Here is a 130,974-nt window from a genome sequence, read left to right on the forward strand (position 1 = left end):
ATTATTATTATTATTATTATTATTGAGAGACAGGCTCACTGTCTGTTCCTCAGGCTGGGACAGGAGATCACACACAGTATTATTATTATTGAGAGACAGGCTCACTGTCTGTTCCTCAGGCTGGGACAGGAGATCACACACTGTATTATTATTATTGAGAGACAGGCTCACTGTCTGTTCCTCATGCTGAGACAGGAGATCACACACTGTATTATTATTACTGAGAGACGGGCTCACTGTCTGTTCCTCAGGCTGGGACAGGAGATCACACCTGTATTATTATTATTATTGAGAGACAGGCTCACTGTTCCTCAGGCTGGGACAGGAGATCACACACTGTAGTAGGGAGAAGCAACACCTTCCATCAAACTTTTTGACAGGTGCCACGCCCCCTCTCCGAGTTCAACGGCGGTCTCCGGGACATCTCCACATGGATAGTCGCGTTGTCTAAATCCGCCGGGGCTGAACCTCTGGAGGGGCTTCTCCCCCCGAAGTGTACTCCCCAAGAGGGGCGCTCCTCCTACACAACGCCACAAGCGGCCGGGGGAGAGGAATTTCTTAAGCGAGACCTCCCAAGGTGCTCTCAAACGCGAGAAGACCGGACATCTCGTGCCGGCCAGCGACGTGGGGGCTGGGGCGGTAGAGAGGTTCAGCGGAACTATCAACACAAAAACGTGGAGGCGCCCGCCCCACAGAAACACCTCCCGCTCCACTGGGGTCCTAACTGATCTCGTTTGCTCTTCTAACCCCAGTTCTCCCACACGGCTAGTGAGCGATCTCCGGCCTCCGTCCCACCAGACGACTCCCTTAAGGGCTGGAGAACAGTCTAGGGTGATCTCTGAACTGGCCTCATCACTCTGCTCTCCTCCCCACTGAGAGCTGGTGTGTGGGGAGCGTTCTGGCGCACTATGGCTGCCGTCGCATCATCCAGGTGGGGCTGCACACCGGTGGGGGTGGAGGGGATCCCCATTACCTGTGAAGCGCTTTGAGTGGAGTGTCCAGAAAAGCGCTATGTAAGTGTGAGGAATTATGATTATTAAAACCGTCCCAAGTTTTCACTCCAATGTGGGTGACCAGGTGCGGGTGTCCAAAATCAAGGGAGTGTTGGAGAAGGGGTATGAGCAGACCCTCACGGATGAAACCGTCACCGTCCAAGAGCAGACCCCCGGCTCCGAGACCCTCTTACAGACTGCAGGGCCACGCCGCTGACGACACGCAGGGCCCCTTTGACGCAGAAGAGCTACAGCAGTGAAACCGGCCGGCCAAGCGCGTCTCTTTCCGGTCCCTGGGCAGACGGCACAATCCGGGGAGGAGTGAGGAAAACAGGGGGAAAGAGGCAGGCAGGGGGCTGGAGGGAAACAGGGGCGTGTCCACGGTGCGCTGGTGTTCGGGGGAGGTGTGTCCGAGGCAAACTGTCCAAGGGAGTCCGTGGTGAATCCATGAGTGTAGCAATAGTCCAAGACCGGGTGATCCATCCTGACAGACGAACAGAGTTACAAGCCGGAGCGGGATCTGGCGGAGGGTCGGGGGAATAAAAGGGGGTCACGGGGCCAGACGCTCCCTCATCCCGGACCCAGAAGATCAGGACACCGTGATGAAGCCTGTGCCGCTGAGTCGCTCCTGGACTTCCAGGTGTCCATCTTCCACAGCTGAGCCCAGACTGGCAGGAACGCCTGGCTTGTATAGCACGGGGGGCAGGAACCGGAGGCAGGTGCAGGAGATCAACACTAAACTAGGAAGGGCTGGAGCCTCCTTAAGAGGAGGGGTTTACGAGCGTGACAGGTGTTTGTATGAAGGATTCCATTTGCTTGTGGTTCTCTTCCTAAAAGAGGGAACTTGCTTGTGTTTTAGGATGCCTTTGTTGTAAAAGACTTGAGGACGAAATCCTGGCTTTTCTCAGGAGTACAGCCCTGAGATTCCAATTGGTTGTGACCAGACAACCTCTGAAAACGTCACACTGAACACCAGTGAATCTCAGCTGCAGGAGGGACCTACTGTATCCAGACTGATTAACTTCTCAGAGGTGTTGACAAGAAAGTGGGTTTCCATCACAGCACAGGAGTACTGCTTTACACAAACAGTGGTGGGAGTGTGAAACAGGTTCCACAACCCCTTAGAGCAGTGGTTCTCAAACTGTGGTACGCGTACCGGCAGTGGTACGCGGAGTGTCACTAGGTGGTACGCCAAATGACCCTAGAACTGTGTCGTGTGCGCTGAAAAATCGGGACGGGTTTTCATATTTTGTATTTTAATACGTGTCGAATACGCAGCCTATGTACTACGATACAGTGCGCGCTAATACTTCAGTGGACACAAGAGATACTCTGTAATTCTACACCACTCTATAGGAATGCGTGCTACGGATGCAAGTGACCAATTGTATTTTAAAAAACCTACTGTATCTCCAGCAAATAGGGAGAAAGGAGAATGTGCGTGATTTTGGAACAGTGCCAAAGTTGTAAACACAGGAATGCATAGAAATACGTGCTGCGAACGCAGGTAATCTTGTGAGCACAGGAAAGCGTGATAACAGAAAAATATTTAAGATCTGTTCTAATTTGAAAAAAATACACCGAGCGTCTCTGTGTTTCGCTCCCATGCGCATGAAATTAAAACTTTAAATAAATACGGAAATAAAAACGGAAACGCAGAAAAATGCAAGTTTGCAGATTGCTAAAGCAGGTAAGCTACAGTACACTATTTCTGAAGAACCTTATTTACCGTTGGCAAAAGAGCTGACACGTATTATGTGTGGAGAAAAGCTGCTAAACAGCTCGACCTGCTGCCCCCCTCCCCCTGAAAGACACAGTCATTCATACAATTATTGAAATGAAGGATTATATCAAAAGTACACTGATAGAGCGTGTTAAGATGAGCAGATGTTTTTCACTGCAATTAGATGAGTCTGTAGTCGATTTGGCCAATTTGCTCGTTTACGTTAGATACGAGTTTGAGGGCATGTCCCATGAGGACTTTCTGTTCTGTAAGCCGCTACCAACAGGAACTACAGGAGAGCACATATTTCAGCTTCTGAATGAATTTATCGAAGAGAATGGCATCAACTGGATAAAATGCATCTGAGTTTGTACAGACGGTGCTAGAGCAATGACAAGCCGAAATAACAGTGTAGTTGCACGAATTAGAGAGGTTGCTCCAGAAATTAATGGATGCATTGCAACATCCACCGCGAGATCTTTGCCGTCAAGAAAATGCCTGACGATTTAATATCTGTTAGACTCTGTTGTGAATTGTATCAAGGCTCGAAAAATTAATTCACATCTGCTTTGCTCGACTAAACAGGCTCACCCCTCTCACTGAAATGGTGCTTTTTTATTTGTTGTTGTTACTGTTTTTTTTCTGTAAAACACTTTGAGAAGCCACCTTTAAAGGCGCTATATCAAATAAAGTTTATTATTATAATATTTATTATATGTATGTGTGGGTGTGTGTGCATGCGCGCTCATGTTGGTCATTGAGAATTTCTGGGGTTCCTATGAGATGATGTACAGTAGGTGGTACTTGGATGCTTTGGTTGGATTAGGGGTGGTACTTGGTCCAAAAAGTTTGAGAATCACTGCCTTAGAGTAACATGAGATGAGATGGTCAGACTAATGAGTTTCTAGTAATTATCAGACACGTGGGGTGTTGTCAGTCCCTGTGGACGGAAGGAGAGCTGCTGCACACAGAGATCAGGGGCTCGCTGTTGCGCTGGGTGGATGGAGATCACAATCACACCCACATGACACTGCCCTGTCCATCTGCTCCTCCAGCGTCTCTCGGGGGAGAGATGGGCTCATGACTCTCTGCAGCGCTCCGCAGGTCTGTGCGGCTCACAGGGGGGTCACTGCGCAGGTGAAGCACGAAGCCCTGGACGTACCCTGCTGGCCCACACGCTGCAGGGCAGAGCCAGACAGCAGGCTGGGCTCACTGGCCTGGAGAGAGAGACACAGCAGGCTGGACTGCTCGCAGTAAGAGCTCACACCCGGACAGTGAAATCCTCTGCACCATGTGGAGCTGTGACACCCCTCTGTCACAACACAACTGGAGGAGATCCTGGAGCCAAATAACTCCCAATGATTAAACAGCTGGATGGGCCAGCTGGCCTCCTCTTGTCTGTCACCATCATGCTCTGATCTTCTCATGCTGTGTGAGTGAGTTAGTATTTTATTGTTTTGATTATTGGGAACACAAACAACTGGATTGACTTCACCTGAGCAGCTACTGACATCAACGTTTATTAAAAAAGCTTCTTTCTGTCAGTCCAAAATGACACAGAAAGTCACTTCTCTTACAACCCCACACCTTCCCCAAACAACAACCACCAAAGCCGTTTCATAACTGCAGCTCTAAACCACTCCCCCTGACAACCCTAATCACACCCCTAACAACCACACCCCCTAATAATCACACCCCTGCAGCTCTGTGCAGATCCAGAAAGTGAAACTCAGAGATCAGTTTCGTTTTACTAGAAACAGCCTCACTACTGCTACGTCTCTACTGCTCCTCTGCAGTTTTTACTTGTCAGAAAAATGGCAGAAGGCAGTATTTCAGTTTCTCAGGACCAGTTCAGCTGCTCAGTGTGTCTGGATTTGCTGAAGGATCCAGTGACTCTGCTCTGTGGACACAGTTACTGTAAGGGCTGTATTAAGAACTGCTGGGATCAGGAAGATCAGACTGGGATCTACAGCTGCCCCCAGTGCAGACAGACCTTCACCCCAAGACCTGATCTTCACAGAAACACCATCCTGGCTGAAGTGGTGGAGAAACTGAAGGAGACAGGGCTCAGTGGCCCTCCTCCTGCTCACAGTCCTGCTGGCCCTGGAGATGTGCTGTGTGATGTCTGCACTGGGAGAAAGAGGGGAGCTGTGAAATCCTGTCTGGTGTGTCTGGCCTCTTACTGTCAGACTCACCTTAATCTACACAATGAGCTCAATCCAGGAAAAAAACACAAGCTGGTTGATGCCACAGGACAACTGCAGGAGAAGATCTGCTCCACTCATGACAAACTGCTGGAGTTCTATTGCCGTACTGACCAGAAGTGTGTTTGTTATCTTTGTGTAATGGATGAACACAGAGGCCATGACACTGTCTCAGCTGCAGCAGGAAGGACTGAGAAACAGGTGAGGACTTTGTGTCTGTTCATAAAGTGTCTAGTATAACATAAGGATATTTAGGATATTTGGGGGCTTTAAGTGATCTCTGGACTGTATTTACTGTATCTGTAATACTGGATCTCCACTGTTGAGTCCTGCTCATGTACTCAGCTGTGATCCACACTGGTTGTGTCTCTGAAGTGTCTCCTGTTCATTATCTCGTCCTCCTCACCTTCACTGTTTCCCTCTTTACTGTCCTCATGTAGCACCGTACAACTTCACAGCACACTCAACACCTCTAGAACAGACTACACCCTCATTAATGAAGTCCTGCTTTAATTTCAGTACAATAGTATTATTATTTATAATAATAAACTCTATTTTTATATGATAGATTTAAAATGGCTTCTCAAAGCACTTTACAGAACACAAAAGGTAGAAGGTAGAAGGGAGTTTTGGAAAACAGTATAAAAGCAAAGAAGCAGAAACAGACCCAGTTAAATTAAAACCCTTCTGAAACAGAAGATTGTGAGTCTGGATTAGAAAGAGCTCAGGGAAGGTGACTCTATGATATCCATAGGGATACAATTCCAGAGCTCTGGGCTGCAGCAGGAGAAGCCCTGTCACCCAGAGTTCTGGCTTGGGGGACAGACAGGAGACCAGAATTAGAAGAGTGAAGGTTGTGAGGTGGGGAGTAGGATGATAGTAACTCTGACAGGTACTGAGGTGTCGACCCACGCAGAGACTTTTAGAGGATCATGAGGACTTTGAAGTCAACATGAAACCTGATAGGAAGCCAGTGCAGGGACTTCGGGACAGGAGTAATGTGATCACTTGCACTAGACCTGGTCAGAATTCTGGCTGTCATATTCTGGACATACTGAAGTTTGTTCAGTGTGGGTTTAGATACCCCAGCGTGTGGAGTGTTACAGTAGTCAATATGAGTAAAGATGAAAGAGTTGACCAGCTTTTCAGCAACAATTAGATTTAACATAGGACGCAGCCTGGCAGTATTTCTGAGGTGGAAGAATGATGTTTTGATAATTTGTAGAACATGTCATCCTGGATCAAATATCACCCCCAAGTTCTTCAATTTTGACTGTGACTCCAGTACAGTGTCTTCCACAGGTAAGGATACTGCATTGGTTTGCCAAGAAGCATGACTTCTGTCTTGTAGCAGTTTAAATGAAGGAAATTGTGAGTCATCCATGTGTTTATGTCAGAGAAGCAATTAGAGCAGAGACATGTCAGTGTCAGTTTAGTATGGACAGACAGTACTGTGGATTTGAGTATCATCAGAACTCATACATGCTGAAGGGTAGGGGCCCAGTGTCAACCCCTGAGGAAGACCAGACTTAATGAGTCCAATTTCAGAGCTACAATCGCCGAGAGAGACAGAGTGAAAGTGATCAGTGAGGTAAGACTGGAACCATTGAAGAGCAGTGTCAGAAACTCCAAACACAGTCTCAAGACAAGAAAGTGAGAGGTCATGGCTGACAGTGTCGAAAGCAGCACTGAGTTCAGTAAGAATGAGGACAGAAAGAGAACGAGAATCAGAAGCCGTTAGAAGATCGTTAGTGACTGACCAGGGCACTTTCTGTGCTGTGAGGTTGTCTGAAACCATATTGGAGTTCAAAGAGGATTATTTAACTGAAGTCTAACAGCACACTGTAAACTTTCTGCATGAAAAGGTAATGAAAGGGTATGAAAGTTGGAGAGAGGGTGAAAGTTGTTCAGGCTGTCCAGAGCCATGATTCTCTTTCTCACACTGGGGAACAGCAGCAGCTGTGAAGCCACTGGTACCACATCAGTGCTCAAGGATTCATTTATTATATTGAGGACTATGTGGCAGAAAGCAGAGAAACAGGATTGAAATAAAGTGCTGGCAAGGGGATCTAATAGGAAGGTGGTGGATTTCAGACACATAAACCAGTTAACTGTGGTATAATACCTTCACCTGCTTTATTAAATACAAGACTCACGCTGGGCTCTGCTGGAGTCAATCTGACACAGAACATGTTTCCTTTTATCCTCTGAAATGATCTGAATTTTCCCAGAAGCAGACAGGATGTGAGATGTGGTTGGACACAGGGTCTGCCTGGTCCAGAACCTCATCCAGCGGTCAAGCACGTCAGCCACAGGGTCTCCTCTGAGCACTCAGAGAAACTAGTGGCAACAAGGCTCATCAGCACTGCTGTAGTCCTCTGTTTTGAGATGCCGAGAGCAGTCAGGGCACTAGTGTATATTGAGATGAATGAAATCTGAAATCTCTAGATTATGAAGGAACAAGTAATAGGTTTATTCTTCTTCAGGTGTGAGAAGGCTCCACGGCCGAAACGTTGTGTTTTCTTTCTTCTTTTTTTCAGTATGGAATAAACCTATTGCTTGTTCCTTTGCAGCCTACGCATGCTGACGCAGCTCCCCACCTGAACTATCTCTAGATGATGTTTTATATATCATTTGAAACACAATTATCTCCTTTTTACATTTCACCTCACATACAGATGTGCAGACCCAGGTGTCAGGTGTCTGCTGCGCTGCACACGCTGCCGGTGTAGATTAGACATGAAACAGGAGCATGTCAGACAGGACCAGGAAACACATATCTCGTGTGGATAAGACATCAGGGATACAGAGTGACTCTAAGGAGTGTCTCTGTGATGTGATTCTCTTACAGCAGAAATGTCCTGAGTGTCTCTGTTTCTCCACAGAAGCAGCTGGGGAAGACACAGACACAAACCAGGCAGAGACTCCAGGAGAGAGAGAAGAAGCTGCAGGAGCTGAGACAGGCTGTGGAGTCACTCAGAGTGGGTATTCACCAGATGAGTGGACACACAGACACACATTTCCACAGCTGGACACTGGACAGTACCCTTTGGAAACAGAGCATACAGCATAATGTAGTTTGAGTGTTTTCCTGTGTAATAATCCACTGTGTGTCTCCTCCCTCAGAGCTCTGCACGCACAGCAGTACAGGACACTGACAGGATCTTTACTGAGCTGATCCGCTCCATTGAGAGAACACGCTCTGAGGTCACACAGCTGATCAGAGCTCAAGAGAGGGCTACAGTGAGTCAGGCTGAAGGACTTCTAGAGCAACTGGAGAAGGAGATCACTGAGCTGAAGAGGAGAGACTCTGAGCTGAAGCAGCTCTCACACACAGAGGATCACATCCATTTCCTCCAGGTAACATCACTGCTCTGTGACTCTGCAGTACAGAAGGGTGTCTCTCACACAGAGCTGCTCCTGGCTTCTCCCCAGGAATGTGTGTTATGTTTGACTGGAAACTCTCAATTTTCTGCTGCAGAATTTCCAGTCTGTCTGTGTCCCTCCTGGAGCTGGAGACTCACCCAGCATCCCTGTCCGTCCACACTTCTCTCCTGAGGCAGTGAGGAGAGCTGTCTCTGGACTGAAAGAGCGACTGGAGGATCTCTGCAAGAAGGAATCAATAAAGATTTCCACAACAGGTTAGTAGAGAAACACACTGATGTCTTTCTGGATAGCTTATATATTTCCTGTTTCTCTCTTATATGGTCAATGTATTTTTTGTGCAGTGACTGTATTTATCAGAGCAGCTTATCAGTCAATGATTCAAATTCTAGGTGAAATGTCTTAAAATCTCCAGTCTCACAAATCTTTATGACAGTAAGTGTGTTGTTATATTGTGCTGTATATAGTTTAACAGGAACGTTTTAATAGGGGCTACAGTCCCAGTCCAGTAGAACATGTTATTCCTTTTACTCTGTTACTGCAGCCCTGATGAGACATTTCTCTGTGTGTCTCCCCAGTGACTGAAGTCTACAGTCTGCTGACTCCAGAGCCCAGATCCAGAGCAGAGCTTTTACACTGTGAGTCTGTTTTCACAACAGCTCCCCTCTGAAATATACCTGGAGCTCAAACACACAGCAGGAACAGTGATACAGAAACTGATACACACTCTGACACACACACACTGATTCACACTCTGATACATGCTGATACACGTCTGAATTCAGAAAGTCAAGCTTGCAGACAGTCACTCTGTGTGGATCAGAGACACACTGTGTCAAACACACAGATGGACACAGAAGTTCCACTGGGTGTAGTTTATTTAAGAAAATGCACTTTATTACAACAATGTGCAGTGCACAGTGCTTACAGAGAATACAATTCTGACAACAACTCTTCTACAGAATTTAAATCGTCTCAAAAAGAGTGATTGTCCATTATCAATCATTCTATTTTGCAAGTGGTCAGTGAGGCTGGTTCACACAATAAGAGCCCCTCCAAGCCTCCTGGGTGTTACCACTGGCTGCAGTCCTGGCTCTGAAACTACGATTGTCCATTTTTCAACAGGAGCACTAAGGAACAGTTTTTCTGGGTTTTCTTCAGCCCTCAGTCCTGTCCAGTGCTCTTTTGCTCTGATGAAACAGTTCAGCAGTTCAGGAGTCGTATAGAAACCAATGTCCTCAGGCAGCGGACGTGGGGCGACCTGGTGCTGGGCGGGTCTCAGGACATCCGAACGTCAATGATGAGCGAAGGGGAATGAGAGACCTGGACATTTATATCCCCAGAGACAGAGACACCGGAAGGCAGCAAAGCACAAGGAACTGGGGACAGGACAGAGTAGGAGCGCCCTTTGGCTACAGAGGCCATGACACATCTCTGGTCACCAGCTCTGGTGCACAGTCATCCAGCTGAGGGCCTTCAGCCTCTTATCTAGTCCTCTGGGTTGAGTCTTTACCCAGGTCTCCCATGGGATCGTCAGCCCCTCCCCGGTGACCTGTAGGATCATCTGTCTCTCCCTGGTGACTAGTTCCTCCTTTCTCTTCCTTGTATAGTGCCTTTTGTTGGTGTAGAGTTCTGGCTGTCTCATGGCCTCATACCTCCTAGTAGGTCTCCGGTCAGTTTTCTGCTTCAGGACTAGTGTTTGACACTGGATCAGATGCTTCACAGGGAGGGAGAACCACAGCCTGACAAAGTACTGAGAATTGTGACTGATGGGGTCCAGCCCCTAGTGACAGAGGTTGCAGAAGAAGATGCAGTGGAGTTTCAGGGGGAAATTCGGCACATCTCTCCCCCTTCCTCACTGTCTGGCACATCTGGCTCCTTGTGATGTACTCGTACCTGTTCCACCATCCCTTGCAGCGCTTGTCTGAGTCTGGCTGACAGAGAGTACACCACGACCAGGTCAGCTAAAGCCAGCAGGGTGTCTGCCTTCAGCACCCTCACTTTCCCCATGAGAGTCAGCGTGCGAGTCTTCCACAGGCCCAGTAACACGTTGACCTTGACGGTCCTCTCTGTCCAGTTTATGTTCTTGTTGTCCCGGCTCTGGAATGAAACCACCAGTATCATTAGGGGCTCCATGCAAAGCTTGAGACCTTCTGGCGGCATGTTCCTGTCCCTCCAGGGTCCAAAGAGTTTGCCCTTGCTCTTTCTGTTTATTAGCCTCAAGTCTGAGGCCCTGCAGTACTGCTCCCTAACCTGCAGCCCACTCTGCAACCCCCTGTCTGAAATCAGGAACAGCGTCATGTGTACTGGGAGATCTTGAGGACTTCCCCTGTGCCTCTGCCTACAGCTCTGTAATGAGAACATAGAGAAGAGGTGAATGAGGACACCCTTGTCCTACTCCAGATTCCTGGGGGATGAAATCCCAAAGATGTCTGTTCATGTTGACCCTACTGCTTACTTCAAAGTACAGTATCTCTGTCCAGCAGCTGAAACTTTCCAGCTGACTTATCACCCTCCCACCCCAAATATCTGGTCTCTGTTGATGAAGTGGGGCAGGGCGGTCCTCAATCTAATGGCCAGTAGCTTGGACACGATCTTGATGTCAATGCAGAGCATCTTTTGAACCCCTCCTGAAGTGCTGAGAGATGACACCTTCCCTCATCCTGTGTCCAAGCTTTTTCCTGATGGAAGAGCTCTTGTTCCACCTCCACCAGGTCTGCCACTGGGGTGTCCCAGAAGCAGGTGTAGAATTCCTTGGGAAGTCCGTCTTGCCACAGCCCTTTGCCATTCTCCATCTGTCAGAATGTGTCCGAGTCTGAGACCCTGGATTTGTGAATAACTGGAATATTCAGGAGCAGAGCCAGTCTCACAATAATGATGGTATGATGACAGTGCTCTTCCCCTGCAGCTTCACAGACACACAGCCTCTTGTGAGCGGCAGCAGTGTGACTCTGGTACAGGGGCTCCTCTGGGGCCTGTAGGCCTCTCTCTTGTCTGAGAAATGGCTGCTTCTCTTCACACATCAACCAGGCTGATGGGTCAGCAGGAAGAAAGAGTCAGGACTTGATCTGTCTGAACAAACAGAGCGATAGGAAAACCCAACATCATTTGTTCTTGATATCCTGCCAAAATCAGAATGTCTTGGGTTATTGTTGGTCAGTCACTAAATCTTTAAGCACAAAAACCTCAAACGCTTTTAGACTACAGTCTGCAGACATCAAATACACTTGAATTGGGAATTACACAGTAAAATGCAGGAGAGGTGTAAGTTAAAGGGGGAAGAAACAGTATTCCTGTGTATTTTGCGCAGATGAATGTGAAGAGATAGGGGAATGACAGACAAAAAGAAAAAGAATTCAGGACGACACACAACCCGTTACACAGTTTGTTCATTGCTGGCTTGCTGTTTACTGGGACCAACAGTAACAGGAAGCCAACAGCAGGTATAAGTCATCGTAAATGTATTCTGTTTAGTGTTGAAAGAGTGAGCAAACACTCTGTACAGGACATGTTTCTGCAGTTTCACATCAAGAAGAACAGATGTTTGGAAAGCTGTGTCAATTCTACTTGTCACAGAAATGGTAAAAATGACACATGTTTAAGATCAAGATCTCTTTATTTGCCATATACAATCTCTTGCATTAGGAATTCATCTTTTCACATACAGGACCCCAGCTTGCTCTCCATGAGACACAGACACACAGACAGAGAGAAGCTTGGGGTCACAGTACAGCCTGTTTTCCTCAGAGCAGCTCAGACATGTCAGAGTCAGGTGCTCATGGTTAGTTTAAGAGGGGTATTTACTGGGGCTGTAGGGCTCCTCTTACTGGCCAGGGGTAATAACTTTGGGGTCTTTCTCTTCAGCCCAGCTGGTGTTCTCACATGGTCCTGGTCATTTAGAGACCCAGTGGTGTGTTTCACTAAGAATGACACTGGAGTGTCAATATTATTTCACTAGTCCCACCAGAGTGAGTGTGTATTGGGGTGTTTGCCTGCGATATTGGGGACCTCGTTTCAAACAGGAGTGATCTAGAGGGTGTCTGTGTTTCCAGAGTGATAGACTCTCCTGTGGAGTAAGTCAGTGTTTGACACTGTTTCCTGTTCTACACAGAACACAGAACAGAACATTAAGAGACCCAGTGGTGTGTTTCACTAAGAATGACACTGGAGTGTCAATATTATTTCACTAGTCCCACCAGAGTGAGTGTGAGAGAGGTTTAAAAAGAAAGGGGAGCAAAAACCTGTTTAAAAACATAATGGAAGAGATTCTATTAAAAAATAAACAAGGAAACGGAATACTGGAAGTAACAAATGAGGTTTAATTCTACTGCATGAAGACTTCAAAGGAGAAATGTTGCATATTTTGCTGTCTTACATTACTTTGCAGCCTAGAATTAACTTCTTCTTTTTCTTTTGCAACCTGCAACAGCTTATACAGCTCTCCCACTCTATACAAATAAGTAGAAGATTATGTTTTAAATATTTGACATATTTCCCACACCATAAACCTATTCACTTTCCTTAAAGGACATTTTTCTCATCATAAATAATAGCTTGCATCTTGTTTTACATTCAGGTTTTTCTGAAATATTCTGTGTTTGGTATAGCAGATGTTTTAATGTATACAAATTAGGTACAATTACCATTTTTTGTAAGATACTATATATCATTTATTTATATTCTACACATGTGTACGATGGATGAGGTTGTCTGAGATGTCTTGATGAATGCATGAGCCATACACAAAAACACAGGAGCGCACTGTCTGTGTGTCAGTCTTCCTGGATCAGGCCTGGTGTGGACATGTGCTCACCATGGAGTGTGACTGGTCATCTCTCACTGTCCAGCTGATGTCCAGAGATCAGGCAGTGTGACCAGTGAGCAGGACATCACTGTATCTCAGTCAGTGATACTGGTCACTGTGGGGATGGGTCACTCAGGCTGTGTGAGAATTGCCAACACTTTCACTCATCTGACTGAACAAGGAACAGTTTTCAGTATCAATGATTGGTCTTTAAATGTGAAATATTCCTCACTGTTGTTAACAGCAGACTGTTAATTTCTCATCTCTCAGTGGCTCAAGCACCAGACTCCAGGGTGTCCTGTGATGTGTCTGTGTGTCTTATTGCCTTGTGCTGCTCAGTCTTATTGAGTGAGACTCCAGTCTTACAGCCACTGCTGCTCACACTCACTAACACTCTGATCCACACTGCAGTGGAGACTGGGGATCCTGAAATGAACTGAGTGCAGACTGTAGGATAAACTCTGGTATAATAACAGGTAAGAAGCAATAAAGGTCTTTAATACAATAAAGATCTACTCTCTCTTTCTGTAGATGCTGTGAAGCGAGCTCCTATCCCTAAATCACGTATGTACACTGTGTGAAACTCTGCTATCTGACAGCACTGACTGTACTGACATCTTATTACCAGTGTGTGACTGTGATTCACAGTGTCTGTGTCTCTGTGTTCCAGTGTGTGACTGTGATTAACAGTGTCTATATCTCTGTGTTCCAGTGTGTGACTGTGATTAACAGTGTCTGTGTCTCTGTGTTCCAGTGTGTGACTGTGATTAACAGTGTCTGTATCTCTGTGTTCCAGTGTGTGACTGTGATTAACAGTGTCTGTGTCTCTGTGTTCCAGTGTGTGTCTGTGATTCACAGTGTCTGTATCTCTGTGTTTCAGTGTGTGTCTGTGATTAACAGTGTCTGTATCTCTGTGTTCCAGTGTGTCACTGTGATTAACAGTGTCTGCATCTCTGTGTTCCAGTGTGTGACTGTGATTAACAGTGTCTGTATCTCTGTGTTCCAGTGTGTGTCTGCGATTAACAGTGTCTGTATCTCTGTGGTCCAGTGTGAGACTGTGATTAACAGTGTCTGTGTCTCTGTGTTCCAGTGTGTGTCTGTGATTAACAGTGTCTGTATCTCTGTGTTCCAGTGTGTGTCTGTGATTAACAGTGTCTGTATCTCTGTGTTCCAGTGTGTCAGTGTGATTAACACTGTCTGTATCTCTGTGGTCCAGTGTGTCACTGTGATTAACACTGTCTGTATCTCTGTGTTCCAGTGTGTGTCTGTGATTAACACTGTCTGTATCTCTGTGTTCCAGTGTGTCACTGTGATTAACACTGTCTGTATCTCTGTGGTCCAGTGTGTCACTGTGATTAACACTGTCTGTATCTCTGTGTTCCAGTGTGAGACTGTGATTAACAGTGTCTGTATCTCTGTGTTCCAGTGTGTGTCTGTGATTAACAGTGTCTGTATCTCTGTGTTTCAGAATGGCAGTGGATCTGCAGTGCTGCAGGTAGGTCTGTCTCCTCTTGATGACACAGGGGCTGTTTTAAGCCCTCGTGTCAGAGGTTATTGAATACACTCTCAGACGATCTCTTTAGTGTTAATTGGTTGTTCCTGTTAGGTAAATAGAAGATGTATTTCAGTGTCACGTCTGTAATGTAGTACATGAAATCCCATTGGGATCCTTAAGAGATGTTCACCTAGTGCCCAGCAGAAAGTTCTTCCAGAGGGGCTGAAGGTGTTCCAAAACTCGTTCTACCCAAAGGCCATGTCCTGTGAGCTCTGCTCACTCCTTTGTCAGTGTCACTCCTTCGTGAGGGTCTTCAGGCTGAATTTTGCAGAGCCTGTGACCCTGGATTTTGAGAATAAATGTAAAATATCAGTGTAAGATAGGGCTGCTTGGGCAATAGGATGCTATGCCGGACTCAAGACAAGAGAATGACACTAAGCAGATACGCTAGGCAAAAACGAAAACCAGGAGGCAGGTGAGTAGGTCGGCACACAGAGAGACAAGCAGGAAGCAACAATCCAAAAAACACTAGGCAAATTCGAATCCAGGAAGCAGGTGAGAAGATCAGAACACGGAAGCACAAACGAGGAGCAGCAGTCCAAATCACAAGACGAAACCGAAAACGAGAGGCAGACTAGGAGATCGAAAACCGGAGAGAAGCAAGAGGTAACCGCGCACTAGGGAGCTCGAAGAGAATCCGCAACAGTGAGCGGGGAAGTGAGGAAAAAGGAGAACTAAAATAGAGACGGGAGAGAAAGGTGATTGGCGTTACTTGCGGCGTGAGCTTGTATTACAGGGTGTGCGCGTGGGAGTGCGAGAAGGAAGAGCGGCGCGAGTGGAATCAGCGTAACAATCAGGAGGAATCAGGAGCAGAGCCAGTAACAGTCAGCTGTCCAAATCCTAGGGTACATGACCGTGCAGTGTATAAAAGGGGAGTGAAGGCAGGTCTGGTCAGGATTGCCTGAAGGCACAAGAGAAGCACTGTTTCTCTTAAAGGGCTTTAAAGCTGGTGCTAAATCCTTGGAAGTAGGGTGAGGTTTTTTTTTGCAATATAAGGATTATTTTTGTGTTTTTCTCCATGGTAAGGATTGTTTTTTTTTTGTACAGTTTGTGGCCTTATTCATCTTGTTTGGTGTTTCTTCCCTCTTTTGCATTGCTTTTCCAGGGAAACTGCAGCTACACTTTGTCTTTTTCCCACTGTGCTGTGCTTGGAAATCAGACCCTTCCCACTGCGCTCCCTGAGGCTGTGATTGATCTGGGGAATAAATCTGAGAGCTGTGAGCTCTACTGAGACAGGCTGCAGTGATGGGGGTTCAGTAAGAGACTCATTGGGGTGTTTGACTCAGAATAGATCAGTCATTTCTACATCAGCTCATTAATCACTACTGTCAGTAGAGATTGGGGTTTTTACCTCAGATTTGGGTGTTTCTTTACAGGGCAGGGGGAGTAAATTTAGCTTCTGTGTTTCCATATCAGACAGGTCTTTATCTCCTTAGTGTGACACAGTGACTGTGTGTCTAAGAATCTATGTGTGAAGAAAACTACTATAACAGTTGGGGATATGTAATTTGAATTGAGGGACTATTCCTAGGCCAAGAGTAATACAATAAATAATGTATTTCCTGCCAAAATAAGAAGTTCAGTTACTCATGCCAGCACTGTGAAAGGAAGGAGCAGTAGAGTATTGAGCTGAGAATTGCTCTCCTCTCAGGACAGTGGGTAATTAATTCTGATCTCTCTTTACTGACAGTGTTTCAGTGACATGAAGTCAGTCAGTGTCTCTGTGGCCTGTTTTCCTCAGAGCATCTCAGACATGTCGGAGTCAGGTGCTCATGGTTAGTTTAAGAGGGGTATTTACTGGGGCTGTAGGGCTCCTCTTACTGGCCAGGGGTAATAACTTTGGGGTCTTTCTCTTCTGCCCAGCTGGTGTTCTCACATGGTCCTGGTCATTTAGAGACCCAGTGGTGTGTTTCATTAAGAATGACACTGGAGTGTCAATATTATTTCACTAGTCCCACCAGAGTGAGTGTGTATTGGGGTGTTTGCCTGCGATATTGGGGACCTCGTTTCAAACAGGAGTGATCTAGAGGGTGTCTGTGTTTCCAGAGTGATAGACTCTCCTGTGGAGTAAGTCAGTGTTTGACACTGTTTCCTGTTCTACACAGAACAAGTGTGAAATATCAGTGGAAGATGTTGTCATGATGGCTTCAGAGTTGCAGTGTCCAGAAGAGGGCGACCTCTCTCATCACTGAAATAAAGGCGCTCTGAGCCCAGAAATGAATTCAGGTATTAATAATAATTGCTTACACTTATATAGTGCTTTACCGGTAATGGGGACTCCCCTCCACCACCACCAGTGTGTAGCCCCACCTGGATGATGTGACTGCAGCCATAGTGTGCCAGAACACTCCCCACACATCAGCTCTCATTGGGAAGGAGAGCAGAGTGATGAAGCCAGTTCAGAGAGGGGGGTTATTAGGAGGCCATGATGGGTAAAAGCCAGGGGGAAATTTGGCCAGGACACCAGGGTTACACCCCTACTCTTTTCAAGAAACACCCTGGGATTTTTAATGACCACACAGGACCTTGGTTTTAAGTCTCATCCACAGGACAGCGCCTGTTTACAGTATCATGTCCCCATCGCTATACTGGGGAATTAGGACCCACATGGACTGCAGGGTGAGCACCCTCTGTTGGCCCCACTCACACCTCTTCCAGCAGCAGCCTTAGTTTTTTCCAGGAGGTCTCCCATCCAGATACTAACCAGGCTCACACCTGCTGAGCTGCAGTAGGCTGCCAGTTGTGAGTTGCAGAGTGATATGGCTGCTGGTGTTTTCATAAATTCATGTAGGTGACTGTGTCAGCCTTTCTAGGCTCCAGGAGTCCAAAAATAAGAGCTGAGAAGAATATCTTTGATCTTCACTAGATTGACAGGCAGACAGGCAAAGGGGAGTATTTAGTCAGTATTAAGTATTAATAGTTTACACTGAAGTATTAAGTATGAGGAGAGTATTAAGTCAGTGTTCATTAGTCATGTGAATAAAGCTTCTTGAATCGATTAAAACCCCCATTCGCTCTGGGCATGTATAAGTCCCGCCCCCGTCTGTCAGTGGTCAGAGCTCACTGATTGACAGCTGGTGTCTCCTATCAGAGAGGCGGACAGTGAGCGCGAGCAGTCTGAAGTCAGTATGAGCGCCTCTGTTTCTCTCGTCTTTCTCTCCGGGTTTTTGGATGTGTTATTTCTGCTTTAAACTGAACACTTTGGATATTTCTTCACATTTTCAAAGTAAGTGTGAAGGCTTTCTTATATTTTAGCAAGGTTTTGCTTTTTCCATTATATTTTTTTCTATTAAAACGAGCATTATACAGTCTTTGAATTCAGCACTTTTTTATTCTGCGTCGTCAGGAAAATGGTCTCAGAGAAGATGAACGAGCTGCTGAACTGGGATTTGAAATAAACCGGTTTAACAGAAAGGCTGAACAGTTTCTTACAGTATACAGGTCGCTGTGGTGGGTTGTGAAGTGTTTGAAAGCGAGTGGTCGGGCTGTAGTTTCTCCTGCAGTCCGGTCGGTCCTGTGTTTATTAATAATGTCGTTTAAAAAATAAAGTTTCATCGCTGTGAAAACAAGTGTTTAATGTTTGTATTTAGAGAATATTGGGGATCACTCCCATGTGTAACACTAGTGAAACAGTGAAGATGTCGTTTCTCTGGAAGGGAAGAGCAGTCATTAGTAATTGACTGGTGTTTCTCTCTCGGTGTGTTTGGGGACAAAGACATTTCACAGTCTGATGGAGTTGAGTTGGACTGTGATCGGCAGGAGCCTGTTGTGATGTTTGTGTTTTATTCCCCAGCTGCTGTGACTCTGGACCCTGATACAGCTCACTGTGAGCTCAGGCTGTCTGAGGATGGGAAGAGAGTGAGACTGGAAGAGGAGGATAGCAGTGACGATGGTGATGAGGATGATGAGGAACAGGAGGATGATGAGGATGATGAGGAACAGGAGGATGATGAGGAACAGGAGGATGATGAGGATGATGAGGAACAGGAGGATGATGAGGAACAGGATCTCTCTGACAATCCTCACAGATTTGATCTCTGTCCCTGTGTCGTGAGCAGGGAGGCCTTCACCTCAGGGAGACACTACTGGGAGGTGGAGGTGAATGACAGGTGGATAATAGGAGTGACCAGAGAGTCTGCAAAGAGGAAAGGGGGGTTCAGCTTCTCTCCCCAGCGGGGTTACTGGTGTCTGGGCTCTTACCGGTCTGTTTTCTCTGCTCTCACTGCCCCTGAGACCCATCTCCCCCTCAGTCTGCGGCCCAGGAAGCTGGGGGTGTGTGTGGATATTGAGGAGAGGAAGGTCTCCTTTTACACAGTGGAGTCCAGAGCTCATGTCTACACTTTCACTGACATGGTCTTCCCTCAGGGGGAGAAGATCTATCCTGTCTTCTGTACTGGGGATTCAGATAAAGACCTTGAGCTGCTGCCTGCTGTCAGTGTGGAGATTAAACCCGTCACTGACTCATGAACACAGGCTGACTCTCTCCCAGCTCTCTGTCCACTGCTCACACTGGGAGACGGGTTTACTGACGGGCAGTGAGGTGAGGTCAGAAATATAGTAGTAATTGTAGATGATGTTGTGTTTAAATTGTTTTATTTACTATAACACATTTAAATGGGGGAAAATAACATGTACAAAAGAGGGCCAGATAACTCGCTACCAGCCTGCTGTACTCCTGACTTGTAAATATCTCTGGAAACCCTGCTGTGTTTTTTTTTCTAATTTTTGAGAAAATAAACTTTTAAAAATGAAATCCCGTGTGAGTCTCTCCTGCGCACGCCGGTGACTGTGAAGCTACCAAAACGGGGAGGGACCCGCTGACGTCACCACAGCCAGGAGGAACAGGGACTGTGACGCAGACAGGAAGTGGCTCAGGGTGGTTATGGGAGTTGTAGTTTATCACCAGCGCTGTGTCTGTGAGCAGCTCCAGCCAGTCTAATACCCGGCTCCCTTTAATACAGGGATACATGACTATATTCGGTATTTTATGTTCGTTTGGGGTTTATTTTTACTGTGGTGGTTTGTGAGAGACGTTTTATTTGATCTCTGATCGTGATCCAGGGAAAAGTGGATGCTTCTTTCTAGTCTTTTCTTTATTTTATTTCCCAATAAAGTTTGGTAATGGGCCAGTGAAAGCTCCGCTTTCCTTCATATGAAGCCCAAGAGTTTGTTGGTAGCGGCGAGTTTTTTTCTTCACGGACAGAAACTTGGGCTCCGTGTCAGTCTTGTGTTCTGTCCTGCCGTTTGGACATTTCATGTGGACGATTCTCTGTCCACAGAGGGACTGTGTTGTGAGAGGTAGTTTTGACACACTCCCTTGTGCGCTGGTTAGTGTGGTAATTGTGAGACGCTCCCTAGAGCAAGCGGGTTAGAAGATGGCGACAGACCTGCTCTTCTAGTAAGAAGTGAAGTTAAACTCATTCCTGCTGTTGTGTTCAGCTGTGTTTAATATATATAAACTAACCTGAAACACGAGAGACTGCACCGGGAGATTACTGCACTGCTTCGGCAGTTTGTGTATTCAACATCATTATCTGAGGGATTCTTTTTGAAACTTTGGCATGTATAGAAAAATAAATATATTTCATTTCGCTTATTTTAGTTCCTCTGTATTGGAACAAAACGCGCTACAATTCGTTACTTGTTCAACTTTTGTTTTAATCCTAGCCGTGTCCAGACTCTCAGAACAACCTGAGAAACGTCAAGTTCAGGACTCTCAGTACCGCCCTCTCTGACCGCATCTGAAATATTTCACTTTGTTCGCTTCGTGACGCAGTGCTGTACCGCGGGAAAACACTGTTGACAAAATGAGTATCGAACTTAGAGCTGTTCAGTTATTCTCTTAGAAATACATCTTATTATGCACATAAATTAAACCGCTTGACTAAAATGTCTCTATGACTACAATGTGGTAAAAACAATGTTGGCGGTGTTTCATCACCTCCATTAACATCTGTGGTGATGAAATGCCCGGAGAAGCTGGTGTTGTCACACATCAACTCCTCCATCGCAGAGTCCCTGGACCCCTTGCAGTTCGCCTACCAGAACAACACATCAGTGGATTATGCTGTCTCCCTGGCTCTGCATACCTATGGAAGCCCGTTTCCGCCAGGGAGTAAAAAAAAACGCGCTATGGTATCTCAGAATTGCGACTTGGTAACTCAGAATTGCGACTTCAAGTCTCACAGTTTTGACGTCACTTCTGGCGCCAGCAATGAAAGTACAGTAGGTTTCTCATCTGGCATAGGAAATCCACTGTTCACAATCCAGTCCAGGTACAGCGCCACATTCTACTGATACCTTCATACAATTCAGACTTAAATACCGTCTGCGTAAACTGTACATAGACTAACGTAGCTAAGTAAAATAAATCATATGCAAGAGCTACTTGGATGGTTTTGGTTGATCGATTTAACCTTTCCAAGTGCGACCTAATTAATGAGGCAAAACTAACAGTAGGCCTGTACTCTTGTGGGGGTTTCGTCCGTTTGTACAAGGCAGCTCCTGCAAACACTTTACCAGCAGCTGTTTCAGCACAGTCACATAGCTGTGGACCCATATGAGCGAGGATGGTGCTATGAGCTTCTACGCGAGTCAATCTGGGGTCGCCTATTCACGATCAAAACATAAATTTGCTTCGATACAATTAATGAAACCCGTAACAATACAGACACACATTAAAGGGAACGTCTTTTATTATTTTTGTTTACTCTCCCCCTTTGTACGTTAAGAGATTTGATATGCTTATTTATTTTCAATATCCTTCCAATAATGTACTTGGCCAAACCCCAGTATCTCTCCGTCTAATTGCTCAGATACAATTCTGTGATTGCGTATCTCTCAGAAACAACCAGGATCACAAGCATGTTTATGTTGACTAAACATGATCAGGCGACATTAAACTGTCGCAAACGTCTTGCCATGGGAGCGGCCCGTGTGTCTCCCGAGCCGGACTTTGATAGGCACAACGGTCTCATTTTCACAAACCCTCCATCTGGTCCTTTCGGCTTCCTAAGGCTGTAAATTACCAAGTGACACGCACAAAACAGCCGTTATCATAATGAAGACATCCGTGTGTGTTTGGTAACAATTCCAAAACTTAGTTATATCAATTTTTGGTTTACAGAACATGTTTTTACAGCTGTGGTTTGATTCAGCTTTCTGTACTTTTTGATAAGTTAGCTGCTCTTAAGATGATTACAAGGTAGAGTAGGTTAAAACTAGTCACTAGGTTAGTATTGACCAACCCTCTTTCAGGAGCTATAACTTTCTGCAGAGTTTAGACTGTTTCAAATCTGTATCTTTGAGCTCAGGCTAACCGGGTGCTCTATAGACAGTGATTATTTGAGTGAGGTGCTGCCTGTGTGTGCATACTGTGTGTGACAAGTCAGATTAAGTTGAAAAGCCTGCTCTACATTTGTCATTCACATACCCTTGGGGTGTGACCTACTGTATGTGCACCCTGTGAATGCAAATGTGTGGCGAGTGTTGGTCATCGTTGCCTGTCCTGGACTACTTCTAAATGTACTTCAATGCATACTGTTGGAGTCTGGGCAAACAGGAGGCTAGGTAATTCCACTCTGCTAACTACTCAATGCTGCACCACTGTCCCATGTGGGCTTCCTAGGCCACAATTGCAGGATGGAGGATCTTATCGATTTCCTCAGGGAGAGGGACATTCCAGAGTCCACTATCGGAAAAATGAAGGAAGAAAAGGTAGTTAACAGAATGAATGTGTTCATGTTTATTATAACTAACTCCCACTGACCTACTGTAGATATTGACAGCACTTTCAGTACTGTGAAATGTCAGAGACCACCCTTTCGCTTATTTAATTTCCAGTCAAAACGGTCATAAAGTGCAATTGATTTATTTTTCAATGTCAGGAATTATTCCAGGAAACATATATTTAACACAAAATTACACAAAAGCATCCACAACTAAATATCATGTCAAATCTTTCATTGTTTAGCGTGTCCACCCTTTGCCTTTATTACAGCTTCCATTATTTACAGGAGACTTTCTTTGAGTTTTTCAAATAAATCCACTGGGATATTTTTTCATGCCTCCTGTAAACACCTCCAAAGTTCAGTCTTAGAAGTTGGTTATATTTTCTGCTTCTGCTGGTTCAAATCCAAACCCACTCTGTAACTCACCGTCCATAAAACCTTACTTATCTCAAGTGTCCAGTTTTGGTGTTCTAGGGCAAATTTTCTTCTCTTTTGTCTATTTCCTTTTCAAATAGTGACTTTTTGACAGATACACACCCCTTCAGACCCATAGCATTGTGTTGTCTTCTTACAATGGAAGTATTGACAGAAACACTTGTGGATTTTTTTCAGATCTGATGCAAGAGTGATCAAAACGTTAACTTCTGTCTATGTGATGGTGATGCTCTCAGTGGTCTACCAGGCCTTGCACGATTGTGAGGAGTCCCATTTTCTCTATATATTGTAGTAATTTTTATCTCCAGTTTTGGAAACTTGTTTTTCACTTATTTTCCTTTGGCCTATATTTTCCTAATGCAAGTGAACTATCTTTACAGCTAATCTCATCAGAAATATCGCCTCTTGCCATTTCAGATGCACATGACAAAGACATGTGCAAGGCAGCTGTGGTGTGTTTGGGTAGTTGTTTGAATGTCAGTGTCACTTTTAATGGAAAGTGTTCTAATATAATGTCCGTGACAGTTTTGGGATCAACTTGTGTTGGGAGGACACAGCTGTAACTTGTTTGATTGGACGGATGGAAGACTTAAAGTGCCAGAAGGGTGCACAAAAGTAAAGAGTGGGCAAATTAAATACTGATAGATTTGATATTATATTTAGTGTACTCTTCTGTCAAATATATGTTTCTTGCATTATTTTCTGACACCAAAAACTAAATAATTTGCACTGAATGGCTGTTTGAACTGGAAATTAAATAAATGCAAGGGTGGTCTCTGACTTCTGCACAGTACTGTACAGTATACTGATATTTTCACGTATTGTAGATTTTTTCACTTCATACAGTAGCTCCACAATCCCGAATGGACTTTTTCCTTAAACCAGTATCAGCATATTGATCCACATAAAATGATGCTTTAAGTATGGTATTTTGAAACTGAAAATTGATAATACACTCTTCATTTTTAGATTGATGCCAGTGTCCTGATGTTAATGACAGATGAACAGATGAGGGATTATTTGCCGTCTTATGGAGACAGATTGGCAGTGATGGGATATTGTAGGAGACACGAAAAAGAGCCCAACAGTAGGAAATCAAAGCTTTTTGATGGACTGAAGTCAAAACTGAATAAAAGAAAAAAGTGTAAGCATCCAGAAAATATCACTCCTCATCAAGAGGTGAACACAGAGAGGAAAGTAAGGAAAGTGGAGTTGGGCTGGATGCTGTATGAGGAAGGAGAAGGAGGCTTTATCCAGGTGAGAACCAAAAAGGGTGGTGGAACACAAAAGTTAAGTGTTTCAAAGCACTGGAAAAAAAAGACCTCATAACGGAGGCAATACGTTTGTTTTTCCCAGATGGAAAGAATGCACATGGAAATATTTCTGAGTTTGAGGTGGATCTGACAAATTATCAGGTAGTTTCCTTAGATGAGGACAGTACAGTGGGAGCTCTATATGAAGCCTCAAAGTTAACTGTCATGAGGTTCTATCTGTCAACCAAAAAGAAACATGACAGTGGTGGTGTGGAGACACAGCAAGAATCAAACACTGCAGGTCCCTCACAGGAAAACACACAGGAGTTTCCCTCTACAGACTCACTGATTGATCCAGCATTGGAATTAGAAACATTAGATGTCATCTTTGTTGGAAATACTGGAAATGATTTGAACTTAGGCAGTGATGACGTGGCACAATTTCATCCTGCAGATGTCACAGACGATTCCAGTTTAGCTCAGCAAAGTTCTACCATGTTTACTGGGGAAAATGTGGAGGATAGCAATATCATTACAATTTTCAATGGAGACCTCTCTGAGATGGGAGAACAAACTCTAGAAGACACTTTGCCTCTGGCACAAGAACTCAGGGAACCAGACAAAAAAATCCTTGTTGTCCATCGCAGCCAGATACTATCTGAGCTTATTGAACATTTCACTGATGAACGCCTTTTATATACTCAATCAGAAATTCAAGTAAAGCTTCTACTACCAAATGGGCAATATGAGAATGGATATGATGATGGAGGCATTCTCAGAGATTGCCTCTCTGAATTCTGGCATGAATTCTATGAACAATGTACAACAGGCAGCACTTTCAAGATACCATTTCTCCGACATGACTATGGCAAGAAAAAGTGGCAGAGTATAGGTAAAATTATTTCTCTTGGTTGGCAGAAAGAGAAGTATTTGCCCATCAAGCTTGCTCCTGTAATCTTGGAACAGGCAGCTCTTGGATATGTGAAGAGTGATCTGGTTGACAATTTTATAAAGTATGTCTCATAATTTGACCGTAATACCTTGGAATGTTGTCGCAGAGACTTCAACAGTTCTGACCAAGATGAATTACTGGAAATCTTGGACAACTACAGCTGCCGAAGAATGCCAAATGCACACAACATTGAACAAATTCTGCAAGAACTGGCTCACAAAACCCTTATTCAAGAGCCTGCTTATGTTATCGAACAGTGGGAAAGTGTACTCGCTCCCCTCAGCAAAGCCCTTGAGGAAATGGAAACTGTGTATGAAAACTTGCAGCCAACGGCAAGGAAAATCATACAGTCACTGAAGTTTCCCTGCACAGTGAATGCACAGGAAAAGGAAATATCAACGCGTATTACAACATACCTGCGAGAGTGTGATGGAAGGAAACAGTCTCTGTTCTTGAGGTTCTGCACAGGCTCAGATCTCTTTCTTGGCAAGACTGTAACTGTTGACTTCACGGACATGCAAGGATTGGAGAGAAGACCTATGGAACATACATGTGGCTGTTATTTGAGAGTGTCTATTCATTATGATAGCTATCCTGACTTCAGGTGAGAAATGAACAAAATTTTGGAAAGTAATATATGGGTAATGGACATAGTTTAGTATTTTAGTCTGTCGACCTACAGACTACACTGATTAGAAATATGTGCATCTTTCACCATTCAAAACTTTTGGTAAAGTATACTTATTCACAGTATGCATGTAAAGGCCATCTGACCTATTCTGTACCTTTACACATATAAGCATATAAGATATACTGAGTTTTGAGTGTACTTATGATAGAATGTTCATAATTTCACTGAAGAAATTAAAAAGTCTCAGGTTAAATTGCACTTTTATTTTTGTCATTTTGGTACAAGAAGTTCTTTTAGACTGATTGTTCATGCAGTATATTGAGTGATAAACTAATGGATGTTTTTTCACCTTAAAAAAAAATATGGTGATGCAGTTTAATAAAAGTTCTTTTTTGAGCGATGTGCATTCTCTTAGCTACCAAGCACTTTTGTGCCAATGAACTCTGGTGCCATGTAGTGTCTAAAAATGTTACAACTTTTGCGTTGTATGTAATTTAGTCACAATATGGCAGCAGAGTTTATTTGCACAATAACTGGACAGTTCATGGCAAAGATGAATTCTAAGTGCTCACTTTGGTCAGAACTTGATTTAGAATGAATCTTTGTCATTAACTCTTCAGTTAGATGTTTCTTGGGGTCGCGGTAACTTTGCAGAATCTGAATTTGTTTATTTGTGTTTGACTAGTTTGGCTATTTGTGGATTTTGTCTGACATTTTTATGAAACGTCAAGATTGCAGATGAGTTCAAATGCCTTGCGTTTAGTGAATATTATTTGTACTGTATTTACATTGCATTTGGTGAAAGGAAATGAGAGAAGTGAGGTAATGTTATTGTCAAACATTTCATATAATGTTAGATAATGTTATTGTCAAATCAAAGTTGGGTTGCTTTTATGTGTGAACATTATCTATAGTCCATTAAAGATTGTTTACTCTGTTTGCATCTTTTGGCACATTTACTTTCATTTGTTCCTTGTTTCATCCTATTTCACACTCAATGTTAAATCAGATCTAAAGACAACACATTAAAAGTGGTAACATCTTTACCACTTTTAATGTGTAACATCAAATGCTGTGGCATTTGAGAAAAACAAAACACCCTTATACCTAGATCCCACATTTGTAAGCAGTTTATCTTATCCAGAGAGTGCAAAGTCCCCTATTCCTACTCAAGGTCCAGCCCATTGAGGACCATTTCACGTAGTCTTAAGTAAAGGTCAGTGATTTCAAACACATCATCTGGCATTGCAAGGTTGTGTTCAGCCATCAGTTCAACACAAAGATGGAAGACATCCTCATCACGGGGGTAGTCCTTTACACAACAGTCTTCTTGACAGATATCGACTTTGATTTGGTCAACTGCCTGCAAATAGTTCTGTGCGCCATATAAACTAGGGGCAGCATACATCACTGAAGGTCGTCCACTGGGAGCGCGAGGGTTGTGGGTCGGCCTTATTCTGTGATTATTCCAGGCAGTCAGCACTTCATTGAGCTCCTCCTACACAATAGAAATCAATTGTTTTGAAATAAGGTTTGTTAAATCACTTTATGGAACTCAAAGAAGAGATCTAGTAGAAATAGTAGAATTTTATGTTTTACTATTCATATCAAAATCTGTAATGACAGGTATGTTACATTTACTTGTATGGTGTTTTGTAAGCAAAACTGAATGAGTGATTTGTCGATGAAGGTGTCAACAAAATGCCCATCTTCTCTCAGCTGTTCAAAATGGTCCATCCAAAAGTGACTGCACTGTGCTCTTAGTGTAGCCCACCAGCGTTCAATTCTCTGATTCCCAGTGCTTGGGCCAAGAGTGACACATTCTGTGCTATCCTCATTCATTTCGCGCAGAAACCTTTGCATTACAGCAACGTGGGTGTTTTCGGTTCCATGATCAAGTCGTACTCTTTGTGGAAGACCGTTGTTGTTATAGACAGCGTCTATAAAATAACCCGCAATAATTTGTGGGTCATTATTGGTTTTGTATGCTTCTAACCAGATCATTTTTCTCGAGAAGCCATCAATGCACCCGTTGATGCATATCCCGTAAGGTTTTAATTTGTCATACTCATCAATATGCCACACATACAGATGCAGCCATTCAAAGTGCGCGTTACAGACACGTAACGCAGGTGGAGTCGTGCATTGTGACGCAAGATGACGCACGGCACCGCAGTACGTGATTGGTTGACCGACAGGGGCACTCGTGGTCCGTTGGTCTGTCGTAGAAAGACTTACAGTAAACGTCTTTGCTGTGCCCGTTGTAGATATTGAATTTTACCACTGAAGGGAAATCTTAGTAGCTGAGCATAAAAAGAATAGGAGCATACTGTAACGCGTGTGAAGGCCATAAATGATATTAATTTTGGAACATAAACATACAGTATATGGCTGGTCTTGGTACTTTAAAGAAAAAATACACACCAGTATTCCATTTCTCCCTAAACATTTTAAGCATCGAAGTCTTTAACTAAAGAGATACCGGAGTCAACAAGCATACTTTTAGAATTTGATTAAAAGGGAATATAATATTGAATCGCGTATATATTTTATGAAAGCAAGATTGCTCAGCTGGACAAAAGTACACAACCTACCTTTATCAGAAATATTTATGCATCAAAGCCTTTACCGAAGATATTACTAATAGTATTAATAATGAATGACTTTGGACAAGCTGTATACTCAAAGTATAATTTCTTTAGCACATTTGTACAAGCACTTGGAATCTGTCCAAGCCATACTTTGTCAGGCATTTTGTTTTACTTCAACGGGCATAAAAACTCCCTTGCTTTTAACAGGCCGTTTCATAATTTCTAACTACGAAAATGATTTAAAATGCGACACTTATCATTCAACTAGAGCTCAAAATATCACAAGGATCCTCAAGAGCACAGCAAAGACTGTATTAAAAGATACTTGTATGAGATACATGAGAATCCAGGCTTTTTTTTATCAATGCTTTCTTTTCTGTATACCAGATTTTATGGAACCACTTCAGAAGGGTGTCAGCCAGTCAGATTCCAGAAATCGGTACTTTAAAGGAAAAATACACACCGGTATTCCATTTCTCCCTAAACATTTCAAGCATCGAAGTATTTAACTAGCATGTGAAATATCGTGTGAAAAAGTGGTAGTTTTAAACTTTTCTGCTAATATAATATGGAATCGCGTATCTAAAGAATTTAATAACGGTATGATTATATTCGTGTACTGCGACAGGGCTGTGTAGGGCTGTTTCGCCTCCCTCTTCATGCGACTTCCCCTGTAGCCTACTGGTCTACGTGCCTGCTTACCAACTCACGGGTTGTGTGTTCAAATCCAGCTGGTGTTGGACTTTTCTTTTCACAAACATTTCTTCGAAAAAATAGAATAGTGATATTATGGACAATCAATTGACTTTTATATTTCAAAATATCACAACATGATTAATTCTAAGTCATTTTTGATAACAATGAATAGTCACCTTCTTCCCTTCTGACAACGGTCCCTGCTTCTGCTTCCTGCTTCTATTGTGTGTGTGTGCAATAGAGTAAATTTTTATAGAGAAATGGAGGCTGGACAGTATGCGTTACAATATAAACATTTATATTGATTTAAATCGTGTTCTGATTTAAATCGCAAACGCGTGTTTAATTATATGTGTTTTTTAATCATAATCAGGCTAATGCAACATAAATTGATACAGTATCTTTGTCTTCTAAGTATCTTAATAAACTTTCAGCATAGCTTTCTACCCGTCAAGATTTATATTTCTTGGGATTTTGGGATCAAACGTGGAAGGATTAGATTGTAATCGTTTTTATTTGTCAAATACGTGATTGTATTTCTGAATGTTATGTTACACCTACAGTAGTTCACTGCTTTAAATACATCGAATTAAGAAAGTTAGGTGTAGCACTTTAGATCTTTTTTTCTGAACCAGGGAAAATCTGATCATGTTTCTCTATAACAATAATAAAAAACTTTATTTTACATATCACCTTTAAAAGTGGCATCTCAAAGCAATACAGTAGATCAAAAAACAGTTAAAAGGGACCAAAGTAAATACCAGACAAACGCAAACGCGTTTTTAATAAAATGCTTTTATTCATTCAGCAGAGAGTGAGAGGGACATCCAGCAGAGAGAGACACACACACCGGTTTCCATTGACAAAATTGTTTTTTTCAATTCCTCTTGTCTAACAGGAATGTTTTGTTTGTGGACAGACTGTTAGACTAGAGGAAAAGAGCGCCTCCTTCTACGAAGCATTTCGTTGATCCGATCACGAATTCTTTTCCAGTCGCACGAAGTAAGGGTAAACTTACACCTACCGATGAGCTAATGCCAGGGAAAGACACCATTTCCTTTTTCTGATCACTCGCTTTCTGGATACACATCTCACCTGTCCTGTTCTTTGTTTTCCTGGTTTGCTGATTATGCCTGATGTGGTCCACTCCTACCCTCACACCTAAAGAATACTATTTTAAATTTCTTGGCGCAGTTCATTAACCCTTGTATGTGCTGTCCGCGCCCAAATTGCAATTTAAAAAAAGTCAAAAACCGCGCTCAAAATGCAATTTAGAGCTTTCTGGCAAGAGGAGACACCCAAATCAATGTAACATGCCACAGTTTGTGCATGAACAGGGTTATACTGCCTATTCCCTTCGATACCCGATTAAAAAAAAATAAAAAATGTTTTGAATCCCCGGCGGAACCGGGCATCCCTATGAATCAAGTAACAGGTTTATTCCATGCTGAAAAAAAGAAGAAAGAAAACACATTCCATAAGAATTGCTTGAGCTCCGCTCTGTACCACGCAATGATCCCCCGGAGTCTCTGCCCCGGGCTATTTGGGTTTTTAGACAGAGGGTAAAAAACTCTCTCTCTGGCTTGACCTCCCCCTCCTTGGGTATTGTCTGTTTTTTTTTGTTAACAAGGCTCGCCAGCTAATGTGAATCGAAACCTCTTTCTAGCTTTTAAAGTCGTGCGATGTGTAAACCACAATTCAAATAGAGAAAAAACACCTGACTGACAAGCCGATACATACTCTTAGAGTTTGATTAATAGGGAATATAATACAAAAATATAGTACTAAAAATAAGATACACTCTACAGACATTCACAACGGCGACTGTCAGAAGATAGGACACAGCGGCTCAGGCACCCGCTGAATGGAAAAGGGGCACTTTAATGTTCTGTATGGCCAATACTAAAGCCAATACTGGCTCAATACCCTCAATGGGCTCTGACGTGCTAATGCGTTGGTTTAACAGTCCGGGTGTGGCAGGCTTCCAATGTCAACTTGACTCGATTGGAAGACAATGAACGTATTCTAGCCCTAAATGAATTAATAGCAAACATGGCTTACATAAAATACATTTTTCCAAGAAAGTTTATAATAATACGATCTATAGTTGAATTCTGAGCCTAAATATAAAGGAAAAGCATTTTCTGAGAGCAATCACGCTGTGTTTATGTAGAAAAAGCGATTAGGTTTATGAGCAATCTAATTACCTATTGGCCTAAAACGCTATATAAAATAAAGTTTATTTAGAGATGAATGATCAGTGTCGCAGTTTAATGCAGTTTAATGCAATTTAGAGCTTTCTGGCAAGAGGAGACACCCAAATTATAATGTAACATGCCACTGTTTGTGCATGAACAAAGTTATACTGCAATTTTCCTTAGATACGCGATTAAAAAAAAAATTTTTTTTGAATCCCCGGCGGAACACACTCCATAAGAATCAGCGCTTTTATACAGTATATCGCCTTTAAACACATATATTTAAACACGCGTTTACGATTTAAATCAAAACGCGATTCAAATCAATATAAATGTTTATTTTGTAACGCATAGGTGACTATTCATTGTTATTAAAAAGACTTAAATTTGATCATGTTGCGATATTTAGAAATATAAATTTGTTTGGTGCGAGTGAGGTTTTATTTAATCTCTGACCAAGGGAAACGTTTCATTTTTTCAAACAAATGTTTGTTAAAAAATAAAGTGATACTGTACAGTAGTTCCATGGAATTCAATCACAGACCATGTGACATGGGAGTCAGGAAACTAACACACAGCGCCACCAGATTTGATAACGCTATAAAAACGCTATAAAATAATGTGACTTGGCACAGAACAAGTTTACAGCACAGTACAATAATAAATGCTGACCATGACTTTAGAAGCATGAATTGCCTTACACTCAATTTAAACACAAGCTGTCTTTAGCCCTCTAAGCTGGTTCGTACAGAAATGCAGAGATCCAGGCTCAGAACACACAGCTTCATTAGCGAATACATATGCAGGACAACTAGAGAAGACGTTTTACAGAGGATGGATTTTTAGAAACATCCCATCAGTGACATCACTGAAGTCAACTCCTACTGTGGGTAACTGTCGTGTGGATAGTTTCACAAGAATCAGACAAAGGTTTAAGCATCGCTTGTTCAAGATAAAACTGCAAAAAAAAAACAACAACCCATAATGTACTTCTTTGCGGCTCTGTTTGCCCAAATCATATATTCACAAAGTTAAATTAGAAAATAATATTACGTAACCAAAATCCGCAATATGGAAACAGAACCTGTGTAATTGTTGACAGATGATGTTCTCGTAACATTTTTACAAGACGAACTACAACATTTAAAAAATGACTTGTATGTACTTGACATCTCTAATCAATCCACGGCGATATAGTTAAAGCAGTCCCGGCACAAAACGAAACTAAAACGCCCTGGGCATACCGTTTCGCGCTTCTTCTCAGTTGCTCAAAAGTAATTTGACCGTATGAAATGCATAATATAAACCTAGAAACATATACGTGAGCAGTATTTACGTAGTATCGGTGTCAAGACATACCTCTCAAATACTGTAAATCAAGTTAAAAATATCTCAAGACCGATTCTGGTCATAATGAAACCATGTTTCGTGTATGTTTTCTATAAAGTACCGAGACCAGCCATATACTGTATGTTTATGTTCCAAAATTAATATCGTTTATGGCCTTCACACGCGTTGCAGTATGCTCCTATTCTTTTTATGCTCAGGCACTAAGATTTCCCTTCAGTGGTAAAATTAGATATGAATATTCAATACTTAAACGGGCACAGTTAAGACATTAAATATACATATACATACTGTATACAGTACAGTTTGCATACGGTAATATGTTTATGTTCCTAAATCAATCTCTTTTATGAGCATGTGAAAGGCATGGTGAATCACTGTACTTTGCACGATTGGAAACAAATGCGTGATTGCGAAATGCTGTGGTGTTACTTTTACAAAGACGGTCAATGAAAAAAAGAATGTGGACCAGGGCAATACTTTGAGTTTACAGCTTGTCCAAGGTCATTCATTATTAATACTATTATTAATATCTTCGTTAAAGACTTTGATGGCGACAGCTCAAACATGAGAGGTTGAGCTTTATTAGCTCCACCTTGCGGAAATTCCGGATACTATTATTTTGCTAGCGGTATTTACCGGTAACTCGCGGTATTTACCGGTAACTTGCGGTAGACTGCGTACAGCGCACCGGAAAATAATGCGGTATCGCCCGCGCATTTTAATGGCTGCATCTGTATTAAATTTTTAAAAATTAAACGGGGGAAAATAACATGTACGAGAGAGGGAGATATACCTCACCACCAGCCTGCTGTACTGCTGACTTGTAAATATCTCTGGAAACCCCGCTGTGTTTTTTTTCTAATTTTGAGAAAATAAACTTTTAAAAATGAAATCCCGTGTGAGTCTCTCCTGCGCGCGCCGGTGACTGTGAAGCTGCCAGAACGGGGAGGGACCCGCTGACGTCACCACAGCCAGGAGGAACAGGGACTGTGACGCAGACAGGAAGTGGCTCAGGGTGGTTATGGGAGTTGTAGTTTGTAGGCTGCGCTGATTCTGTTACCAGCTCCAGCCAGTCTAATACCCGGCTCCCTTTAATACAGGGATACATGACTATATTCAGTATTTTATGTTCGTTTGGGGTTTATTTTTACTGTGGTGGTTTGTGAGAGACGTTTTATTTGATCTCTGATCGTGATCCAGGGAAAAGTGGATGCTTCTTTCTAGTCTTTTCTTTATTTTATTCTTCATCTGTCTTGTTTCGCCTTCGCCAGAGCTGATTCTTACACAGCATTCTTTCCAAGGTCCGAAGACTCAGTTTTACATTGTGTGATTCCTCCAATAACACCAAAATTTCATGGTTTGTGTAACCACGACAAAATAAGTCCTCTATAATGGTGTCCATCTTGCAAACCGTGTAGGGATTATAACGAGCAAAACTATTGTAGACCTGCATTGATTTGATTTTTATCAGGGCACTTGACAATACAACTCTCCATGCCTTTAGATCTTGTACGATTTATGAATGATTTTAAGTCGCAATTCTGAGTTACTAAGTCGCAATTCTGAGATACTAAGTCGGAATTCTGAGATACCATAGCGCGTTTTTTTTTTACTCCCTGGCGGAAACGGGCTTCCATAGCATACAGCCTTGGAACACCTGGACACTACGAACTCGTATGTGAGAATGCTGTTTGTGGACTACAGTTCAGCATTCAATTCCATCATACCCAGTCAACTGGTGACAAAGCTCAGGGGATTAGGTCTGTGCAACTCTGTCTGCAACTGGCTGCTGGACTTTCTTAGCGAGAGACCACAGGTGGTGCGGATAGGCAATAAAACATCAACACCACTCACCCTGAGCACTGGAACCCCACAAGGCTGCTGTCTGAGTCCAAGGTTGTACTGCCTATTTACTCACGACTGCACAGCAAGACACAGCAACAACCGCATCATTAAGTTTGCTGATGACACCACTATAATAGGACTGATCAGCGATGATGACGAGTCCACTTACAGGGATGAAGTCGTACAGCTGCTTAGGTGGTGTCATAGCAATAACCTGGACTTGAACGTAAAGAAAACGAAAGAGCTAATAGTGGACTTTCGGAGACACAGGCCACACACTCACAGCCCACTCAGTATTGATGGAATGGAAGTGGAAACAGTCACCAGCTTTAGGTTTTTGGGAATTCACATCTCTAAAGATCTAACCTGGACTGGGAACACTGGCTCTATCATGAAGAAGGCTCAGCAGCGCCTTTATATCTTGAGGTGCCTCAAGCGATGGGGGATGCCAGTACCTGTGTTGGTGAGCTTCAACCGCTGCACCATCGAGAGCGTCCTCACCAACGGGATCACCGTGTGGTACGGCAACACCTCTTCTCCAGAGAGAAAGGCACTGCAGAGAATGGTCAATGTGGCCCAGAAGATCATCGGCTGCGGTCTCACCGAGATTAAACAGCTCTATGAGGACCGCTGCCGTGGCAGAGTTCTGGCCATCACAGAGGACAGTCACCACCCCGGGCATGAGCTCTTCACCCCACTGTCCTCAGGCCAGAGATACAAGAGCACACGGACACTGACCACCAGATTCTTCAATAGCTTCTATCCACAAGCAGTGAGACTGGCGAACACATTGAGCCAGGCCCCTCGGACCACACCTACACCATCACCATCTACCTCATTGTGATTTCTTATCTATCGCACATCTCCAGGCACTGTTTACACGTCTGTATTGTTTACATTCAAACTGTCTGCATGTTGACTTGCACACTGTCTACTGTCTGTATCTGTATTGTCCTGATGCACTGTTTGCACTTTGTCTTGTTTTTTACACTTGTTTTACAATCGAGAGACTTTCTGTCAGTAAGAATTCCATTGGACCAGTACCGGTTACATGTGGCAGTAAAGTTCAAGTTCAAGTTCAAGGTTCTGCTGCAGCACCCCTGACCATCACATCACCTCCTGCCTGCCCCCACATTCTCTGATTCTGCCCCTCAGCAAAAAATGCTTTCGCAAGTCCAAGTCTTGTACTGACGTGCGGACGCTTGACGTTAGTCGGGGGTCGGTCTTTCCACCACTTCTGAGACCGCGTGTTCAGTCACTTACAGCCACAAAACACCACTGCCGGGTCGCGGAGTCCTGACTTTAGAGCTGTCTCCTCTGTAGAAGTTATGTCCAAACGGGTAGTGCTACAGGACTGGATGGGTTTGGGTAGAAGGGGATGTACCTCTGCACAAACAGCTTTTAGGCGCTCCGAATCTCTTCATTGCTCGCCGTAGCTACTGAGCTATGTAGCTCTCAAGATGTGCCGTATTACCTCAATCGACAAGTCTCCAATTGCATTATTAGTTCTTTCCAATGGTTTGGCACGTTTTGATCTGGACAGCAGCCAGGTCACTCTGCAGCTCACAACTGGCAGCCCACTGGAGCCCAGCAGGGGGCGCTCTCTCCCAGCTCCCAGCCCACTGGAGCCCAGCAGGGGGCGCTCTCTCCCAGCTCCCAGCCCACTGGAGCCCAGCAGGGGGAGCCTGGCCAGTACCTGGAGGGGAGACTCCTGGGAGAGGTGTGAGTGGGGCCAGCAGGGGGCGCTCTCACCCAGCTCCCAGCCCACTGGAGCCCAGCAGGGGGAGCCTGGACAGTACCTGGAGGGGAGACTCCTGGGAGAGGTGTGAGTGGGGCCAGCAGGGGGCGCTCTCTCCCAGCTCCCAGCCCACTGGAGCCCAGCAGGGGGAGCCTGGCCAGTACCTGGAGGGGAGACTCCTGGGAGAGGGGTGAGTGGGGCCAGCAGGGGGTGCTCTCACCCAGCTCCCAGCCCACTGGAGCCCAGCAGGGGGCGCTCTCACCCAGCTCCCAGCCCACTGGAGCCCAGCAGGGGGAGCCTGGCCAGTACCTGGAGGGGAGACTCATGGGAGAGGTGTGAGTGGGGCCAGCAGGGGGCGCTATCTCCCTGCGCTCTGTGTGGGTCCTGATGCCCCAGTATAGTGATGGGGACACTATAGTGTAAAACAGGCGCCGTCCTTCGGATGAGACGTAAAAACGAGGTCCTGACTCTCTGTGGTCATTAAAAATCCCAAGGTGTTTCTCGAAAAGAGTAGGGGTGTCCTGGCCAAATTTCCCATTGGCCCTTACCAATCATGGCCTCCTAATAACCCCCCTCTCTGAACTGGCTTCCCTCTGCTCTCCTTCCCACTGAGAGCTGGTGTGTGGTGAGTGTACTGGTGCATCATCCAGGTGGGGCTGCACACTGGTGGGGGTGGAGGGGATCCCCATGACCTTTAAAGCGCTTTGAGTGGAGTGTTCAGAAAAGCGCTATATAAGTGTCAGCAATTATTATTATTATTAATATTATTATTATTATTTTATCTTTGTTCTTCCAAATATAATATGCATGTGGTGCAAAGCTGTGCCAACATCATAAGATCTGATTGGGATGTGTTCTCTGAGCACATTGACGTTGTGGAGTTTGTCTTCTGCACCACTTTGGAGGGCTTTGTAAAAGAGTCCTTCACACCAAATCGAGTCAAATGCTTTTTCGAAATCGACAAAGCAGGCAAAAATGTTTCCTTTGTGTTTCTGGTGGACGTGTTTGTCTATCAGTGTGTGTAGGGTGTAAATGTGATCAGATGTGCGGTGATCTGGCAAGAAGCCAATCTGACTCTTGCTCAGGACACTGTGTTCAGTAAGGAAGGCCGGTATTCGTGTGTTCAGAATACTGCAGAATACCTTCCCCAGGTTACTGTTCACACAGATGCCCGGTAGTTGTTGGGATGGAGTCTGTCTCCACTCTTACAGATGGGCGTGATCAGTCCTTGGTTCCAGGCCACTGGGAAACAGCCAGCTGTCATGATGAGGTGGAGGAGGCTGAGCAGGGCTGGTTTCGTTGTTTTTTTTAAATGATTCAGTGTTTAAAGAATTTACAGATACAACTACAACTAGAGGAGCAGAAACCAGTACAAGAGAAAAAAAGACACAATCAGAAAAAAAAACAATTAACCGCCAGAGATGATGAAGGAAATTATATAAGAAGATTATTTTTGACATAGAACAAATGTTCACTTGCTTTTGCACTTTTCAGATTCCTAGAGAATGAAAATAAATGTTTCAAACTTATTGAAACAGGAGCCGGGGGATCCATCCGAGACAGACGGGTTCCGATCCGGAACGGGATCCGGGGCAGGGACAGGGACTCAAACCAGGCGCTGCGAGCCCCGGACTCAGGGGTCAGGGTGAAGTCGGGGTGAACCCTGTGCCGTCGGGGCTCTCCTGGAGCTGCTGGCAGGCGGGTCTTCCCAGTGCTGAGCCCGGAACAGCGGGAGGGGCAGGCCTGGGGGCAGGGGCACGTCACCAGGGGAAATCGGAGAGGACCGGAGCGCCCCCTAGAGGAGGGATGGGGATGGTGACATGTCCCAGACCCCTCGACTTCCTCTCGGCTTGTTTCGTCACGCGTGTCTCTCGCTGCTGTTTGAGCGCGTGCGTTGTGTCCTGTTTCACTGGAGGAGCTGAGCTGCATGTCTGTGGTTCGTCTGTGCTCTCGGCGCGCTGCTGCCCAGACAGAGGGCTGCCATCAGGTGTGCCACCGGAGTGAGACACGCCTCTCTCTCCTGTTAATCATTACCACCCGCCACCCACACCAGAAACACGCGCAGGATCATAACCAGAGAAATAAAGGTTCTCTCTCACTCCATCTGTATTAACCCCTCTCTCTCTCTCAGGTCAGTGTTCATATACTGGAGTGTCCAGTCAGTGTGTGTGTATTAACCCCTCTCTCTCTCTCAGTGCAGTGTTAATGTACTGGAGTGTCCAGTCAGTGTGTGTGTATTAACCCCTCTCTCTCAGTGCAGTGTTAATGTACTGGAGTGTCCAGTCAGTGTGTGTATTAACCCCTCTCTCTCTCTCAGTGCAATGTTAATGTACTGGAGTGTCCAGTCAGTGTGTGTATTAACCCCTCTCTCTCTCAGTGCAGTGTTAATGTACTGGAGTGTCCAGTCAGTGTGTGTATTAACCCCTCTCTCTCTCTCAGTGCAATGTTAATGTACTGGAGTGTCCAGTCAGTGTGTGTATTAACCCCTCTCTCTCTCAGTGCAGTGTTAATGTACTGGAGTGTCCAGTCAGTGTGTGTGTATGAACCCCTCTCTCTCTCAGTGCAGTGTTAATGTACTGGAGTGTCCAGTCAGTGTGTGTATGAACCCCCCTCTCTCTCTCAGTGCAGTGTTAATGTACTGGAGTGTCCAGTCAGTGTGTGTGTATTAACCCCTCTCTCTCTCAGTGCAGTGTTAATGTACTGGAGTGTCCAGTCAGTGTGTGTATGAACCCCCCTCTCTCTCTCAGTGCAGTGTTAATGTACAGTAGTGACTCCTCCCTCTCTCCCTGAGAGCCCGGCTGTAATCTCAGCCTCAGTTTCCTCTCTGCTCTGGGTGAGACGGGAGGCACGATGGCCTGGCCTGTCCTCCGTGCTCTGCTCCTCCTGGCCCTGCTGCGCCCAGGTGAGCCCCCCGCTCTCGCCCGCGCCGGGGCTGAGCCCCCCTGTGTGCTCAGGTGCTGGGTCACGGCGCGCGTGCCGGTTCGGAGTTCTGCGGTACGGTAGCTTTTCAAGCTGGGGCTGCGATACCGCAGTGTTTACTCTGTCTGTGGGAGCGCAGTTTAAACTGATAACCGAGTGAAGAATCAAGCCTGCGTCTTGCGTGCTGTGTCCTGCGTCCTGCGTCCTGCGTGCTGTGTTCTGCGTCCAGTGTCCTGCGTGCTGTGTCCAGTGTCCAGTGTCCAGTGTCCAGTGTCCTGCGTCCTGCGTCCTGCGTCCTGCGTGCAGACGTCAGTGTGATCACATTGCACCGTGTCACAGTGTCACAGTGTCCAGTGTCCTGCTTCCTGCGTCCTGCATCCTGTGTCCTGTGTGCAGACGTCAGTGTGATCACATTGCACCGTGTCACAGTGTACAGTGAGTATTATAGTACACTGTGCTGTGTGCAGTAACTGTTTGATTACACTCTGCTTTATTCAAAAATGCACTGTACTGTATACAATCAGACACTGTACTGTGTGTGGCAACTCTTATATTACACTGTTCTGTGCTATATACATTCATAGCCCACACTGTATGGCAATATACAATACACTCTCCTGTACAATACACAGTGACACACTGTGCTGTTGCTATATGAGTTATATAATGTACTGTTTACACAAATACATTCTCCTGTACAATACACAGTGACACACTGTGCTGTTGCTATATGAATTATATAATGTACTGTTTATACACAATACACTCTCCTGTACAATACACAGTGACACACTGTGCTGTTGCTATATTAGCTATATAATGTACTGTTTATATACAATACACTCTCCTGTACAATACACAGTGACACACTGTGCTGTTGCTATATGAGTTATATAATGTACTGTTTATACACAATACACTCTCCTGTACAATACACAGTGACACACTGTGCTGTTGCTATATGACTTATATAATGTACTGTTTACACAAATACACCATGCTGTGTGCAGTAACTATTGAAATACACTGTACTGTGTATGGCAACTGTTATAGTACACTGTTCTGGACTATAAACAATCATACCCCACACTGTAGGTATATAACTATATATTATGCTGCCCTACAATAGTAATACATTCCACTATTGCTATTTGGGTTATATAATGTACCATTTACAGAAATGCACTGTGCTGTTTACAGTAGGTATTACTATACACTGTTCTGTACCATATACAATAATAATACAGCACTGTGCCATATACAATAGCTATTACTAAACACAGTTTTGTGCTATACACAATAATAGAGTACTGCATACAGTTACTATTATAATACTTAACATACAATATACACTAATACATTGTACTGTATACAGTAGCTGTTATGATAAACTGTTCTGTACTATATAGAATCATACACTCTAGTGTATATAGTCTATATAGTTATATATAGTCTATATAACAAAACACAGTACTGTATAGGGTGATTATTGCTTTACACTGTACTGTATATGTACTGTATGATCACTCATGCTCCTTGCATCACCTCTCTCGGGCTGGTGTGTGTGTGACTGGTCAGGCCCTGACTCTCTCAGGCTCTGTGTTGTACAGGGATGGGCGAGTTGATCCCAGACGTACTCAGTGGGGCTGGTGTGTGTGTGTGACTGGTCAGGCCCTGACTCTCTCAGGCTCTGTGTTGTTCAGGGATGGACGAGTTGATCCCAGACGTGCTCAGTGGGGCTGGTGTGTGTGTGTGACTGGTCAGGCCCTGACTCTCTCAGGCTCTGTGTTGTACAGGGATGGGCGAGTTGATCCCAGACGTGCTCAGTGGGGCTGGTGTGTGTGTGTGTGACTGGTCAGGCCCTGACTCTCTCAGGCTCTGTGTTGTACAGCGATGGGCGAGTTGATCCCAGACGTGCTCAGTGGGGCTGGTGTGTGTGTGTGTGTGTGACTGGTCAGGCCCTGACTCTCTCAGGCTCTGTGTTGTACAGGGATGGGCGAGTTGATCCCAGACGTGCTCAGTGGGGCTGGTGTGTGTATGTGACTGGTCAGGCCCTGACTCTCTCAGGCTCTGTGTTGTACAGCGATGGGCGAGTTGATCCCAGACGTGCTCAGTGGGGTTGGTGTGTGTGTGACTGCTCAGGCCCTGACTCTCTCAGGCTCCTCAGCTCATCAGTCACTGTGGGTGCGACGGGATTTTAAACAATGTGACAGATCAAACACTCAAAAACATGAAACAGTTTCCATCCCAATGTTAAACTCCAAATATTTACCTACTTACTGTGTATCATTATTCATCTGTAAATTTTTGCCAGTAAGTAAGTCCCATTACTCATCGCACTGTCCAGGCTGGCCTCTGGGTCTCTCCTGCGGCTACTGTGAGCCTGTAGGATAATCTCACAGCCCTGGACTGAGCCTGTAGGATAATCTCACAGCCCTGCACTGAGCCTGTAGGATAATCTCACAGCCCTGCGCTGAGCCTGTAGGATAATCTCACAGCCCTGGACTGAGCCTGTAGGATAATCTCACAGCCCTGCACTGAGCCTGTAGGATAATCTCACACCCCTGCGCTGAGCCTGTAGGATAATCTCACAGCCCTGGACTGAGCCTATAGGATAATCTCACAGCCCTGCGCTGAGCCTGTAGGATAATCTCACAGCCCTGCACTGAGCCTGTAGGATAATCTCACAGCCCTGCGCTGAGCCTGTAGGATAATCTCACAGCCCTGGACTGAGCCTGTAGGATAATCTCACAGCCCTGCACTGAGCCTGTAGGATAATCTCACACGCCTGCGCTGAGCCTGTAGGATAATCTCACAGCCCTGCGCTGAGCCTGTAGGATAATCTCTCAGCCCTGGACTGAGCCTGTAGGATAATCTCACAGCCCTGCGCTGAGCCTGTAGGATAATCTCACAGCCCTGGATTGAGCCTGTAGGATAATCTCACAGCCCTGCGCTGAGCCTGTAGGATAATCTCACAGCCCTGCACTGAGCCTGTAGGATAATCTCACAGCCCTGCGCTGAGCCTGTAGTATAATCTCACAGCCCTGCCTGTAGGACAGGTATACTGTTTGCTAGTTACATGGATCAGACAGGATCAAAACCAAACGGAATACTATGTTATTACATTATTATTGTGCATTATTACAGTGACTTGATCAGGCGTGTCTCTGTTCTGAGATTGCTGAGCCCTCTCTCCTTTCCTGTGCTTCAGAAACATGATGTTCTCAATCACTTTCTTGCCTGGGCTTCCATTAGGATGATCCACAGCAGCACTAGAAAGAGACTCTTTAGGGAATTTTTTTACACCTATATTTTTATGTGCTGATTAAAAAACACGTTGTGTTGCACAATGAGGGCCCCCCCCCAGGTGGCCTTGGGGCCCCAGGAAGTCGCCACGTTCGCCTGTGCCCTGCTGGAGGGACTGCAGCCTCCCCCTTCACCCCAGACCCTGATTCACACACACAGTCAGGGTCACACTGCCCCCCACAGGCCCAGACACTGACTCTCACACACAGTCAGGGTCACACTGCCCCCCACAGGCCCAGACACTGACTCTCACACACAGTCAGGGTCACACTGACCCCCCACCCCAGACACTGACTCTCACACACAGTCAGGGTCACACTGCCCCCCACAGGCCTGGAGGACCAGCTGCACCTGATGCCTGATGTCACCTGCAGGAGAGAGGAGCTGCAGTCAGACTCCTCTGTGTCTCTGAGTCCAGACAGTGAAGCCCCTCAGAGTCTCACCGCTGGGCTCCAGCAGAGCTCAGGGCTGAGTCTGTAGGGGCTGCAGTCTGACCCCCCATCCTAGACACTGACTCTCACACACAGTCAGGGTCACACTGACCCCCCACCCCAGACACTGACTCTCACACACAGTCAAGGTCACACTGCCCCCCACAGGCCCGGAAACTGACTCTCACACACAGTCAGGGTCACACTGCCCCCCACAGGCCCAGACACTGACTCACACACACAGTCAGGGTCACACTGCCCCCCACAGGCCCAGACACTGACTCTCACACACAGTCAGGGTCACACTGACCCCCCACCCCAGACCCTGATTCACACACACAGTCAGGGTCACACTGCCCCCCACAGGCCCAGACACTGACTCTCACACACAGTCAGGGTCACACTGACCCCCACAGGCCCAGACACTGACTCTCACACACAGTCAGGGTCACACTGCCCCCCACGCCAGACACTGACTCTCACACACAGTCAGGGTCACACTGCCCCCCACAGGCCCAGACACTGACTCTCACACACAGTCAGGGTCACACTGACCCCCCACCCCAGACACTGACTCTCACACACAGTCAGGGTCACACTGCCCCCCACAGGCCCAGACACTGACTCTCACACACAGTCAGGGTCACACTGCCCCCCACAGGCCCAGACACTGACTCTCACACACAGTCAGGGTCACACTGCCCCCCACAGGCCTGGAGGACCAGCTGCACCTGATGCCTGATGTCACCTGCAGGAGAGAGGAGCTGCAGTCAGACTCCTCTGTGTCTCTGAATCCAGACAGTGAAGCCCCTCAGAGTCTCACCGCTGGGCTTCAGCAGAGCTCAGGGCTGACATTCATACAGATTCACACTGCCCCCCACAGGCTTGGAGGAGCAACTGCACCTAATAGATACATAAGACTGGCTGCAAATGAAAGGAGGCCATTCGACTCATCTGGCCTGTTATTTTAGTTATTAGAAAATAGATCTCAGAACCTCATCCAGCCTGTTCCACACTCCCACAACCCTTTGGGTAATGATAATTACCTGTCTCACTTTGACACACAGCCTGTCTTGCTCTCTCACACCGCCTGTCACTGTCTCTCACTGCTTGTCTCACTCTGACACACTGCCTGTCTCACTCAATTCAATTCAGTTCCAGGTGCTTTATTAGCATGACCGATGGGTACAATCAGTGTTGCCAAAGCAAATAAAAATAATAAAATTAACATGGAACAAAACAAAAAATAGAAGTAAAATAAAATCTACAGACATATTACAGACATTTACAACAGAGACATATTATAAAATATTGACATATTCTGTAGGCGGCTGGAGCATTATTGGGAGACAGACTCCCTGTTCCTCAGGCTGTGACAGGAGATCACATACTGGGCTGCCAGTTCAACTGAGTTCCCTCCTCCCTCTCCCAGTAGGATTGGGACCCGTTGTGATTCTGGCAGGTGTGGGAACTCTGGGACTAGATTTCTGAGTTTAGGGAAGACTGTTTCTCTAATCCCAGAGTATCTGTCCCAGTGCAGTAGGAAGTGCACCTCTGTCTCTATTTCTCCCCGCTGGCAGTGGGAGCACAGCCTGTCCTCTCTGGACAGCCAGGTCTGCCTGTGTCCAGTGTGTGTGTCCAGGCTGTGGTCACTGAGCCTGTCCTCTCTGGACAGCCAGGTCTGCCTGTGTCCAGTGTGTGTGTCCAGGCTGTGGTCACTGAGCCTGTCCTCTCTGGACAGCCAGGTCTGCCTGTGTCCAGTGTGTGTGTCCAGGCTGTGGTCACTGAGCCTGTCCTCTCTGGACAGCCAGGTCTGCCTGTGTCCAGTGTGTGTGTCCAGGCTGTGGTCACTGAGCCTGTCCTCTCTGGACAGCCAGGTCTGCCTGTGTCGCCCAGTTTCTATGGCCAGGCTGTGGTCACTGAGCCTGTACTCTCTCACACAGCCTGTCTCACTGGCACTAGTAGCCTCAGGCAGCTGTGTTGCTGCTGCAGTGCTGGGCTACTGCTGGGCAGAGTTAATGTATTACAGGGTTACATTAGGAGCTGCTAATTATTAACTGCACTCTCTTGTTCAGAGGTGAGATGAATAACAGACTAAAGAGCTTTATTGGCATGACCTATGAGCTACAGTGGTGCCAAAGCAGAAACAATGAACAGAATATTTATGGAAATGTACAATAAAAATATGTAACACCGTTTGTTCCTCAGGCTGGGACAGGAGATCACACACTGTATTATTATTATTATTGAGGGACAGGCTCACTGTCTGTTCCTCAGGCTGGGACAGGAGATCACACACTGTATTATTATTATTATTGAGAGACGGGCTCACTGTCTGTTCCTCAGGCTGGGACAGGAGATCACACACTGTATTATTATTATTGAGAGACAGGCTCACTGTCTGTTCCTCAGGCTGGGACAGGAGATCACACACTGTATTATTATTATTGAGAGACAGACTCACTGTTCCTCGAGCTGGGACAGGAGATCACACACTGTATTATTATTATTATTGAGAGACAGGCTCACTGTCTGTTCCTCAGGCTGGGACAGGAGATCACACACTGTATTATTATTATTGAGAGACAGACTCACTGTCTGTTCCTCAGGCTGGGACAGGAGATCACACACTGTATTATTATTATTGAGAGACAGGCTCACTGTCTGTTCCTCAGGCTGGGACAGGAGATCACACACTGTATTATTATTATTGAGAGACAGGCTCACTGTCTGCTCCTCAGGCTGGGACAGGAGATCACACACTGTATTATTATTATTGAGAGACGGGCTCACTGTCTGTTCCTCAGGCTGGGACAGGAGATCACACACTGTATTATTATTATTGAGAGACAGGCTCACTGTCTGCTCCTCAGGCTGGGACAGGAGATCACACACTGTATTATTATTATTGAGAGACAGACTCACTGTCTGTTCCTCAGGCTGGGACAGGAGATCACACACTGTATTATTATTATTGAGAGACAGGCTCACTGTTCCTCAGGCTGGGACAGGAGATCACACACTGTATTATTATTATTGAGAGACAGGCTCACTGTCTGTTCCTCAGGCTGGGACAGGAGATCACACACTGTATTATTATTATTGAGAGACAGGCTCACTGTCTGTTCCTCAGGCTGGGACAGGAGATCACACACTGTATTATTATTATTGAGAGACAGGCTCACTGTCTGCTCCTCAGGCTGGGACAGAAGATCACACACTGTGTTATTATTATTGAGAGACAGGCTCACTGTCTGTTCCTCAGGCTGGGACAGGAGATCACACACTGTATTATTATTATTGAGAGACAGGCTCACTGTCTGTTCCTCAGGCTGGGACAGGAGATCACACACTGTATTATTATTATTGAGAGACAGGCTCACTGTCTGCTCTTCAGGCTGGGACAGGAGATCACACACTGTATTATTATTATTGAGAGACAGGCTCACTGTCTGTTCCTCAGGCTGGGACAGGAGATCACACACTGTATTATTATTATTGAGAGACAGGCTCACTGTCTGTTCCTCAGGCTGGGACAGGAGATCACACACTGTATTATTATTATTGAGAGACGGGCTCACTGTCTGTTCCTCAGGCTGGGACAGGAGATCACACACTGTATTATTATTATTGAGAGACGGGCTCACTGTCTGTTCCTCAGGCTGGGACAGGAGATCACACACTGTATTATTATTATTGAGAGACAGACTCACTGTCTGTTCCTCAGGCTGGGACAGGAGATCACACACTGTATTATTATTATTGAGAGACAGGCTCACTGTTCCTCAGGCTGGGACAGGAGATCACACACTGTATTATTATTATTGAGAGACAGGCTCACTGTCTGTTCCTCAGGCTGGGACAGGAGATCACACACTGTATTATTATTATTGAGAGACAGGCTCACTGTCTGTTCCTCAGGCTGGGACAGGAGATCACACACTGTATTATTATTATTGAGAGACAGACTCACTGTTCCTCGAGCTGGGACAGGAGATCACACACTGTATTATTATTATTATTGAGAGACAGGCTCACTGTCTGTTCCTCAGGCTGGGACAGGAGATCACACACTGTATTATTATTATTGAGAGACAGACTCACTGTCTGTTCCTCAGGCTGGGACAGGAGATCACACACTGTATTATTATTATTGAGAGACAGGCTCACTGTCTGCTCCTCAGGCTGGGACAGGAGATCACACACTGTATTATTATTATTGAGAGACGGGCTCACTGTCTGTTCCTCAGGCTGGGACAGGAGATCACACACTGTATTATTATTATTGAGAGACGGGCTCACTGTCTGTTCCTCAGGCTGGGACAGGAGATCACACACTGTATTATTATTATTGAGAGACGGGCTCACTGTCTGTTCCTCAGGCTGGGACAGGAGATCACACACTGTATTATTATTATTGAGAGACGGGCTCACTGTCTGCTCCTCAGGCTGGGACAGGAGATCACACACTGTATTATTATTATTGAGAGACAGACTCACTGTCTGTTCCTCAGGCTGGGACAGGAGATCACACACTGTATTATTATTATTGAGAGACAGGCTCACTGTTCCTCAGGCTGGGACAGGAGATCACACACTGTATTATTATTATTGAGAGACAGGCTCACTGTCTGTTCCTCAGGCTGGGACAGGAGATCACACACTGTATTATTATTATTGAGAGACAGGCTCACTGTCTGTTCCTCAGGCTGGGACAGGAGATCACACACTGTATTATTATTATTGAGAGACGGGCTCACTGTCTGTTCCTCAGGCTGGGACAGGAGATCACACACTGTATTATTATTATTGAGAGACGGGCTCACTGTCTGTTCCTCAGGCTGGGACAGGAGATCACACACTGTATTATTATTATTGAGAGACGGGCTCACTGTCTGCTCCTCAGGCTGGGACAGGAGATCACACACTGTATTATTATTATTGAGAGACAGGCTCACTGTTCCTCAGGCTGGGACAGGAGATCACACACTGTATTATTATTATTGAGAGACAGGCTCACTGTCTGTTCCTCGGGCTGGGACAGGAGATCACACACTGTATTATTATTATTGAGAGACAGGCTCACTGTCTGTTCCTCAGGCTGGGACAGGAGATCACACACTGTATTATTATTATTGAGAGACAGGCTCACTGTCTGCTCCTCAGGCTGGGACAGAAGATCACACACTGTGTTATTATTATTGAGAGACAGGCTCACTGTCTGTTCCTCAGGCTGGGACAGGAGATCACACACTGTATTATTATTATTGAGAGACGGGCTCACTGTCTGTTCCTCAGGCTGGGACAGGAGATCACACACTGTATTATTATTACTGAGAGACAGGCTCACTGTCTGTTCCTCAGGCTGGGACAGGAGATCACACACTGTATTATTATTATTGAGAGACAGGCTCACTGTCTGTTCCTCAGGCTGGGACAGGAGATCACACACTGTATTATTATTATTGAGAGACAGGCTCACTGTCTGCTCCTCAGGCTGGGACAGGAGATCACACACTGGGCAGCTGCTCCAGCAGGCTCGGAAGCTGTTTTGAGAATTCCTGATGGGATTTGTTAGGCGTCTCGCTCTCTCTGTGTCCACAGCTCTCTCTCTCAACGTCACGGCTCCCCCAGAAGTCTGGGGGTTCCTCCATTCCCCCTCCCTCCTCCCCTGCTCCTTCTCTGGGCTGGGAGGGGGCTCTGAGGCGGGCGAGGGGCTCCCCGGCCTGGGGGTGTCCTGGTCCCGGAACGGGACGGTCTTGGCGTCGTTCGGCTCGGAGGGCAACGTCAGCACCCTGGGCTGGAGCCTGGCGGGGGAGACCGAGCTGCGAGACGGCAACGCCTCACTGACACTGCGCAACACCTCCATCCTCCACCAGGGGGAGTACCAGTGCACCGTATCCAACGGCACAGGGACTGAGGTCACGGCCAACACCACACTGCTCGTGCTGGGTAAGAGAGAGACAGGGGAGAGGAGAGAGAGAGGAGAGAGAGAGAGAGAGGGGAGAGAGGGGAGAGAGAGGAGAGAGAGAGGAGCAGGAGAGGTGAGAGAGAGGGGAGAGAGATAGGGGAGAGAGATAGGGGAGAGAGAGGAGCAGGAGAGAGAGGTGAGAGAGAGGGGAGAGAGAGGAGCAGGAGAGAGAGGTGAGAGAGGAGAGAGGGGAGAGAAAGGTGAGAGAGAGAGGGGAGAGCGGAGAGAGGAGAGAGAGGAGAGAGAGAGGAGAGAGAGAGGGGAGAGAGAGGGGAGAGAGAGAGGGGAGAGAGGGATGGAGGGAATTTGCAGATATCCCACTGGAGCAACGTCTCAGATCAGTGTAGGCTTCACTAACCTGCTGGAGGTGGGAGGGCAGGGGAACCAGCAGGAAGGCACTGGGAGCCCGGGATGGACCCTGGATCACGTGGTGTGTGATACACTCCACATTCCACGGCACCTCGAAGTCTTCCCGGCGTTCCTCCTGGAGCTCCGGGCCAGCCCCGAGCCGGACAGTCAGACGCCTGTGTTCCCCCCCGCAGCGCGCCCCCTTGTCCGCGTGCCGTCCGCGCTGGTGCTGGAGGGCCGGGAGAGCACGGTCAGCTGTGAGGCCGAGGGCTTCCACCCGGCGCCCATCCTGTTCTCCTGGCTGCGGGCCGGCCGCCCGCTGGGGGCGCCCCAGAGCCCGCCGGCCGCCCGCCGCCCGGACGGGACCTACCGCGCGGCCGGCGAGCTGCGCTGGACCCCCGGCGCCGCCGACGCCCGCCAGAACTTCTCCTGCCGGGTCGCCCACGCCGCCCTGCAGGAGCCCATCAGCGTGGACTTCACTCCACAGTTCCCACGTCAGTGTGTGTGACTGCCTGTCTCTCTCTCAGAGTGTGACTGCCTGTCTCTCTCTCAGAGTGTGTGACTGCCTGTCTCTCTCTCTCTCAGAGTGTGACTGCCTGTCTCTCTCTCAGTGTGTGTGACTGCCTGTCTCTCTCTCTCTCAGAGTGTGACTGCCTGTCTCTCTCTCAGTGTGTGTGACTGCCTGTCTCTCTCTCAGAGTGTGACTGTCTGTCTCTCTCAGAGTGTGACTGCCTGTCTCTCTCTCAGAGTGTGTGACTGCCTGTCTCTCTCTCAGAGTGTGACTGTCTGTCTCTCTCTCAGTGTGTGTGACTGCCTGTCTCTCTCTCAGAGTGTGACTGTCTGTCTCTCTCAGAGTGTGACTGCCTGTCTCTCTCTCAGAGTGTGACTGTCTGTCTCTCTCTCTCAGTGTGTGACTGTCTGTCTCTCTCAGAGTGTGACTGCCTGTCTCTCTCTCAGAGTGTGTGACTGTCTGTCTCTCTCTCTCAGAGTGTGACTGCCTGTCAATTCAATTCAATTCAAGGTGCTTTATTAGCATGACCGATGGGTACAATCAGTGTTGCCAAAGCAAATGAAAGTAATGATATTTACATGAAACAAAACAAAAATAGAAGTAAAATAAAATCTACAGACATATTACAGACATTTACAACAAAGACATATTATAAAATATTGACATATTCTGTAGGCGGCTGGAGCATTATTGGGAGACAGACTCACTGTTCCTCAGGCTGTGACAGGAGATCACATACTGGGCTGCCAGTTCAACTGAGTTCCCTCCTCCCTCTCCCAGTAGGATTGGGACCTGTTGTGATTCTGGCAGGTGTGGGAACTCTGGGACTAGATTTCTGAGTTTAGGGAAGAATGTTTCTCTAATCCCAGAGTATCTGTCCCAGTGCAGTAGGAAGTGCACCTCTGTCTCTGTTTCTCCCCGCTGGCAGTGGGAGCACAGCCTGTCCTCTCTGGGCAGCCAGGTCTGCCTGTGTCCAGTGTGTGTGTCCAGGCTGTGGTCACTGAGCCTGTCCTCTCTGGACAGCCAGGTCTGCCTGTGTCCAGTGTGTGTGTCCAGGCTGTGGTCACTGAGCCTGTCCTCTCTGGACAGCCAGGTCTGCCTGTGTCCAGTGTGTGTGTCCAGGCTGTGGTCACTGAGCCTGTCCTCTCTGGACAGCCAGGTCTGCCTGTGTCACTGAGCCTGTCCTCTCTGGGCAGCCAGGTCTGCCTGTGTTGCCCAGTTTCTATGGCCAGGTTGTGGTCACTGAGCCTGTACTTCGTCAGGGTCTGTTTCTGTTTGTTATTTTTTATTTTGGTCCAATATTCAGCTAGTGTGTATTGTCTGTTTAAGGTTCTGTAACATTCCAGTTTATGTTGTGTCTGTGTGTGTGTGTCCCAGTGTGTGAGATATTGCTGTTTGATCTGTGCTGTGATGTGGTGGAGTCTGGGTTGTGGTGCTCTAGCAGTGCTGTCCTGAGGCTGGTTGTGTGTTGTGTGTGTTGTGCTGTGATGTGGTGGAGTCTGGGTTGTGGTGCTCTAGCAGTGCTGTCCTGAGGCTGGTTAGTGTCGGTGTGGCTCAGGTCGGTGAGCCTCAGGACCAGCTGGCTCAGGGGGCTGTGTTTTGGGCTCAGCTCTTGTGTGTCCGTGTGTGAGGCAGTGTTGTGTGTCTTGTGTTGTTGCAGTGTTGTCCTGAGGCTGGTTAGTGTCGGTGTGGCTCAGGTCGGTGAGCCTCAGGACCAGCTGGCTCAGGGGGCTGTGTTTTGGGCTCAGCTCTTGGCTCAGCAGGGCTCTGTGGTGGTAGGAATTTTGGTCACTGTTTTTTAGGTGTAGCCAATACTTGAATATTCTTTTCTGTATGTTTATCAATAGTGGGTACTGGCCTAATTCGGCCCTGCACCCGTTGTTAGGAGTTCTTCTCTGCACACGGAGGATGTTTCTACAGATCTCCATGTGCAGAGTTTCTGTGGGGTGTTTGTCCCATTGGGTGTAATCCTGGTCTGTGAGGGGACCCCACGCTTCACTGCCGTATAGGGCAATGGGTTGGATTACACTTTCAAGTATTTGGAGCCAGATTCTTGTTGGTGGGTTGATGTTGAAGAGCCTCTTTCTTATTGCGTAGAAAGCCCTGAGTGCCTTCTCCCTCAGTGCCTTCACTGCCAGGTCAAAACTCCCGGAAGAGCTGATGGTGAGACCAAGATATGTGTAGCTGGATGTGTGCTCCAATGTGTTGTTGTTCAGTGTGAATTAGAAGAATGCCTGTCTCTCTCAGTGTGTGACTGTCTTTCTGTATCAGAGCACCGGCTGCCTGTCTCTCTCTCTCAGAGTGTGTGACTGTCTGTCTGTCAGAGCAATGGCTGTCTGTCTTTTTCTCAGTACAGTGTGTAACCCCTCTCTCTCTCAGTGCAGTGCGTAACCCCCCCCTCTCTCTCAGTGCAGTGTGTAACCCCTCTGTCTCTCTCTCTCAGTGCAGTGTGTAACCCCTCTCTCTCTCTCAGTGCAGTGTGTAACCCCTCTCTCTCTCTCTCTGTCTCCAGGTCAGCCAGTGGTCTCTCTGTCTGTGGAGCCAGTACCCCAGGGCCAGCCTCAGCCCCTGTCCTGTCAGATAGAGGGGTTCTTCCCTGGGCCCGTCACAGTCACGTGGCTCCTGAACGGGTCGGGCCTGACGGACAGCGGCCCAGCCCAGCAGAGAGCGGACGGCACCTTCAGAACCACCAGGTACCACACCCTGAGCCCGGAGCAGAGGGAGAGAGGAGGGGAGGTCTGGTGCCTGGTGTCACAGCCTGGAGTCCAGAGCACAGTCAGCAAGTCCATACTCATCACAAGGACAGAGCCAGGTCAGAGACCCCTCTCTCAGTGCAGTGTTAATGTACTGGAGTGTCCAGTCAGTGTGTCTGTATTAACCCCTCTCTCTCTCAGTGCAGTGTTAATGTACTGGAGTGTCCAGTCAGTGTGTGTGTATTAACCCCTCTCTCTCAGTGCAGTGTTAATGTACTGGAGTGTCCAGCCAGTGTGTGTGTATTAACCCCTCTCTCTCTCAGTGCAGTGTTAATGTACTGGAGTGTCCAGTCAGTGTGTCTGTATGAACCCGTCTCTCTCTCAGTGCAGTGTTAATGTACTGGAGTGTTCAGTCAGTGTGTGTGTATGAACCCCTCTCTCTCTCAGTGCAGTGTTAATGTACTGGAGTGTCCAGTCAGTGTGTGTGTATTAACCCCTCCCTCTCTTTCAGTGCAGTGTTAATGTACTGGAGTGTTCAGTCAGTGTGTGTGTATGAACCCCTCTCTTTCAGTGCAGTGTTAATGTACTGGAGTGTCCAGTCAGTGTGTGTGTATGAACCCCTCTCTCTCTCAGTGCAGTGTTAATGTACTGGAGTGTCCAGTCAGTGTGTGTGTATGAACCCGTCTCTCTCTCAGTGCAGTGTTAATGTACTGGAGTGTTCAGTCAGTGTGTGTGTATGAACCCCTCTCTCTCTCAGTGCAGTGTTAATGTACTGGAGTGTCCAGTCAGTGTGTCTGTATTAACCCCGCTCTCTCTCAGTGCAGTGTTAATGTACTGGAGTGTCCAGTCAGTGTGTGTGTGTATTAACCCCTCTCTCTCTCTCAGTGCAGTGTTAATGTACTGGAGTGTCCAGTCAGTGTGTGTGTATTAACCCCTCTCTCTCAGTGCAGTGTTAATGTACTGGAGTGTCCAGTCAGTGTGTGTGTATTAACCCCTCTCTCTCTCAGTGCAGTGTTAATGTACTGGAGTGTCCAGTCAGTGTGTCTGTATGAACCCGTCTCTCTCTCAGTGCAGTGTTAATGTACTGGAGTGTTCAGTCAGTGTGTGTGTATGAACCCCTCTCTCTCTCAGTGCAGTGTTAATGTACTGGAGTGTCCAGTCAGTGTGTGTGTATTAACCCCTCTCTCTCTCTCAGTGCAGTGTTAATGTACTGGAGTGTTCAGTCAGTGTGTGTGTATGAACCCCTCTCTTTCAGTGCAGTGTTAATGTACTGGAGTGTTCAGTCAGTGTGTGTGTATGAACCCCTCTCTCTCTCAGTGCAGTGTTAATGTACTGGAGTGTCCAGTCAGTGTGTGTGTGTATGAACCCGTCTCTCTCTCAGTGCAGTGTTAATGTACTGGAGTGTTCAGTCAGTGTGTGTGTATGAACCACTCTCTCTCTCAGTGCAGTGTTAATGTACTGGAGTGTCCAGTCAGTGTGTCTGTATTAACCCCGCTCTCTCTCAGTGCAGTGTTAATGTACTGGAGTGTCCAGTCAGTGTGTGTGTGTATTAACCCCTCTCTCTCTCTCAGTGCAGTGTTAATGTACTGGAGTGTCCAGTCAGTGTGTCTGTATTAACCCCTCTCTCTCAGTGCAGTGTTAATGTACTGGAGTGTCCAGTCAGTGTGTGTGTATTAACCCCTCTCTCTCTCTCAGTGCAGTGTTAATGTACTGGAGTGTCCAGTCAGTGTGTGTGTATTAACCCCTCTCTCTCTCTCAGTGCAGTGTTAATGTACTGGAGTGTCCAGTCAGTGTGTGTGTATTAACCCCTCTCTCTCTCTCAGTGCAGTGTTAATGTACTGGAGTGTCCAGTCAGTGTGTGTATTAACCTCTCTCTCTCTCTCAGTGCAGTGTTAATGTACTGGAGTGTCCAGTCAGTGTGTCTGTATTAACCCCTCTCTCTCTCAGTGCAGTGTTAATGTACTGGAGTGTCCAGTCAGTGTGTCTGTATGAACCCTCTCTCTCTCAGTGCAGTGTTAATGTTCTGGAGTGTCCAGTCAGCGTGTCTGTATTAACCCCTCTCTCTCTCAGCTCACAGGGGGATGTCAAAAGCAGCGAAGGCAGCAGTTGCTCTGATGATCATCTCCCTGGTTCTGGTCGTCCTGCTGGGATTTGGCTTTTCCTGGAGGAGGAGAGACGGTCAGAATTCCTTTGTCTTTCCATGTCTGTCTCCTCTTTTCTCACATCGCTTTGTGTAAGGAAGCACCCCCTGTCCTGGCTGGAGTGTCTCATCCAGCTCTGTCCTGAGAGAAGTCAGGGTATCAGCTTGTTCCACACTCCCACCTCTCTTTGTGTACAGTCTGGTCTCCTGTCCTGGCTGAAGTGTCTCATCCAGCTGTGTCATGACAGAAGTCCGGCTTTCAGCTTGTTGCACACTCCCACCCCTCTCTGTGTACAGTAGTGTCTCTTGTCCTGACTGGAGTGTCTCATCCAGCTGTGTCCTGAGAGAAGTCAGGCTATCAGCTTGTTCCACACCCCCACCCCTCTCTGTGTACAGTAGTGTGTCCTGAGAGAAGTCAGGGTATCGGTTTCAACAACACGGCTGGGCACCCTGTTCCCCCCTCCCACTACACTCTGTGTAGAGCCGTGTCTCCTGTCCTGACTGGAGTTTCTCATCCAGCTGTGTCTTGAGAGAAGTCAGGGTTTCAGCTTGTTCCACACCCCCACCCCTCTCTGTGTACAGTAGTGTGTCCTGAGAGAAGTCAGGGTATCGGCTTCAACAACACAGCTGGGCAGCTTGTTCCACACCCCCGCCCCTCTCTGTGTACAGTTGTCTGTGTGTGTGTGTGTGTGTGTGTGTGTGTGTGTGTGTGTGTGTGTGTGTGTGTGGTTGTTGTTTAGCTCTAGGCTCAGAGGCAGCGGCTGTGTCTCTTGCAGAGAAGAAGAAGGGGCTGTCGGTCTCCGGGATCATTCTGCCCATGAAGATCGTGGTGGGCCGCAAGGCGGTGCTGACCTGTTGTATCCAGGGGCGCCTGGTGGACATGGTGCAGACCACCTGGTTCGTTAACGGAAAGCCCATCACCTCTAACTCCAGCTCCGGTAATTACACTCCGCCTGGCTCGTTAACGACTCTCTGAGTCCAGCTCCAGTAATGACCCTCCTCCTGGCTCGTTAACGACTCTCCTCTGAGTCCAGCTCCGGTAATTACACTCCGCCTGGCTCGTTAACGACCCTCCTCTGAGTCCAGCTCCAGTAATGACCCTCCTCCTGGCTCGTTAACGACTCTCCTCTGAGTCCAGCTCCAGTAATTACACTTCGCCTGGCTCGTTAACGACTCTCCTCTGAGTCCAGCTCCAGTAATGACCCTCCGCCTGGCTCGTTAACGACTCTCCTCTGAGTCCAGCTCCAGTAATTACACTCCGCCTGGCTCGTTAACGACCCTCCTCTGAGTCCAGCTCCAGTAATGACCCTCCTCCTGGCTCGTTAACGACTCTCCTCTGAGTCCAGCTCCAGTAATTACACTTCGCCTGGCTCGTTAACGACTCTCCTCTGAGTCCAGCTCCAGTAATTACACTTCGCCTGGCTCGTTAACGACTCTCCTCTGAGTCCAGCTCCAGTAATGACCCTCCTCCTGTGATGAACTTGTGTGCTGTCCAGGTGTGTGTGTGTGTGTGTGTGTGTGTGTGTGTGTGTGTGTGTGTGTGTGTCCTGTGATGGACTGGTGTCCTGTCCAGGGTGTGTTTCTGTAGTGTGAGAGTGTCCTCTCTTCCCCTCGTCTGTCCCAGGGAACGGGGACCGCCCAGCCCTGCCCCTCTCTGCCCACGAGTCCGAGGCGCCGCTGCTGCCCCCTGCCTGCGCCTCTGGGTACTACCGTGTGAAGACACAGCACCCCCTGCTGTCCGGCCGCGGGAAGGAGAAGCAGCTGCTCAGCCACCTGAGCTTCCTGCCGGACCTGCGGCTCCACAAGGGGGCGCTGTTCAAGTGCCAGGTGTCCTACCAGGGCAAGGACAGCGTGATGGAGGAGAGGGTGTCGGACAGGATCACACTGCTGGGTGAGAAGGGGTTCTCTCCTGTCCCTCTGTCTCTCTCCTGCCCCTCTCTCTGTCTCTTGTCCCCCTGTCTCTCTCCTGTCCCTCTCTCTGTCTCCTGTCCCCCGTCTCTCTCCTCTCCCTCTCTCTGTCTCCTGCCCCTCTCTCTGTCTCTTGTCCCCCTGTCTCTCTCCTGTCCCTCTCTCTGTCTCCTGTCCCCCGTCTCTCTCCTCTCCCTCTCTCTGTCTCCTGCCCCTCTCTCTGTCTCTTGTCCCCCTGTCTCTCTCCTGTCCCTCTCTCTGTCTCCTGTTCCCCTGTCTCTCTCCTGTCCCTCTCTCTGTCTCCTGTCCCCCTGTCTCTCTCCTCTCCCTCTCTCTGTCTCCTGCCCCTCTCTCTGTCTCTTGTCCCCCTGTCTCTCTCCTGTCCCTCTCTCTGTCTCCTGTCCCCCTGTCTCTCTCCTGTCTCTCTCTCTGTCTCCTGTCCCTGTGTCTCCCTGCCTTCTGTCCCTCTCTCTCTCTCCTGTCCCTCTCTTGTCTCCTATCCTCTGTCTCTCCCTCCTCCCCCTCTTCCTGTGACCTGTCTCTCTCTCTCTCCTCCCTGTGACCTGTCTCTCCTCCCTGTGACTCATCTCTCTCTCCTCCCTGTGATCCGTCTCTCCTCCCTCTGACCTGTCTCTCTCTCTTCCCTGTGACCCGTCTCTCTCTCTCCTCCCTGTGATCTGTCTCTCCTCCCTCTGACCTGTCTCTCTCTCCTCCCTGTGACCCGTCTCTCTCTCTCCTCCCTGTGACCCATCTCTCTCTCCTCCCTGTGACCCGTCTCTCCTCCCTCTGGCCCATCTCTCTGTCCCTCTCTGTCCAGCTGCCCCGTGTGTGTCGGACATCCGTGTGGCCCCGGACAGCGGGGGGACCCTGGCCGCGGGGGGGCAGCCCGGCGCGGTCCAGCTGGAGGTGGCGGCGACCCGTTTCCACCCGGGGCTGCTGACCGTGCGCTGGTTCTGCGAGGGGGGCGAGCTGAGCCCGGCCGAGTCGAGCTCCGAGCCCCGGCCCGACCCGGACGGGTTCTTCCAGGCCGTCAGCCAGTGCCGGGTGCCCCTGAGCGAGCTGAACCGGCCCGGATTCAGGGTGTGGGTCACCGTGCATCACATGGCCCTGAGAGAGCCAATCACACGTGAGAGCAGAGGTGAGCATGATGATCACATGACCCTGAGAGAGCCAATCACACGTGAGAGCAGAGGTGAGAGTCACATGACCCTGAGAGAGCCAATCACACTCGAGAGCAGAAATGAGAGTCACAAGAGCCTGAGAGAGCCAATCACACTCGAGAGCAGAGGTGAGAGTCACATGACCCTGAGAGAGCCAATCACACTCGAGAGCAGAAATGAGAGTCACAAGAGCCTGAGAGAGCCAATCACACTCGAGAGCAGAGGTGAGAGTCACATGACCCTAAGAGAGCCAATCACACGAGAGAGCAGAAATGAGAGTCACATGACCCTGAGAGAGCCAATCACACGAGAGAGCAGAGGTGAGCATGATGATCACATGACCCTGAGAGAGCCAATCACACGCGAGAGCAGAGGTGAGCATGATGATCACATGACCATGAGACAGCCAATCAGACGCGAGAGCAGAGGTGAGCATGATGATCACATGACCATGAGACAGCCAATCAGACGCGAGAGCAGAGGTGAGAGTCACATGACCCTGAGTTGACCAATCATGAGAGAGAGAGGATGGAAAGAGGGAGAGGAAGAGGAAGATGAATGGTGAGGAGACTCCACACCCTGCTCTCTCTACCCTGTGTAGTGTACTGTGTGGTCCTGCAGGGGTCACTGTTCAGTCTTTTATTCTGCGTTTGTTCTCCATCCTGTAGGTCTGGTTAAGAGCCCAGAGGTGTCTGAGATCTCCGCCTCTGAGGGGACCCCTGGGCAACCCCTGACCCTGGGCTGCCAAATTTCGGGGTTTTACCCTCCTGAAATCAAGGTGCACTGGCTGCGTATCCACAGGGGCCAGGAGGAGGTGCTCTCAGAGGGCCTGGCCCTCTGGGGGCCCATAGAGACGCACCCCTACATCTTCAGGACCAGCGCCCAGGCCTCTGTCCCAGACAGAGGGACTGAGGGGGGGAACGGGAGGAGCCTGATCAAGTGCATCATCGAACACAGCTCACTGGAGAGGCCCCTAGAGAGACAGTGGAGACACACCTGCACAGGTAAGACTGAGAGACACACCTGCACAGGTAAGACTGAGTCACACACCTGCACAGGTAAGACTGAGAGACACACCTGCACAAGTAAGACTGAGAGACACACCTGCACAGGTAAGACTGAGTCACACACCTGCACAGGTAAGACAGAGACACACACCTGTACAGGTAAGACTGAGTCACACACCTGCACAGGTAAGACCGAGAGACACACCTGCACAGGTAAGACTGAGTCACACACCTGCACAGGTAAGACCGAGAGACACACCTGCACAGGTAAGACTGAGAGACACACCTGCACAGGTAAGACTGAGTCACACACCTGCAGAGGTACGACAGAGACACACACCTGTACAGGTAAGACTGAGTCACACACCTGCACAAGTAAGACTCGGAGACACTCCTGCAGAGGTAAGACAGAGACACACACCTGCACATTTAATATTGAGACACACACCTGCACAGGTTAGACTGAGACACACACCTGCACATTTAATATTGAGACACACACCTGCACAGGTTAGACTGAGACACACATCTGCACGGCTTAGACTGAGACACACACCTGTACATATAATACTGAGACACACACCTGCACAGGTAAGACTCGGAGACACTCCTGCACAGGTAAGATAGAGACACACATCTGCACAGGTTAGACTGAGACACACACCTGTACATATAATACTGAGACACACACCTGCACAGGTCAGACTGAGACACACACCTGCACATTTAATATTGAGACACACACCTGCACAGGTTAGACTGAGACATACATCTGCACGGCTTAGACTGAGACACACACCTGTACATATAATACTGAGACACACACCTGCACAGGTAAGACTGAGACACACACCTGCACAGGTCAGACTGAGAGAGACACCTGAAGTGTCTGTATTAACCCCCCTCTCTCTCAGTGCAGTGTTAATGTACTGGAGTGTCCAGTCAGTGTGTGTTTATTAACCCCTCTCTCTCTCAGTGCAGTGTTAATGTACTGGAGTGTCCAGTCAGTGTGTGTTTATTAACCCCTCTCTCTCTCAGTGCAGTGTTAATGTACTGGAGGGTCCAGTCAGTGTGTGTGTATTAACCCCTCTCTCTCTCAGTGCAGTGTTAATGTACTGGAGTGTCCAGTCAGTGTGTCTGTATTAACCCCTCTCTCTCTCTCAGTGCAGTGTTAATGTACTGGAGTGTCCAGTCAGTGTGTGTGTATTAACCCCTCTCTCTCTCAGTGCAGTGTTAATGTACTGGAGTGTCCAGTCAGTGTGTGTGTATTAACCCCTCTCTCTCTCAGTGCAGTGTTAATGTACTGGAGTGTCCAGTCAGTGTGTCTGTATTAACCCCACTCTCTCTCTTTCTCTCTCTCAGCTGTTCCCTCTATCCCTGATGTTCTTGAGGTCCACTGTGAGGAGGGGGGTCTGCGTGTCTTCTCTGTGGTCCTGCGAGGGGGTTACCCGAGGGGCGGGGCTGTCCACTGGGCTGGGGGTGTCGAGGGGGGGGCCCTCCGGACCCTCAAGGCAGAGAACAGTGAGCTCAGCCCCGAGGACGGCACCCCTGAACTTCACAGCTGCTGCTCTGTGGACCGACGGGCGGTCAGGACCCTCACGAATGGACAGACTCAGAGTGAGGACGCTGCTGTTACTGCTATTGCTTCTATTACTATTATTATTCTTGTTACTCTAGCTGTTCCTGCTGAAACCGAGAGTGCAGTGTAAGTGAGAGTGCTGCTGGTATTACTACAGCTATTCCTACTGTCAGTGTGAGTGCTGCTGGTATTACTACAGCTATTCCTGCTGTCAGTGAGAGCGCTGCTGGTATTACTACAGCTATTCCTGCTGTCAGTGAGAGTGCTGCTGGTATTACTACAGCTATTCCTACTGTCAGTGTGAGTGCTGCTGGTATTACTACAGCTATTCCTGCTGTCAGTGAGAGAGCTGCTGGTATTACTACAGCTATTCCTACTGTCAGTGAGAGTGCTGCTGGTATTACTACAGCTATTCCTGCTGTCAGTGAGAGCGCTGCTGGTATTACTACAGCTATTCCTGCTGTCAGTGAGAGTGCTGCTGGTATTACTACAGCTATTCCTACTGTCAGTGAGAGTGCTGCTGGTATTACTACAGCTATTCCTGCTGTCAGTGAGAGTGCTGCTGGTATTACTACAGCTATTCCTACTGTCAGTGAGAGTGCTGTGTTATTACTACAGCTATTCCTACTGTCAGTGAGAGTGCTGTGTTATTACTACAGCTATTCCTGCTGTCAGTGAGAGTGCTGTGTTATTACTACAGCTATTCCTACTGTCAGTGAGAGTGCTGTGTTATTACTACAGCTATTCCTTCTGTCAGTGAGAGTTCTGTGTTATTAATACAGCTATTCCTACTGTCATTGAGAGCGCTGTGTTATTACTACAGCTATTCCTACTGTCAGTGAGAGTGCTGTGTTATTACTACAGCTATTCCTACTGTCAGTGAGAGTGCTGTGTTATTACTACAGCTATTCCTACTGTCAGTGTGAGTGCTGCTGGTATTACTACAGCTATTCCTACTGTCAGTGAGAGTGCTGCTGGTATTACTACAGCTATTCCTACTGTCAGTGAGAGTGCTGCTGGTATTACTACAGCTATTCCTACTGTCAGTGAGAGTGCTGCTGGTATTACTACAGCTATTCCTACTGTCAGTGAGAGTGCTGTGTTATTACTACAGCTATTCCTGCTGTCAGTGAGAGTGCTGTGTTATTACTACAGCTATTCCTACTGTCAGTGAGAGTGCTGCTGGTATTACTACAGCTATTCCTACTGTCAGTGAGAGTGCCGTGTTATTACTACAGCTATTCCTACTGTCAGTAAGAGTGCTGTGTTATTACTACAGCTATTCCTACTGTCAGTGAGAGTGCTGTGTTATAGCTACAGCTATTCCTGCTGTCAGTGAGAGTGCTGTGTTATTACTACAGCTATTCCTACTGTCAGTGAGAGTGCTGTGTTATTACTACAGCTATTCCTGCTGTCAGTGAGAGAGCTGCTGGTATTACTACAGCTATTCCTGCTGTCAGTGAGAGTGCTGCTGGTATTACTACAGCTATTCCTGCTGTCAGTGAGAGTGCTGTGTTATTACTACAGCTATTCCTACTGTCAGTGAGAGTGCTGTGTTATTACTACAGCTATTCCTACTGTCAGTGAGAGCGCTGTGTTATTAATACAGCTATTCCTACTGTCAGTGAGAGTGCTGTGTTATTACTACAGGTATTCCTACTGTCAGTGAGAGTGCTGTGTTATTACTACAGCTATTCCTACTGTCAGTGAGAGTGCTGTGTTATTACTACAGCTATTCCTGCTGTCAGTGAGAGTGCTGTGTTATTACTACAGCTATTCCTGCTGTCAGTGAGAGTGCTGCTGGTATTACTACAGCTATTCCTGCTGTCAGTGAGAGTGCTGTGTTATTACTACAGCTATTCCTACTGTCAGTGAGAGTGCTGCTGGTATTACTACAGCTATTCCTGCTGTCAGTGAGAGTGCTGTGTTATTACTACAGCTATTCCTGCTGTCAGTGAGAGTGCTGTGTTATTACTACAGCTATTCCTACTGTCAGTGAGAGTGGTGCTGGTATTACTACAGCTATTCCTGCTGTCAGTGAGAGTGCTGTGTTATTACTACAGCTATTCCTACTGTCAGTGAGAGTGCTGTGTTATTACTACAGCTATTCCTACTGTCAATGAGAGTGCTGCTGGTATTACTACAGCTATTCCTACTGTCAGTGAGAGTGCTGCTGGTATTACTACAGCTATTCCTACTGTCAGTGAGAGTGCTGTGTTATTACTACAGTTATTCCTACTGTCAGTGAGAGTGCTGTGTTATTACTACAGCAATTCCTGCTGTCAGTGAGAGTGCTGCTGGTATTACTACAGCGTGCTGCTGGTATTACTACAGCTATTCCTGCTGTCAGTGAGAGTGCTGTGTTATTACTACAGCTATTCCTGCTGTCAGTGAGAGTCCTGCTGGTATTACTACAGCTATTCCTACTGTCAGTGAGAGTGCTGTGTTATTACTACAGCTATTCCTGCTGTCAGTGAGAGTGCTGCTGGTATTACTACAGCTATTCCTACTGTCAGTGAGAGTGCTGTGTTATTACTACAGCTATTCCTGCTGTCAGTGAGAGTGCTGCTGGTATTAATACAGCTATTCCTGCTGGTATTGCTGCTGGTATTACTACAGCTATACTACAGCTATTCCTACTGTCAGTGAGAGTGCTGTGTTATTACTGTTATTACTACAGCTATTCCTGCTGTCAGTGAGAGTGCTGCTGGTATTACTACAGCTATTCCTGCTGTCAGTGAGAGTGCTGCTGGTATTACTACAGCTATTCCTACTGTCAGTGAGAGTGCTGCTGGTATTATTACAGCTATTCCTGCTGTCACTGAGAGTGCTGCTGGTATTACTACAGCTATTCCTACTGTCAGTGAGAGTGCTGCTGGTATTACTACAGCTATTCCTACTGTCAGTGATAGAGCTGCTGGTATTACTACAGCTATTCCTACTGTCAGTGAGAGTGCTGCTGGTATTACTACAGCTATTCCTACTGTCAGTGAGAGTGCTGTGTTATTACTACAGCTATTCCTACTGTCAGTGAGAGTGCTGTGTTATTACTAAAGCTATTCCTACTGTCAGTGAGAGTGCTGTGTTATTACTACAGCTATTCCTGCTGTCAGTGAGAGTGCTGTTATTACTACAGCTATTCCTACTGTCAGTGAGGGTGCTGTTGGTATTACTACAGCTATTCCTACTGTCAGTGAGAGTGCTGCTGGTATTACTACAGCTATTCCTACTGTCAGTGAGAGTGCTGTGTTATTACTACAGCTATTCCTGCTGTCAGTGAGAGTGCTGTGTTATTACTACAGCTATTCCTACTGTCAGTGAGAGTGCTGTGTTATTACTACAGCTATTCCTACTGTCATGGAGAGCGCTGTGTTATTACTACAGCTATTCCTACTGTCAGTGAGAGTGCTGTGTTATTACTACAGCTATTCCTGCTGTCAGTGAGAGTGCTGTTGGTATTACTACAGCTATTCCTACTGTCAGTGAGAGTGCTGTGTTATTACTACAGCTATTCCTACTGTCATGGAGAGCGCTGTGTTATTACTACAGCTATTCCTACTGTCAGTGAGAGTGCGGTGTTATTACTACAGCTATTCCTGCTGTCAGTGAGAGTGCTGTTGGTATTACTACAGCTATTCCTACTGTCAGTGAGAGTGCTGTGTTATTACTACAGCTATTCCTGCTGTCAGTGAGAGTGCTGCTGGTATTACTACAGCTATTCCTACTGTCAGTGAGAGTGCTGTTATTACTACAGCTATTCCTGCTGTCAGTGAGAGTGCTGTGTTATTACTACAGCTATTCCTACTGTCAGTGAGAGTGCTGTGTTATTACTTCAGCTATCCCTACTGTCAGTGAGAGTGCTGTGTTATTACTACAGCTATTCCTACTGTCAGTGAGAGTTCTGCTGGTATTACTACAGCTATTCCTGCTGTCAGTGAGAGTGCTGCTGGTATTACTACAGCTATTCCTGCTGTCAGTGAGAGTGCTGTGTTATTACTACAGCTATTCCTACTGTCAGTGAGAGTGCTGCTGGTATTACTACAGCTATTCCTACTGTCAGTGAGAGTGCCGTGTTATTACTACAGCTATTCCTACTGTCAGTGAGAGTGCTGTGTTATTACTACAGCTATTCCTACTGTCAGTGAGAGTGCTGTGTTATAGCTACAGCTATTCCTGCTGTCAGTGAGAGTGCTGTGTTATTACTACAGCTATTCCTACTGTCAGTGAGAGTGCTGTGTTATTACTACAGCTATTCCTGCTGTCAGTGAGAGAGCTGCTGGTATTACTACAGCTATTCCTGCTGTCAGTGAGAGTGCTGCTGGTATTACTACAGCTATTCCTGCTGTCAGTGAGAGTGCTGTGTTATTACTACAGCTATTCCTACTGTCAGTGAGAGTGCTGTGTTATTACTACAGCTATTCCTACTGTCAGTGAGAGCGCTGTGTTATTAATACAGCTATTCCTACTGTCAGTGAGAGTGCTGTGTTATTACTACAGGTATTCCTACTGTCAGTGAGAGTGCTGTGTTATTACTACAGCTATTCCTACTGTCAGTGAGAGTGCTGTGTTATTACTACAGCTATTCCTGCTGTCAGTGAGAGTGCTGTGTTATTACTACAGCTATTCCTGCTGTCAGTGAGAGTGCTGCTGGTATTACTACAGCTATTCCTGCTGTCAGTGAGAGTGCTGTGTTATTACTACAGCTATTCCTACTGTCAGTGAGAGTGCTGCTGGTATTACTACAGCTATTCCTGCTGTCAGTGAGAGTGCTGTGTTATTACTACAGCTATTCCTGCTGTCAGTGAGAGTGCTGTGTTATTACTACAGCTATTCCTACTGTCAGTGAGAGTGGTGCTGGTATTACTACAGCTATTCCTGCTGTCAGTGAGAGTGCTGTGTTATTACTACAGCTATTCCTACTGTCAGTGAGAGTGCTGTGTTATTACTACAGCTATTCCTACTGTCAATGAGAGTGCTGCTGGTATTACTACAGCTATTCCTACTGTCAGTGAGAGTGCTGCTGGTATTACTACAGCTATTCCTACTGTCAGTGAGAGTGCTGTGTTATTACTACAGTTATTCCTACTGTCAGTGAGAGTGCTGTGTTATTACTACAGCAATTCCTGCTGTCAGTGAGAGTGCTGCTGGTATTACTACAGCGTGCTGCTGGTATTACTACAGCTATTCCTGCTGTCAGTGAGAGTGCTGTGTTATTACTACAGCTATTCCTGCTGTCAGTGAGAGTCCTGCTGGTATTACTACAGCTATTCCTACTGTCAGTGAGAGTGCTGTGTTATTACTACAGCTATTCCTGCTGTCAGTGAGAGTGCTGCTGGTATTACTACAGCTATTCCTACTGTCAGTGAGAGTGCTGTGTTATTACTACAGCTATTCCTGCTGTCAGTGAGAGTGCTGCTGGTATTAATACAGCTATTCCTGCTGGTATTGCTGCTGGTATTACTACAGCTATACTACAGCTATTCCTACTGTCAGTGAGAGTGCTGTGTTATTACTGTTATTACTACAGCTATTCCTGCTGTCAGTGAGAGTGCTGCTGGTATTACTACAGCTATTCCTGCTGTCAGTGAGAGTGCTGCTGGTATTACTACAGCTATTCCTACTGTCAGTGAGAGTGCTGCTGGTATTATTACAGCTATTCCTGCTGTCACTGAGAGTGCTGCTGGTATTACTACAGCTATTCCTACTGTCAGTGAGAGTGCTGCTGGTATTACTACAGCTATTCCTACTGTCAGTGATAGAGCTGCTGGTATTACTACAGCTATTCCTACTGTCAGTGAGAGTGCTGCTGGTATTACTACAGCTATTCCTACTGTCAGTGAGAGTGCTGTGTTATTACTACAGCTATTCCTACTGTCAGTGAGAGTGCTGTGTTATTACTAAAGCTATTCCTACTGTCAGTGAGAGTGCTGTGTTATTACTACAGCTATTCCTGCTGTCAGTGAGAGTGCTGTTATTACTACAGCTATTCCTACTGTCAGTGAGGGTGCTGTTGGTATTACTACAGCTATTCCTACTGTCAGTGAGAGTGCTGCTGGTATTACTACAGCTATTCCTACTGTCAGTGAGAGTGCTGTGTTATTACTACAGCTATTCCTGCTGTCAGTGAGAGTGCTGTGTTATTACTACAGCTATTCCTACTGTCAGTGAGAGTGCTGTGTTATTACTACATCTATTCCTACTGTCATGGAGAGCGCTGTGTTATTACTACAGCTATTCCTACTGTCAGTGAGAGTGCTGTGTTATTACTACAGCTATTCCTGCTGTCAGTGAGAGTGCTGTTGGTATTACTACAGCTATTCCTACTGTCAGTGAGAGTGCTGTGTTATTACTACAGCTATTCCTACTGTCATGGAGAGCGCTGTGTTATTACTACAGCTATTCCTACTGTCAGTGAGAGTGCGGTGTTATTACTACAGCTATTCCTGCTGTCAGTGAGAGTGCTGTTGGTATTACTACAGCTATTCCTACTGTCAGTGAGAGTGCTGTGTTATTACTACAGCTATTCCTGCTGTCAGTGAGAGTGCTGCTGGTATTACTACAGCTATTCCTACTGTCAGTGAGAGTGCTGTTATTACTACAGCTATTCCTGCTGTCAGTGAGAGTGCTGTGTTATTACTACAGCTATTCCTACTGTCAGTGAGAGTGCTGTGTTATTACTTCAGCTATCCCTACTGTCAGTGAGAGTGCTGTGTTATTACTACAGCTATTCCTACTGTCAGTGAGAGTGCTGCTGGTATTACTACAGCTATTCCTGCTGTCAGTGAGAGTGCTGTGTTATTACTACTGCTATTCCTACTGTCAGAGAGAGTGCTGTTGGTATTACTACAGCTATTCCTACTGTCAGTGAGAGTGCTGTGTTATTACTACAGCTATTCCTACTGTCAGTGAGAGTGCTGCTGGTATTACTACAGCTATTCCTGCTGTCAGTGAGAGTGCTGTGTTATTACTACAGCTATTCCTACTGTCAGAGAGAGTGCTGTTGTTATTACTACAGCTATTCCTACTGTCAGTGAGAGTGCTGTGTTATTACTACAGCTATTCCTACTATCAGTGAGAGTGCTGTGTTATTACTACAGCTATTCCTGCTGTCAGTGAGAGTGCTGTGTTATTAGTACAGCTATTCCTACTGTCAGTGAGAGTGCTGTGTTATTACTACAGCTATTCCTACTGTCAGTGAGAGTGCTGCTGTTATTACTACAGCTATTCCTGCTGTCAGTGAAAGTGCTGTGTTATTACTACAGCTATTCCTACTGTCAGTGAGAGTGCTGTGTTATAGCTACAGCTATTCCTGCTGTCAGTGAGAGTGCTGCTGGTATTACTACAGCTATTCCTGCTGTCAGTGAGAGTGCTGTGTTATTACTACAGCTATTCCTACTGTCAGTGAGAGTGCTGTGTTATAGCTACAGCTATTCCTGCTGTCAGTGAGAGTGCTGCTGGTATTACTACAGCTATTCCTGCTGTCAGTGAGAGTGCTGTGTTATTACTACAGGTATTCCTGCTGTCAGTGAGAGTGCTGCTGGTATTACTACAGCTATTCCCACTGTCAGTGAGAGTGCTGTGTTATTACTACAGCTATTCCTGCTGTCAGTGAGAGTAATGTGTTATTACTACAGCTATTCCTACTGTCAGTGAGAGTGCCGTGTTAATACTACAGCTATTCCTGCTGTCAGTGAGAGTGCTGTGTTATTACTACAGCTATTCCTACTGTCAGTGAGAGTGCCGTGTTATTACTTCAGCTATTCCTACTGTCAGTGAGAGTGCTGCTGGTATTACTACAGCTATTCCTACTGTCAGTGAGAGTGCTGTGTTATTACTACAGCTATTCCTACTGTCAGTGAGAGTGTCTGCTGGTATTACTACAGGTATTCCTGCTGTCAGTGAGAGTGTCTGCTGGTATTACTACAGCTATTCCTGCTGACAGTGAGAGTGCTGTGTTATTACTACAGCTATTCCTGCTGTCAGTGAGAGTGCTGCTGGTATTACTACAGCTATTCCTACTGTCAGTGAGAGTGCTGTGTTATTACTACAGCTATTCCTGCTGTCAGTGAGAGTGCTGTTGGTATTACTACAGCTATTCCTACTGTCAGTGAGAGTGCTGTGTTATTACTTCAGCTATCCCTACTGTCAGTGAGAGTGCTGTGTTATTACTACAGCTATTCCTACTGTCAGTGAGAGTGCTGCTGGTATTACTACAGCTATTCCTACTGTCAGTGAGAGTGCTGTGTTATTACTATAGCTATTCCTACTGTCAGAGAGAGTGCTGTTGTTATTACTACAGCTATTCCTACTGTCAGTGAGAGTGCTGTGTTATTACTACAGCTATTCCTACTGTCATTGAGAGTGCTGTGTTATTACTACAGCTATTCCTACTATCAGTGAGAGTGCTGTGTTATTACTACAGCTATTCCTGCTGTCAGTGAGAGTGCTGTGTTATTACTACAGCTATTCCTACTGTCAGTGAGAGCGCTGTGTTATTACTACAGCTATTCTTACTGTCAGTGAGAGTGCTGTGTTATTACTACAGCTATTCCTACTGTCAGTGAGAGTGCTGTGTTATTACTACAGCTATTCCTGCTGTCAGTGAGAGTGCTGCTGGTATTACTACAGCTATTCCTACTGTCAGTGAGAGTGCTGTATTATTACTACAGCTATTCCTGCTGTCAGTGAGAGTGCTGCTGGTATTACTACAGCTATTCCTACTGTCAGTGAGAGTGCTGTGTTATTACTACAGGTATTCCTGCTGTCAGTGAGAGTGCTGTTGGTATTACTACAGCTATTCCTACTGTCAGTGAGAGTGCTGTGTTATTACTACAGGTATTCCTGCTGTCAGTGAGAGTGCTGTTGGTATTACTACAGCTATTCCTACTGTCAGTGAGAGTGCTGTGTTATTACTACAGCTATTCCTGCTGTCAGTGAGAGTGCTGTTGGTATTACTACAGCTATTCCTACTGTCAGTGAGAGTGCTGTGTTATTACTACAGCTATTCCTACTGTCAGTGAGAGTGCTGTGTTATTACTACAGCTATTCCTACTGTCAGTGAGAGTGCTGTGTTATTACTACAGCTATTCCTACTGTCAGTGAGAGTGCTGCTGGTATTACTACAGCTATTCCTGCTGTCAGTGAGAGTGCTGTGTTATTACTACAGCTATTCCTACTGTCAGTGAGAGTGCTGTGTTATTACTACAGCTATTCCTGCTGTCAGTGAGAGTGCTGTTGGTATTACTACAGCTATTCCTACTGTCAGTGAGAGTGCTGTGTTATTACTTCAGCTATCCCTACTGTCAGTGAGAGTGCTGTGTTATTACTACAGCTATTCCTACTGTCAGTGAGAGTGCTGCTGGTATTACTACAGCTATTCCTACTGTCAGTGAGAGTGCTGTGTTATTACTATAGCTATTCCTACTGTCAGAGAGAGTGCTGTTGTTATTACTACAGCTATTCCTACTGTCAGTGAGAGTGCTGTTGGTATTACTACAGCTATTCCTACTGTCAGTGAGAGTGCTGTGTTATTACTTCAGCTATCCCTACTGTCAGTGAGAGTGCTGTGTTATTACTACAGCTATTCCTACTGTCAGTGAGAGTGCTGCTGGTATTACTACAGCTATTCCTACTGTCAGTGAGAGTGCTGTGTTATTACTATAGCTATTCCTACTGTCAGAGAGAGTGCTGTTGTTATTACTACAGCTATTCCTACTGTCAGTGAGAGTGCTGTGTTATTACTACAGCTATTCCTACTGTCATTGAGAGTGCTGTGTTATTACTACAGCTATTCCTACTATCAGTGAGAGTGCTGTGTTATTACTACAGCTATTCCTGCTGTCAGTGAGAGTGCTGTGTTATTACTACAGCTATTCCTACTGTCAGTGAGAGCGCTGTGTTATTACTACAGCTATTCTTACTGTCAGTGAGAGTGCTGTGTTATTACTACAGCTATTCCTACTGTCAGTGAGAGTGCTGTGTTATTACTACAGCTATTCCTGCTGTCAGTGAGAGTGCTGCTGGTATTACTACAGCTATTCCTACTGTCAGTGAGAGTGCTGTATTATTACTACAGCTATTCCTGCTGTCAGTGAGAGTGCTGCTGGTATTACTACAGCTATTCCTACTGTCAGTGAGAGTGCTGTGTTATTACTACAGGTATTCCTGCTGTCAGTGAGAGTGCTGTTGGTATTACTACAGCTATTCCTACTGTCAGTGAGAGTGCTGTGTTATTACTACAGGTATTCCTGCTGTCAGTGAGAGTGCTGTTGGTATTACTACAGCTATTCCTACTGTCAGTGAGAGTGCTGTGTTATTACTACAGCTATTCCTGCTGTCAGTGAGAGTGCTGTTGGTATTACTACAGCTATTCCTACTGTCAGTGAGAGTGCTGTGTTATTACTACAGCTATTCCTACTGTCAGTGAGAGTGCTGTGTTATTACTACAGCTATTCCTACTGTCAGTGAGAGTGCTGTGTTATTACTACAGCTATTCCTACTGTCAGTGAGAGTGCTGCTGGTATTACTACAGCTATTCCTGCTGTCAGTGAGAGTGCTGTGTTATTACTACAGCTATTCCTACTGTCAGTGAGAGTGCTGTGTTATAGCTACAGCTATTCCTGCTGTCAGTGAGAGTGCTGCTGGTATTACTACAGCTATTCCTACTGTCAGTGAGAGTGCTGTGTTATTACTACAGCTATTCCTACTGTCATTGAGAGCGCTGTGTTAATACTACAGCTATTCTTACTGTCAGTGAGAGTGCTGTGTTATTACTACAGGTATTCCTGCTGTCAGTGAGAGTGCTGTTGGTATTACTACAGCTATTCCTACTGTCAGTGAGAGTGCTGTGTTATTACTACAGCTATTCCTGCTGTCAGTGAGAGTGCTGTGTTATTATTACAGCTATTCCTACTGTCAGTGAGAGTGCTGTGTTATTACTACAGCTATTCCTACTGTCAGTGAGAGTGCTGCTGGTATTACTACAGCTATTCCTACTGTCAGTGAGAGTGCTGTGTTATTACTACAGCTATTCCTACTGTCAGTGAGAGCGCTGTGTTACTACTACAGCTATTCCTACTGTCAGTGAGAGCGCTGTGTTATTAATACAGCTATTCCTACTGTCAGTGAGAGTGCTGCTAGTATTATCACAGGTATTCCTACTGTCAGTGAGAGTGCTGCTGGTATTATCACAGGTATTCCTACTGTCAGTGAGAGCACTGTGTTATTACTACAGCTATTCCTACTGTCAGTGAGAGTGCCGTGTTATGACTACAGCTATCCCTACTGTCAGTGAGAGTGCTGTGTTATTACTACAGCTATTTTTACTGTCAGTGAGAGTGCTGCTAGTATTAATACAGCTATTCCTACTGTCAGTGAGAGTGCTTTGTTATTACTACAGCTATTCCTGCCGTCAGTGAGAGTGCTGTGTTATTACTACAGCTATTCCTACTGTCAGTGAGAGTGCTGCTGGTATTACTACAGCTATTCCTACTGTCAGTGAGAGTGCTGCTAGTATTATCACAGGTATTCCTACTGTCAGTGAGAGTGCTGTGTTATTACTACAGCTATCCCTACTGTCAGTGAGAGTGCTGTGTTATTACTACAGCTATTCCTGCTGTCAGTGAGAGTGCTGTGTTATTACTACAGCTATTCCTACTGTCAGTGAGAGTGCTGCTGGTATTACTGCAGCTATTCCTACTGTCAGTGAGAGTGCTGTGTTATTACTACAGCTATTCCTACTGTGAGTGAGAGTGCCGTGTTAATACTACAGCTATTCCTGCTGTCAGTGAGAGTGCTGTGTTATTACTACAGCTATTCCTACTGTCAGTGAGAGTGCCGTGTTATTACTTCAGCTATTCCTACTGTCAGTGAGAGTGCTGCTGGTATTACTACAGCTATTCCTACTGTCAGTGAGAGTGCTGTGTTATTACTACAGCTATTCCTGCTGTCAGTGAGAGTGTCGTGTTATTACTACAGCTATTCCTACTGTCAGTGAGAGTGCTGTGTTATTACTACAGCTATTCCTACTGTCAGTGAGAGTGCTGTGTTATTACTACAGCTATTCCTACTGTCAGTGAGAGTGCTGCTGTTATTACTACAGCTATTCCTGCTGTCAGTGAAAGTGCTGTGTTATTACTACAGCTATTCCTACTGTCAGTGAGAGTGCTGTGTTATAGCTACAGCTATTCCTGCTGTCAGTGAGAGTGCTGCTGGTATTACTACAGCTATTCCTGCTGTCAGTGAGAGTGCTGTGTTATTACTACAGCTATTCCTACTGTCAGTGAGAGTGCTGTGTTATAGCTACAGCTATTCCTGCTGTCAGTGAGAGTGCTGCTGGTATTACTACAGCTATTCCTGCTGTCAGTGAGAGTGCTGTGTTATTACTACAGCTATTCCTGCTGTCAGTGAGAGTGCTGCTGGTATTACTACAGCTATTCCCACTGTCAGTGAGAGTGCTGTGTTATTACTACAGCTATTCCTGCTGTCAGTGAGAGTAATGTGTTATTACTACAGCTATTCCTACTGTCAGTGAGAGTGCTGTGTTATTACTACAGCTATTCCTACTGTCAGTGAGAGTGCTGCTGTTATTACTACAGCTATTCCTGCTGTCAGTGAGAGTGCTGTGTTATTACTACAGCTATTCCTACTGTCAGTGACAGTGCTGTGTTATAGCTACAGCTATCCCTGCTGTCAGTGAGAGTGCTGCTGGTATTACTACAGCTATTCCTACTGTCAGTGAGAGTGCTGTGTTATTACTACAGCTATTCCTGCTGTCAGTGAGAGTGCTGCTGGTATTACTACAGCTATTCCTGCTGTCAGTGAGAGTGCTGTGTTATTACTACAGCTATTCCTGCTGTCAGTGAGAGTGCTGCTGGTATTACTACAGCTATTCCTACTGTCAGTGAGAGTGCTGTGTTATTACTACAGCTATTCCTACTGTCAGTGAGAGTGCTGTGTTATTACTACAGCTATTCCTACTGTCAGTGAGAGTGTCTGCTGGTATTACTACAGGTATTCCTGCTTTCAGTGAGAGTGTCTGCTGGTATTACTACAGCTATTCCTGCTGACAGTGAGAGTGCTGTGTTATTACTACAGCTATTCCTGCTGTCAGTGAGAGTGCTGCTGGTATTACTACAGCTATTCCTACTGTCAGTGAGAGTGCTGTGTTATTACTACAGCTATTCCTGCTGTCAGTGAGAGTGCTGTTGGTATTACTACAGCTATTCCTACTGTCAGTGAGAGTGCTGTTATTACTACAGCTATTCCTGCTGTCAGTGAGAGTGCTGTGTTATTACTACAGCTATTCCTACTGTCAGTGAGAGTGCTGTGTTATTACTTCAGCTATCCCTACTGTCAGTGAGAGTGCTGTGTTATTACTACAGCTATTCCTACTGTCAGTGAGAGTGCTGCTGGTATTACTACAGCTATTCCTACTGTCAGTGAGAGTGCTGTGTTATTACTATAGCTATTCCTACTGTCAGAGAGAGTGCTGTTGTTATTACTACAGCTATTCCTACTGTCAGTGAGAGTGCTGTGTTATTACTACAGCTATTCCTACTGTCATTGAGAGTGCTGTGTTATTACTACAGCTATTCCTACTATCAGTGAGAGTGCTGTGTTATTACTACAGCTATTCCTGCTGTCAGTGAGAGTGCTGTGTTATTACTACAGCTATTCCTACTGTCAGTGAGAGCGCTGTGTTATTACTACAGCTATTCCTACTGTCAGTGAGAGTGCTGTGTTATTACTACAGCTATTCCTACTGTCAGTGAGAGTGCTGTGTTATTACTACAGCTATTCCTGCTGTCAGTGAGAGTGCTGCTGGTATTACTACAGCTATTCCTACTGTCAGTGAGAGTGCTGTATTATTACTACAGCTATTCCTGCTGTCAGTGAGAGTGCTGTGTTATTACTACAGCTATTCCTACTGTCAGTGAGAGTGCTGTGTTATTACTACAGCTATTCCTACTGTCAGTGAGAGTGCTGCTGGTATTACTACAGCTATTCCTGCTGTCAGTGAGAGTGCTGTGTTATTACTACAGCTATTCCTACTGTCAGTGAGAGTGCTGTGTTATAGCTACAGCTATTCCTGCTGTCAGTGAGAGTGCTGCTGGTATTACTACAGCTATTCCTACTGTCAGTGAGAGTGCTGTGTTATTACTACAGCTATTCCTACTGTCATTGAGAGCGCTGTGTTAATACTACAGCTATTCCTACTGTCAGTGAGAGTGCTGTGTTATTACTACAGGTATTCCTGCTGTCAGTGAGAGTGCTGTTGGTATTACTACAGCTATTCCTACTGTCAGTGAGAGTGCTGTGTTATTACTACAGCTATTCCTGCTGTCAGTGAGAGTGCTGTTGGTATTACTACAGCTATTCCTACTGTCAGTGAGAGTGCTGTGTTATTACTACAGCTATTCCTACTGTCAGTGAGAGTGCTGTGTTATTACTACAGCTATTCCTACTGTCAGTGAGAGTGCTGTGTTATTACTACAGGTATTCCTGCTGTCAGTGAGAGTGCTGTTGGTATTACTACAGCTATTCCTACTGTCAGTGAGAGTGCTGTGTTATTACTACAGCTATTCCTGCTGTCAGTGAGAGTGCTGTGTTATTATTACAGCTATTCCTACTGTCAGTGAGAGTGCTGTGTTATTACTACAGCTATTCCTACTGTCAGTGAGAGTGCTGCTGGTATTACTACAGCTATTCCTACTGTCAGTGAGAGTGCTGTGTTATTACTACAGCTATTCCTACTGTCAATGAGAGCGCTGTGTTACTACTACAGCTATTCCTACTGTCAGTGAGAGCGCTGTGTTATTAATACAGCTATTCCTACTGTCAGTGAGAGTGCTGCTAGTATTATCACAGGTATTCCTACTGTCAGTGAGAGTGCTGCTGGTATTATCACAGGTATTCCTACTGTCAGTGAGAGCACTGTGTTATTACTACAGCTATTCCTACTGTCAGTGAGAGTGCCGTGTTATGACTACAGCTATCCCTACTGTCAGTGAGAGTGCTGTGTTATTACTACAGCTATTTTTACTGTCAGTGAGAGTGCTGCTAGTATTAATACAGCTATTCCTACTGTCAGTGAGAGTGCTTTGTTATTACTACAGCTATTCCTGCCGTCAGTGAGAGTGCTGTGTTATTACTACAGCTATTCCTACTGTCAGTGAGAGTGCTGCTGGTATTACTACAGCTATTCCTACTGTCAGTGAGAGTGCTGCTAGTATTATCACAGGTATTCCTACTGTCAGTGAGAGTGCTGTGTTATTACTACAGCTATCCCTACTGTCAGTGAGAGTGCTGTGTTATTACTACAGCTATTCCTGCTGTCAGTGAGAGTGCTGTGTTATTACTACAGCTATTCCTACTGTCAGTGAGAGTGCTGCTGGTATTACTGCAGCTATTCCTACTGTCAGTGAGAGTGCTGTGTTATTACTACAGCTATTCCTACTGTGAGTGAGAGTGCCGTGTTAATACTACAGCTATTCCTGCTGTCAGTGAGAGTGCTGTGTTATTACTACAGCTATTCCTACTGTCAGTGAGAGTGCCGTGTTATTACTTCAGCTATTCCTACTGTCAGTGAGAGTGCTGCTGGTATTACTACAGCTATTCCTACTGTCAGTGAGAGTGCTGTGTTATTACTACAGCTATTCCTGCTGTCAGTGAGAGTGTCGTGTTATTACTACAGCTATTCCTACTGTCAGTGAGAGTGCTGTGTTATTACTACAGCTATTCCTACTGTCAGTGAGAGTGCTGTGTTATTACTACAGCTATTCCTACTGTCAGTGAGAGTGCCGTGTTATTACTTCAGCTATTCCTACTGTCAGTGAGAGTGCTGCTGGTATTACTACAGCTATTCCTACTGTCAGTGAGAGTGCTGTGTTATTACTACAGCTATTCCTGCTGTCAGTGAGAGTGTCGTGTTATTACTACAGCTATTCCTACTGTCAGTGAGAGTGCTGTGTTATTACTACAGCTATTCCTGCTGTCAGTGAGAGTGCTGTGTTATTACTACAGCTATTCCTACTGTCAGTGAGAGTGCCGTGTTATTACTTCAGCTTTCCCTACTGTCAGTGAGAGTGCTTTGTTATTACTACAGCTATTCCTACTGTCAGTGAGAGTGCTGCTGGTATTACTTCAGCTATTCCTACTGTCAGTGAGAGTGCTGTGTTATTACTACAGCTATTCCTACTGTCAGTGAGAGTGCTGCTGGTATTACTACAGCTATTCCTGCTGTCAGTGAGAGTGCTGCTGGTATTACTACAGCTATTCCTGCTGTCAGTGAGAGTTCTGTGTTATTACTACAGCTATTCCTACTGTCAGTGAGAGCACTGTGTTATTACTACAGCTATTCCTACTGTCAGTGAGAGCACTGTGTTATTACTACAGCTATTCCTACTGTCACTGAGCTCTCTATAGCTCTGGTCCTGTTAGTGTGACTGTACCTGTCTCTGATGTCTCTGGTCCTGTTAGTGTGCCTGTACCTGTCTCTGATGTCTCTGGTGCTGTTAGTGTGCCTGTACCTGTCTCTGATGTCTCTGGTCCTGTTAGTGTGCCTGTACCTGTCTCTGATGTCTCTGGTGCTGTTAGTGTGCCTGTACCTGTCTCTGATGTCTCTGGTCCTGTTAGTGTGACTGTACCTGTCTCTGATGTCTCTGGTGCTGTTAGTGTGCCTGTACCTGTCTCTGATGTCTCTAGTCCTGTTAGTGTGACTGTACCTGTCTCTGATGTCTCTGGTCCTGGTAGATGAGGTGAACAGGAAGGACACAGGCCAGCGACTGACAGTGCTGGCAGAGATCACACACCCTGCTCTCACCCTGCCCGTCTTCAGGACTTGGACTGGTAAGACAGGCTGGGCCTGTTCCTGTCTGTCAGTCTACAGCTTGTCAGGATTTAACTATCTGCCTGAGTCCCTGTTTGTCTGATGATCAGTGTCTTATCAGTGTCTGTCTGTAAAAGGAGAAGCTGTCTCATTCTGCTGTGTCATGGTGTGTCCCATTCTGCTGTGTCATGGTAGGATATACTGTATCACGTGATCCTTGTCATGGCCGTGCTCAGTCACTTTGATGTTGTGTTGTGTTGTGTGCACTGTTGTCTGAGATGGTGTCTGCTTGTCTCGTCCTCAGAGCCCATCGAGGAGTCGTCCTGACCTGAGAGACGTTCCAGCCTTGTGGAGTTTAAGTCCAGACACACTGAAAGACACTGCAGACAACCCATGGAACTACACTTCCCAGAGTGCACTGGGGTTGTACCCTGTCAGCATGGGACTTGTAGTTTTTTAACAATCCCATGTACAACATGCATAGAGTGGGTTTTGAGAGACTTTTGGCCTTTAAATTCTCGTTATATTTTTGTATTTCCTGAGCAGATGTCTTGGCTGTAGACATGTAACACAATTTCACTTGCAAGAGAGAGGAAATAATCAGGAAATGTTAGCTATAACATTAATGATTCTGTACAGAACAGATGAAATTAACAACCCATCTGCAAAAAGAACCTTGTGATGCATCAGCAGTTGAACAGGTTCACCAGAAGGGGGCAGCAGTACCTCAGACGATAAGTGATGATGATTCATGATGTAGTAAATATTAGTTGCACTGAGATGAATTGTTGATTTAAGATATTTATTTTTTTCTCATATTAAATGTGCCGTGAAAGACACTCCACAACTGCACGTGTTTTTAATACAAATAATAACTCGCTCTCACTGGCTTTTACAAGTCTGGGGCTCCTGTCTCTGTTCACGCCTGCACTGGCTTTTATAAGAGACTCTGGGGCTCCTGTCTCTGTACACACCTGCACTGGCTTTTATAAGAGACTCTGGGGCTCCTGTCTCTGTACACACCTGCGCCGGCTTTTATAAGAGACTCTGGGGCTCCTGTCTCTGTACACACCTGCACCGGCTTTTATAAGAGACTCTGGGGCTCCTGTCTCTGTACACACCTGCACCTGCTTTTATAAGAGACTCTGGGGCTCCTGTCTCTGTACACACCTGCGCCGGCTTTTATAAGAGACTCTGGGGCTCCTGTCTCTGTACACACCTGCACTGGCTTTTATAAGAGACTCTGGGGCTCCTGTCTCTGTACACACCTGCACCTGCTTTTATAAGAGACTCTGGGGCTCCTGTCTCTGTTCACGCCTGCACTGGCTTTTATAAGAGACTCTGGGGCTCCTGTCTCTGTACACACCTGCACTGGCTTTTATAAGAGACTCTGGGGCTCCTGTCTCTGTACACACCTGCGCCGGCTTTTATAAGAGACTCTGGGGCTCCTGTCTCTGTACACACCTGCACTGGCTTTTATAAGAGACTCTGGGGCTCCTGTCTCTGTACACACCTGCACCTGCTTTTATAAGAGACTCTGGGGCTCCTGTCTCTGTACACACCTGCACTGGCTTTTATAAGAGACTCTGGGGCTCCTGTCTCTGTACACACCTGCACCTGCTTTTATAAGAGACTCTGGGGCTCCTGTCTCTGTACACACCTGCACCTGCTTTTATAAGAGACTCTGGGGCTCCTGTCTCTGTACACACCTGCGCCGGCTTTTATAAGAGACTGGGGCTCCTGTCTCTGTACACACCTGCGCTGGCTTTTATAAGAGACTCTGGGGCTCCTGTCTCTGTACACACCTGCACCTGCTTTTATAAGAGACTCTGGGGCTCCTGTCTCTGTACACACCTGCACTGGCTTTTATAAGAGACTCTGGGGCTCCTGTCTCTGTACACACCTGCACTGGCTTTTATAAGAGACTCTGGGGCTCCTGTCTCTGTACACACCTGCACTGGCTTTTATAAGAGACTCTGGGGCTCCTGTCTCTGTACACACCTGCACTGGCTTTTATAAGAGACTCTGGGGCTCCTGTCTCTGTACACACCTGCACTGGCTTTTATAAGAGACTCTGGGGCTCCTGTCTCTGTACACACCTGCGCCGGCTTTTATAAGAGACTCTGGGGCTCCTGTCTCTGTACACACCTGCACCTGCTTTTATAAGAGACTCTGGGGCTCCTGTCTCTGTACACACCTGCACTGGCTTTTATAAGAGACTCTGGGGCTCCTGTCTCTGTACACACCTGCACTGGCTTTTATAAGAGACTCTGGGGCTCCTGTCTCTGTACACACCTGCACTGGCTTTTATAAGAGACTCTGGGGCTCCTGTCTCTGTACACACCTGCGCTGGCTTTTATAAGAGACTCTGGGGCTCCTGTCTCTGTACACACCTGCGCCGGCTTTTATAAGAGACTCTGGGGCTCCTGTCTCTGTACACACCTGCACTGGCTTTTATAAGAGACTCTGGGGCTCCTGTCTCTGTACAAACCTGCACTGGCTTTTATAAGAGACTCTGGGGCTCCTGTCTCTGTACACACCTGCACTGGCTTTTATAAGAGACTGGGGCTCCTGTCTCTGTACACACCTGCACTGGCTTTTATAAGAGACTCTGGGGCTCCTGTCTCTGTACACACCTGCACCTGCTTTTATAAGAGACTCTGGGGCTCCTGTCTCTGTACACACCTGCACTGGCTTTTATAAGAGACTCTGGGGCTCCTGTCTCTGTACACACCTGCTCCGGCTTTTATAAGAGACTCTGGGGCTCCTGTCTCTGTACACACCTGCGCCGGCTTTTATAAGAGACTCTGGGGCTCCTGTCTCTGTACACACCTGCACTGGCTTTTATAAGAGACTCTGGGGCTCCTGTCTCTGTACACACCTGCACTGGCTTTTATAAGAGACTCTGGGGCTCCTGTCTCTGTACACACCTGCGCCGGCTTTTATAAGAGACTCTGGGGCTCCTGTCTCTGTACACACCTGCACCTGCTTTTATAAGAGACTCTGGGGCTCCTGTCTCTGTACACACCTGCACTGGCTTTTATAAGAGACTCTGGGGCTCCTGTCTCTGTACACACCTGCACTGGCTTTTATAAGAGACTCTGGGGCTCCTGTCTCTGTACACACCTGCACTGGCTTTTATAAGAGACTCTGGGGCTCCTGTCTCTGTACACACCTGCACTGGCTTTTATAAGAAACTCTGGGGCTCCTGTCTCTGTACACACCTGCGCTGGCTTTTATAAGAGACTCTGGGGCTCCTGTCTCTGTACACACCTGCACTGGCTTTTATAAGAGACTCTGGGGCTCCTGTCTCTGTACACACCTGCGCCGGCTTTTATAAGAGACTCTGGGGCTCCTGTCTCTGTACACACCTGCACCTGCTTTTATAAGAGACTCTGGGGCTCCTGTCTCTGTACACACCTGCACTGGCTTTTATAAGAGACTCTGGGGCTCCTGTCTCTGTACACACCTGCACTGGCTTTTATAAGAGACTCTGGGGCTCCTGTCTCTGTACACACCTGCACTGGCTTTTATAAGAGACTCTGGGGCTCCTGTCTCTGTACACACCTGCGCTGGCTTTTATAAGAGACTCTGGGGCTCCTGTCTCTGTACACACCTGCACTGGCTTTTATAAGAGACTCTGGGGCTCCTGTCTCTGTACACACCTGCACCGGCTTTTATAAGAGACTCTGGGGCTCCTGTCTCTGTACACACCTGCGCCGGCTTTTATAAGAGACTCTGGGGCTCCTGTCTCTGTACACACCTGCTCCGGCTTTTATAAGAGACTCTGGGGCTCCTGTCTCTGTACACACCTGCGCCGGCTTTTATAAGAGACTCTGGGGCTCCTGTCTCTGTACACACCTGCACTGGCTTTTATAAGAGACTCTGGGGCTCCTGTCTCTGTACACACCTGCACTGGCTTTTATAAGAGACTCTGGGGCTCCTGTCTCTGTACACACCTGCACCTGCTTTTATAAGAGACTCTGGGGCTCCTGTCTCTGTACACACCTGCACTGGCTTTTATAAGAGACTCTGGGGCTCCTGTCTCTGTACACACCTGCACCTGCTTTTATAAGAGACTCTGGGGCGCCTGTCTCTTTAAGACTTAGTGAGCAGTGGGGATGTTTCTTCGTGATGAAGACCTCCTTCCTCATTTGGACCTGACCGCAGTTACGGTAGGGAAGTGTTGCCAGGTTGAGAGTCTGTGCACACCGACCGCTGCAAGAGGTGCTGGGAACTCCCCATGCAGAGCTCCTGTCATGGGAAGGAGAAGGAGGAAGAGGAGGACGGTGAGGAAGAGGACTGGCACAGAACCAAATCAAGAGAATACGGCCAGCAGACCTCCAGAGCAAGTAAGTCTTTAATTGATCAAAGTCTGTTACTGGGCTGACTGGACTTGGAGCTGGATTAGTTCTGAACTGGGATTATAATCAGACTCCACTGACACTGACAGAGCAGTCTGAGACTCTCCAGGCTGGACTGGACTGACTGGACTGGGAGCTGGATTAGTTCTGAACTGGGATTATAATCAGACTCCACTGACACTGACAGAGCAGTCTGAGACTCTCCAGGCTGGACTGGACTGACTGGACTGGGAGCTGGATTAGTTCTGAACTGGGATTATAATCAGACTCCACTGACACTGACAGAGCAGTCTGAGACTCTCCAGGCTGGACTGACTGACTGGACTTGGAGCTGGATGAGTTCTGAACTGGGATTATAATCAGACTCCACTGACACTGACAGAGCAGTCTGAGACTCTCCAGGCTGGACTGGACTGACTGGACTGGGAGCTGGATTAGTTCTGAACTGGGATTATAATCAGACTCCATTGACACTGACAGAGCAGTCTGAGACTCTCCAGGCTGGACTGGACTGACTGGACTGGGAGCTGGATTAGTTCTTCACTGGGATTATAATCAGACTCCACTGACACTTACAGAGCAGTCTGAGACTCTCCAGGCTGGACTGGACTGACTGGACTGGGAGCTGGATTAGTTCTGAACTGGGATTATAATCAGACTCCACTGACACTGACAGAGCAGTCTGAGACTCTCCAGGCTGGACTGGACTGACTGGACTGGGAGCTGGATTAGTTCTTCACTGGGATTATAATCAGACTCCACTGACACTGACAGAGCAGTCTGAGACTCTCCAGGCTGGACTGGACTGACTGGACTGGGAGCTGGATTAGTTCTTCACTGGGATTATAATCAGACTCCACTGACACTGACAGAGCAGTCTGAGACTCTCCAGGCTGGACTGGACTGACTGGACTGGGAGCTGGATTAGTTCTGAACTGGGATTATAATCAGACTCCACTGACACTTACAGAGCAGTCTGAGACTCTCCAGGCTGGACTGGACTGACTGGACTGGGAGCTGGATTAGTTCTGAACTGGGATTATAATCAGACTCCACTGACACTGACAGAGCAGTCTGAGACTCTCCAGGCTGGACTGGACTGACTGGACTGGGAGCTGGATGAGTTCTGAACTGGGATTATAATCAGACTCCACTGACACTGACAGAGCAGTCTGAGACTCTCCAGGCTGGACTGGACTGACTGGACTGGGAGCTGGATGAGTTCTGAACTGGGATTATAATCAGACTCCACTGACACTGATAGAGCAGTCTGAGACTCTCCAGGCTGGACTGACTGACTGGACTGGGAGCTGGATGAGTTCTGAACTGGGATTATAATCAGACTCCACTGACACTGACAGAGCAGTCTGAGACTCTCCAGGCTGGACTGGACTGACTGCACTGGGAGCTGGATTAGTTCTGAACTGGGATTATAATCAGACTCCACTGACACTGACAGAGCAGTCTGAGACTCTCCAGGCTGGACTGACTGACTGGACTGGGAGCTGGATTAGTTCTGAACTGGGATTATAATCAGACTCCACTGACACTGACAGAGCAGTCTGAGACTCTCCAGGCTGGACTGACTGACTGGACTTGGAGCTGGATTAGTTCTGAACTGGGATTATAATCAGACTCCACTGACACTGACAGAGCAGTCTGAGACTCTCCAGGCTGGACTGGACTGACTGGACTGGGAGCTGGATTAGTTCTGAACTGGGATTATAATCAGACTCCACTGACACTGACAGAGCAGTCTGAGACTCTCCAGGCTGGACTGGGCTGACTGGACTGGGAGCTGGATTAGTTCTTCACTGGGATTATAATCAGACTCCACTGACACTGACAGAGCAGTCTGAGACTCTCCAGGCTGGACTGGACTGACTGGACTGGGGGCTGGATTAGTTCTGAACTGGGATTATAATCAGACTCCACTGACACTGACAGAGCAGTCTGAGACTCTCCAGGCTGGACTGGACTGACTGGACTGGGAGCTGGATGAGTTCTTCACTGGGATTATAATCAGACTCCACTGACACTGACAGAGCAGTCTGAGACTCTCCAGGCTGGACTGGACTTACTGGACTGGGAGCTGGATTAGTTCTGAACTGGGATTATAATCAGACTCCACTGACACTGACAGAGCAGTCTGAGACTCTCCAGGCTGGACTGACTGACTGGACTGGGAGCTGGATTAGTTCTGAACTGGGATTATAATCAGACTCCACTGACACTGACAGAGCAGTCTGAGACTCTCCAGGCTGGACTGGACTGACTGGACTGGGAGCTGGATGAGTTCTGAACTGGGATTATAATCAGACTCCACTGACACTGACAGAGCAGTCTGAGACTCTCCAGGCTGGACTGGACTGACTGGACTGGGAGCTGGATTAGTTCTGAACTGGGATTATAATCAGACTCCACTGACACTGACAGAGCAGTCTGAGACTCTCCAGGCTGGACTGGGCTGACTGGACTGGGAGCTGGATTAGTTCTGAACTGGGATTATAATCAGACTCCACTGACACTGACAGAGCAGTCTGAGACTCTCCAGGCTGGACTGGGCTGACTGGACTGGGAGCTGCATTAGTTCTGAACTGGGATTATAATCTGACTCACACTGACACTGACAGAACAGTCTGAGACTCTCCAGGCTGGACTGGGCTGCCTGGACTGGGAGCTGGATTAGTTCTTCACTGGGATTATAATCAGACTCCACTGACACTGACAGAGCAGTCTGAGACTCTCCAGGCTGGACTGACTGACTGGACTGGGAGCTGGATTAGTTCTGAACTGGGATTATAATCAGACTCCACTGACACTGACAGAGCAGTCTGAGACTCTCCAGGCTGGACTGGGCTGACTGGACTGGGAGCTGGATTAGTTCTTCACTGGGATTATAATCAGACTCCACTGACACTGACAGAGCAGTCTGAGACTCTCCAGGCTGGACTGACTGACTGGACTGGGAGCTGGATTAGTTCTGAACTGGGATTATAATCAGACTCCACTGACACTGACAGAGCAGTCTGAGACTCTCCAGGCTGGACTGGGCTGACTGGACTGGGAGCTGGATTAGTTATGAACTGGGATTATAATCTGACTCACACTGACACTGACAGAGCAGTCTGAGACTCTCCAGGTTGGACTGGATGGACTGGACTGGGAGCTGGATTAGTTCTGAACTTGGATTATAATCAGACTCCACTGACACTGACAGAGCAGTCTGAGACTCTCCAGGCTGGACTGACTGACTGGACTGGGAGCTGGATGAGTTCTGAACTGGGATTATAATCAGATTCCACTGACACTGACAGAGCAGTCTGAGACTCTCCAGGGTGGACTGGGCTGACTTTGCTCTGAGCTGAATTGGTTGTTATTTTACAGTTAGTGAGTGTTATTTTGGTTTGAGCGCAGTATCCTGTCTAAGTCATGCTTGAGGTTAAGAGCGTTTAACACCACATAAAGTGACGATTTTATGAGTGTCACTCTAGGGCGTTAGTATAACACTGTGCATGACAGCGTGCGTGTGTCACTGTGCATGAGAGCTTGTGTGTGTCAGTGTGTGTGTCACTGTGCATGAGAGCTTGTGTGTGTCAGTGTGCGTGTCACTGTGCATGACAGTGTGTGTGTCACTGTGCATGAGAGCGTGTGTGTGTCAGTGTGTGTGTCACTGTGCATGAGAGCTTGTGTGTGTCAGTGTGCGTGTCACTGTGCATGACAGTGTGTGTGTCACTGTGCATGAGAGCGTGTGTGTGTATATGTGTGTGTGTCACTGTGCATGACATTGTGTGTGTCAGTGTTTGTGCCACTGTGCATGACTGTGTGTGTGTCAGTGTGTGTGTCACTGTGCATGACAGTGTGTGTGTGTCAGTGTGTGTGTCACTATGCATGACAGTGTGTGTGTCAGTGTGTGTGTCACTGTGGATCACAGTGTGTGTGTCACTGTGTGTCAATATGTGTACATCAATGTGTCAGTAGGTGCCATACAAACACACTCTGACACACACTGTCATACACCATGACACACACTGAAACACACTGACACACACATGGGCACACACTGACATGCACAGTGACACACACACTGTCATGCTCAGTGTCACACACATTGACACACACACACACACACAGACACACACACTGTTATGCACAGGGACACACACTGACACACTGTCATGCACAGTGACACACACACTCTGACACACACACTGTTATGCACAGGGACACACACTGACAAACACATTGTTATGCACAGGGACACACACACACACACTCTCTGAGCTCTGCTCTGGTCAGCGGTGCTCTGCCTGCTCTGCTGGTCTCTGTCAGAAGGAAGTTTTGAAAGCTTGTGGTGACGCTGTCAGCATGATGACTGAAATTCTACTTCCACCCACACTGTTGCCTGGCAACAGGGGTCATGGGCTAGACTGTCTCTCTCTCCCTCTCTCTGTGTCCCCCAATCTCTCTCCCTGCCCCCCGATCTCTCTCCCTGCCCCCCGATCTCTCTTCCTGCCCCCCAATCTCTCTCCCTGCCCCCCAATCTCTCTTCCTGCCCCCCAATCTCTCTCCCTGTGTCCCCCAATCTCTCTCCCTGCCCCCCAATCTCTCTTCCTGCCCCCAAATCTCTCTCCCTGCCCCCCAGTCTCTATCCCTGTGTCCCCCAGTCTCTTTCTCTGTGGCCCCCCAATCTCTCTTCCTGCCCCCCAATCTCTCTCCCTGCCCCCCAGTCTCTCTTCCTGTGTCCCCCAGTCTCTTTCTCTGTGACCCCCAATCTCTCTCCCTGCCCCCCAATCTCTCTTTCTGCCCCCCAATCTCTCTCCCTGCCCCCCAATCTCTCTCTCTGTGTCCCCCAATCTCTCTCCCTGCCCCCCAATCTCTCTCTCTGTGTCCCCCAATCTCTCTTCCTGCCCCCTAATCTCTCTCCCTGTGTCCCCCAGTCTCTTTCCCTGTGTCCCTAATCTCTCTCCCTGCCCCCCAATCTCTCTTCCTGCCCCCCAATCTCTCTCCCTGTTTCCCCCAATCTCTCTCCCTGCCCCCCAATCTCTCTCCCTGTGTCCCCCAGTCTCTTTCCCTGTGTCCCTAATCTCTCTCCCTGCCCCCCAATCTCTCTTCCTGCCCCCCAATCTCTCTCCCTGTTTCCCCCAATCTCTCTCCCTGCCCTCCAATCTCTCTCCCTCTGTCCCCCAGTCTCTCTCCCTGTGTCCCCCAATCTCTCTTCCTGCCCCCCCAATCTCTCTCCCTGTGTCCCCCAGTCTCTCTCCCTGTGTCCCCCAATCTCTCTTCCTGCCCCCTAATCTCTCTCCCTGTGTCCCCCAGTCTCTTTCCCTGTGTCCCCCAATCTCTCTTCCTGCCCCCCAATCTCTCTCCCTGTGTCCCCCAATCTCTCTTCCTGCCCCCCAATCTCTCTCCCTGTGTCCCCCAATCTCTCTCTCTGTGTCCCCAATCTCTCTCCCTGTGTCCCCCAGTCTCTCTCCCTGCCCCCCAATCTCTTTTCCTGTGTCCCCCAATCTCTCCCTGCCCCCCAATCTCTCTCCCTGTGTCCCCCAATCTCTCTTCCTGCCCCCAATCTCTCTCCCTGTGTCCCCCAATCTCTCTCCCTGCCCCCCAATCTCTCTCCCTGTGTCCCCCAATCTCTCTTCCTGCCCCCAATCTCTCTCCCTGCCCCCCAATCTCTTTCCCTGCCCCCCAATCTCTCTTCCTGTGTCCCCCAATCTCTCTCCCTGTGTCCCCCAGTCTCTCTCCCCTCTCTCCTCTCTCTCTCTCCACTTTCTTTCTCCTCTCTCTCTCCCCTCACTCTCCTCTTTCTCTCCCCACACTCCTCTCTCCCCCCTCTCTCCTCTCTCCCCTCTCTATCCCCTCACTCTCTCCCTCCTCTCTCTCCTCTCTCCTCTCTCCTCCCTTCTCTCTCCCCTCACTCTCCTCTCCTCTCTCTCTCCCCCCTCTCATTCTCCCCTCTCTCTCCCCTCTCCTCTCACTCTCCTCTCTCTCCCCTCTCTGTCTCCCCTCTCCTCTCACTCTCCTCTCTCCCCTCTCTGTCTCCCCTCTCCTCTCACTCTCCTCTCTCCCCTCTCTCTCTCCCCTCTCTCTCCCCTCTCTCTCTCATCTCCCCCCTCTCTCTCCCCTCTCTCTCCCCTCTCTCCCCTCTCTCTCCTCTCTCTCTCCTCTCTCTCAGCTCCTCTCTTCCTGAACTGTACGACCTGCACACCCTTCGCTGCGCCTCTGCTGACTGGCGGCTTCAGGCTGCCTCTTCCTCTCTTCTTCTCCTCCTCCTCACCGGCTCATCTGCCTCGCTCCGGGGAGCTGTGAGAAGCTGAGCTCACGATTCCGAGAGACGCCCGTGAGAGAACTTCTGCAGAACTGGGATTTCACTGCTGAAGAGTTCTGAAATCAGACCGATGACGAAAGAGACAGGAAAAGAGACAGAGAGACAGGCAGGCAGATGACAGATAGATACAGAGACGGGCAGTGAGACAGAGAGAGAGAGACAGAGAAAGACTGTTAAAGAGACCGGCAGTAAGACAGAGAGGACAGAGAAAGACAGTGAGACAGAGAGAGACAGAGAAAGACTGTTAAAGAGACAGAGACAGGCAGTAAGACAGAGAGGACAGAGAAAGACTGTTAAAGAGACAGAGACAGGTTGTAAGACAGAGAGGACAGAGAAAGACAGTGAGACAGAGAAAGACTGTTAAAGAGACAGAGACAGGCAGTAAGACAGAGAGGACAGAGAAAGACTATTAGAGAGACACAGAGAAAACTAGGAGGACAGACATACAGTAGAGCAGGAGGATAGACAGACAGACAAAGATAGACACACAGACAGTCAGTCAGACAGACAGACACACAGACAGTCAGACAGACAGAGATACAGACACAGACAGACAGACAGACACAGTCAGACAGATAGACAGACAGACAGACGCAGACAGTCAGACAGACGGTCAGACAGACACAGACAGACAGACGCAGACAGTCAGACAGACGGTCAGACAGACACAGACAGACAGACGCAGACAGTCAGACAGATGGTCAGACAGACGGTCAGTCAGACAGACAGACAGACAGACAGACAGACAGACAGACAGACAGACACAGACAGACAGACGCAGACGGTCAGACAGACACAGACACAGACACAGTCTAGAGCAGGGCTACAGCGCCGTCCCGCTGTGGGAGAGGGTGTGACTGTGCTGACTGGGCACAGCTGTCTGAGCCTCGTCTCTGGACCGCCTGGGGCGGGCCCGGAGTTCTGACCCGGCGCTGGGGCGGGTATGGACCGCTGTCCCGGGCCTGCAGCTCGTGTGCGACAGGCGCTGTGGGCCATGCTGGTGAGTCTGTCTGGGGTTCAGGTCGATCGACCGGGGCTCCCCACCCCCACCCCCTCGGCCAGCAAGCCGTCACTGGGGCTGCGTCTGTGAGCAGGACTCACACTGTCACGTCCTGCCTGCCTGTCACTGTGTGTGTGTGTCTCACTGTGGCCTGGGGCTGCGTCTGTGAGCAGGACTCACACTCTCACATCCTGCCTGCCTGTCACTGCGTGTGTGTGTGTGTGCGTGTGTGTCTCACTGTGAATGTGTCAGTGTGTCAGTGTTTGCATCAGTGTGAGTGTGTCTCAGTGTGAGTGTGTGTCAGTGTTTGTGTCAGTGTGAGTGTGTCATTGTGAGTGTGTCAGTGTGAGTGTGTGTCTCACTGTGAGTGTGTCAGTGTGTCAGTGTTTGCATCAGTGTGAGTGTGTCAGTGTGAGTGTGTCTCGGTGTGAGTGTGTGTGTCACTTCTCCTCTCCTGTCTCTCTGTCTGTGTCATGAGCTCAGTGCTCCTTCAGCCTCTCCTCTCTCTCTCCTTGTCTCAAGGCTACGCGGCAAATTCATCGGGCGATTATTAGTGAGTGTGTGTCAGTGTGAGTGTGTCTCACTGTGAGTGTCTCACTGTGAATGTGTCTCACTGTGAGTGTGTGTCACTGAGAGTGTCTCACTGTGAGTGTCTCACTGTGAGTGTGTGTCACTGAGAGTGTGTCACTGTGAGTGTCTCACTGTGAGTGTGTCTCACTGAGAGTGTGTCTCACTGTGAGTGTCTCACTGTGAATGTGTCTCACTGTGAGTGTGTGTCACTGAGAGTGTCTCACTGTGAGTGTGTCACTGAGAGTGTGTCACTGAGAGTGTGTCACTGTGAGTGTGTCTCACTTTGAGTGTGTGTCACTGAGAGTGTGTCTCACTGTGAGTCTGTCTCACTGTGAGTGTCTCACTGAGAGTGCGTCTCACTGTGAGTGTGTCAGTGTGAGAGTGTGTCACTGTGAGTATGTGTCAGTGAGAGTGTGTCTCACTGTGAGTGTGTCAGTGTGAGTGTGTGTCACCGTGAGTATGTGTCAGTGAGAGTGTGTCGCACTCTGAGTGTGTCAGTGTGTGTGTCACTGTGAGTATGTGTCAGTGTGAGTGTCACTGTGAGTATGTGTCAGTGTGTGTGTGTCTCACTGTGAGTGTGTCTCACTGTGAGTGTGTCAGTGTGAGTGTGTGTCACTGTGAGTGTGTCAGTGTGAGTGTGTGCCACTGTGAGTATGTGTCAGTAAGAGTGTGTCTCACTGTGAATGTGTGTCACTGTGAGTGTCACTGAGAGTGTATCTCACTGTGAGTGTCTCTCTGTGAGTGTGTCAGTGTGAGTGTGTGTCACTGTGAGTATGTGTCAGTGAGAGTGTGTGTGTCACTGTGAGTGTGTGTCAGTGTGAGTGTGTGTCAGTGTTTGTGTCAGTGTGAGTGTGTCATTGTGAGTGTGTCAGTGTGAGTGTGTGTCTCACTGTGAGTGTGTCAGTGTGTCAGTGTTTGCATCAGTGTGAGTGTGTCAGTGTGAGTGTGTCTCAGTGTGAGTGTGTGTGTCACTTCTCCTCTACTGTCTCTCTGTCTGTGTCATGAGCTCAGTGCTCCTTCAGCCTCTCCTCTCTCTCTCCTTGTCTCAAGGCTACGCGGCAAATTCATCGGGCGATTATTAGTGAGTGTGTGTCACTGAGAGTGTGTCTCACTGTGAGTGTCTCACTGTGAGTGTGTGTCACTGAGAGTGTGTGTCACTGAGAGTGTCTCACTGTGAGTGTGTGTCACTGAGAGTGTGTCACTGAGAGTGTGTGTCAGTGTGAGTGTGTCACTGTGAGTGTGTGTCAGTGTGAGTGTGTGTCAGTGTGAGTGTCTCACTGTGAGTGTGTGTCACTGAGAGTGTGTCTCACTGTGAGTGTCTCCCTGTGAGTGTGTGTCACTGAGAGTGTGTCTCACTGTGAGTGTCTCACTGTGAATGTGTGTCACTGAGAGTGTGTCTCACTGTGAGTGTCTCCCTGTGAGTGTGTGTCACTGAGAGTGTGTCTCACTGTGAGTGTCTCACTGTGAATGTGTGTCACTGAGAGTGTGTCTCACTGTGAGTGTCTCACTGTGAGTGTCTCACTGTGAATGTGTGTCACTGAGAGTGCCTCACTGTGAGTGCCTCACTGTGAGTGTCTCACTGTGAGTGTGTCAGTGTGAGTGTGTGTCACTGTGAGTATGTGTCAGTGAGAGTGTCTCACTGTGAGTGTCTCACTGCGAGTGTGTGTCACGGAGAGTGTGTTTCACTGTGAGTGTGTCTCACTGTGAGTATGTGTCAGTGTGTGAGTGTGTTTCACTGAGAGTGTGTCTCACTGTGAGTGTGTCTCACTGTGAGTGTGTGTCAGTGTGTGTGTCACTGTGAGTGTGTGTCAGTGTGAGTGTGTGTCAGTGTGAGTGTGTCACTGTGAGTGTGTGTCAGTGTGTGTGTCTCACTGTGAGTGTGTCTCACTGTGAGTGTGTCTCACTGTGAGTGTGTGTCAGTGTTTGCATCAGTGTGAGTGTGTCAGTGTGAGTGTGTCTCAGTGTGAGTGTGTGTGTCACTTCTCCTCTCCTGTCTCTCTGTCTGTGTCATGAGCTCAGTGCTCCTCCAGCCTCTCCTCTCTCTCTCCTTGCCTCAGGCCTACGTTGCGAACTTCATCGGGCGACTATTAGGGACGAGCCCCGCTCTCGAGCCCAGCGAGCCGGCCCTGCCCTCGTCACAGGATGCAGGAAGTGACCCGGACTCCCCACAGGAAGCGGCATCTGCCTCCGGTCTCCAAGGCAACAACGGACAGGAAGCCGAGGGGGCGTCACTGGGGTGGGCAGGGCCGGCGAGCCCCGCCCCCTCCGTGGTCACGGGGAGTGAGGGTGGGCCCCCCGAGGACACGCCCGGGGCCGAGGCGCCTCGGAGAGTCCGGCTCTCCCGGCCTCACAGAGGAGACAGGAGAAGTCGCCATGGAGTCCTGTGGGACGGCCAAGTCCCGCCGGGGCCTGAGGGGGGCGGCGGCCACGTTGCCAGGCAACGCCGAAGCTGCTTAGCAGGCTGGGAGGACCGTGGAGGAGGGGCTGGGGGCGGAGCTTCGGAGCGGAGGGGGGCGGGGGACAGGGGAGGGCACGCAGTCTGGGCGGGGCCAATGGGTAACACAGACTCCGCCCACGACGACGCAGGGCCTGCTGGGAGACCCCGGACCCCCCCCGGCCCGGAGGAGAGAGCCGGGGCTCCAGAACCGATTCGGACCGCAGGGGAAACCGCCCACTCCCTGGCCGCCGGCACCCTTGATGGTCCGGTTAGCACGGTCCCAGCCAGAGCAGCGACCCGCGGGGACCCCTGCACACACCCCGTCACCCCAGATCGCCCCGTCAGTACCGAGAGTCCAGAGCCCACACCGGGGACAGAGGAGGCTGAGGTCAGCCTGTCCCTCTGGACAGATCTCAGTGTAGTGTCCAGCACAGAGAGACTAGTCACCTCCAGACCCACACAGAGCTCTCAGAGAGCTGTGATCAGCTGGACCCTCATTCCAGACCACCCTCCAGAGCCCAGAGAAGACACTCCACAGACCGTCGGACACACACAGAGCTCTGAGGGGGCTGTGGTCATTCGGTCACTCCGTCCAGACCTGCCTCCAGAGACCGTCGGACACACACAGAGCTCTGAGAAGCCTGTGGTCATTCGGTCACTCCGTCCAGACCTGCCTCCAGAGACCGTCGGACAAACACAGAGCTCTGAGGGGGCTGTGGTCATTCGGTCACTCTGTCCAGACCTGTCTCCCGAGACCGTCGGACACACACAGAGCTCTGAGGGGGATGTGGTCATTCGGTCACTCTGTCCAGACCTGTCTCCCGAGACCGTCGGACACACACAGAGCTCTGAGGGGGATGTGGTCAGTCTGACTCTCACTGCAGGACCCAGAGATGAGGAGGAAGAGGAAGAAGATGGAGCAGACCGTCTTTGGCAGTCTACAGAGCCCCCTCCTCTCTGCCCTGATCTAGGAGAACCAGGACAAGCAGGAGACACCAGGGACACCACTGGACAGGACACCACACTGGATACCACATTGGACACCACGAAGACCACTGGACTGGACACCACATTGGACAACAGAGACACCATTGTCCTGGAATCTGCAGATCAGCAAGACCTCCTGACCACAGGACCTGAGTCCATCACTGAGGACGAACAAGAATCAGTACAGACTGGTCAAGACCTCCTGACCACAGGACCTGAGTCCACTGAGGAGGAACAAGGATCAGTACAGACTGGTCAAGACCTCCTGACCACAGGACCTGAGTCCATCACTGAGGATGAACAAGGATCAGTACAGACTGGTCAAGACCTCCTGACCACAGGACCTGAGTCCACTGAGGAGGAACAAGGATCAGAACAGACTGGTCAAGACCTCCTGACCACAGGACCTGAGTCCATCACTGAGGATGAACAAGGATCAGAACAGACTGGTCAAGACCTCCTGACCACAGGACCTGAGTCCATCACTGAGGATGAACAAGGATCAGTACAGACTGGTCAAGACCTCCTGACCACAGGACCTGAGTCCATCACTGAGGACGAACAAGGATCAGTACAGACTGGTAAAGACCTCCTGACCGCAGGACCTGAGTCCATCACTGAGGAGGAACAAGAATCAGTACAGACTGGTCAAGACCTCCTGACCACAGGACCTGAGTCCATCACTGAGGAAGAACAAGAATCAGTACAGACTGGTCAAGACCTCCTGACCACAGGACCTGAGTCCATCACTGAGGACGAACAAGAATCAGTACAGACTGGTCAAGACCTCCTGACCACAGGACCTGAGTCCATCACTGAGGACGAACAAGGATCAGTACAGACTGGTCAAGACCTCCTGACCACAGGACCTGAGTCCATCACTGAGGATGAACAAGGATCGGTACAGACTGGTCAAGACCTCCTGACCACAGGACCTGAGTCCATCACTGAGGAGGAACAAGGATCAGTACAGACTGGTCAAGACCTCCTGACCACAGGACCTGAGTCCACTGAGGAGGAACAAGAATCAGTACAGACTGGTCAAGACCTCCTGACCACGGGGCCTGAGTCCATGACTGAGGAGGAACAAGGATCAGAACAGACTGGTCAAGACCTCCTGACCACAGGACCTGAGTCCATGACTGAGGAGGAACAAGGATCAGAACAGACTGGTCAAGACCTCCTGACCACAGGACCTGAGTCCATCACTGAGGAAGAACAAGAATCAGTACAGACTGGTCAAGACCTCCTGACCACAGGACCTGAGTCCATCACTGAGGAAGAACAAGGATCAGTACAGACTGGTCAAGACCTCCTGACCACAGGACCTGAGTCCATGACTGAGGAGGAACATGGAACAGTACAGACTGGTCAAGACCTCCTGACCACAGGGCCTGAGTCCATCACTGAGGAGGAAAAAGGATCAGTACAGACTGGTCAAGACCTCCTGACCACGGGACCTGAGTCCATCACTGAGGAGGAAAAAGGATCAGTACAGACTGGTCAAGACCTCCTGACCACAGGACCCGAGTCCATCACTGGCAATGAACAAGGATCAGTACAGACTGGTCAAGACCTCCTGACCACAGGACCTGAGTCCATCACTGAGGATGAACAAGGATCCGTACAGACTGGTCAAGACCTCCTGACCACAGGACCTGAGTCCATCACTGAGGATGAACAAGAATCAGTACAGACTGGTCAAGACCTCCTGACCACAGGACCTGAGTCCATCACTGAGGAAGAACAAAAATCAGTACAGACTGGTCAAGACCTCCTGACCACAGGACCTGAGTCCATCACTGAGGACGAACAAGAATCAGTACAGACTGGTCAAGACCTCCTGACCACAGGACCTGAGTCCATCACTGAGGACGAACAAGAATCAGTACAGACTGGTCAAGACCTCCTGACCACAGGACCTGAGTCCATCACTGAGGATGAACAAGGATCGGTACAGACTGGTCAAGACCTCCTGACCACAGGACCTGAGTCCATCACTGAGGAAGAACAAGAATCAGTACAGACTGGTCAAGACCTCCTGACCACAGGACCTGAGTCCACTGAGGAGGAACAAGAATCAGTACAGACTGGTCAAGACCTCCTGACCACGGGGCCTGAGTCCATCACTGAGGATGAACAAGGATCAGAACAGACTGGTCAAGACCTCCTGACCACAGGACCTGAGTCCATGACTGAGGAGGAACAAGGATCAGAACAGACTGGTCAAGACCTCCTGACCACAGGACCTGAGTCCATGACTGAGGAGGAACATGGAACAGTACAGACTGGTCAAGACCTCCTGACCACAGGGCCTGAGTCCATCACTGAGGAGGAAAAAGGATCAGTACAGACTGGTCAAGACCTCCTGACCACGGGACCTGAGTCCATCACTGAGGAGGAAAAAGGATCAGTACAGACTGGTCAAGACCTCCTGACCACAGGACCCGAGTCCATCACTGGCAATGAACAAGGATCAGTACAGACTGGTCAAGACCTCCTGACCACAGGACCTGAGTCCATCACTGAGGATGAACAAGGATCCGTACAGACTGGTCAAGACCTCCTGACCACAGGACCTGAGTCCATCACTGAGGACGAACAAGAATCAGTACAGACTGGTCAAGACCTCCTGACCACAGGACCTGAGTCCATCACTGAGGAAGAACAAAAATCAGTACAGACTGGTCAAGACCTCCTGACCACAGGACCTGAGTCCATCACTGAGGACGAACAAGAATCAGTACAGACTGGTCAAGACCTCCTGACCACAGGACCTGAGTCCATCACTGAGGACGAACAAGAATCAGTACAGACTGGTCAAGACCTCCTGACCACAGGACCTGAGTCAATCACTGAGGACGAACAAGAATCAGTACAGACTGGTCAAGACCTCCTGACCACAGGACCTGAGTCCATCACTGAGGAAGAACAAGAATCAGTACAGACTGGTCAAGACCTCCTGACCACAGGACCTGAGTCCATCACTGAGGAGGAACAAGGATCAGTACAGACTGGTCAAGACCTCCTGACCACAGGACCTGAGTCCATCACTGAGGAGGAACAAGAATCAGTACAGACTGGTCAAGACGTCCTGACCACAGGACCTGAGTCCATCACTGAGGAAGAACAAGAATCAGTACAGATTGGTCAAGACCTCCTGACCAATGGACCTGACTCCATCACTGAGGAGGAACATGGAACAGTACAGACTGGTCAAGACCTCTTGACCACAGGACCTGAGTCCATCACTGAGGAGGAACAAGGATCAATACAGACTGGTCAAGACCTCCTGACCACAGGACCCGAGTCCATCACTGGCAATGAACAAGGATCAGTACAGACTGGTCAAGACCTCCTGACCACATGGCCTGAGTCCATCACTGAGGACAAACAAGTATCAGTACAGACTGGTCAAGACCTCCTGACCACAGGACCTGAGTCCATCACTGAGGACGAACAAGAATCAGTACAGTGTGGTCAAGACCTCCTGACCACAGGACCCGAGTCCATCACTGGCAATGAACAAGGATCAGTACAGACTGGTCAAGACCTCCTGACCACAGGACCTGAGTCAATGACTGAGGAGGAACAAGGATCAGTACAGACTGGTCAAGACCTCCTGACCACAGGACCTGAGTCCATCACTGAGGATGAACAAGGATCAGTACAGACTGGTCAAGGCCTCCTGACCACAGGACCTGAGTCCATCACTGAGGACGAACAAGGATCAGTACAGACTGGTCAAGACCTCTTGACCACAGGACCTGAGTCCATGACTGAGGAGGAACAAGGATCAGTACAGACTGGTCAAGACCTCCTGACCACAGGACCTGAGTCCATCACTGAGGATGAACAAGGATCAGTACAGACTGGTCATGACCTCTTGACCACAGGACCTGAGTTCACTGAGGAGGAACAAGAATCAGTACAGACTGGTCAAGACCTCCTGACCACAGGACCTGAGTCCATCACTGAGGACGAACAAGAATCAGTACAGACTGGTCAAGACCTCTTGACCACAGGGCCTGAGTCCATCTCTGAGGACGAACATGGATCAGTACAGACTGGTCAAGACCTCCTGACCACAGGACCTGAGTCCATCACTGAGGACGAACAAGGATCAGTACAGACTGGTCAAGACCTCCTGACCACAGGACCTAAATCCATCACTGAGGACGAACAAGAATCAGTACAGAGTGGTCAAGACCTCCTGACCACAGGACCCGAGTCCATCACTGGCAATGAACAAGGATCAGTACAGACTGGTCAAGACCTCTTGACCACAGGACCTGAGTCCATCACTGAGGACGAACAAGTATCAGTACAGACTGGTCAAGACCTCCTGACCACATGGCCTGAGTCCATCACTGAGGACGAACAAGTATCAGTACAGACTGGTCAAGACCTCCTGACCACAGGACCTGAGTCCATCACTGAGGACGAACAAGAATCAGTACAGTGTGGTCAAGACCTCCTGACCACAGGACCTGAGTCAATGACTGAGGAGGAACAAGGATCAGTACAGACTGGTCAAGACCTCCTGACCACAGGACCTGAGTCCATCACTGAGGATGAACAAGGATCAGTACAGACTGGTCAAGACCTCCTGACCACAGGACCTGAGTCAATGACTGAGGAGGAACAAGGATCAGTACAGACTGGTCAAGACCTCCTGACCACAGGACCTGAGTCCATCACTGAGGATGAACAAGGATCAGTACAGACTGGTCATGACCTCTTGACCACAGGACCTGAGTTCACTGAGGAGGAACAAGAATCAGTACAGACTGGTCAAGACCTCCTGACCACAGGACCTGAGTCCATCACTGAGGACGAACAAGAATCAGTACAGACTGGTCAAGACCTCCTGACCACAGGACCTGAGTCCATCACTGGCAATGAACAAGGATCAGTACAGACTGGTCAAGACCTCCTGACCACAGGACCTGAGTCAATGACTGAGGAGGAACAAGGATCAGTACAGACTGGTCAAGACCTCCTGACCACAGGACCTGAGTCCATCACTGAGGATGAACAAGGATCAGTACAGACTGGTCAAGGCCTCCTGACCACAGGACCTGAGTCCATCACTGAGGACGAACAAGGATCAGTACAGACTGGTCAAGACCTCTTGACCACAGGACCTGAGTCCATCACTGGCAATGAACAAGGATCAGTACAGACTGGTCAAGACCTCTTGACCACAGGACCTGAGTTCACTGAGGAGGAACAAGAATCAGTACAGACTGGTCAAGACTTCTTGACCACAGGACCTGAGTCCATCACGGAGGACGAACAAGTATTAGTACAGACTGGTCAAGACCTCCTGACCACAGGACCTGAGTCCATCACTGAGGATGAACAAGAATCAGTACAGTCTGGTCAAGACCTCCTGACCACAGGACCTGAGTCCATCACTGAGGACGAACAAGAATCAGTACAGAGTGGTCAAGACCTCCTGACCACCGGACCCGAGTCCATCACTGGCAATGAACAAGGATCAGTACAGACTGGTCAAGACCTCCTGACCACAGGACCTGAGTCAATGACTGAGGAGAATCAAGGATCAGTACAGACTGGTCAAGACCTCCTGACCACAGGACCTGAGTCCATCACTGAGGATGAACAAGGATCAGTACAGACTGGTCAAGACCTCCTGACCACAGGACCTGAGTCCATCACCGACAAGGCTGTGGAACCAGCAAGAGTCAGAGAGAAGGATGAGGGAGGAGAGGGAGAGAGGGAGGAGGAGGGAGAGGGTGATGAGGGAGGAGAGGGAGAGGTAGAGGGAGAGAGAGGAGAGAGGGATGAGGAGGGAGAGATGGCAGCAGGAACAGACGAGGGTCCAGGCGGAGGAGTGTCAGATCCTCCTGCAGCAGGCAGACAGACGGAGAGAACAGAGGCAGGAGCAGAAGCAGAGCCCAGCTCCTCTCTACCCTCCCCAGGCCTCTGTGTGCTAGACGAAGTCCAGTGTGACAGCCCAGCCCCCCTCGTCCCCCCTGTGACCCCAGTGACCCCAGTGACCCACACCCCTCTGTCTGCACACCTCCAGGTGAGAGCCACGCCGCCACCCTCCGCCTCCCCACTCTCTGCCATCTCTTCAATACTGATGTCAATATCACTCTGATACTGATGTCAATATCACACTGTTACTGATGTCAATATCACTCTGATACTGATGTCAATATCACTCTGATACTGATGTCAATATCACATTGATACTGATGTCAATATCACTCTGATACTGATGTCAATATCACACTGACTCTGATTTCAATATCACACTGATGTCAATATCACACTGATACTGATGTCAATATCACTCTGATACTGATGTCAATATCACATTGATACTGATGTCAATATCACACTGACTCTGATTTCAATATCACACTGACACTGATGTCAATATCACACTGATACTGATGTCAATATCACACTGTTACTGATGTCAATATCACTCTGATACTGATGTCAATATCACTCTGATACTGATGTCAATATCACACTGACACTGATGTCAATATCATTCTGATACTGATGTCAATATCACACTGACACTGATGTCAATATCACACTGACACTGACACTGATGTCAATATCACTCTGATACTGATGTCAATATCACTCTGATACTGATGTCAATATCACTCTGATACTGATGTCAATATCACACTGATACTGATGTTAATATCACACTGACACTGATGTCAATATCACTCTGACACTGATGTCAATATCACACTGATACTGATGTCAATATCACTCTGATACTGATGTCAATATCACATTGATACTGATGTCAATATCACACTGACACTGACACTGATGTCAATGTCACACTGACACTGATACTGATGTCAATATCACTCTGATACTGATGTCAATATCACTCTGATACTGATGTCAATATCACACTGATACTGATGTTAATATCACACTGACACTGATGTCAATATCACTCTGACACTGATGTCAATATCACACTGATACTGGTGTCAATATCACTCTGATACTGATGTCAATATCACTCTGATACTGATTTCAATATCACACTGACACTGATGTCAATATCACTCTGATACTGATGTCAATATCACACTGACACTGATGTCAATATCACTCTGATACTGATGTCAATATCACACTGATACTGATGTTAATATCACACTGACACTGATGTCAATATCACACTGATACTGATGTCAATATCACACTGACACTGATGTCAATATCACTCTGATACTGATGTCAATATCACACTGACACTGATGTCAATATCACTCTGATACTGATGTCAATGTCACACTGACTCTGATGTCAATATCACACTGACACTGATGTCAATATCACTCTGATACTGATGTCAATATCACACTGATACTGATGTTAATATCACACTGACACTGATGTCAATATCACACTGACACTGATGTCAATATCACACTGATACTGATGTCAATGTCACACTGACTCTGATGTCAATATCACACTGACACTGACACTGATGTCAATATCACACTGATACCGATGTCAATATCACACTGATACCGATGTCAATATCACACTGACACTGACACTGATGTCAATATCACACTGACACTGATGTCAATATCACACTGACACTGATGTCAATATCACACTGATACCGATGTCAATATCACACTGATACTGATGTCAATATCACTCTGATACTGATGTCAATATCACACTGTTACTGATGTCAATATCACATTGATACTGATGTCAATATCACACTGACACTGATGTCAATGTCACACTGACACTCCGGCGGTGTGGTGTGAGCCAGACGAGACGAGGAGGGCCGATCCTCCGAGGTCTCTCTCAGGAGCATCGACTGCAGTGCAGTTTCCAGGCCACACACCAGAGGCTCAGAGCCCAGCGGCTGCTGTACCCCGACACGGGCTCTCGGTACCGCTGGAGCTCGAAGTCGGGGGTGCTTCTGGGGCGGGGAGCAGATTGAAACCCCCTCCACCCCCCACTAACCCCTCCTCCTTTTGCTTCCAGGTCACGACCCCCGTTCTGGACCTCAGCGTCCAGAAATCCCGGATCGCCCTGAGGAACAGGCGGGCCCGGCGGCCGCAGGCCCCGCGGGACCTGGTCCAGAAGCCCAGCCTGGTACCGCCTGCCGCCGCCACGCCCCCCCGGCCCGCGGACCCCCAGGCCGGACATCGGGGGACGGTCGGCCCCAGGCCGGGAGGGCTCGGCGCCATCGGAGTCAGACTGCCAGGTAGGGTGGCGCCTGAGGCAGCCCCAGTTTCTCGGGCCCGTGATTCGATCTCGGTGATGAAGTAAATTCATTGCCGAAAAACAAAACGACCGGTTCTGAATGAAGCACAAACGCGTGAAATGTGCTGCAAGTTGCCACCTTGTCACGAAGCCCTGGTCTCTCCACGGGCAAGAGCGAGAGTTCAAGAGAACTGCAACATGGTGCAGCCCTTCCTGCTCACTAGTCGCTGTACTGACTGGTGTACTGTGATGTGAAAAGGTCCTCATTAGTTCCCTGTACTGGCTGCTGTACTGTGACGTGAAGCAGCCCTTCATGCTCACTAGTCCCTGTGCTGACTGGTGTACTGTGATGTGAAGAGGCCCTTCCTGCTCACTAGTCCCTGTACTGTCTGATGTACTGTGATGTAAAGTTGCTCCTCCTGCTCTCTAGTCCCTGTACTGACTGATGTACTGTGATGTAAAGTTGCTCCTCCTGCTCTCTAGTCCCTGTACTGACTGATGTACTGTGATGTGAAGAGGCCCTTCCTGCTCACTAGTCTCTGTACTGACTGCTGTACTGTGATGTGAAGAGGCCCTTCCTGCTCACTGGTCACTAGTATACTGAGATGTACTAGTGAATAAGTGCAGGTTGTGCAGGCAGAGGTAACTTTAAGTTCCATTTATCTCGAATTGTGACAGCCCTTCCTGCTCACTGGCCACTGTCATGACTAATGTCCTGAGATGTACAAGCAAATAAGTGCAAAAGTCTGATAAGTGCAAAAGTCTGATAAGTGCATCAGACTTTTCTCTGCAGAAATACGCAGGCAGAGCAGGGGAACTGCAGCTTGCTGTTAAAAGGGGAGTAGCAGTCCGGTGACTAAGTCTTGGTGACAAATTCACTGACAGCACCGAGAAAATCTACAAATTTCAAAATGTGGCACAGAACCGTGAACTTGGTGAAAGTACTTTAAGTCGCCTTGTTGTCGCAAACCCTGGTCTCACCGCGGGCAAGAGCAAGAGTGCCCGCGAACTGCTACGTGATGTGGCCCTTCCTGCTCACTAGTCTCTGTACCGACGAATGCGATGCACGAGGTTGGGCGGCAGATATTTCACCACGAGAAAGGTTTCCCCCATGATCCGTCAGCAGATCTGCGCACACCTGGAAACTTCCTCTGGTCTGAGATGTAAACCGGAGTCTTTACAATGATGTTGCTGTGTACACCGTACTTTTGTGGCGGTTTGAAATGCACCACCCACCAGTGGCGATTCCTCCTAGCCCTGAGGTATACAAACAGCCCCGCGGCGCGCTGGCTCGGTGGCGCAGGATCTGCGCCTGTGGCTGGAGGGTTGCTGGTTCGAATCCCGTGGCCGGCGGAGGAATCCTACCCTCCTGGGCCCCTGAACCCCAACTGCTCCAGGGGCGCCGTATAAATGGCTGACCCTGCGCTCTGACCCGCCAGCTTCTCTCTCTGTGTCTGTCTCATGGAGAGCAAGCGGGGGTCTGCAAAAAGACGAATTCCAGACAAAGACCAGGCCCCTTGTGGTCACTCGGGACAGTGAGCTCGAGGGGCCTCAGGGAGGAGATCCGCAGGGAGAGCTTAGCCTTCGATAGCGCCTTTTTGGACACCCTGCAGGTGGAGGGGATCCCCTCCAGCAGCAGCAGTGTGGAGCCCCACCAGTGTGCTCACACACAGCAGCTCTCAGGGCGATGAGGACAGGTCAGAGGTCATCAGGGGTTATTAGTAATACCCTTATACTTATATAGCGCCTTTCTGGACACCCTGCTGGTGGTGGGGATCCCCTCCAGCAGCAGCAGTGTGGAGCCCCACCAGTGCGCTCACACGCAGCAGCTCTCAGAGCGATGAGGACAGGTCAGAGGTCATTAGGGGTTATTAATAATATCCTTATACTTATATAGCGCCTTTCTGGACGCCCCGCTGGTGGTGGGGATCCCCTCCAGCAGCAGCAGTGTGGAGCCCCACCAGTGCGCTCACACGCAGCAGCTCTCAGAGCGATGAGGACAGGTCAGAGGTCATTAGGGGTTATTAATAATATCCTTATACTTATATAGCGCCTTTCTGGACGCCCCGCTGGTGGTGGGGATCCCCTCCAGCAGCAGCAGTGTGGAGCCCCACCAGTGTGCTCACACGCAGCAGCTCTCAGAGCGATGAGGACAGGTCAGAGGTCATTAGGGGTTATTAATAATATCCTTATACTTATATAGCGCCTTTCTGGACGCCCCGCTGGTGGTGGGGATCCCCTCCAGCAGCAGCAGTGTGGAGCCCCACCAGTGCGCTCACACGCAGCAGCTCTCAGAGCGATGAGGACAGGTCAGAGGTCATTAGGGGTTATTAATAATATCCTTATACTTATATAGCGCCTTTCTGGACACCCCGCTGGTGGTGGGGATCCCCTCCAGCAGCAGCAGTGTGGAGCCCCACCAGTGTGCTCACACGCAGCAGCTCTCAGAGCGATGAGGACAGGTCAGAGGTCATTAGGGGTTATCAGGACCCACACAGAACGCAGGGAGAGAGCGCCCCCTGCTGGCCCCATTCACACCTCTCCCAGGATTCTCCCCTCCAGGTACTGGCCAGGCTCCCCCTGCTGGGCTCCAGTGGGCTGTGAGCTGGGTGAGAGCGCCCCCTGCTGGCCCCACTCACCCCTCTCCCAGGAGTCTCCCCTCCAGGTACTGGCCAGGCTCCCCCTGCTGGGCTCCAGTGGGCTGGGAGCTGGGTGAGAGCGCCCCCTGCTGGGAGCTGCCGGGTGACGTAGGTGCTGGCATGTTCCGTTGCCAGGGCGATAAGATGGAGAAGCAGGAGTGACCATCAGGATGGACCCCTGGGCTGGTCCATCTCCCCGTCGACAGGGTGGGGTTCCATGTGTCGGTCCCCCTGCATTCGAACCTGGGGCGCAGTGCCACAAAGGGGAATCCTTGCTTCTCTTTGCTCTGGGTGGCCTCACACACACTGGCGGACCCCCCCGAGAGGGAGACAGCGGGGCTCACAGACGGCTCCCGCTCGATCACACGCCTGGGGCCCAGAACGTCACGCTCGCTCACTCCTTCTGAACACCGGTTCTCGTGTTTCACCACCCTGCAGAGCGAGCTCTGTCTCTTTCAGGAGCACCCTGTGTGTGTGTGTGTGTGTGTGTGTGTGTGAACTAGGGCACTGTCTCACTCCCCTGTGTGTCATCCCCCTCTCTCTCTCTGTGTGTGTGTGTGCGTGTGCGTGTGTGTGTAAACTGGGGCACTGTCTCACTCCCCTGTGTGTCTTCCCTCTCTGTGTTTGTGTGTAAACTGGGAAGCTGTCTTACTCCCCTGTGTGTGTGTGTGTGTGTGTGTGTGTGTGTGTGTGTGCGTGTGTGCGTGCGTGTGTGCGTGTGTGTAAACTGGGGCACTGTCTCACTCCCCTGTGTGTCTTCCCTCTGTGTATGTGTGTGTGTGTAAACTGGGGCACTGTCTCACTCCCCTGTGTGTCTTCCCTCTCTGTGTTTGTGTGTAAACTGGGAAGCTGTCTTACTCCCCTGTGTGTGTGTGTGTGTGTGTATGTGTGTGTGAACTAGGGCGCTGTCTCACTCCCCTGTCCTCCCTCCTCACACAGGCCTGGGAGGTGGGATCCTCACCCTGCGGAAGACGGAGAGAGGAGAGAGGGCGAGAGAGGGGGCGGAGGGCGGAGGGGGGTGGCCGGAGCAGGTCAGTACCCGGAAGGGGTGAGAGGAGCTCGCTGGGACGCCGGCCTCGCTCGTGGCACTGAGCGGTGTCACAGCGCCTGTACGTCCACAGGCAGGCGAGGCGGAACCATCGTCGGAGAGCGCAGGCGGCGGGGGGAAGCATTCAGGAGGTGCGCCGACACAGGAAGTGAGGTCAAAATGGACTCCGCCGGGGGGCATGGCAGGGATTGGCGTCAGACTGCCAGGTAAGGTCCGCTCTTATGAGTGCCCATCAGGCAGACAGACGGGCAGAGAGCGTCCCCCAAAGACACCTGATCTGTGCCCCCTTCCTTCCTGTCGCCGTGGCAGGGCTAGGCGCCGGGCTTCCTGTCCTGCGGAAGACAGGGCGAGGGCTGGAAGAGGGCGGAGGGAGAGGGGAGAGACCCCCGGGACAGGTCAGCACGCCGGACAGAGTGACAGCCGACGCAGCGGCTGACCGCCCGGGACCCTCGTCACTGACCGCTAGTTTGTGCGTCCCTCTCACAGGCAGGAGAGGCGGAACCAACGCCCGCGAGCGGGGCCGGCGAGGGGAGGGATTATGGAGCCGCACCCCGGCAGGAAGTGAGGCCGGCGCGGACCCCCCCGGGGGGCGTGGCAGCCGTTGGCGTCCGGCTGCCGGGTAAGGCGCGCCCTCACTGGCGAAGGGGCCGAGAGCCGGGGGGGGGGCCGCCAGACGAACAGCCGGGGGACCTGTCCCTCCCTGTCTGAGAGTTGCTGTGCTGTCGCCCTGGCGTTGTGCGCAGGTCTGGGAGCGGGGCTTCCCGTCCTGAGGAAAACCGGGAGGGGAGAGAGACTGAGAGAAGGTGAAGAGAGGGGGGAGAGCCCGTCCCCAGAGGTAAGACCGCTCAGGGTGGGGAACTGACCGTCTAAGGGGTGCCTGAGGAGTCCAGGAGCCAGGGCCTTCAACACCTCCGCGCGGGGTCTCTGGGTCATTTCCAGACGAGAGAGGGGGAACCCGTCACGGGGAGCGGCGCTGGTGGGGGGACACACTTCGAAGCTGCATCAAGACAGGAAGTGAAGGCACAGAGGGGTCCCCCAGCCGGGGGTGCCGGAGAAGCAGGCGCGAGAGTCCCAGGTACTGCAGCACGGTCCACTTTCTCATGACAACACACAGGGGAGACCGGGGAGGCGCACAGAGGGGTGAGGAACGAGACCAGGTCAGTACAGACTCTTCTCGAGGAGGAGGTTGGAGTCTGGATCTGAAGGAGACTCTCTGATGTCCTCGGGCAGAGAGAGTCCCAGAGCTTGGGGGCGCAGCAGGAGAGGGCCCTGTCACCCCTAGAGTGTGGATGGGCTTGGGGGACAGACAGGAGGGCAGAGTCAGAGGAGCGAAGGTTATATCAGATCAGATCGCTGCATCGGCCCGATACAGTCTCTTGCGTGAGGAATCTGTCTTCTCACAGCCCCCAGCTCGCTCTCCAGAGACACACACACACAGGGAGAGAGGAGCTGGGGGTCAGAGCGCAGGGTCAGACATTTATACAGCACCCCTGGAGCAGTTGGGGTTAGGGGCCTCGCTCAGGGGCCCAACAGAGTAGGATTCCTCTGCCAGCCGTGGGATTCGAACCAGCAACCCTCCAGCCACAGGCACAGCGCCTGAGCCCCTGAGCCCCCGCACCTAATATTGTCTAACGGTGTGGTGTGGGAGTTTGTCAGTCCAGTTAAGACCCATAATCACCCTGTTGTCCAAACGGCAGGGAGGGTTTTGGTATTGTTTGACACTCTTCTACAGATCGTTCATTCGGAAGCGTCCTCACGGGCTGCTGCTCGGGCATCGCAAGGGCCGGGCGCTGTCGCAGGCCAGGGAGACGCGTGAAGACTCATCGGGCACATCCGCTGAAGCGCCCTTCACAGACAGAGGGCCGAAAGCTTCAGGGAGTGTGTGTCTCACCCCTCCACTGCGAATTCTGGGCCCCCAGGTGTAATAATAATCAGAATTCCTCACACTTCTAGAGCGCTTTTCTGGACACTCCACTCAGAGCGCTTTACAGGTCAGGGGGATCCCCTCCACCCCCACCAGTGTGCAGCCCCACCTGGATGATGCTCCAGTCCTCTCACACACCCCAGCTCTCAGTGGGGAGGAGAGCAGAGTGATGGAGCCAGTTCAGAGAGGGGGGTTATTAGGAGGCCATGATGGGTAAAGGCTAGGGGGGAGTTTGGTCAGGACACCGCGGTGACAACCCTACTCTTTTCGAGAGACACCCTGGGATTTTTAATGACCACAGAGAGTCAGGACCTCGGTTTTACGTCTCATCTGAAGGACGGCGCCTGTTTACAGTCTAGTGTCCCCGTCACTATACTGGGGCATCAGGACCCACACAGACCCCAGGGTGAGCGCCCCCTGCTGGCCCCACTCACACCTCTCCCAGCAGCAGCCTCAGCTTTCCCAGGAGTCTCCCCTCCAGGTACTGGCCAGGCTCCCACCTGCTGAGCTCCAGGGGGGCTGCCAGCTGGGGGCTGCAGGGTGATATGGCTGCTGGCTAAAACCCACAGCCTCAGGAAATCGTTCATCCCCACTGCAGTCACACTCCTCAGCCATGCAGAGTCACCCCCTCGTCTCCTCCCGCGGCACTGCTGTGTCCTCTGCCCTTTCGGTGACGTGTATCTGTCACCGTGCTGTGCTGACTGTGCCGTGAGAGCTCGTTTCCCCCTGGGGACAATCCAGCTTGAATGCGATGGGGTTTCTGTGTTCCTCAGTGGCGCCCTCTGGCAGCGACCGGGCAGAGCCGGAGCGACTGGCCCCGCGCTGCTCTGAGCCTCTGCTTCTTCACAGGTCTGGCAGCAGGCTTTCCTGTCCTGAGGAAGACGGAGAGAGGACAGAGACTGCGGGACAGAGGAGAGGGACAACAGGGGCAGGTTGGTGCCCCAAAACAGAATCATAACAAACAGAGACACACTGTCTGACCACTCACTGACTGACACACTGACACTGTCTGATCACTCACTGACTGACACACCGACACACTGTCTGATCACTCACTGACTGACACACCGTCACTGTCTGACCACTCACTGACTGACACACCGACACTGTCTGACCACTCACTGACTGACACACTGACACTGTCTGACCACTCACTGACTGACACACCGACACACTGTCTGATCACTCACTGACTGACACACCGACACTGTCTGACCACTCACTGACTGACACACTGACACTGTCTGACCACTCACTGACTGACACACCGACACACTGTCTGATCACTCACTGACTGACACACCGACACACTGTCTGATCACTCACTGACTGACACACTGACACTGTCTGATCACTCACTGACTGACACACCGACACACTGTCTGACCACTCACTGACTGACACACCGACACACTGTCTGATCACTCACTGACTGACACACCGACACACTGTCTGACCACTCACTGACTGACACACCGACACACTGTCTGATCACTCACTGACTGACACACCGACACACTGTCTGACCACTCACTGACTGACACACTGACACTGTCTGATCACTCACTGACTGACACACGGACACTGTCTGACCACTCACTGACTGACACACTGACACTGTCTGATCACTCACTGACTGACACACCGACACTGTCTGATCACTCACTGACTGACACACCGACACTGTCTGACCACTCACTGACTGACACACTGACACTGTCTGACCACTCACTGACTGACACACTGACACTGTCTGACCACTCACTGACTGACACACCGACACACTGTCTGATCACTCACTGACTGACACACTGACACTGTCTGATCACTCACTGACTGACACACCGACACACTGTCTGACCACTCACTGACTGACACACTGACACTGTCTGACCACTCACTGACTGACACACCGACACACTGTCTGACCACTCACTGACTGACACACCGACACTGTCTGATCACTCACTGACTGACACACTGAGTGACACACTGTCTGATCACTCACTGACTGACACACCGACACACTGTCTGATCACTCACTGACTGACACACCGACACTGTCTGATCACTCACTGACTGACACACTGAGTGACACACTGTCTGATCACTCACTGACTGACACACTGACACTGTCTGACCACTCACTGACTGACACACCGACACTGTCTGACCACTCACTGACTGACACACTGACACTGTCTGATCACTCACTGACTGACACACCGACACACTGTCTGATCACTCACTGACTGACACACTGACACTGTCTGATCACTCACTGACTGACACACCGACACACTGTCTGACCACTCACTGACTGACACACCGACACACTGTCTGATCACTCACTGACTGACACACCGACACTGTCTGATCACTCACTGACTGACACACTGAGTGACACACTGTCTGACCACTCACTGACTGACACACCGACACACTGTCTGATCACTCACTGACTGACACACTGACACTGTCTGATCACTCACTGACTGACACACCGACACTGTCTGATCACTCACTGACTGACACACCGACACACTGTCTGACCACTCACTGACTGACACACTGACACTGTCTGATCACTCACTGACTGACACACCGACACACTGTCTGATCACTCACTGACTGACACACTGACACTGTCTGATCACTCACTGACTGACACACCGACACACTGTCTGATCACTCACTGACTGACACACTGAGTGACACACTGTCTGACCACTCACTGACTGACACACTGAGTGACACACTGTCTGACCACTCACTGACTGACACACCGACACTGTCTGACCACTCACTGACTGACACACCGACACACTGTCTGACCACTCACTGACTGACACACTGAGTGACACACTGTCTGACCACTCACTGACTGACACACTGAGTGACACACTGTCTGACCACTCACTGACTGACACACTGAGTGACACACTGTCTGACCACTCACTGACTGACACACCGACACTGTCTGATCACTCACTGACTGACACACTGACACTGTCTGATCACTCACTGACTGACACACCGACACTGTCTGATCACTCACTGACTGACACACCGACACTGTCTGATCACTCACTGACTGACACACTGACACTGTCTGATCACTCACTGACTGACACACTGACACTGTCTGACCACTCACTGACTGACACACTGAGTGACACACTGTCTGATCACTCACTGACTGACACACCGACACACTGTCTGATCACTCACTGACTGACACACCGACACTGTCTGATCACTCACTGACTGACACACTGAGTGACACACTGTCTGATCACTCACTGACTGACACACCGACACACTGTCTGATCACTCACTGACTGACACACTGAGTGACACACTGTCTGACCACTCACTGACTGACACACCGACACTGTCTGATCACTCACTGACTGACACACCGACACTGTCTGATCACTCACTGACTGACACACTGAGTGACACACTGTCTGATCACTCACTGACTGACACACCGACACACTGTCTGATCACTCACTGACTGACACACTGAGTGACACACTGTCTGACAACTCACTGACTGACACACCGACACTGTCTGATCACTCACTGACTGACACACCGACACTGTCTGACCACTCACTGACTGACACACCGACACACTGTCTGATCACTCACTGACTGACACACTGAGTGACACACTGTCTGATCACTCACTGACTGACACACCGACACACTGTCTGACCACTCACTGACTGACACACTGAGTGACACACTGTCTGACCACTCACTGACTGACACACCGACACACTGTCTGATCACTCACTGACTGACACACTGAGTGACACACTGTCTGACCACTCACTGACTGACACACCGACACTGTCTGATCACTCACTGACTGACACACCGACACTGTCTGATCACTCACTGACTGACACACCGACACTGTCTGACCACTCACTGACTGACACACCGACACACTGTCTGACCACTCACTGACTGACACACTGACACTGTCTGACCACTCACTGACTGACACACCGACACACTGTCTGACCACTCACTGACTGACACACCGACACACTGTCTGACCACTCACTGACTGACACACGGACACTGTCTGATCACTCACTGACTGACACACCGACACACTGTCTGACCACTCACTGACTGACACACTGACACACTGTCTGACCACTCACTGACTGACACACTGACACTGTCTGACCACTCACTGACTGACACACCGACACACTGTCTGACCACTCACTGACTGACACACCGACACACTGTCTGACCACTCACTGACTGACACACCGACACTGTCTGACCACTCACTGACTGACACACCGACACACTGTCTGATCACTCACTGACTGACACACTGAGTGACACACTGTCTGATCACTCACTGACTGACACACCGACACACTGTCTGATCACTCACTGACTGACACACTGAGTGACACACTGTCTGACAACTCACTGACTGACACACCGACACTGTCTGATCACTCACTGACTGACACACCGACACTGTCTGACCACTCACTGACTGACACACCGACACACTGTCTGATCACTCACTGACTGACACACTGAGTGACACACTGTCTGATCACTCACTGACTGACACACCGACACACTGTCTGACCACTCACTGACTGACACACTGAGTGACACACTGTCTGACCACTCACTGACTGACACACCGACACACTGTCTGATCACTCACTGACTGACACACTGAGTGACACACTGTCTGACCACTCACTGACTGACACACCGACACTGTCTGATCACTCACTGACTGACACACCGACACTGTCTGATCACTCACTGACTGACACACCGACACACTGTCTGACCACTCACTGACTGACACACTGACACTGTCTGACCACTCACTGACTGACACACCGACACACTGTCTGACCACTCACTGACTGACACACCGACACACTGTCTGACCACTCACTGACTGACACACGGACACTGTCTGATCACTCACTGACTGACACACCGACACACTGTCTGACCACTCACTGACTGACACACCGACACACTGTCTGACCACTCACTGACTGACACACTGACACTGTCTGACCACTCACTGACTGACACACCGACACACTGTCTGACCACTCACTGACTGACACACCGACACACTGTCTGACCACTCACTGACTGACACACCGACACACTGTCTGACCACTCACTGACTGACACACCGACACTGTCTGACCACTCACTGACTGACACACCGACACACTGTCTGATCACTCACTGACTGACACACTGAGTGACACACTGTCTGACCACTCACTGACTGACACACTGACACTGTCTGACCACTCACTGACTGACACACCGACACTGTCTGATCACTCACTGACTGACACACCGACACTGTCTGACCACTCACTGACTGACACACCGACACACTGTCTGACCACTCACTGACTGACACACCGACACACTGTCTGACCACTCACTGACTGACACACTGACACTGTCTGACCACTCACTGACTGACACACCGACACACTGTCTGACCACTCACTGACTGACACACTGACACTGTCTGACCACTCACTGACTGACACACCGACACACTGTCTGATCACTCACTGACTGACACACCGACACTGTCTGATCACTCACTGACTGACACACCGACACTGTCTGACCACTCACTGACTGACACACCGACACACTGTCTGACCACTCACTGACTGACACACTGACACTGTCTGATCACTCACTGACTGACACACCGACACTGTCTGACCACTCACTGACTGACACACCGACACACTGTCTGACCACTCACTGACTGACACACTGACACTGTCTGACCACTCACTGACTGACACACCGACACACTGTCTGATCACTCACTGACTGACACACGGACACTGTCTGATCACTCACTGACTGACACACCGACACTGTCTGACCACTCACTGACTGACACACTGACACTGTCTGACCACTCACTGACTGACACACTGACACTGTCTGACCACTCACTGACTGACACACCGACACACTGTCTGATCACTCACTGACTGACACACCGACACACTGTCTGATCACTCACTGACTGACACACCGACACTGTCTGATCACTCACTGACTGACACACTGACACTGTCTGATCACTCACTGACTGACACACCGACACACTGTCTGACCACTCACTGACTGACACACCGACACTGTCTGATCACTCACTGACTGACACACCGACACTGTCTGACCACTCACTGACTGACACACCGACACACTGTCTGACCACTCACTGACTGACACACTGACACTGTCTGACCACTCACTGACTGACACACCGACACACTGTCTGACCACTCACTGACTGACACACGGACACTGTCTGATCACTCACTGACTGACACACCGACACACTGTCTGACCACTCACTGACTGACACACCGACACTGTCTGACCACTCACTGACTGACACACTGACACTGTCTGACCACTCACTGACTGACACACCGACACACTGTCTGACCACTCACTGACTGACACACCGACACACTGTCTGATCACTCACTGACTGACACACCGACACTGTCTGACCACTCACTGACTGACACACTGACACTGTCTGACCACTCACTGACTGACACACCGACACACTGTCTGATCACTCACTGACTGACACACCGACACACTGTCTGATCACTCACTGACTGACACACTGACACTGTCTGACCACTCACTGACTGACACACCGACACACTGTCTGATCACTCACTGACTGACACACCGACACTGTCTGACCACTCACTGACTGACACACTGACACTGTCTGACCACTCACTGACTGACACACCGACACACTGTCTGATCACTCACTGACTGACACACCGACACACTGTCTGATCACTCACTGACTGACACACCGACACTGTCTGACCACTCACTGACTGACACACCGACACACTGTCTGACCACTCACTGACTGACACACTGACACTGTCTGACCACTCACTGACTGACACACTGACACTGTCTGACCACGCACTGACTGACACACCGACACACTGTCTGACCACGCACTGACTGACACACCGACACACTGTCTGACCACTCACTGACTGACACACCGACACACTGTCTGACCACTCACTGACTGACACACCGACACTGTCTGACCACTCACTGACTGACACACTGACACTGTCTGACCACGCACTGACTGACACACCGACACTGTCTGACCACTCACTGACTGACACACTGACACTGTCTGATCACTCACTGACTGACACACCGACACACTGTCTGACCACTCACTGACTGACACACTGAGTGACACACTGTCTGACCACTCACTGACTGACACACCGACACACTGTCTGATCACTCACTGACTGACACACTGAGTGACACACTGTCTGACCACTCACTGACTGACACACCGACACTGTCTGATCACTCACTGACTGACACACCGACACTGTCTGACCACTCACTGACTGACACACTGAGTGACACACTGTCTGACCACTCACTGACTGACACACCGACACACTGTCTGATCACTCACTGACTGACACACCGACACTGTCTGACCACTCACTGACTGACACACCGTCACTGTCTGACCACTCACTGACTGACACACCGACACTGTCTGATCACTCACTGACTGACACACTGACACTGTCTGACCACTCACTGACTGACACACCGACACACTGTCTGATCACTCACTGACTGACACACCAACACTGTCTGACCACTCACTGACTGACACACTGACACTGTCTGACCACTCACTGACTGACACACCGACACACTGTCTGATCACTCACTGACTGACACACTGAGTGACACACTGTCTGACCACTCACTGACTGACACACTGAGTGACACACTGTCTGACCACTCACTGACTGACACACTGACACTGTCTGACCACTCACTGACTGACACACCGACACACTGTCTGATCACTCACTGACTGACACACTGAGTGACACACTGTCTGACCACTCACTGACTGACACACTGACACTGTCTGACCACTCACTGACTGACACACCGACACACTGTCTGATCACTCACTGACTGACACACTGAGTGACACACTGTCTGACCACTCACTGACTGACACACCGACACACTGTCTGACCACTCACTGACTGACACACCGACACTGTCTGACCACTCACTGACTGACACACCGACACTGTCTGATCACTCACTGACTGACACACCGACACACTGTCTGATCACTCACTGACTGACACACTGAGTGACACACTGTCTGACCACGCACTGACTGACACACCGACACTGTCTGATCACTCACTGACTGACACACTGAGTGACACACTGTCTGATCACTCACTGACTGACACACTGACACTGTCTGACCACTCACTGACTGACACACCGACACTGTCTGACCACTCACTGACTGACACACTGACACTGTCTGATCACTCACTGACTGACACACCGACACACTGTCTGATCACTCACTGACTGACACACAGACCCTACTTTCTGATTTCCTTCCGATGAGACTGTGATACACCTTAAGAATCTTGTCTCTTCATTGAGGGCAGTTTGCTGACACACTGACTTTCTGCCTCAGGGTATGGTACAGATGAGGACATTAAAACATCTTTCTATGTGTTTTGCTACGCAGGCTGGAGATGCGGAACCAATCTCAGGGGGAAGTGCTGCTGGGGGGACGTGTTTAGAAGCTACACGTCAACAGGAAGAGAAGATGAAATGGGCTTCTCCGGGCGGCACAGGGGCTATGGGCATGAGAATGCCAGGTAACTTCCCCTCTGTCAGCGGAGTGACAGCGCAGAACTGCAGACAAACCCTCAGTAAGAGTAGGGGTGTCCAGTCCACTGGTCAGTACAGATCCCAGGACACTGTCAGTAAGAGTAGGGGTGTCCAGTCCACTGGTCAGTACAGATCCCAGGACACTGTCAGTAGGGGTGTCCAGTCCGCTGGTCAGTACAGATCCCAGGACACTGTCAGTAAGAGTAGGGGTGTCCAGTCCACTGGTCAGTACAGATCCCAGGACACTGTCAGTAGGGGTGTCCAGTCCGCTGGTCAGTACAGATCCCAGGACACTGTCAGTAAGAGTAGGGGTGTCCTGACTGCTGGTCAGTACAGATCCCAGGACACTGTCAGTAAGAGTAGGGGTGTCCTGACTGCTGGTCAGTACAGATTCCAGGACACTGTCAGTAAGAGTAGGGGTGTCCTGACTGCTGGTCAGGGGGCTGTGTGCAGGGGGCTGGAGTGGGTCTCTCCTGTGTGCTTCAGGGGGCTGGAGTGGGTCTCTCCTGTGTCCAGGGGGCTGGAGTGGGTCTCTCCTGTGTGCTTCAGGGGGCTGGAGTGGGTCTCTCCTGTGTGCAGGGGGCTGGAGTGGGTCTCTCCTGTGTGCTTCAGGGGGCTGGAGAGGGTCTCTCCTGTGTGCTTCAGGGGGCTGGAGAGGGTCTCTCCTGTGTGCAGGGGGCTGGAGTGGGTCTCTCCTGTGTGCTTCAGGGGGCTGGAGTGGGTCTCTCCTCTGTGCAGGGGGCTGGAGTGGGTCTCTCCTGTGTGCAGGGGGCTGGAGTGGGTCTCTCCTGTGTGCAGGGGGCTGGAGTGGGTCTCTCCTGTGTGCAGGGGGCTGGAGTGGGTCTCTCCTCTGTGCAGGGGGCTGGAGTGGGTCTCTCCTGTGTGCAGGGGGCTGGAGTGGGTCTCTCCTGTGTGCAGGGGGCTGGAGTGGGTCTCTCCTGTGTGCTTCAGGGGGCTGGAGTGGGTCTCTCCTGTGTGCAGGGGGCTGGAGTGGGTCTCTCCTGTGTGCAGGGGGCTGGAGAGGGTCTCTCCTGTGTGCTGCAGGGGGCTGGAGTGGGTCTCTCCTGTGTGCAGGGGGCTGGAGTGGGTCTCTCCTGTGTGCTTCAGGGGGCTGGAGAGGGTCTCTCCTGTGTCCAGGGGGCTGGAGTGGGTCTCTCCTGTGTGCAGGGGGCTGGAGAGGGTCTCTCCTGTGTGCTGCAGGGGGCTGGAGTGGGTCTCTCCTGTGTCCAGGGAGCTGGAGTGGGTCTCTCCTGTGTGCAGGGGGCTGGAGAGGGTCTCTCCTGTGTCCAGGGGGCTGGAGTGGGTCTCTCCTGTGTGCTTCAGGGGGCTGGAGTGGGTCTCTCCTGTGTGCTTCAGGGGGCTGGAGTGGGTCTCTCCTGTGTCCAGGGGGGCTGGAGTGGGTCTCTCCTGTGTGCAGGGGGCTGGAGTGGGTCTCTCCTGTGTGCTGCAGGGGGCTGGAGTGGGTCTCTCCTGTGTGCTTCAGGGGGCTGGAGTGGGTCTCTCCTGTGTGCTGCAGGGGGCTGGAGAGGGTCTCTCCTGTGTGCTGCAGGGGGCTGGAGAGGGTCTCTCCTGTGTGCAGGGGGCTGGAGTGGGTCTCTCCTGTGTGCTTCAGGGGGCTGGAGTGGGTCTCTCCTCTGTGCAGGGGGCTGGAGTGGGTCTCTCCTGTGTGCTGCAGGGGGCTGGAGTGGGTCTCTCCTGTGTGCTGCAGGGGGCTGGAGTGGGTCTCTCCTCTGTGCAGGGGGCTGGAGTGGGTCTCTCCTGTGTGCAGGGGGCTGGAGTGGGTCTCTCCTGTGTGCAGGGGGCTGGAGTGGGTCTCTCCTGTGTGCAGGGGGCTGGAGTGGGTCTCTCCTGTGTGCTGCAGGGGGCTGGAGTGGGTCTCTCCTCTGTGCAGGGGGCTGGAGTGGGTCTCTCCTGTGTGCTGCAGGGGGCTGGAGAGGGTCTCTCCTGTGTGCTTCAGGGGGCTGGAGTGGGTCTCTCCTGTGTGCAGGGGGCTGGAGTGGGTCTCTCCTGTGTCCAGGGGGGCTGGAGTGGGTCTCTCCTGTGTGCTTCAGGGGGCTGGAGTGGGTCTCTCCTCTGTGCAGGGGGCTGGAGTGGGTCTCTCCTGTGTGCTGCAGGGGGCTGGAGTGGGTCTCTCCTGTGTGCTGCAGGGGGCTGGAGTGGGTCTCTCCTGTGTGCAGGGGGCTGGAGTGGGTCTCTCCTCTGTGCAGGGGGCTGGAGTGGGTCTCTCCTGTGTGCAGGGGGCTGGAGTGGGTCTCTCCTGTGTCCAGGGGGGCTGTGCTTCAGCTGTGTGTTTCCCCCCCTCCTCAGGCTTGCCAGCGGGGTTCCCTGCTCTGAGACGAACCGAGAGAGGAGAGCGGCTGAGACAGAGCGAGGAGACGGGAGGCGGCCGGCCGCCTGAGCAGGTCAGTGTTCAGGGGACACGCGCCGACGCGCCGACGTGCCTGCTGCCTGACCGGCAGGGACAGGGACGCGTCGCCACGCTCGCCAGCCCGCTCACCCTACCGCTAGCAGAAGCCGTGCACTGTGCAGCGCACAGCACACCAATCACCTTCCGTTTCCCTACTTCCAGATGGGGGAGGTGGAACCCAACTCGCCGGTCAGTCGTGGCCGGAGGACACATTTCCAGGACGGACCCCGACAGGAAGTGACGCCACAATGGACCCCTCCAGGAAACACTGGGTAGAGAATCCTGAGTACCAGCCCGGCTCCTGGGTTTGGACTAGTGCTGATACTGCTACAGCCGCTCCTCGGAACGGCGAAGCAGCACTGATCTTGGTCTCTCTCTCTGTCCCCAGGCTGGACGTCTCGGAGCTGAGGAGCAAACTGAGGAAGACACAGGGGGACTGAGGAAGAGCGGGAGAGACTGAGGAAGACACAGGGGGACTGAGGAAGAGCAGGAGAGACTGAGGAAGAGCAGGAGAGACTGAGGAAGACACAGGGGGACTGAGGAAGAGCAGGAGAGACTGAGGAAGAGCAGGAGAGACTGAGGAAGACACAGGGGGACTGAGGAAGAGCAGGAGAGACTGAGGAAGAGCAGGAGAGACTGAGGAAGACTGCACAAATACTCCGACACAGATACACAGGCCCACACGCTGTCAAAGTGCCGTCTCTGTGGACTTGCGCCTCTGGTTTCTCAGGTCAAATTGTGTTTCAAGTCCGGTGTCTCGCCCGTGCGTCCTGCATGCTTTCTGTCATTAAAGTGATGAGGTTGGAGTCCTGCCGCGGTCTCGTGCTGTCTGAGCGAACAGGCTGCCTGCCTGCCTGCCTGCGACCACCGGGGGGCAGCAGAGCCCCCTCCGGCCACACAGGAGGCACAGCGAGCACGAGACACTCATAGGTCATCTGTAATCAAATCAAATCAAATCAACGTTTATTGATCAAATGCACAACAATACGGCGTGCAGCAGCAGTTGTTGCTGGCGTAGAAATGTCTTCTCTGCGAGCTCACAAAACTCACAAGAATCACAGAAATCACAAAATTCACAAAAACACAAAAATCACAAAAATCACAAAATCGAGGTTACGTTCTTTGAAATGGAATAAAACTCAGTATGAGCAGCGCTGCTGTGTGTCCGTGGTGTGTGCAGTACACACAAGTCGCGGCCTGATTGCCTGGAGATGAGCGTCGCTGGAATACAGCAGCGCAGGCAGTGAGCAGTGGAGTTCACAGTCCTGCTCACAGTGCAGACCTCACAACACAAACCAGCATGTCCACATCACGGGAAGCTGTTTTGCGCAGTATAACTGTGTTGCACAAAGCAGCAGGGTATATTGCGCAAAAATCAGCTGTCAACAGGAACGCCGGATGTAAACAGAGAACTCACGTCCGTTCAACACCAGGTCAGTGCTGCCCCTGCCCAGAGACACAGAGACACACAGACACAGAGACACAGAGACACAGCGGGTGGGTTGAAGATGAGCGAGTCTCCAAGCCCTCTGTGTGTGTGTGCTGGACACTCACAACAGGCACAGAGACACAGAGACACAGAGGCACAGAGACAGACACAGACACAGAGACAGACACAGAGACAGAGACAGACACAGAGACACAGACACAGACACAGACACAGACACAGACACAGACACAGACGCACAGAGACACAGAGACAGAGACAGAGACAGAGACAGAGACAGACACACAGACGCACAGAGACACAGAGACACAGAGACAGACACAGAGACACAGACACAGACACAGAGACAGAGACAGAGACACACAGACACACAGACACAGAGACAGAGACAGAGACACAGAGACAGAGACACAGAGACACAGCGGGTGGGTTGAAAATGATCGAGTCTCAGAGCCCTGTGTGTGTGTGTGTGCTGGACACTCACAACAGGTCACAACAGGCACAGAGACACAGAGACACAGAGACAGACACAGAGACAGAGACAGAGACAGAGACACACAGAGACAGAGACAGAGACAGAGACACACAGACATACAGACACAGAGACACAGAGACACAGAGACAGACACAGAGACAGAGACACAGACACAGAGACAGAGACACAGGGACACAGAGACACAGCGGGTGGGTTGAAGATGAGCGAGTCTCAGAGCCCTGTGTGTGTGTGTATGTGTGTGTACGACACTCACAGCAGGCTACAACAGGCACAGAGACACAGAGACAGAGACACAGAGACACAGAGACACAGCGGGTGGGTTGAAGATGAGCAAGTCTCAGAGCCCTGTGTGTGTGTGTGTGTGTGTGTACGACACTCACAGCAGGCTACAACAGGCACAGAGACACAGAGACAGAGACACAGAGACAGACACAGAGACACAGAGACACAGCGGGTGGGTTGAAAATGAGCGAGTCTCAGAGCCCTGTGTGTGTGTGTGTGTGTGTGTGCGCTGGACACTTACAGCAGGTCACAACAGGCACAGAGACACACAGAACACAAAGGCCTGTGGGTTCAAGCTTCACTGACCTGCCCCTCCAGGACAGGACTGGACACAGACACACTGACCCCTCCAGGACCAGGACTGGACACAGACACACTGACCCCTCCAGGACAGGACTGGACACAGACACACTGACTCCTCCAGGACCAGGACTGGACAGCCCTGCTGCAGACACACTGACCCCTCCAGGACAGGACTGGACACAGACACACTGACCCCTCCAGGACAGGACTGGACACAGACACACACTGACCCCTCCAGGACCAGGACTGGACAGCCCTGTTGCAGACACACTGACCCCTCCAGGAGCAAGACTGGACACAGACACACTGACTCCTCCAGGACCAGGACTGGACAGCCCTGCTGCAGACACACTGACCCCTCCAGGACCAGGACTGGAGACAGACACACTGACTCCTCCAGGACCAGGACTGGAGACAGACACACTGACCCCTCCAGGACCAGCACTGGACAGCCCTGCTACAGACACACTGACCCCTCCAGGACAGGACTGGACAGCCCTGCTACAGACACACTGACTGACCCCTCCAGGACCAGGAATGGACACAGACACACTGACCCCTCCAGGACCAGCACTGGACAGCCCTGCTACAGACACACTGACCGAAACAGGACTGGACACGGACACGCTGACCAGCCCTCCCGAAACAGAGCTGGACACGGACACACTGACCAGCCCTCCTGAAACAGAGCTGGACACGGACACACTGACCAGCCCTCCTGAAACAGAGCTGGACACGGACACGCTGACCAGCCCTCCCGAAACAGAGCTGGACACGGACACACTGACCAGCCCTCCTGAAACAGAGCTGGACACAGACACACTGACCAGCCCTCCTGAAACAGGGCTGGACACAGACACGCTGACCAGCTGACTACATGCTGTTACCCCAGTGTCCTGGCCCACTCACTGCCTGGTCTCCTAATGACCTCTGACCTGTCCTCCTCGCTCTGAGAGCTGCTGTGTGTGAGCGCACTGGTGGGGCTCCACACTGCTGCTGCTGGAGGGGATCCCCACCACCAGCGGGGCGTCCAGAAAGGCGCTATATAAGGGCAAGGAATTAATTCCCTGTCACACTGGACGTGAGGGTCTCCTGAGCTCACTTCTGCAGCAGTGTGAGAGTTTGGCCTGCGGGGGGCGCTGTGGAGTGCGGTTACAGGGACTCCTCCCCGCGCTCTCAGAGTGGGAAGTACTTGAGATTGAGAAATCCTGGTCTCTACTCGGCTCTCCCTCTCCATCTTTCCAGTCATCTTCTGCAGAACTGACCGTCTGTCTCTGCCTGTTCCTCTGTCTGTGTCTGTCTATCTCTCTGTCTGTCTCTCTGCCTGTGTCTGTCTCTCTGCCTGTTCCCCTGTATCTGTCTCTCTGTCTTTCTGTCTCTTTGCCTGTGCTCCTCTGTGCTCCTCTGTCTGTGTCTGTCTGTGTTCCTCTGTCTGTCTGTCTGTCTGTCTGTCTGTCTGTCTGTGTGTGTTCCTCTGTCTGTCTGTGTCTGTCTCTCTGCCTGTTCCTCTGTGTCTGTCTCTCTGTCTGTGCTCTTCTGTCTTTCTGTATCTTTGCCTGTGCTTCTCTGTGTTCCTCTGTCTGTCTGTCTGTCTGTCTGTCTGCCTGTCTGTCTGTCTGCCTGTCTGTCTGTGTTCCTCTGTCTGCCTGTCTGTCTGTCTGTCTGTGTTCCTCTGCCTGTCTCTCCCTCTCCCCTCTGTGTCCCTCTGCCTGTCTCTCCCTGTCTCCCTGTGTCTGTTCCAGCTGTCTTGAAGTCCCTCTCCCCTCTGTGTCCCTCTGTGTCCCTCTGTGTCCCTCTGTGTCTGCGGCTCCCCTCCCCTGCCTGTCAGAGTGAAAGTGAAACTGCGATATCCCCCTGCAAAAGTCCAGCCGCGATTCTCGCACACAGGCGCTCAGAGTCCCACAGGTTCCCCTGCCTCCCCACGAATGTATATAAACCAGCCAGCCAGAGGAGACACAGAGACTGGTGCTCCTGGCAGCCTGACAGCAGGAGAGACACAGACACACAGACACACACAGAGACACACAGACACACAGACACACAGAGACCGGCGCTCCTGGCAGCCTGACAGCAGGGAGAGACACAGACACGCAGACACACACAGAGACACACAGAGACACACAGACACACAGAGACCGGCGCTCCTGGCAGCCTGACAGCAGGAGAGACACAGACACACAGACACACACAGAGACACACAGACACACAGACACACAGAGACCGGCGCTCCTGGCAGCCTGACAGCAGGAGAGACACAGACACACAGACACACACAGAGACACACAGACACACAGACACACAGAGACCGGCGCTCCTGGCAGCCTGACAGCAGGAGAGACACAGACACACAGACACACACAGAGACACACAGACACACAGACACACAGAGACCGGCGCTCCTGGCAGCCTGACAGCAGGAGAGACACAGACACACAGACACACACAGAGACACACAGACACACAGACACACAGAGACCGGCGCTCCTGGCAGCCTGACAGCAGGGAGAGACACAGACACGCAGACACACACAGAGACACACAGAGACACACAGACACACACAGAGACACACAGACACACAGACACACAGAGACCGGCGCTCCTGGCAGCCTGACAGCAGGGAGAGACACAGACACGCAGACACACACAGAGACACACAGACACACAGACACACAGACACACAGAGACCGGCGCTCCTGGCAGCCTGACAGCAGGAGAGACACAGACACACAGACACACACAGAGACACACAGACACACAGACACACAGAGACCGGCGCTCCTGGCAGCCTGACAGCAGGGAGAGACACAGACACACAGACACAAACAGAGACACACAGACACACAGACACACAGAGACCGGCACTCCTGGCAGCCTGACAGCAGGAGAGACACAGACACACAGACACACACAGAGACACACAGAGACACACAGACACACAGAGACCGGCGCTCCTGGCAGCCTGACAGCAGGGAGAGACACAGACACACAGACACACACAGAGACACACAGACACACAGAGACCGGCGCTCCTGGCAGCCTGACAGCAGGGAGAGACACAGACACACAGAGAGACAGACAGAAGATGCTCACAGCCTGAGGGGCAGAGAGAGACACAGAGAGAGACAGAGACAGACACTCACAGACAGAACATGCTCACAGCCTGAGGGGCAGAGAGAGACACAGAGAGACAGGCAGAGGGACACACAGGCCTTGTGCAGAGACGGACAGAGAGACAGACTGAGGGACACACAGGCCTTGTGCAGAGACGGACAGAGAGACAGAGAGACAGACGGACAGGCAGTGAGACAGTGGAAGGCTCGGAGCAGCACGCTATCAGGAGAGCAGCAGACGACTGGTGATGAAGATCTCAAGATGGAGAGTCCCTGGTAATTAATATTCTTCTCATTGTTTTTTTTGCATTTATTAACGAGTTACTTTGTTTCTCTGCTCTATATTTATCTAAAATTGTCTGATACATGAAAGTTAATTGGTTAATTGCTAAATTGATTAATTGGTCTCTACTTCGATATTGAGTTATCGATATACTGCCTGACATTGTGACTGCATAACACACTGACTGACTGACACACCGACAGACTGACTGATTGACACTCTGCCTGGTTGACACACCATCTGAATGACACACAGACTCACTGATACACTGACTGACAAGGTGACAGATTGTCACAGTGACTGACTGACACACTGACTGACACAGTGTCTAATTGTCACACAGACTCACTGACACACTGACTGACAAGGTGACAGATTGTCACAGTGACTGACTGACTGACACACTGACTGACTGACATTGTGACTGACTGACTGACTGACTGACACACTGACTGACTGATTGACACACTGACTGACTGACTGACAGTGTCTGAATGACACACCAACTCATTGACACACAGACTGACTCAGTGACTAGCTGACAGAGTGACTGACACACTGACTGACTCACACACTGATTGACTGACACGCTGACTGACGCACTGACTGACAAAGTCAGTGACACACTGACTGACTGACAGAGTGTCTGATTGAAACACTGACGGACTGACACACTGACTCACACACTGACTGACAGAGTGTCTGACTGACACACTGACTGACACACTGACTCACACACTGAGTGACTGACTCACACACTGACTGACACACGGACTCACACACTGACTGACAGAGTGTCTGACTGACACACTGACTGACACACTGACTCACACACTGACTGACAGAGTGTCTGACTGACACACTGACTGACACACTGACTCACACACTGACTGACAGAGTGTCTGACTGACACACTGACTCACACACTGACTCACACACTGACTGAAAGAGTGTCTGACTGACACACTGACTCACACACTGACTGACTGAGTGACTGACTCAAACACTGACTGACAGAGTGTCTGACTGACACACTGACTCACACACTGACTGACTGAGTGACTGACTCACACACTGACTCACACACTGACTGACAGAGTGTCTGACTGACACACTGACTCACATACTGACTGACTGAGTGACTGACTCACACACTGACTGACACACTGACTCACACACTGACTGACAGAGTGTCTGACTGTCACACTGACTCACACACTGACTGACTGAGTGACTGACTCACACACTGACTGACGCACTGACTCACACACTGACTGACGCACTGAGTGACTGACACACTGACTCACACACTGACTGACACACTGACTGACTGACACACTGACTCACACACTGACTGACACACTGACTGACTCACACACTGACTGACACACTGACTGACAGAGTGTCTGACTGACACACTGACTCACACACTGACTGACTGAGTGACTGACTCACACACTGACTGACATACTGACTGACTGACACACTGACTCACACACTGACTGACTGACACACTGACTCACACACTGACTGACACACTGACTGACTGACACACTGACTCACACACTGACTGACTCACACACTGACTGACACACTGACTCACACACTGACTGACTGACACACTGACTCACACACTGACTGACTCACACACTGACTGACACACTGACTCACACACTGACTGACTGACACACTGACTCACACACTGACTGACTCACACACTGACTCACACACTGACTGACTCACACACTGACTGACACACTGACTCACACGCTGACTGACTGACACACTGACTGACACACTGACTGACTGACACACTGACTGACACACTGACTCACACGCTGACTGACTGACACACTGACTCACACACTGACTGACACACTGACTGACTGACACACTGACACACTGACTGACTGACACACTGACTCACACACTGACTGACACACTGACTGACACACTGACTCACACACTGACTGACAGAGTGTCTGACTGACACACTGACTCACACACTGACTGACAGAGTGTCTGACTGACACACTGACTCACACACTGACTGACACACTGACTGACTGAGTGACTGACTGACACACTGACTGACACACTGACTCACACACTGACTGACAGAGTGACTGACTCACACACTGACTGACACACTGACTCACACACTGACTGACTGAGTGACTGACTGACACACTGACTGACACACTGACTCACACACTGACTGAGTGTCTGACTGACACACTGACTCACACACTGACTCACACACTGACTGACTGAGTGACTGACTGACACACTGACTGACACACTGACTCACACACTGACTGACAGAGTGTCTGACTGACACACTGACTGACACACTGACTGACAGAGTGTCTGACTGACACACTGACCCACACACTGACTCACACACTGACTGACAGAGTGTCTGACTGACACACACTGACTGACTGAGTGACTGACTGACTGACACACTGACTCACACACTGACTGACACACTGACTGACTGACACACTGACTCACACACTGACTGACTCACACACTGACTGACACACTGACTGACTGACACACTGACTGACACACTGACGGACTGACACACTGACTCACACACTGACTGACAGAGTGTCTGACTGACACACTGACTGACACACTGACTCACACACTGACTGACAGAGTGTCTGACTGACACACTGACTGACACACTGACTGACAGAGTGTCTGACTGACACACTGACTCACACACTGACTCACACACTGACTGACAGAGTGTCTGACTGACACACACTGACTGACTGAGTGACTGACTGACTGACACACTGACTCACACACTGACTGACACACTGACTGACTGACACACTGACTCACACACTGACTGACTCACACACTGACTGACACACTGACTGACTGACACACTGACTGACACACTGACGGACTGACACACTGACTCACACACTGACTGACAGAGTGTCTGACTGACACACTGACTGACACACTGACTGACAGAGTGTCTGACTGACACACTGACTCACACACTGACTCACACACTGACTGACAGAGTGTCTGACTGACACACACTGACTGACTGAGTGACTGACTGACTGACACACTGACTCACACACTGACTGACACACTGACTGACTGACACACTGACTCACACACTGACTGACTCACACACTGACTGACACACTGACTGACTGACACACTGACTGACACACTGACGGACTGACACACTGACTCACACACTGACTGACAGAGTGTCTGACTGACACACTGACTGACACACTGACTCACACACTGACTGACAGAGTGTCTGACTGACACACTGACTGACACACTGACTCACACACTGACTGACACACTGACTCACACACTGACTGACTGACACTGACTCTCTCTCTCCAGGACTCCACATGCTCTTTTCCTGCCTACTCCTGGGGTCCACATCACCACTGACCAGCGCCAGCCGGCACCCCAAGAACCAGTCCAGCCCAGCGCTGAGCACTCCAGGAGTGAGAGGGCAGGGGGACCCTACTGCTGCGCCCGAGCCGGGGGGCAGCGAGGCCAGAGGGGGGGGCGTGGCGCGGAGGAGCCGGGCGGACAGGGAGAGACGCAGAGAGAACGTGGCGCACTGCCTGAGCCTGACCAGACACACCCTGAGACTCAGCCTGGACACCCGGCACACATACGTGAGTCACACACGTCTCACACACACAGGAGTGATACTGCAGGAGTGAGAGATACTGCAGGAGTGAGAGAGACAGAGTGAGCGTGGCGCACTGCCTGAGCCTGACCAGACACACCCTGAGACTCAGCCTGGACACCCGGCACACATACGTGAGTCACACACGTCACACACACACAGGAGTGATACTGCAGGAGTGAGAGATACTGCAGGAGTGAGAGAGACAGAGTGAGCGTGGCGCACTGCCTGAGCCTGACCAGACACACCCTGAGACTCAGCCTGGACACCCGGCACACATACGTGAGTCACACACGTCACACACACACAGGAGTGATACTGCAGGAGTGAGAGATACTGCAGGAGTGAGAGAGACAGAGAGAGCGTGGCGCACTGCCTGAGCCTGACCAGACACACCCTGAGACTCAGCCTGGACACCCGGCACACATACGTGAGTCACACACGTCACACAGACACACAGGAGTGATACTGCAGGAGTGAGAGATACTGCAGGAGTGAGAGAGACAGAGAGAGCGTGGCGCACTGCCTGAGCCTGACCAGACACACCCTGAGACTCAGCCTGGACACCCGGCACACATACGTGAGTCACACACGTCACACACACAGGAGTGATACTGCAGGAGTGAGAGATACTGCAGGAGTGAGAGAGACAGAGAGAGCGTGGCGCACTGCCTGAGCCTGACCAGACACACCCTGAGACTCAGCCTGGACACCCGGCACACATACGTGAGTCACACACGTCACACACACAGGAGTGATACTGCAGGAGTGAGAGATACTGCAGGAGTGAGAGAGACAGAGAGAGCGTGGCGCACTGCCTGAGCCTGACCAGACACACCCTGAGACTCAGCCTGGACACCCGGCACACATACGTGAGTCACACACGTCACACACACAGGAGTGATACTGCAGGAGTGTGTGATACTGCAGGAGTGAGAGAGACAGAGAGAGCATGGCGCACTGCCTGAGCCTGACCAGACACACCCTGAGACTCAGCCTGGACACCCGGCACACATACGTGAGTCACACACGTCACACACACAGGAGTGATACTGCAGGAGTGTGTGATACTGCAGGAGTGAGAGATATTGCAGGAGTGATACTGCAGGAGTGTGTGATACTGCAGGAGTGATACTGCAGGAGTGATACTACAGGAGTGATACTACAGGAGTGTGTGATACTACAGGAGTGTGTGATACTGCAGGAGTGAGAGATACTGCAGGAGTGTGTGATACTGCAGGAGTGATACTGCAGGAGTGAGTGATGCTGCAGGAGTGATACTACTGGAGTGATACTACAGGAGTGTGTGATACTGCAGGATTGTGTGATACTGCAGGAGTGAGAGAAACTACAGGAGTGTGTGATACTGCAGGAGTGATACTGCAGGAGTGAGTGATACTACAGGAGTGTGTGATACTGCAGGATTGTGTGATACTGCAGGAGTGAGAGATAGTGCAGGAGTGTGTGATACTGCAGGAGTGATACTGCAGGAGTGATACTGCAGGAGTGAGTGATACTGCAGGAGTGAGTGAGAGATACTGCAGGAGTGATACTGCAGGAGTGATACTACAGGAGTGTGTGATACTGCAGGATTGTGTGATACTGCAGGAGTGAGAGATACTGCAGGAGTGTGTGATACTGCAGGTGTGATACTGCAGGAGTGAGTGATGCTGCAGGAGTGATACTACAGGAGTGTGTGATAGTGCAGGATTGTGTGATACTGCAGGAGTGAGAGATACTGCAGGAGTGAGTGATACTGCAGGAGTGATACTGCAGGAGTGAGTGATACTACAGGAGTGTGTGATACTGCAGGATTGTGTGATACTGCAGGAGTGAGAGATACTGCAGGAGTGTGTGATACTGCAGGTGTGATACTGCAGGAGTGAGTGATGCTGCAGGAGTGATACTACAGGAGTGTGTGATAGTGCAGGATTGTGTGATACTGCAGGAGTGAGAGATACTGCAGGAGTGAGTGATACTGCAGGAGTGATACTGCAGGAGTGTGTTATACTGCAGGAGTGTGTGATACTGCAGGAGTGAGTGATACTGCAGGAGTGATACTGCAGGAGTGTGTTATACTGCAGGAGTGATACTACAGGAGTGAGTGATACTACAGGAGTGTGTGATACTGCAGGAGTGAGTGATACTGCAGGAGTGAGTGATACTGCAGGAGTGATACTGCAGGAGTGTGTTATACTGCAGGAGTGATACTACAGGAGTGAGTGATACTGCAGGAGTGTGTGATACTGCAGGAGTGAGTGATACTGCAGGAGTGATACTGCAGGAGTGTGTGATACTGCAGGAGTGAGTGATACTGCAGGAGTGATACTGCAGGAGTGTGTGATACTGCAGGAGTGTGTGATACTGCAGGAGTGATACTGCAGGAGTGTGTGATACTGCAGGAGTGATACTGCAGGAGTGATATTACAGTTTACATGACGTGCAGTAGGTCCAGGCCTATCGAGGGCAGTGACTGCCTGTCAGCAGCTGTGAAGGAAGATCTTCCTCAGTCTCAGCCCTGTGAGATAGTGAGAGACCTGAGAGACACAGAGTCTACCGGCTCCTCTCTCCTGCAGCTTAACATGCTGAGTGTGCGGACCATACAATTGGGGTGGGGAGTGATGTTAAAGTCTTATTTTTAAAAAAATAGCGCAGTGTTAATATACTGGAGTGTCCAGTCAGTGTGTGTGTATTAACCCCTCTCTCTCTCAGTGCAGTGTTAATGTACTGGAGTGTCCAGTCAGTGTGTGTGTATGAACCCCTCTCTCTCTCAGTGCAGTGTTAATGTACTGGAGTGTCCAGTCAGTGTGTGTGTATTAACCCCTCTCTCTCTCAGTGCAGTGTTAATGTACTGGAGTGTCCAGTCAGTGTGTGTGTATTAACCCCTCTCTCTCTCAGTGCAGTGTTAATGTACTGGAGTGTCCAGTCAGTGTGTCTGTATTAACCCCTCTCTCTCTCAGTGCAGTGTTAATGTACTGGAGTGTCCAGTCAGTGTGTGTGTATTAACCCCTCTCTCTCTCAGTGCAGTGTTAATATACTGGAGTGTCCAGTCAGTGTGTGTGTATTAACCCCTCTCTCTCAGTGCAGTGTTAATATACTGGAGTGTCCAGTCAGTGTGTGTGTATTAACCCCTCTCTCTCTCAGTGCAGTGTTAATGTACTGGAGTGTCCAGTCAGTGTGTGTGTCTGTATTAACCCCTCTCTCTCTCAGTGCAGTGTTAATGTACTGGAGTGTCCAGTCAGTGTGTGTATTAACCCCTCTCTCTCTCAGTGCAGTGTTAATGTACTGGAGTGTCCAGTCAGTGTGTGTGTATGAACCCCTCTCTCTCTCTCAGTGCAGTGTTAATGTACTGGAGTGTCCAGTCAGTGTGTGTGTATTAACCCCTCTCTCTCTCAGTGCAGTGTTAATGTACTGGAGTGTCCAGTCAGTGTGTCTGTATTAACCCCTCTCTCTCTCAGTGCAGTGTTAATGTACTGGAGTGTCCAGTCAGTGTGTGTGTATTAACCCCTCTCTCTCTCAGTGCAGTGTTAATATACTGGAGTGTCCAGTCAGTGTGTGTGTATTAACCCCTCTCTCTCAGTGCAGTGTTAATATACTGGAGTGTCCAGTCAGTGTGTGTGTATTAACCCCTCTCTCTCTCAGTGCAGTGTTAATGTACTGGAGTGTCCAGTCAGTGTGTGTGTCTGTATTAACCCCTCTCTCTCT

The 130,974-nt window shown here is 49.3% G+C and overlaps 2 protein-coding genes across 2 annotated transcripts; both read left to right on the forward strand.

The window, feature by feature from the left end:
* Window positions 1-4,484: 4,484 nt before the first annotated feature.
* Window positions 4,485-19,415, forward strand: LOC148834045 (E3 ubiquitin-protein ligase TRIM39-like). Its single transcript, XM_088916217.1, has 8 exons — window positions 4,485-5,120; window positions 7,805-7,900; window positions 8,046-8,279; window positions 8,401-8,560; window positions 8,882-8,941; window positions 13,639-13,671; window positions 14,576-14,602; window positions 18,456-19,415. Exons 1-8 carry the CDS (start codon window positions 4,530-4,532, stop codon window positions 19,127-19,129), a joined length of 1,875 nt encoding a protein of 624 aa, XP_088772343.1. The 5' UTR covers window positions 4,485-4,529; the 3' UTR covers window positions 19,130-19,415.
* Window positions 19,416-38,925: 19,510 nt separating this feature from the next.
* LOC148834046 (uncharacterized) lies at window positions 38,926-77,717 on the forward strand. Its single transcript, XM_088917532.1, has 12 exons — window positions 38,926-38,983; window positions 48,342-48,689; window positions 49,251-49,550; window positions 52,080-52,379; window positions 54,331-54,438; window positions 55,177-55,338; window positions 56,025-56,291; window positions 57,126-57,446; window positions 58,137-58,472; window positions 59,838-60,092; window positions 76,807-76,902; window positions 77,187-77,717. Exons 1-12 carry the CDS (start codon window positions 38,932-38,934, stop codon window positions 77,207-77,209), a joined length of 2,568 nt encoding a protein of 855 aa, XP_088773658.1. The 5' UTR covers window positions 38,926-38,931; the 3' UTR covers window positions 77,210-77,717.
* The last annotated feature ends 53,257 nt before the right edge of the window (window positions 77,718-130,974 follow it).

This window comes from Atractosteus spatula, chromosome 5 (assembly GCF_055471065.1).
Source record: "Atractosteus spatula isolate fAtrSpa1 chromosome 5, fAtrSpa1.hap1, whole genome shotgun sequence".
NCBI classification, from domain to species: Eukaryota; Metazoa; Chordata; class Actinopteri; order Semionotiformes; family Lepisosteidae; genus Atractosteus; species Atractosteus spatula.

Coding starts and splice junctions, on each gene's coding strand:
- LOC148834045 (XM_088916217.1), top strand. CDS start 4,530: ATGGCAGAAGGCAGTATTTCAGTTTCTCAGGACCAGTTCAGCTGCTCA. Junction 7,901..8,045: donor AGGCTGTGGAGTCACTCAGA/GTGGGTATTCAC, acceptor CTCCTCCCTCAG/AGCTCTGCACGCACAGCAGT. Junction 8,561..8,881: donor AATAAAGATTTCCACAACAG/GTTAGTAGAGAA, acceptor GTGTCTCCCCAG/TGACTGAAGTCTACAGTCTG.
- LOC148834046 (XM_088917532.1), top strand. CDS start 38,932: ATGGCCTGGCCTGTCCTCCGTGCTCTGCTCCTCCTGGCCCTGCTGCGC. Junction 49,551..52,079: donor CTTCACTCCACAGTTCCCAC/GTCAGTGTGTGT, acceptor CTCTGTCTCCAG/GTCAGCCAGTGGTCTCTCTG. Junction 54,439..55,176: donor TTCCTGGAGGAGGAGAGACG/GTCAGAATTCCT, acceptor TGTCTCTTGCAG/AGAAGAAGAAGGGGCTGTCG.